This window comes from Coregonus clupeaformis, chromosome 14, assembly GCF_020615455.1.
Source record: "Coregonus clupeaformis isolate EN_2021a chromosome 14, ASM2061545v1, whole genome shotgun sequence".
In the NCBI taxonomy this organism is placed as follows: domain Eukaryota; kingdom Metazoa; phylum Chordata; class Actinopteri; order Salmoniformes; family Salmonidae; genus Coregonus; species Coregonus clupeaformis.
The window spans coordinates 8,573,973-8,706,479 of record NC_059205.1 but is presented as its reverse complement, the minus strand read 5'-3'; the positions used below and the strand labels follow the sequence as shown (position 1 = coordinate 8,706,479).

At 39.2% G+C, this 132,507-nt stretch overlaps 4 protein-coding genes across 7 annotated transcripts; 1 reads left to right on the top strand and 3 right to left on the bottom strand.

Moving 5' to 3' along the window:
* Positions 1 to 11,384: 11,384 nt before the first annotated feature.
* On the bottom strand, positions 11,385 to 51,683 carry LOC121580676 (mesoderm induction early response protein 1-like). The gene is made up of 14 exons (XM_041895660.2): positions 51,586 to 51,683; positions 50,694 to 50,718; positions 50,369 to 50,508; positions 48,037 to 48,225; positions 43,875 to 44,007; positions 40,719 to 40,783; positions 21,788 to 21,860; positions 21,330 to 21,481; positions 20,749 to 20,830; positions 20,420 to 20,514; positions 16,762 to 16,889; positions 15,795 to 15,925; positions 12,334 to 12,452; positions 11,385 to 11,749 (listed from the first exon to the last, which is right to left on the bottom strand). Exons 1-14 carry the CDS (start codon positions 51,592 to 51,594, stop codon positions 11,507 to 11,509), a joined length of 1,584 nt encoding a protein of 527 aa, XP_041751594.2. The 5' UTR covers positions 51,595 to 51,683; the 3' UTR covers positions 11,385 to 11,506.
* A 768-nt stretch (positions 51,684 to 52,451) lies between these two features.
* Positions 52,452 to 53,404, top strand: insl5b (insulin-like 5b). Its single transcript, XM_041895659.2, has 2 exons — positions 52,452 to 52,727; positions 53,066 to 53,404. The coding sequence occupies exons 1-2, from the start codon at positions 52,550 to 52,552 to the stop codon at positions 53,203 to 53,205; spliced, it is 318 nt and encodes a 105-aa protein (XP_041751593.1). The 5' UTR covers positions 52,452 to 52,549; the 3' UTR covers positions 53,206 to 53,404.
* A 6-nt stretch (positions 53,405 to 53,410) lies between these two features.
* Positions 53,411 to 57,952, bottom strand: dynlt5 (dynein light chain Tctex-type family member 5). Its single transcript, XM_041895658.1, has 5 exons — positions 57,797 to 57,952; positions 56,129 to 56,260; positions 55,700 to 55,791; positions 55,254 to 55,378; positions 53,411 to 54,717 (listed from the first exon to the last, which is right to left on the bottom strand). Exons 2-5 carry the CDS (start codon positions 56,239 to 56,241, stop codon positions 54,514 to 54,516), a joined length of 534 nt encoding a protein of 177 aa, XP_041751592.1. The 5' UTR covers positions 56,242 to 56,260; positions 57,797 to 57,952; the 3' UTR covers positions 53,411 to 54,513.
* Positions 57,953 to 58,079: 127 nt separating this feature from the next.
* LOC121580673 (SH3-containing GRB2-like protein 3-interacting protein 1) lies at positions 58,080 to 123,874 on the bottom strand. 4 transcript variants are annotated; one of them, XM_041895654.1, is made up of 26 exons: positions 123,410 to 123,874; positions 113,626 to 113,689; positions 113,292 to 113,313; positions 113,024 to 113,080; positions 111,855 to 111,912; positions 106,001 to 106,170; positions 105,462 to 105,473; positions 102,687 to 102,698; positions 102,291 to 102,315; positions 101,963 to 102,026; positions 101,702 to 101,808; positions 97,733 to 97,796; positions 97,407 to 97,507; positions 96,383 to 96,463; positions 95,729 to 95,797; positions 94,814 to 95,530; positions 94,134 to 94,255; positions 64,097 to 64,247; positions 62,996 to 63,107; positions 62,795 to 62,830; positions 62,363 to 62,518; positions 61,756 to 61,888; positions 61,329 to 61,534; positions 61,147 to 61,211; positions 60,646 to 60,810; positions 58,080 to 60,382 (listed from the first exon to the last, which is right to left on the bottom strand). In XM_041895654.1, exons 1-26 carry the CDS (start codon positions 123,417 to 123,419, stop codon positions 60,360 to 60,362), a joined length of 2,802 nt encoding a protein of 933 aa, XP_041751588.1. In that variant the 5' UTR covers positions 123,420 to 123,874; the 3' UTR covers positions 58,080 to 60,359. The 4 variants fall into 4 exon arrangements, with proteins under 4 accessions (XP_041751588.1, XP_041751589.1, XP_041751590.1 ...); XM_041895655.1 differs by lacking the exon at positions 62,795 to 62,830; XM_041895656.1 differs by lacking the exon at positions 113,024 to 113,080.
* Positions 123,875 to 132,507: the final 8,633 nt, after the last annotated feature.

Below are 132,507 nucleotides of genomic sequence, written 5' to 3'. Positions count from 1 at the left end.
AAGACATTTAGTTGCCTACCCTCTGGTGTAGAGGGTAGGCAACTGACTGCTTTGAATGTCAAACTTGACATTATAGCCAATCAAAGTACTGAGAGTTTGTGACTGTTGCTAATTTTATCAGGGTAAAATAAGAGTGTTTTTATTGCCAAATAAGGCTGTATTTTATTCCTACATGGGAATTTCCACTGATACTGGCCATAGTAGTTATGATAATACCCTATACCAGGGTTCTTCAATTCCGGTCCTGGAGGGCCGAAACACTTCTGTTTTTTATTTCTACCTGGTAGTTAATTGCACTCACCTGGTGTCCCAGGTCTGAATTAGCCCCTGATTAGAAGGAGAGGATGAAAAACAGAGGTGTTTCGGCCCTCCAGGACCGGAATTGAAGAACCCTGCCCTACACTGTATGTCACACATACATTTTGCTGAAGTCACACATCATTTAATAATTTTTGTTTGCAGATTCCCCTCATCAACATGAAATGAAGAGTTGCTTATAAAATAGAGCCAGAGCCAGAACCAGAACAAATGTACTTTCTTAAAGGGATAGTTCGCCCAAATTACAAAATGACATATTGGAATCCTTACCCTGCAAGCAGTCTATGGACAAGGTATGACAGAAATCCAGGCTTTGGTTTAGTTTCCCTGGCACTGTTTCCACATGCTAAGGGTTTAGCATTTGTGGCACAAATCCCATTCAACTCATGGGACCGATATTAGCATTTTTTCGCACATCACGTTCAAAACATCGATAATTAACTTCGGTGAGCTTCACAATACATTTTGTACACTTTCAGATTATTTGGACATGATGTGCGAAAAATGCTAATATTGGACCTAAACCAAAGCATGGATTTCTGTCATACTTTGTCCATATTTACATTAACATTTTAGTCATTTAGCAGACGCTCTTATCCAGAGCGACTTACAGTTTTAGTGAGTGCATACATTCTCCATAGACTGCTTACAGGGTAAGAAAACCAATGTGTCCATTTGTAATTTGGGTGAACTATCTCTTTAAGGTAAACATACCTATACTTTGTAGATAAAGTTAGGATAAAATGAAAGATGAATCTCTCATGTGAAGTTTTATTACTTGATTTACTTTATGTTTTTACAGATGCTGGCTACAATAGTAGTTAGTACTAGGAGCTGCTAAGGCAATAGGTGTCATCACATTTTCAGGTTTGGACAGGAGCATCCCAAACAAGGTGAGCTGACGATTCCTTTCTACATCAGCAGCATACTATTATAATCTATTGTACGTATTAATTTTGTAGCTTAAGTTTCCAAATGCATCATATGACATCATTAAAGGTGAAGGGAGCTCAATTTTAGTTTTAATGGCCCTTCTGTTGTTTTGAATTACATACAATCTAAAGTCCAAAACAGTAACTGGTGAAAATGGAAATGGGGAGCCCCAAGCTGTATTCTCTGGGAGTGGAATGTACACTGAGTCTTGCATCAGACAATGAAAACAGTGTGCCTGTTTCAACATTATAATATACAGTACCAGTCAAAAGTTTGGACACAGCTACTCATTCAAGGGTTTTTCTTTATTTTTACTATTTTCTACATTGTAGAATAATAGTAAAGACATCAAAACAATGAAATAACACATATGGAATCATGTAGTAACCAAAAAGGTGTTACACAAATCAAAATACATTTTATATTTGAGATTCTTCAAAGTAGCCACCCTTTCCCTTGATGACAGCTTTACACACTCTTGGCATTCTCTCAACAAGCTTCACCTGGAATGCTTTTCCAACAGTCTTGAAGGAGTTCCCACATATACTGAGCACTTGTTGGCTGCTTTTCCTTCACTCTGCGGTCCAATTCATCCCAAACCATCTCAATTGGGTTGAGGTCGGGTGGTTGTGGAGGCCAGGTCATCTGATGCAGCACTCCATCCCTCTCCTTCTTGGTCAAATAGCCCTTACACAGCCTGGAGGTGTGTTGGGTCATTGTCCTGTTGAAAACCTCCCGAGTGGCGCAGTGGTCTAAGGCACTGCATCGCAGTGCTAGCTGTGCCACTAGAGATCCTGGTTCGAATCCAGGCTCTGCTGTAGCCGGCCGCAACCGGGAGACCAATGGGGCGGCGCACAATTGGCCCAGCGTCGTCCAGGGTAGGGGAGGGAATGGCCGGCAGGGAGGAAGCTCAGTTGGTAGAGCATGGCGTTTGCAACGCCAGGGTTGTGGGTTCGATTCCCACGGGGGGCCAGTATGAAAAAAAGAAAAAAAAAGAATAATGTATGCACTAACTGTAAGTCGCTCTGGATAAGAGCGTCTGCTAAATGACGTAAATGTAAAACAAATTATAGTCCCACTAAGCGCAAACCAGATGGGATGGCGTATCGCTGCAGAATGCTGTGGTAGCCATGCTGGTTAAATGTGCCTTGAATGAATTCTAAATAAATCACAGACAGTGTCACCAGCAAAGCACCCCCACACCATCACACCTCCTCCTCCATGCTTCACGGTGGGAACCACACATGCAGAGATCATCCGTTCACCTACTCTGCGTCCCACAAAGACACAGCGGTTGGAACCAAAAATCTCAAATTTGGACTCATCAGACCAAAGGACAGATTTCCACCGGTCTAATGTCCATTGCTTGTGTTTCTTGGCCCACTCAAGTCTCTTCTTCTTATTGGTGTCCTTTAGTAGTGGTTTCTTTGCAGCAATTCGACCATGAAGGCCTGATTCACGCAGTCTCCTCTGAACAGTTGATGTTGAGATGTCTGTTACTTGAACTCTGTGAAGCATTTATTTGGGCTGCAATTTCTGAGGCTGGTAACTCTAATTAACTTATCTTCTGCAGCAGAGGTAACTCTGGGTCTTCCTTTCCTGTGGTGTTGCTCATGAGAGCCAGTTTCATCATAGCGCTTGATGGTTTTTGCGACTGCACTTGAAGAAACTTTAAAAGTTCTTGAAATTTTCTGGATTTACTGACTTTCATGTCTTAAAGTAATGATGGACTGTCATTTCTCTTTGCTTATTTGAGCTGTTCTTGCCATAATATGGACTTTGTCTTTTACCAAATAGGTATATCTTCTGTATACCACCCCTACCTTGTCACAACACAACTGATAGGCTCAAACGCATTAAGAAGGAAAGAAATTCCACAAATTAACTTTTAATAAGGCACACCTGTTAATTGAAACGCATTCCAGGTGACTACCTCATGAAGCTGGTTGAGGGAATGCCAAGAGTGTGCAAAGCTGTCATCAAGGCAAAGGATGGCTACTTTGAAGAATCTCAAATTTAAATTTATTTTGATTTGTTTAACAATTTTTTGGTTACTACATGATTCCATATGTGTTATTTCATAGTTTTGATGTCTTCACTATTATTCTACAATGTAGAAAATAGTAAAAAATTAAGAAAAACCCTGGAATGAGTAGGTGTGTCCAAACGTTTGACTGGTAGTGTATGTCTATAGTATACTTTCTTATTCTGTCTTTGCAGATGTTTCCTTTTCTGTATGTTTGGAATCAGGCGTCAGGACTGACTCAAGTATGACCTCTTTCTTGTTCATTGACCGCGATATTGAATATTCACCACTTTATTTATATGATCAATGCATGTGAAGCATAGAGAACAGTGGTATGATTGTATTTCATGTCCTGGGTATTATGTCCAATGTATGGTGTATTCTCTAATCTCTTCCAGTCTACCCATGTTTACAGTTTTAAGAAGATTCTCTATTTTGTTAACCATTTTGGCTGAGGGAATCCTACTGAAGTAAATTCTCTTGAATTGTTAGAAACCAATATTATAATTTCTGAAAATTAGATTACATTAGATGTTTCATTTTGTGGATAACGTTCATTCCCCACAGAAAGACATTCTCTGGGCCTATCGAGGCAACAGGGTGTTTGCCATGATCTTTGGGTATTGTTTTTCATTTAAACCAAATGGTACTGTTGTGTAATAACAACAGCTGTTCAACTTTCCCATTGGCTGATACTTAGCATTGCAAAAAGGCAGTAAAAAGTGATCCATTCTATTTCTATAGCCAAGGCATAGTAATATTCATATATTTTATATGTTTATCCTCATTTCACTGGGCTGAATAAACATCTCGGAAATGTTCACTTGTCATTAAAACAGAGAAACCTTAAATGGGAGTGCCACTGGAAGCTGGAGATGGACTATGTAAAACATGTACTGTACAGTGCATTCGGAAAGTGTTCAGACCCGTTGACTTTTTCCACATTTTTTACGTTACAGCATTATTCTAAAATTGATTAAATTATTTTTTTCCACTCATCAATCAACACACAATACCCCCATAATGACAAAGGAAAAACAGGTTTTTCTAAATTTGTGCAAAATTATTAAAAATCACATTTACATAAGTATTCAGACCCTTTACTCAGTACTTTGCTGAAGCAACTTTGGCAGCGATTACAGCCTCGAGTCTTCTTGGGTATGACGCTACAAGCTTGGCACACCTGTATTTGGGGAGTTTCTCCCATTCTTCTCTGCAGATCCTCTCAAGCTCTGTCAGGTTGGATGGGGAGCGTCACCGCACAGCTATTTTCAGGTCTCTCCCGAGATGTTCGATCAGGTTGAAGTCCTGGCTCTGGCTGGGCCACTCAAGGACATCCAGAGACTTGTCCCGAAGCCACTCCTGCGTTGTCTTGGCTGTGTGCTTAGGGACGTTGTCCTGTTGAGTCTGAGGTCCTGAGCGCTCTGGAGCAGGTTTACATCAAGGATCTCTCTGTACTTTGCTCCGTTCATCTTTCCCTCGATTCTGGCTAGTCCTGCCGCTGAAAAACATCCCCACAGCATGATGCTGCCACCACCATGCTTCACCGTAGGGATGGTGCCAGGTTTCCTCCAGACGTGACTCTTGGCATTCAGGCCAAAGAGTTCAATCTTGGTTTCATCAGACCAGAGAATCTTAGTCTGAGAGTCTTTAGGTGCCTTTTGGCAAACTCCAAGCGGGCTGTCATGTGCCTTTTACTGAGGAGTGGCTTCCGTCTGGCCACTCTACCATAAAGTCCTGATTGGTGGAGTACTGCAGAGATGGTTGTCCTTCTGGAAGGTTCTCCCATCTCCACAGAGTAACTCTGGAGCTCTGTCAGAGTGACCACAGGGTTCTTGGTCACCTCCCTGACCAAGACCCTTCTCCCCCGATTGCTCAGTTTGGCCGGGCGGCCAGCTCTAGGAAGAGTCTTGGTCGTTCCAAACTTCTTCCATTTAAGAATGATGGAGACCACTGTGTTCTTGGGGACCTTCAATGCTGCAGAAATGTTTTTGTATCCTTTCCCAGATCTGTGCCTCAACACAATCCTGTCTCGGAGCTCTACAGCGAATTCCTTCAACCTCATGGCTTGGTTTTTGCTCTGACATGTACTGTCAACTGTGGTACCTTATATAGACAGGTGTGTGCCTTTCCAAATCATGTCCAATCAATTGAATTTACCACAGGTGGACTCCAAGTTGTAGAAACATCTCAAGGATGATCAATGGAAACAGGATGCACCTGATCTAAATTTCTAATCTCATAGCAAAGGGTCTGAATACTTATGTGTCACGAGAATTTTGTTATCTCAATGGTTGAAGTCAACTACTTCTTAAGTCTTTGAATAATTCCCAAAAGGTCTCAACCCTGCAATGGTCAGCCTTTATTCATTGAGAGCGCTCTGCAACAAAATGGTCGTACAATATTTTTATACGCACACGTCAGAAGAGAAATCCCACCCCGCTGTAGGCGGCTGTATTTTTCCACTGTACACATCTTGTAAGTTCACACCTGGGTCTAGCTTATGTGATTTTCCTCTGCTCTCCTGACCATCAGGTCACACACCTTCTTATCATAGTCTACTCCTTGCTCGGGCAGGCTGCATTCTTCAGTTATCGCGTCCTCACAATGTCCTGAAAGCCTTTTCACTCCCCTTTCCCTGTGTGTTTTGGGAACCAGTCTCCTGTTATTTGGTTTCAATCGTTTTGCACTTCTGCTTGCCTAATTACAAGACACAAATACTCTGTTGCTGTGATATAAACACATTTGATTAACTCTCTAAGCTCTAGTCTATTAATTAGTCATACATTATTCGTTTAACTGAGGGTGTGACATTTTAGTCATATCTTACTCACACAATTCTTTATCATTATGTAAATAAGGTATCTGTTTTTTATTTTTAATAAATATGCAAAGATTTCTAAAAACCTGTTTTCGCTTTGTCATTATGGGGTATTGTGTGTAAATTGATGAGGGGAAAAAATTATTTAATAAATTTTAGAATAAGGCTGTAACGTACCAAAATGTGGAAAGCGTCAAGGGGTCTGAATACTTTCCGAATGCACTGTATGTCAAACATTTTAAGGAGGCCACTGTTTAATAATACAATCATAAGACTGGATCAAGTGTTATGGAAGAATTGTGCCTAATCAAGTAAAGTGATTCTAGAGTAACTATGGGCGGAATTAATTCAAAGGCGCGTTGTAGCCCTGTAAAAGTTATTTCCACTTGAGCCGACATCTGCAGCGCTTACCATGAATTAATGCGATCTCCGCAAATGTTGTGGAAAAACGTATGAACATTTCACCACTGTTACCTTGTCCAATGTAAGAATATGACATTAGATTTGTCCTCACATAATTGTGTAAAACTATGTCAGTACATTGTGTCATAAGCCCTGTTTATACCTGGTGCTAATATGCATCCTTTGTCCTGAACTTGTCCACATTCTGATTGCGCCCCATGTTTAGACAGATGGTGATTCAAATATGCATTCTGATTGTGACCAGTTCTTCCTGACCACCTCTGGAGGTAGTCAGGCACACGTTGTTTGGATATCTTACAGTGGGGGAAAAAAGTATTTAGTCAGCCACCAATTGTGCAAGTTCTCCCACTTAAAAAGATGAGAGAGGCCTGTAATTTTCATCATAGGTACACGTCAACTATGACAGACAAAATGAGAATTTTTTCCCCAGAAAATCACATTGTAGGATTTTTTATGAATTTATTTGCAAATTATGGTGGAAAATAAGTATTTGGTCAATAACAAAAGTTTCTCAATACTTTGTTATATACCCTTTGTTGGCAATGACACAGGTCAAACGTTTTCTGTAAGTCTTCACAAGGTTTTCACACACTGTTGCTGGTATTTTGGCCCATTCCTCCATGCAGATCTCCTCTAGAGCAGTGATGTTTTGGGGCTGTCGCTGGGCAACAGACTTTCAACTCCCCTCCAAAGATTTTCTATGGGGTTGAGATCTGGAGACTGGCTAGGCCACTCCAGGACCTTGATATGCTTCTTACGAAGCCACTCCTTCGTTGCCCGGGCGGTGTGTTTGGGATCATTGTCATGCTGAAAGACCCAGCCACGTTTCATCTTCAATGCCCTTGCTGATGGAAGGAGGTTTTCACTCAATCTCACGATACATGGCCCCATTCATTCCTTTACACGGATCAGTCGTTCTGGTCCCTTTGCAGAAAAACAGCCCCAAAGCATGATGTTTCCACCCCCATGCTTCACATTAGGTATGGTGTTCTTTGGATGCAACTCAGCATTCTTTGTCCTCCAAACACGACGAGTTTAGTTTTTACCAAAAAGTTCTATTTTGGTTTCATCTGACCATATGACATTCTCCCAATCCTCTTCTGGATCATCCAAATGCACTCTAGCAAACTTCAGACGGGCCTGGACATGTACTGGCTTAAGCAGGGGGACACGTCTGGCACTGCAGGATTTGAGTCCCTGGCGGCGTAGTGTGTTACTGATGGTAGGCTTTGTTACTTTGGTCCCAGCTCTCTGCAGGTCATTCACTAGGTCCCCCCGTGTGGTTCTGGGATTTTTGCTCACCGTTCTTGTGATCATTTTGACCCCACGGGGTGAGATCTTGCGTGGAGCCCCAGATCGAGGGGAGATTATCAGTGGTTTTGTATGTCTTCCATTTCCTAATAATTGCTCCCACAGTTGATTTCTTCAAACCAAGCTGTTTACCTATTGCAGATTCAGTCTTCCCAGCCTGGTGCAGGTCTACAATTTTGTTTCTGGTGTCCTTTGACAGCTCTTTGGTCTTGGCCATAGTGGAGTTTGGAGTGTGACTGTTTGAGGTTGTGGACAGGTGTCTTTTATACTGATAACAAGTTCAAACAGGTGCCATTAATACAGGTAACGAGTGGGGGACAGAGGAGCCTCTTAAAGAAGAAGTTACAGGTCTGTGAGAGCCAGAAATCTTGCTTGTTTGTAGGTGACCAAATACTTATTTTCCACCATAATTTGCAAATAAATTCATTAAAAATCCTACAATGTGATTTTCTGGATTTTTTTCCCTCAATTTGTCTGTCATAGTTGACGTGTACCTATGATGAAAATTACAGGCCTCTCATCTTTTTAAGTGGGAGAACTTGCACAATTGGTGGCTGACTAAATACTTTTTTTCCCCACTGTACAAGTGTAGACGGATCTGGACAGTGAAACTATTTAAATCATTATTAAAGTGCCTATTTTGTAGTTAGGGCACACTAAAACATGACATAATACAATACAGAACGTCAGTGTGAATACATTTATTAAATATAGTCACCATTAATCATTCACAGCCAGTCTTGGTATACGCTTCACTTTTATTAATGTTGTCATTTTTGGATGACAACTTACAGCACATAATAAAAAAGAAAGAAAAAAACTACTTGAATCAACAATCAACATTATTTTTGAGGCTGTGCTTTAAAGAACAAAAAATAGCTTCTTTTTTTTTCAAACCATTTGTGAATGTAGACCAAAGCAGGAGTAGCCTACAAAGTAAAACTTTGAGAAATTCAAAAAGAAAGCTAACCATAACAAAATTCTCAAAACGATGCGTTACTAAGCCTCCACTGGAACTAATGGAGGTTCTTCACATTGAAGCTTACAGTCAAGGTCTTTCATTAGATTTCCTAATAAGAGCTCGCTTACAGAGGTCATCATTAAAATGTTGCATGTAATGGCAGGTGAGAAGAAACGTTACTGGTACCACATTGTCTCGAATTTCGAAAAGTGTTTTGAACCTAAAAAGACAAGAGTCCCTACACCGCATCTCTCTCTTTTACATGGAATCATTATCAAGCAATCAAACATATTTTGCTGCAAATACATTTCCAAATGCGCTAGGTGAAAAAAATGGGTCTGGGAAATGCTGAGAAATAGGAATGACTACTTTCAGAACAGCTCCACTCGGAACACCTAGGAAAGGAATCCTTAACAAAAGCTTACAAGAAAGACGGTAAAATACAGATTAAAGAGACGGTTATCAAAAAGTGTAAGAAGTGTACACAATAAGAAAATCTATACAAACTTTACACATAAAATCACTGAAGTACTGTCGAGTAAAAACAAGAGACAAACAAAACAATAGGAAAACGCTAAGAAAAATCCAAAAATACAGCATTCTAACCGATGAGTTAAAATACAGGACATCACTGATGTCAGACGCTTTACACAAACCTCGGGGACAGACACTCCCATTGGTTCATTTCTTGCAATTAAAACGTTTCCATGGTCAGGGCTACGTTCAGTACGGAAAAAAACATACTGCAACGTTCAATTAAATGGAAACGGTGCTGTTCTGAACGGCCGGTTCAAAGAGGGGAACACCGTCAGCATGGCCGCTGCCCGTTAAATACGTCATCCATTGCTTCAAGCCACACCCACCAAACGTACCTCAAAGTCCATTCAAGAACGTTGGAATGTTTTGGGGAAACGTGTCGTTCAGTACAAACCGTTACGCAACGTAGCAAATGTTTAATCGAACTGAACGCACCCCAGGTTTCAAATAAGCAATGATGTCATGCAGCAGTGTTGCTTTATCCACTCGATATCAACAAAGAAAGAAAACAAAAGGATGAAAGTGCAACATAAGCCCCGTTTATACCTGGTTCTCAGATCACAATCAGTCCATTGTCGTGATTTTTTTATTTTAACCCTTATTTTACCAGGTAAGTTGACTGAGAGCACATTCTCATTTACAGCAACGACCTGGGGAATAGTTACAGGGGAGAGGAAGATGAATGAGCCAATTGGAAGCTGGGGATGATTAGGTGGCCATGATGGTATGAGGGCCAGATTGGGAATTTAGCCAGGACACCGGGGTTAACACCCCTACTCTTACAATAAGTGTCATGGGATCTTTAGTGAGCACAGAGTCAGGACACCCATTTAACGTCCCTTCTGAAAGACAGCACCCTACACAGGGCAATGTCCCCAATCACTGCCCTGGGGCGTTGGGATCTTTTTTTAGACCAGAGGAAATAGTACCTCCAACTGGCCCTCCAACAGCACTTCCAGCAGCATCTGGTCTCCCATCCAGGGACCAACCAGGACTAACCCTGCTTAGCTTCAAAGGTAAGTTAGCAGTGGGATGCAGGGTGGTATGCTGTGATCTTGTCCACATTCTAATTGTGCCAACATTTTTAGACAGTTGCAGACGATTAAAAGATAGATTGTGATCAGATGTTCCTGACCACCTCCGGAGGTAGTCAGGCATGCATTGTGTTTGGATATCTTACAAGTGTAGACAGATCTGGACAGTGAAAACATTTAAAATCATTATTCCGCCTTCTAAATCATTGACAGGTGGCACCATTGACTTATGGTAAATATTTTTTTGAAAGAATATCCGTTAAATCATTTGCATACAGCGAGGGACCAGGAAATCTGGTCACAACGCGGACACAGTGGACGGATTAGAGACACTTTTTTGTGTAGATGCATATCTGAAAATGTGGGCACAATCAGAATGTGGACAAGATCAGAACAAAGATCGCATGTTAGCGTCAGGTATAAACAAGGCTTTAGCGAGCCTGCAACAGCACCAATCTGCCTGCCTATCGATCGTCCTGTCGAAGACCTAGATCCCTCAACATACAACACTGCCCCTTCGATTTCTTTATTTCAAATGGCATGGACAGCAAAATACCCATCAGTACATTTATTTAAAAAATATATAAATATTTTTTCACGTAAAAAAATACCACAGCCGATTTTTATGCTAATACAAATAGGAAGAAAAATACATTTTCTTAGCGTAAAATTTTTTCGAGATCGGTCTCTCCAGAAAAGGTGAAAAAGCAGAATGAGTAGAAGAATCAGTATGAATTGTTTTGCGGTGGTAGCAGTAATAGTAGGTAGGGGGAAGGGAGGGGTTCAAGAGCTGTGGTACTTTGGATGTGTGGAGCGTTGGAGGTTTTGCTGGATGGGGGATGAGGCAGGGCTATATGTTGCGCCCCTTTACAATCAGGCCGCTGCCCTCCCTCCGTTTGCTGGTGTGGCCCAGCCGGGTTTGGTTGGTTGGTATGGGTCGTATTCTCTAGGCACCAAACGGAAGAAAAAAAACAGACAAACATGGATGGACTACCTGAACTTGTCCAATAAGAAAATCTAGTTTTAGTTTTCCGTTGCAAAACATTTTGCTGCGATGTGCACTAATGAATACAACCATGTTGTTGTTTTTTTTTAGGTTTGGTTCTGTGCACTTTGACCTCTCTGAGAAGGGGTCATCATTATCATTCGTCCTCTTGCTGGAGGGTCGTCACTGTTCTGGAGGGTTCCGGCTCGCTTTGTTCCGGTGACTCTGCCTCTGTCCGGCACCTCTTGGCCGGCATGTCATAGAGGGGCGCGTCTTCACCGTCATAGTGACCGTTACCACAATGGGGCTCCAGGGAGCCGTTCCTGTCGTGGCTGGGAGCGGTGGCCACTGCATCGCAGCCGTTGGACTTATTGTCCGAGGAGGTGGGAGGAGGGAGAGCCTCCAGAGAGGGGTGGGGGCAGTGGGAGGAGGGAGAGCCTCCAGAGAGGAGGTGAAGGGCAGTGGGAGGAGGGAGAGCCTCCAGAGAGGGGTGGAGGGCAGTGGGAGGAGGGAGAGCCTCCAGAGAGGGGTGGGGGGCAGTGGGAGGAGGGAGAGCATCCAGAGAGGGGTGGAGGGCAGTGGGAGGAGGGAGAGCCTCCAGAGAGGGGTGGGGGGCAGTGGGAGGAGGGAGAGCATCCAGAGAGGGGTGGAGGGCAGTGGGAGGAGGGAGAGCCTCCAGAGAGGGGTGGAGGGCAGTGGGAGGAGGGAGAGCCTCCAGAGAGGGGTGGGGGGCAGTGGGAGGAGGGAGAGCATCCAGAGAGGGGTGGGGGCAGTGGGAGGAGGGAGAGCATCCAGAGAGGGGTGGGGGGCAGTGGGAGGAGGGAGAGCATCCAGAGAAGGGTGGGGGGCAGTGGGAGGAGGGAGAGCATCCAGAGAGGGGTGGGGGGCAGTGGGAGGAGGGAGAGCATCCAGAGAGGGGTGGGGGGCAGTGGGAGGAGGGAGAGCCTCCAGAGAGGGGTGGGGGGCAGTGGGAGGAGGGAGAGCATCCAGAGAGGGGTGGAGGGCAGTGGGCCCGTTGAACTGGACGGATTCTGCTTTGACTTCATTTGCCACCGTGGATGATTGGGAACCTTCTCCTGAGCCCGAGCTGTGACTCACTAAACCTGTTGGAGGAAAGATAAAGAGTTGTGACTCACTAAACCTGTTGGAGGAAAGATAAACCGAGTGAGCTGAGACGTCATGAATCATGTAAGGTCAGTTAGGATCACCACTTTATTTTAAGAATGTGAAATGTCAGAATAATAGTAGAGAGAATTATTTCTTTCAGCTTTTATTTCTTTCATCACATTCCCAGTGGGTCAGAAGTTTACATACACTCAATTAGTATTTGGTAGCATTGCCTTTAAATTGTTTAACTGGATCAAACGTTTCGGGTAGCCTTCCACAAGCTTCCCACAATAAGTTGGGTGAATTTTGGCCCATTCCTCCTGACAGAGCTGGTGTAACTGAGTCAGGTTTCTAGGCCTCCTTGCTCGCACACGCCTTTTCAGTTCTCCCCACAAATGTTCTATAGGATTGAGGTCAGGGCTTTGTGATGGCCACTCCAATACCTTGCTTGGGGTCATTGTCCATTTGGAAGACCCATTTGCGACCAAACTAACTTCCTGACTGATGTCTTGAGATGTTGCTTCAATATATCCACATCATTTTCCTTCCTCATGATGCCATCTATTTTGTGAAGTGCACCAGTCCCTCCTGCAGCAAAGCACCCCCACAGCATGATGCTGCCACCCCCGTGCTTCACGGTTGGGATGGTGTTCTTCGGCTTGCAAGCCCCCCCCCCCTTTTCCTCCAAACATAACGATGGTCATTATGGCCAAACAGTTCTATTTTTCTTTCATCAGACCAGAGGACATTTCTCCAAAAAGTAAGATCTTTGTCCCCATGTGCAGTTGCAAACCGTAGTCTGGCTTTTTTTATGGCGGTTTTGGAGCAGTGGCTTCTTCCTTGCTGAGGTGCCTTTCAGGTATGTCGATATAGGACTCGTATTACTGTGGATATACAGTGGGGAAAAAAAGTATTTAGTCAGCAAGTTCTCCCACTTAAAAAGATGAGAGAGGCCTGTAATTTTCATCATAGGTACACGTCAACTATGACAGACAAATTGAGTAAAGAATATCCAGAAAATCACATTGTTGGATTTTTTATGAATTTATTTGCAAATTATGGTGGAAAATAAGTATTTGGTCACCTACAAACAAGCAAGATTTCAGGCTCTCACAGACCTGTAACTTCTTCTTTAAGAGGCTCCTCTGTCCTCCACTCGTTACCTGTATTAATGGCACCTGTTTGAACTTGTTATCAGTATAAAAGACACCTGTCCACAACCTCAAACAGTCACACTCCAAACTCCACTATGGCCAAGACCAAAGAGCTGTCAAAGGACACCAGAAACAAAATTGTAGACCTGCACCAGGCTGGGAAGACTGAATCTGCAATAGGTAAGCAGCTTGGTTTGAAGAAATCAACTGTGGGAGCAATTATTAGGAAATGGAAGACATACAAAACCACTGATAATCTCCCTCGATCTGGGGCTCCACGCAAGATCTCACCCCGTGGGGTCAAAATGATCACAAGAACGGTGAGCAAAAATCCCAGAACCACACGGGGGAGACCTAGTGAATGACCTGCAGAGAGCTGGGACCAAAGTAACAAAGCCTACCATCAGTAACACACTACGCCGCCAGGGACTCAAATCCTGCAGTGCCAGACGTGTCCCCCTGCTTAAGCCAGTACATGTCCAGGCCCGTCTGAAGTTTGCTAGAGTACATTTGCATGATCCAGAAGAGGATTGTGGTCCTCTGTAGCTCAGCTGGTAGAGCACGGCGCTTGTAACGCCAAGGTAGTGGGTTCGATCCCCGGGACCACCCATACACAAAAATGTATGCACGCATGACTGTAAGTCGCTTTGGATAAAAGCGTCTGCTAAATGGCATATTATTATATTATATTATTATATTATGATTGGGAGAATGTCATATGGTCAGATGAAACCAAAATAGAACTTTTTGTTAAAAACTCAACTCGTCGTGTTTGGAGGACAAAGAATGCTGAGTTGCATCCAAAGAACACCATACCTACTGTGAAGCATGGGGGTGGAAACATCATGCTTTGGGGCTGTTTTTCTGCAAAGGGACCAGGACGACTGATCCGTGTAAAGGAAAGAATGAATGGGGCCATGTATCGTGAGATTGAGTGAAAACCTCCTTCCATCAGCAAGGGCATTGAAGATGAAACGTGGCTGGGTCTTTCAGCATGACAATGATCCCAAACCCACCGCCCGGGAAAAGAAGGAGTGGCTTCGTAAGAAGCATTTCAAGGTCCTGGAGTGGACTAGCCAGTCTCCAGATCTCAACCCCATAGAAAATCTTTGGAGGGAGTTGAAAGTCCATGTTGCCCAGCGACAGCCCCAAAACATCACTGCTCTAGAGGAGATCTGCATGGAGGAATCGGCCAAAATACCAGCAACAGTGTGTGAAAACCTTGTGAAGACTTACAGAAAACGTTTGACCTGTGTCCTTGCCAACAAAGGGTATATAACAAAGTATTGAGAAACTTTTGTTATTGACCAAATACTTATTTTCCACCATAATTTGCAAATAAATTCATAAAAAATCCTACAATGTGATTTTCTGGAGAAAAAAATTCCTCATTTTGTCTGTCATAGTTGACGTGTACCTATGATGAAAATTACAGGCCTCTCTCATCTTTTTAAGTGGGAGAACTTGCACAATTGGTGGCTGACTAAATACTTTTTTTCCCCACTGTAGATACTTTTTACCTGTTTCCTCCAGCATCTTCTCAAGGTCCTTTCCTTTTGTTCTGGGATTGATTTGCACTTTTCGCACCAAAGTACGTTCATCTCTAGGAGACAGATCGCGTCTCCTTCCTGAGCGGTATGACGGCTGCGTGGTCCCATGGTGTTTATACTTGCGTACACAATTTTTTTGGAGGTCTTGGCTGATTTCTTTTCATTTTCCTATGACGTCAAGCAAAGAGGCACTGCGTTTGAAGGTAGGCCTTGAAATACATCCACAGGTACACCTCCAATTGACTCAAATTATGTCAATTAGCCTATCACAAGCTTCTAAAGCCATGACATCATTTTCTGGAATTTTCCAAGCTGTTTAAAAGGCACAGTCAACTTAGTGTATGTACATTTCTGACCCACTGAAATTGTGATACAGTGAATTATAAGTTAAATAATCTGTCTGTAAACAGTTGTTGGGAAAATTACTTGTGTCATGCACAAAGTAGATGTCCTAACCGACTTCCCAAAACTATAGTTTAACAAGAAATGTGTGGAGTGGTTGAAAAATGAGTTTTAATGACACCAACCTAAGTGTATTTAAACTTCCGACTTCAACTGTAGCTACTTTAATTTATGTTCCCTGAGTGTATTTCTCCCTTCCACAATCGCTCAGGGTTTGTGTGTGTTCCCTTACCGTTGTGGTTGATGCTGCCGTCCTCCCTCTCAGAGTGGCTGGTGCTGCTGTTGGAGGTGGTGGGAGGGGGCGAGGCCGCCCGGCTGGACGTGGCGCTCTCTGTCTCGTCCAGCAGCCGGTCCATGTAGTCCCTGAGACACACAGGGATAAAAAATACCAACCTGTCAGCACTGACTACAGCCTACCAGTTTAGCACTTACACTAATCACACCACATGTATACCCTTTTCACAACACTGAGCCATACTGGGCGGGCCTGGTTACGCCTCCAGGATCATGTGAAAAGAAACGTCCAGGACCGCATAGTACAGATCAGCTTGGGAAGATCGTGATAAAAGGGTATTAGATTCACACCCCTAGAACATAATGTCAACAGTAGGTATGGTTCACAAAACAAAGGTGATCACACATTGAGTGTGTATTAGTCACAGGGAATACCCATTCATGACAAGTTACATTTCATTGACTATAATCTTTTCGTTTCATGTTTAAAGAGGCAATCAGCAGTTGCTACATCGATTTTTGGACCTATAAATTAATGATATGTACCCATTGATTCTTGAAGAATATAATATATGTTCAACTGTCGTACCCCATCAGAACCCCAAATATAAACTTGGTTTACTCCAATGTTTGTAAACAAAGTAAATGTAAACAAACACTGTATAGCCTCAAAACATGGTTCAAACTATAATGTTGATATAATGGATGGTCAGTCCTTGCATCCATAGCTCTGTCTATGAATTTGAGAGTGGTTACATCTCTTCAGCCCCGTCCCTCAGCTTTTAATTATTTATATTTTTCTCTACTGCTGATTGCCGCTTTAAAATACATTTCAAATCAGGTAAGCAAAAATCTATAATAAATAATTTTTATATATATAGAAAAAATGTTTGTATAAACACAACACATTTGTTGACTTAATTGAATATTCAAAACAATTCACTTGGTCTGGTGAAAATACTTACGTGACACCAGGGTGAAGGCTGTATTTCCTTTTCCCCAGCCTGCTTTGCTGTGCAAAGAAATCATAACGCTCAGACTTCTTCCACATGTAATAAAAGGCCACACATTCTCCTACTGACCTAGTTCTCACCTGAAAAATGTAATATCAGCAGACAACGAGATAGCCATTATTACCATCGCTTTCCACAGTTGGACTCAATTCAATTTCAACCCCCCCAGTCAAGTCTACAAGGGATGAGTAGAAATGCAATTTGTGAAGAAAAATAAAATAAATGCCTTGTGGAAAAAGTAGGAGTAGCTTTTCAATTCATGAACTGAATTTCAATTCCTCACGAGAGTTGGAGGTTAAAATGGAACTGACCCCAACCCTGATCGTTTCAAAACACATGAGATGTTAAATCAACATGAAGATAAATATTCTGAAAATAAACATACTTTTTAAATCAGATACCGTTTGTATTAAATATAATCTGATACATAATACAGTGCTTCCCCTAGGATTCTTTTCAGCAGCGGTGGCAAAGTTAGCAGGGGGAGGGGGACAACTTGGCAGTAGGCATGGCCAATGGTGTGGTCTTGCTGTTCTAAAGCTAATTTCCTGCAATTCTACACATTTTGCCATGGGCGGAGAGAGTGCATTCGGAAAGTTTTTATTTTTTTGCATTAATGTACAGTGAGGGAAAAAAGTATTTGATCCCCTGCTGATTTTGTACGTTTGCCCACTGACAAAGAAATGATCAGTCTATAATTTTAATGGTAGGTTTATTTGAACAGTGAGAGACGGAATAACAACAAAAAAATCCAGAAAAACGCATGTCAAAAATGTTATAAATTGATTTGCATTTTAATGAGGGAAATAAGTATTTGACCCCCTCTCAATCAGAAAGATTTCTGGCTCCCAGGTGTCTTTTATACAGGTAATGAGCTGAGATTAGGAGCACACTCTTAAAGGGAGTGCTCCTAATCTCAGCTTGTTCCCTGTATAAAAGACACCTGTCCACAGAAGCAATCAATCAATCAGATTCCAAACGCTCCACCATGGCCAAGAACAAAGAGCTCTCCAAGGATGTCAGGGACAATATTGTAGACCTACACAAGGCTGGAATGGGCTACAAGACCATCGCCAAGCAGCTAGGTGAGAAGGTGACAACAGTTGGTGCGATTATTTGCAAATGGAAGAAACACAAAATAACTGTCAATCTCCCTCGGCCTGGGGCTCCATGCAAGTTCTCACCTCGTGGAGTTGCAATGATCATGAGAACGGTGAGGAATAAGCCCAGAACTACACGGGCGGATCTTGTCAATGATCTCAAGGAAGCTGGGACCATAGTCACCAAGAAAACAATTGGTAACATACTACGCCGTGAAGGACTGAAATCCTGCAGCGCCCGCAAGGTCCCCCTGCTCAAGAAAGCACATATACAGGCCCGTCTGAAGTTTGCCAATTAACATCTGAATGATTCAGAGGAGAACTGGGTGAAAGTGTTGTGGTCAGATGAGACCAAAATGGAGCTCTTTGGCATCAACTCAACTCGCCGTGTTTGGAGGAGGAGGAATGCTGCCTATGACCCCAAGAATACCATCCCCACCGTGAAACATGGAGGTGGAAACATTATGCTTTGGGGGTGTTTTTCTGCTAAGGGGACAGGACAACTTCACCGCATCAAAGGGACGATGGACAGGGCCATGTACCGTCAAATCTTGGGTGAGAACCTCCTTCCCTCAGCCAGGGCATTGAAAATGGGTCGTGGATGGGTATTCCAGCATGACAATGACCCAAAACACACGGCCAAGGCAACAAAGGAGTGGCTCAAGAAGAAGCACATTAAGGTCCTGGAGTGGCCTAGCCAGTCTCCAGACCTTAATCCCATAGAAAATCTGTGGAGGGAGGTGAAGGTTCGAGTTGCCAAACATCAGCCTCGAAACCTTAATGACTTGGAGAAGATCTGCAAAGAGGAGTGGGACAAAATCCCTCCTGAGATATGTGCAAACCTGGTGGCCAACTACAAGAAACGTCTGACCTCTGTGATTGCCAACAAGGATTTTGCCACCAAGTACTAAGTCATGTTTTGCAGAGGGGTCAAATACTTATTTCCCTCATTAAAATGCAAATCAATTTATAATATTTTTGACAGGCATTTTTGTTATTCTGTCTCTCACTGTTCAAATAAACCTACCATTAAAATTATAGACTGATCATGTCGTCAGTGGGCAAACGTACAAAATCAGCAGGGGATCAAATACTTTATTCCCTCACTGTATAATAAGTTCAAACCTGAAATATCACATTTACATAAGTATTCAGACCCTTTATTCAGTACTTTGTTGAAGCACCTTTGGCAGCGATTACAGCCTCGAGTCTTCTTGGGTATGATGCTACAAGCTTGGCACACCTGTATTTGGGGAGTTTCTCCCATTCTTCTCTGCAGATCCTCTCAAGCTCTGTCAGGTTGGATGGGGAGCGTCGCTGCACAGCTATTTTCAGGTCTCTCCAGAGATGTTCGATCAGGTTCAAGTCCGGGCTCTGGCTGGGCCACTCAAGGACATTAAGTGACTTGTCCCGAAGCCACTCTTGCATTGTCTTGGCTGTGTGCTTAGGGTCGTTGTCCTGTTGGAAGGTGAACCTTCGCACCAGTCTGAGGTCCTGAGCGCTCTGGAGCAGGTTTTCATCATGGATCTCTCTGTACTTTGCTCCGTTCAGCTTTCCTTCAAGCCTGACTAGTCTTCCAGTCCCTGCTGCTGAAAAACATCCCCATAGCATGATGCTGCCCCCACCATGCTTCACCGTAGGGATGGTGCCAGGTTTCCTCCAGACGTCACGCTTGGCATTCAGGCCAGAGAATCTTGTTTCTCATAGTCTGAGAGTCCTTTAGGTGCCTTTTTAGCAAACTCCAAGTGGGCTGTCATGTGCATTTTACTGAGGAGTGGCTTCTGTCTGGCCACTCTACCATAAAGGCCTGATTGGTGGAGTGCTGCGGAGATGGTTGTCCTTCTGGAAGGTTCTCCCATCTCCACAGAGGAACTCTGGAGCTGTGTCAGAGTGACCATCGGGTTCTTGGTCACCTCCCTGACCAAGGCCCTTCTCCCCCGATTGCTCAGTTTGGCCGGGCGGCCAGCTCTAGGAAGAGTCTTGGTGGTACCAAACTTCTTCCATTTAAGAATGATGGAGGCCACTGTGTTCTTGGGGACCTTCAATGCTGCAGAATGTTTTTGGTACCCTTCCCCAGATCTGTGCCTCAACACAATCCTGTCTCGGAGCTCTACGGACAATTCCTTCGACCTCATGGCTTGGTTTTTTGCTTAGACATGCACTGTCAACTGTGGGACCTTATATAGACAGGTGTTTGCCTTTCCAAATCATGTTCAATCACCACTAAATAAGCTATTTTTCTTTATCTGCACAAATGTATAAAAACCTATTGTTGCTTTGTCATTATGGGGTATTGTGTGTAGATTGATGAGGAATTGTATTTATTTATTCAATTTTAGACTAAGGCTGTAATGTACCAAAATGTGGAAAAAGTCAAGGGGTCTGAATACTTTCCCAATGCACTGTATGTTTTACATATATTTTGGAGTGGCGGCAATGATTTAGCAGCGGAGGCCCGCCACTGCTAAATTAATATAGGGGAAGCGCTGTATAAGATCGACATAGCTTACCTTGTTGGCTTGTATTGAATGAAAGTCTTTCCCATAACCTTTTAGTCCTTGCTCAAAATATCTACATTCTTCTTCTGTCCACACAGACAGCTCTTCTGTGACAGAGGGGAAAGGGTTAAGTATCATGACAACTGCTGCATTCAAATAAAATATAATTAAACTACGAACATGTTACAGGTCCTAGGCATGGGACGCCATTCAACAACACACAGACACAAGCCAGGACCCAAGTAAGTCAAGGACAGCCTTTATAATATTGAGAGAAAATATGCCAGATATTTGAGTGAAATCAAGACAGAAAGCCTAAACCATTTCACTGCAGGTCTTACCTCTAGCTACCTTCACATTAAACTTCAGTCTTCTTAAAGCTTCCTCTGTGTCAAATTCACACTTGACCAACTCATAAAGCGCCTGTTGAAAGACAACATTGAGACTGTAAAGAAGATTGTTACAGACAAAAGTACATACTACAGTCTTTATAGTATACATTTTGAAAACAGTGAAATGTGGAGGTACTACTTGAACATATAAAAACAAATAACACCTAACTCTCGAAGTCATCCTGACTTCAGAGTCTGGAATGGCTCTTTGATAATGCGGCACGATGCGTCAACATTGAAGGGGGCTGTGCTTCTACTGGTCTTTCTGTGTCTTTCTCACTCGAACACCCACAGCCACACAAAGACCCCGAGCGCCACCCTCTTCCATTACAATGGTTGGATTTTCAAATTCAAACAACGAGTTCTCAACCTCAGAGTAAAAAAACTAACATTTGAGAGAACCAATCAAACCCGTCGCACAATTTCCAAGCTAATATTGCCTTAACAAACGGCCTCCAGGCTACCTGAAGACAACCCTGGAAGCCAGTCTGTTTGAACACGAATCTGTTCGACTGGGGTGGTCTTCATACCTGCTCATTGTCTTTGATATGGGATCCCTCAGGAATGGCATCCACTCCCTTCTCCTCTCCTGTTCGTTTTGACGCCTCAGTCAGAAACTCCACAACCTTGCCCTCGGGAAGGAACTCGGGGTCCCATAAAAGCTGGTCATCGTTTTCATATACTGGAAGGAGAGAGAGAAGAGAGAAAAAAGAGAGAGAGGAGAGAAAGAGGAGAAAGGAGAGAGAAGAGAAAGGAGAGAGAAGAGAAAGGAGAGAGATCGAGGAGAAAGGAGAGAGATCGAGGAGAAAGGAGAGAGATCGAGGAGAAAGGAGAGAGATCGAGGAGAAAGGAGAGAGATCGAGGAGAAAGGAGAGAGATAGCGGGAAAGAAAGAAGAGAGAAAGTCATTTTATTTCCTATTTACCTCTGTGTGATTGGAAGATATTTAACTTGAACTTAATTAGCGCATCGCAAACAGAATGCTTTACCTTTCTCATAGTCTTGATATTTACAAAGGCCAGGGGGCGTTTCAGCCTGATACATGGACCCAACCATGATTTCCTGTCCAGATCAAAACAAAAACATTATTTAGTTTCACAAATCAAAAGTGTGCTTCAAATTAATAGCATGTCTTTAAGGTTTGAGACCCGTCATTCAGGGCAGAGCCCCAACTGTTTAGCTATAAAAAATAAATAAAAAAATCCCTTGAGTTAATAAAGCCGCATACAAACATGGTCTCGAGTAAGGCAGCTCCAAAATGCAGGTGTTTCAGCCTAGCTCAGTGCTTTCTGTGGTGGAGGGGCAGCCAGCGAAAGCACAGAGCGTAGGCGTTGGTAATCTTCTCTAGTTGCGCCGTAATTGGCTCAATGTTCATTGGGACACTACATCACTGCAGAATCTAAAGGGAGAGCTAGAAAGTTCAAGCCCCCTTGGTTGCCGCCATAGATTTACATTAGAAGTGCCTGTCCAAGAAGGCTCAACGTCATAGGCCACAGATAAAAATACATAAAATCACGTTATAACTACCGTAGCTTTGATTGGACTGGTCATGTCAACATCATACTTTCAAAATCTTAGCTAGCAAGCTAAACAAGCAGTCATCATCATGAATCACGTCGACAATCTATGGCAAATCCTTACTGGAATTATATACTGAAAAAAATATGAATGCAACATGCAACAATTTCAACGATTTTACTGAGTTACAGTTCATTTAAGGAAATCAGTCATTTGAAATAAATAAATTAGGCCCTAAGCTATGGATTTCACGACTGGGCAGGGGTGCAACCATGTGTGTGCCTGGGAGGACATGGGCCCACCCACTGGGGAGCCAGGCCCAGCCAATCAGAATGAGTTTTTCGCCAACAAAAAGGGCTTTATTACAGACAGAAATACTCCTCAGTTTCATCAGCTGTCCAGGTGGCTGGTCTCAGACGATTCCGCAGATGAAGAAGCCAGATGTGGAGGTCCTGGGCTGTTGTGGTTCCACGTGGTCTGCAGTTGTGAGGCCATTTGGATTTACTGCCAAGTTCTCTAAAACGACATTGGAGGCGGCTTATGGTAGAGAAATGAACATTCAATTCTCTGGCAACAGCTCTGATGGACATTCCTGCAGTCAGCATGCCAATTGCACGCTCACTCAAAACTTGAGACATCTGTGGCATTGTGTTGTGTGACAAAACTGCACATTTTAGAGTGACATTTTATTGTCCCCAGCACAAGGTGCACCTGTGTAATGATCATGCTGTTTAATCAGCTTCTTGATATGCCACACCATTCAGGTGGATGGATTACCTTGACAAAGGAGAAATTATCACTAACAGGAATGTAAACAAATTTGTGCACAACATTTGAGAGAAATAAGCTTTTTGTGCGTATGGAAAATTTCTGGGATCTTTTTTTCAGCTCATGAAACATGGGACCAACACTTTACATGTTGCATTTATATTTTTGTTCAGTATAGATAAAACATCTCGGTGCTTATCGGCCATAAACATTACACAACGGTTTCCGAGCTGGTCATGGGTAAACCTCAGCCACGCTCAAGGTCCTAAACGATATTATAACCGCGATCGATAATAGACAGTACTGTGCAGCCGTCTTCATCGACCTGGCCAAAGCTTTCGACTCTGTCAACCACCGAATTCTTATTGGCAGACTAAATAGCCTTGGTTTCTCAAATGACTGCCTCGCCTGGTTCACCAACTACTTCTCAGATAGAGTTCAATGTGTCAAATCGGAGGGCCTGTTGTCTGGACCTATGGCAGTCTCTATGGGGGTGCCACAGGGTTCAATTCTTGGGCCAACCCTTTTCTCTGTGTATATCAATGATGTCGCTCTTGCTGCTGGTGACTCTCAGATCCACCTCTACGCAGACGACACCATTTGGCCCTTCATTGGACACTGTGTTAACAAACCTCCAAACGAGCTTCAATGCCATACAACACTCCTTCCGTAGCCTCCAACTGCTCTTAAACACTAGTAAAACTAAATGCATGCTCTTCAATCGAACGCTGCTGGCACCTGCCCACCCGACTAGAATCACTACTCTCGACGGGTCTGACAACTACAAATACCTAGGTGTCTGGTTAGACTGTACACTCTCCTTCCAGACTCACATTAAGCATCTCCAATCCAAAGTTAAATCTAGAATCGGCTTCCTATTTCGCAACAAAGCCTCCTTCACTCATGCTGCCAAACATGCCCTCGTAAAACGGACTATCCTACCGATCCTTGACTTCGGCGATGTCATTTACAAAATAGCCTCCAACACTCTACTCAGCAAATTGGATGTAGTCTATCACAGTGCCATCCGTTTTGTCACCAAAGCCCCATATACTACCCACCACTGTGACCTGTACGCTCTTGTTGGCTGGTCCTCACTACATATTCGTCGCCAAACCCACTGGCTCCAGGCCATCTACAAATCACTGCTAGGCAAATCCCTGCCATATCTTAGCTCATTGGTCACCATAGCAACTCCCACCCGTAGTATGCGCTCCAGCAGGTATATCTCACTGGTCATACCCAAAGCCAACACCTCCTTTGGCCGCCATTCCTTCCAGTTCTCTGCTGCCAATGACTGGAACGAACTGCAAAAATCTCTGAAGCTGGAGACTCATCTCCCTCACTAACTTTAAGCATCAGTTGTCAGAGCACCTTACCGATCACTGCACCTGTACACAGCCCATCTGAAATTAGCCCACCCAACTACCTCATCCCCATATTGTTATTTATTTTGCTCATTTGCACCCCAGTATCTCTATTTGCACATAATCTCTTGCACATCTATCATTCCAGTGTTAATACTAATTGTAATTATTTTGCACTATGGCCTTACCTCCATAACTTGCTACATTTGCACACACTGTATACAGTGAGGGGAAAAAGTATTTGATCCCCTGCTGATTTTGTATGTTTGCCCACTGACAAAGACATGATCAGTCTATAATTTTAAAATGGTAGGTTTATTTGAACAGTGAGAGACAGAATAACAAAAAAATACAGAAAAACGCATGTCAAAAATGTTATAAATTGATTTGCATGTTAAAGAGGGAAATAAGTATTTGACCCCTCTGCAAAACATGACTTAGTACTTGGTGGCAAAACCCTTGTTGGCAATCATAGAGGTCAGACGTTTCTTTTAGTTGGCCACCAGGTTTGCACACATCTCAGGAGGGATTTTGTTCCACTCCTCTTTGCAGATCTTCTCCAAGTCATTAAGGTATCGAGGCTGACGTTTGAAAACTCGAACCTTCAGCTCCCTCCACAGATTTTCTATGGGATTAAGGTCTGGAGACTGGCTAGGCCACTCCAGGACCTTAATGTGCTTCTTCTTGAGCCACTCCTTTGTTGCCTTGGCCGTGTGTTTTGGGTCATTGTCATGCTGGAATACCCATCCACGACCCATTTTCAATGCCCTGGCTGAGGGAAGGAGGTTCTCACCCAAGATTTGACGGTACATGGCCCCGTCCATCGTCCCTTTGATGCGGTGAAGTTGTCCTGTCCCCTTAGCAGAAAAACACCCCCAAAGCATAATGTTTCCACCTCCATGTTTCACGGTGGGGATGGTGTTCTTGGGGTCATAGGCAGCATTCCTCCTCCTCCAAACACGGCGAGTTGAGTTGATGCCAAAGAGCTCCATTTTGGTCTAATCTGACCACAACACTTTCACCCAGTTCTCCTCTGAATCATTCAGATGTTCATTGGCAAACTTCAGACGGGCCTGTATATGTGCTTTCTTGAGCAGGGGGAACTTGCGGGCGCTGCAGGATGTCAGTCCTTCACGGCGTAGTGTGTTACCAATTGTTTTCTTGGTGACTAGGGTCCCAGCTGCCTTGAGATCATTGACAAGATCCTCCCGTGTAGTTCTGGGCTGATTCCTCACTGTTCTCATGATCATTGCAACTCCACGAGGTGAGATCTTGCATGGAGCCCCAGGCCGAGGGAGATTGACAGTTCTTTTGTGTTTCTTCCATTTGCAAATAATCGCACTAACTGTTGTCACCTTCTCACCAAGCTGCTTGGCGATGGTCTTGTAGCCCATTCCAGCCTTGTGTAGGTCTACCATCTTGTCCCCGACATCCTTAGAGAGCTCTTTGGTCTTGGCCATGGTGGAGAGTTTGGAATCTGATTGATTGATTGCTTCTGTGGACAGGTGTCTTTTATACAGGTAACAAGCTGAGATTAGGAGCACTCCCTTTAAGAGTGTGCTCCTAATCTCAGCTCGTTACCTGCATAAAAGACACCTGGGAGCCAGAAATCTTTCTGATTGAGAGGGGTCAAATACTTATTTCCCTCTAACATGCAAATCAATTTATAACATTTTTGACATGCGTTTTTCTGGATTTTTTTGTTGTTATTCCGTCTCTCACTGTTCAAATAAACCTACCATTACAATTATAGACTGATCATTTCTTTGTCAGTGGGCAAACGTACAAAATCAGCAGGGGATCAAATACTTTTTTCCCCTCACTGTATATATTTTCTGATGTATTTTTGACTTTATGTTTTGTTTTACCCCATATGTAACTCTGTGTTGTTGTTTGTATCGCACTGCTTTGCTTTATCTTGGCCAGGTCGCAGTTGTAAATGAGAACTTGTTCTCAACTGGCTTACCTGGTTAAATAAAGGTAAATAAAAAATAAAAAGTAGGAAACTGCAAATTCAAGAATGAGTGGTTTGCAAGGAATCAGTGGCTAACTCCGAGCGTCGCAAAGCAATCACTATTTTGCTTCCCCTGTCTGCTATTTGGTGGAGAGGGTGTGTGGTCCAAGTCTGGTTTGAAGGATTTAAAACATCTGTCTGAAAGGGTCTATTTTCTAAGCTTAAAAAGGACAAACATTCACACGCAACACCATGGGCCAGAACATTTTGAATACATTGGCCATGCTGTCAATCCAGCATGACTTCATCCAGAGAATACCACACTTTGATGAAAGTTTGATGACAAAGTTTGGCCCACAAGAAGGACCGCCGCGCCACCTTCCTGTTCAAGTGAGCACAGCACAAACAAACGGTGAGTCCAAACATGTGTATTGTATGTTGCTGCATAAATGATGTAATATGCCAGGGAGATACAGTTGAAGTCGGAAGTTTACATACACTTAGGTTGGACTCGTTTTTCAACCACTCCACAAATTTCTTGTTAACAAACTATAGTTTTGGCAAGTCAGTTAGGACATCTACAAAGTAATTTTTCCAACAATTGTTTACAGACAGATTATTTCACTTATAATTCACAGTATCACAATTCCAGTGGGTCAGAAGTTTAAATACACTAAGTTGACTGTGCATTTAAACAGCTTGGAAAATTCCAGAAAATGATGTCATGGCTTCAGAAGCTTCTGATAGGCTAATTCACATAATTTGAATCAATTGGAGGTGTACCTGTGGATGTATTTAAAGGCCTACCTTCAAACTCAGTGCCGCTTTGCTTGACATCATGGGAAAAGCAAAATAAATCAGCCAAGACCTCAGACATTTTTTTGTAGTCTGGTTCATCCTCGGGAGCAATTTCCAAACGCCTGAAGGTACCACGTTCATCTGTACAAACAATAGTATGCAAGTATAAACACCATGGGACCACGCAGCCGTCATACCGCTCAGGAAGGAGACGCGTTCCGTCTCCTAGAGATGAACGTACTTTGGTGCACAAAGTGCAAATCAATCCCAGAACAACAGCAAATGACCTTGTGAAGATGCTGGAGGAAATAGGTACAAAAGTATCTATATCCACAGTTAAACAAGTCCTATATCAACATAACCTGAAAGGCCGCTCAGCAAGGAAGAAGCCACTGCTCCAAAACCGCCATAAAAAAGCCAGACTACGGTTTGGAAATGTCCTCTGGTCTGATGAAACAAAAATAGAACTGTTTGGCCATAATGACCATAGTTATGTTTGGAGGAAAAAGGGGAACGCTTGCAAGCCGAAGAACACCATCCCAAACGTGAAGCACGGGGGTGGCAGCATCGTGCTGTGGGGGTGCTTTGCTGCAGGAGGGACTGGTGCACTTCACAAAATAGATGGCATCATGAGGAAGGAAAATTATGTGGATATATTGAAGCAACATCTCAAGACATCAGTCAGGAAGTTAAAGCTTGGTCGCAAATGGGTCTTCCAAATGGACAATGACCCCAAGCATACTTCCAAAGTTGTGGAAAAATGGCTTAAGGACAACAAAGTCAAGGTATTGGAGTGGTCATCACAAAGCCCTGACCTCAATCCTATAGAACATTTGTGGGCAGAACTGAAAAGGCATGTGCGAGCAAGGAGGCCTACAGACCTGACTCAGTTACACCAGCTCTGTCAGGAGGAATGGGCCAAAATTCACCCAACTTATTGTGGGAAGCTTGTGGAAGTCTACCTGAAACGTTTGACCCAAGTTAAACAATTTAAAGGCAATGCTACCAAATACTAATTGAGTGTATGTAAACTTCTGACCCACTGGGAATGTGATGAAAGAAATAAAAAGCTGAAATAAATCACTCTATTATTCTGACATTTCACATTCTTAAAATAAAGTGGTGATCCTAACTGACCTAAGACAGGGCATTTTTACTAGGATTAAATATCAGGAATTGTGAAAAACTGAGTTTAAATGTATTTGGCTAAGGTGTATGTAAACTTCCGACTTCAACTGTAAGTATACTGTAGCTAAGAAAGTAATACTAAGTGTATGTTGTGTAGTAAGCTGTTAGTAGCCCATGTGTTTCACCCTATGAATTTGGTCCCGCACCCCCTCAGAACTTAGCCTACTGTTCTGACTTGGTGGTGCACATGTAGCTTATTGTCTGTTTAGAGAAATGTCATCATTGAATATTGTAAGATGTTTCATTGTCTGCTTATATGCCCCCGTTATTTATCCTATGGTTCTGACTTGGTGTACAGGGAGAACACTGTAAGAATGTCCCATGTTCTGAATTCTGTCGCTCTACATTTTTAAACGTGCTGAACAAATAGTTACATTGACTCTGTCCGTCCTAGCTCGCTCATTGTCTTAATCGAAATTACGGCTTGCCTCTTATCCGCTCATCGTTTCCTTATGCCATAGTTTGTACATCTCAATTGTTATATTGTTTATATAGGTCTCTCTCATTATCTTATTCATCCTTTTAGGCAATGTTGGAATGATGCATTTCATTGTTTTGCTTACTTTGTGTACTATAATTAGCTCATGTGCCTTTCTCCACGAGGAGGGGATACTATATAATGTTGTTGGGTCTGTAACCATGCTTCCCATTCAAATATTTGTTTTAAACAAAAAGTTTAGTAGACCCATGTAATTCCAGTTGATAATGTGAGGGTTGATTTGTTTGCACAATGCGCTTTCTGTGCGTCGGTATATTGTCTATATAAGCGGATCCTCGTGATTGTGGTGATTTAAAGAGTAAAGTTAAGGCCTTAACATCTTGCTGAATTTATCTGAACACCTATCTGGATTTCTGTCGGTGTCCATGTTGAAAGTGCTGAACGAAGGCCTACCTCGTCGCAGCTCGTTTGCTTGCGCTTCCTTATACTCAGAGCGAAGTGTTCATGATACAAGAATAAACATGATGAATTTTCTGAACATAAATGTAATAATGTTTGTGTACGGTTAAAAAGTCAAAACTCATGTCAGCATTCGTTACTATTGAAGGAGAATGCGTTTTTTTTTTTTTTTTTTTATCGGGTTACACAAATCCACAAGGGGTCAGTAGAAACAATTTTATTTAAGCAAGTCAGCCATATCAGCTATGGGTTTTTAAAAAGGAAGTAAATGAGCCTGAATTAACTATTTCGCTGCCAGACAAGGCTCCGCTGATAGCCAGGTGTAGCAGTGGTAAGGATTCACTCCATGGTGCTGAAAGGAAAGCTATGCGGTCGGGACAGCTTTATGTACGCCCTAACAGTTTGTGGGCACCGTTTGTCACTGTCATAGTGCAATGAATGTATTGTTTAGTGTTGTGTAGTGCAATGTTCCCTCTAATCTGCACGCGGGCGCACAGTAGCCCCGAGAATATCAGCCCACAGAGAGAAGCATGAGATTGAACTTCAGTCAACTTTCTAGAGCAGTGGTCACCAACCGGTCGATCTCGATAGACTGGTCCATCTCCAAGGCATTCCTAGTCGATCGCCAAACATTTCTGTAAAAAAAAACAACGATAAAGCCATGTGTTCCTTTTTTCTTCTTCTTTTTTTTTCTTTTTCAGGCTGTTGGCGGTAGGTGCACCCGACTCAGCTGCCCTGCGCGCCGGGTTAGCAACCGTTGCCATTTTGAACCATTTCATGTGTCTGAAGGTACAAATCATATGCACTATAGGCCTACCGCTGGCCAATCGGATGGTTCAGATGACCGTGTCTGCAGTAACGTAGCAGGTATAAAAGAAAGCTACAGCAAAGTTGATACTGTGAGATTAAAACCATGACTAGAGAGACCGTCAACAAATACAGCAAAGAGTTGCTGTTTTTATGAGTGAGTTCATGTTTAAGTTCTTACTCAGCACTGTCAACACTTTGTATTCAACACGTTTATAAGCCATAAAATGCACGCTTCCTATTTCCACTCAGCGCTACAACAAGCACTGCAGCAGTAATGAATGAGTAGGAAAGTGTATCTATAGGCTTGCGTTGTTGTTGTTGTTATTAGCAGCTTGGGTCTTTTGTAATATCAAGGAATATTGATCACTTTCTCTGTTCATAGGAGTAACAACTTGAATTTGTGCATGAGGCAGAAATAATGCGGTGCGACTCGAGTTTCGCCATCAGCTGGAAGACGGTGTCCCTTTTTGGTCAGAGTCAGTGGAGGAAAGGGAGAGCGGAGGGATGCTGAGAGGCGGACCCTCAGTCTGCTGCGCTCTCCCTCCGCTGAGACTGACCATCAGATGGAGCAGGGGCATAACTTTGGTTTTAGAAGTGGGGGGAACATAACCTGGCAGTGGGACTGGGGGTCCTCCCACAGAATGTTTTGGGCCAGAATTGTTTTGTTTTTTTAGTTCATTTTCTGCATTTCTACACAATCCAATATGCCGTTCTATTTAGAACAACAAAAAGTAAGCAAAAATGCCCACAGTCATAAGGCTAGGTAAGAGATCATTATTAAACATGTTTATGTGATTGACAAGACTGAAATAGATCAAAGGCAATTCAATCATCAATATCGTGTTACACCTTTAACCAATAGCCTAACAAATGAACAGCTTTAAAAAATACAAAATATTTATACTTTTGATTGTCTTTATTCTCTATATCAAATTTCAGCCAGCCCAAACCGCCTGCACGCCTGACCCTCACCAGTCTAGTACAAAACTCAACTCTCTCCCAACAATTTCCTTCCCACTTTTTTTTTTATTCCCAAGGAAAGGGTTGGAAACAAACGGTTTAAAAAAACACACCCAAAAAAACACATACACCTCAAATTAATACACAAACAGCAAATCCTCCATATAATTAATCTCATAGGCCTAATGTACTGTAGAGCTCTTTTTACTTACCTGTCCATAGGGGTCCAACACCCTGTAGCGCCCCAACCCAACACACCCCACTCAACCTTAGGATCTTAGAGAAACATAAATGATTGGTTTCGGGTTTTAGGCCAAGGCCAGTGACAACCCACAGGATGGCAGACCCCCAGGACCAGGACTGAGCAGCCCAGCAGCTAGGGATTGCCTAAATAGGTATCTCCCCTGACGTCGGCATGCTTTCAATACAGACTCCTTTTGTCGTACTGTATTCCATATAAGGCATCCAGACCTTATGAAAGTTGCCCAGTATACCCTTAATCTTGTAATAAATCTAGTAATACATAACTTGACATTTCTGCCATCCATTGTGACATTGTGGGAAGATAACCAACCTTCCAATTAATGGAAATTAAATTTCTTAGCCGCTATAAATGCTAGGTTACACAGTTTCTTCTGATAACAGTCTCCAGTATTCCAAGCAAACAAAAACTGGGAGAAGGGAGAATCTGTAGACATGCTGAGATAAAATAATATACATACTCTTTGCCAGAATTCAGCCAGCCTTCACAAGACCATTTGTGTTTTACACCTCCAGCAGAGGAAATACATTTGAGTGCATGTAATTCAGTTTCAATGGCATATAGTATGTTCTATGGATGGTCTTAAACTGCAGTAATTTATGTCTTAGATTATATGAATATGACTGGGCATTCAAACATACAGTGAGGGAAAAAAGTATTTGATCCCCTGCTGATTTTGTACGTTTGCCCACTGACAAAGAAATGATCAGTCTATAATTTTAATGGTAGGTTTATTTGAACAGTGAGAGACAGAATAACAACAACAAAATCCAGAAAAACGCCTGTCAAAAATGTTAAATTGATTTGCATTTTAATGAGGGAAATAAGTATTTGACCCCCTCTCAATTAGAAAGATTTCTGGCTCCCAGGTGTCTTTTATACAGGTAACGAGCTGAGATTAGGAGCACACTATTAAAGGGAGTGTTCCTAATCTCAGTTTGTTACCTGTATAAAAAGACACCTGTCCACAGAAGCAATCAATCAATCAGATTCCAAACTCTCCACCATGGCCAAGACCAAAGAGCTCTCCAAGGATGTCAGGGACAAGATTGTAGACCTACACAAGGCAGGAATGGGCTACAAGACCATCGCCAAGCAGCTTGGTGAGAAGGTGACAACTGTTAGTGCGATTATTCGCAAATGGAAGAAACACAAAATAACTGTCAATCTCCCTCGGCCTGGGGCTCCATGCAAGATCTCACCTCGTGGAGTTGCAATGATCATGAGAACGGTGAGGAATCAGCCCAGAACTACACGGGAGGATCTAGTCAATGAGCTCAAGGCAGCAGGGACCATAGTCACCAAGAAAACAATTGGTAACACACTAAGCCGCGAAGGACTGAAATCCTGCAGCGCCCGCAAGGTCCCCCTGCTCAAGAAAGCACATACAGGGCCGTCTGAAGTTTGCCAATGAACATCTGAATGATTCAGAGGAGAACTGGGTGAAAGTGTTGTGGTCAGATGAGACCAAAATCGAGCTCTTTGGCATCAACTCAACTCGCCGTGTTTGGAAGAGAAGGAATGCTGCCTATGACCCCAAGAACACCATCCCCACCGTCAAACATGGAGGTGGAAACATTATGCTTTGGGGGTGTTTTTCTGCTAAGGGGACAGGACAACTTCACCGCATCAAAGGGACCATGTACCGTCAACTCTTGGGTGAGAACCTCCTTCCCTCAGCCAGGGCATTGAAAATGGGTCGTGGATGGGTATTCCAGCATGACAATGACCCAAAACACACAGCCAAGGCAACAAAGGAGTGTCTCAAGAAGAAGCACATTAAGGTCCTGGAGTGGCCTAGCCAGTCTCCAGACCTTAATCCCATAGAAAATCTGTGGCGGGAGCTGAAGGTTCGAGTTGCCAAACATCAGCCTCGAAACCTTAATGACTTGGAGAAGATCTGCAAAGAGGAGTGGGACAAAATCCCTCCTGAGATGTGTGCAAACCTGGTTGCCAACTACAAGAAACGTCTGACCTCTGATTGCCAACAAGGGTTTTGCCACCAAGTACTAAGTCATGTTTTGCAGAAGGGTCAAATACTTATTTCCCTCATTAAAATGCAAATCAATTTATAACATTTTTGACATTAGTTTTTCTGGATTTTGTTGTTGTTATTCTGTCTCTCACTGTTCAAATAAACCTACCATTAAAATTATAGACTGATCATGTCTTTGTCAGTGGGCAAACATACAAAATCAGCAGGGGATCAAATACCTTTTTCCCTCACTGTACATTTGGCAGCCAAGCACGAGTTATCAGTGTAGCCTATTATCATCTGGACATGACGTTGAAATATCTTCACGCCTAGAATAAAAACCTCCAGGCTTCCGTCATAAGGGTCAATTCAATTCGAAAAAAACGAATGACAGGGGGCAGTTTGGAAAGACAGCCTGTGTGAATCATCCTCTGTAATAATGCACATGCTCGGATAATAATTACAGAACCAATGTCTCTAGTAATACCCGTCTGAATAGGGCTACATGGCAAAGAATAGGCTTATCAGCATAGAGTGCGCCGCATCATCCCATGGGATCTGTCAAGGCAGCGCACAGCAGAAATATCACTGAATTATTATAGTTCCTACACATCACCTTCTATATTCAAACGAAATAGGCATTTTCTAGGCAAATGGGCAGCATAATGCTCATGTCAGTCCTCTAGAACGCAAATGTAGTCTTGCTAGTAGGACTCTGGAATAATGAGGTGGTGTGTATCCGTTTCAGCGCGTTTTGGGAGTCGAGCAAGAGTCGACTCCTACGACTTCAAGCACAGGAGTCGGAGTCGACTCCATAAATCCAGTCCAAACACCACTATGTTCAACTCTCCCATACTGGTCCAGCCAGCCTTTCAGAAGCTTTGCCTTCACACAGCCTGTCCGCCTGCTTTGTGGTATCCTAAATCCAGCCTAGTGAAAACTCCAAACAGCCTACCCGACCGCTCTGAAGCATCCGCATGGTCCTAAAGCACACACTGCCGCTGTTTTTTGTATCCCATTGCAATTATAAAACTTATGGTGACAAAAATGCAATTTCAGAATGTGTGGGGGACATGACGCCCCCCCCCATCCCCAGTGAAAGTTGCACCCCTGAGATGCAGGCACCATCAGCCCAGCAAAATAAAAAGCATATTATTTAAATGTATGCTCACTCAGCTGTGGCTCACAAGTAATACAACAACAGATCTATTACCGGTGTGATTATATAGCCTACCTAAAATGTTGAAGTATCTACAGTTGAAGTCGGAAGTTTACATACACTTAGGTTGGAGTCATTAAAACTCGTTTTTCAACCACTCCACAAATTTCTTGTTAACAAACTATCGTTTCGGCAAGTCGGTTAGGACATCTACTGACACAAGTAATTTTTCCAACAATTGTTTACAGACAGATTATTTCACTGTATCACAATTCCAGTGGGTCAGAAGTTTACATACACTAAGTTGACTGTGACTTTTAAACAGCTTGGACAATTCCAGAAAATTATGTCATGGCTTTAGAAGCTTCTGATAGGCTAATTGACATAATTTGAGTCAATTGCAGGTGTACCTGTGGATGCCTCTTTGATTGACATCATTGGAAAATCAAAATAAATCAGCCAAGACCTCAGAAAAAACATTGTAGACCTCCACAAGTCTGATTCATCCTTGGGAGCAATTTTCAAATGCCTGAAGGTACCACGTTCATCTGTACAAACAATAGTATGCAAGTATAAACACCATGGGACCACGCAGCCGTCATACCGCTCAGGAAGGAGACACGTTCTGTCTCCTAGAGATGAACGTATTTTGGTGCGAAAAGTGCAAATCAATCCCAGAACAACAGCAAAGGACCTTGTGAAGATGCTGGAAGAAACAGGTACAAAAGTATCTATATCCACAGTAAAACGAGTCCTATATCGACATAACCTGAAAGGCCGCTCAGCAAGGAAGAAGCCACAGCTCCAAAACCGCCATAAAAAAGCCAGACTACGGTTTGCAACTGCACATGGGGACAAAGATCGTACTTTTTGGAGAAATGTCCCCTGGTCTGATGAAACAAAAATAGAACTGTTTGGCCATAATGACCATTGTTATGTTTGGAGGAAAAAGGGGGTGCCTTGCAAGCCAAAGAACACCATCCCAACCGTGAAGCACGGGGGTGGCAGCATCATGCTGTGGGGGTGCTTTGCTGCAGGAGGGACTGGTGCACTTCACAAAATAGATGGCATCATGAGGAAGGAAAATTATGCGGATATATTGAAGCAACATCCCAAGACATCAGTCAGGAAGTTCAAGCTTGGTCGCAAATGGGTCTTTCAAATGGACAATGACCAAGCATACTTCCAAAGTCGTGGCAAAATGGCTTAAGGACAACAAAGTCAAGGTATTGGAGTGGTCATCACAAAGCCCTGACCTCAATCCTATAGAACATTTGTGGGCAGAACTGAAAAAGTGTGTGCGAGTAAGGAGGCCTACAAACCTGACTCAGTTACACCAGCTCTGTCAGGAGGAATGGGCCAAAATTCACCCAACTTATTGTGGGAAGCTTGTGGAAGGCAACCCGAAATGTTTGACCCAAGTTAAACAATTTAAAAGCAATGCTACAAAATACTATTTGAGTGTATGTAAACTTTTGACCCACTGGGAATGTGATGAAATAAATAAAAGCTGAAATAAATCACTCTATTATTCTTACATTTTACATTCTTAAAATAAAGTGGTGATCCTAACTGACCTAAGACAGGGAATTTTACTAGGATTAAATGTCAGGAATTGTGAAAAACTGAGTTTAAATGTATTTGGCTAAGGTGTATGTAAACTTCCGACTTCAACTGTATATATTTTTTAAATGGCCCGAACAACAATGCTAGCAGGGTAATTCAAACAACGCCAATATGCGGTGATAATGCATTAGGCCTATAGCTTACTGTACAAACGTCATTGCTACAGTACTGTTTTTAATTGGTTAATGTTGCATAGGCTTAAGTTTTAAAGTTTAAAGAAATCTGAGCGGTAGATCTCGGCTTGCATTTTGACTAAAAGTGATCTTGACTCAGAAAAGGTTGGTGACCACTGTTCTAGAGTTTTCCCTGTTAACACTATCAACGTTTCCCTTTACTGTGGCAATTGTGATCTAATCAACGCAATATTAGCCACTTTCAATGCAACATACCGAAACAGAAACTACGCAAGAGATTTTGTTGTAGTCAGAACACATCGGAGTAGGATTCTATTGCATTGACACGCACGACTGAGCCCGTACTCTACACAGACTGGTGCGGCATAAACATTCCGATCTGCAGTAGGACTATATGCAAATAGACCATTGCCATATATGGATCTGTGCCATTTACTTTGAACTGGACTGTGTTTACACCATGAGCGGTCGTGAGTAGATGCGCTTGTTTTGAGATCAAAGCGAGAGCTGCATGTAGCCACGTGTGCACATTTTGTTCATATCCTTTGCTAGTTAGTGAGTTATTAGCCCAGTTATACATAATTTGTAGTCAGCAATAGGGGAGTGATTGCTCCCTACAAGAGCACAAAACGTGTACATTTCTACACATTGTCATGACTTGCCCTCATGGGTTGAGGATCAAACATTTCTGCTAGGCAAAGGTTTGAACACCCCTGGGGGCCAGTTTTATGACTTAACAGCCGGTCATAAATAGTTTGTAGAAAAGGACTCTTTTTGGTCTCTCGTATGGGAAGAAAGAATTTCCCTGTGAGACAAAGGAAGTCTTCCCGCCAAGATGCCAACATCCAAAAGTGGATATTGAAACAATATTCCTACTTAAAAGAATGTGGGAAATGGTCCGTGGGGATCTAAAGAATAATCATGTCATATTGTTTATTATTTTGTGATGTCATTAAGGATGGTATCAAGTAATAACTAACTCGGAAAGTGTACATATTCTATCTATCAAGTTCACATCTAAATGTTGTATAAAATATATGATTAAGTATGAGAGTATTTTGGTGACGATAGGAATGTGATTTTAGTCTTCTAATGACATAGTTTTTCACATTAACTATGCACAGTGACTAGCTACGCCCCGAGTGACATCAGGGATCGTGTCAACATGATGGGATGCCACTTTCACCCCGAGTCTATAAAAAGCCTTGAAAACAAATCAACCTCTAGACCAGCAGATGTGAAGCGTGAGCTAAACGTTGCAAATGGTTGAATTTCTACCAGACCAAGAAGCCCACGGCTTAAAATGGTTGACACTCTACAAGACCAGCAGACGTGAAGTGTGAGCTAAACGTTACACAATGGTTTAAAACTACAACTCCATTACCAAAGGAAGACCAGCAGACGTGAAGCGTGAGCTAAACGTTGTAAAATGGTTGAATTTCTGCAAGACCAGAAAGACCAGAAAACGTGAGACGTTAGTCCACACGTTTTAAATGGAGAAACTCTGAAACTCTCAACCTCTACATGAGGTTGACCTTATCATCTCAGTCTGCAGCTGGCATGTATAGTCGTCTAGAGAACTGTCACTAAAGACACGCGTTGGGAAGGACAATCCCTCTCAAGACAACCGCTGGTACATCTGAAATATCCATTCTAACCAGCACTACGACCAGAAACTCTACCAAGAACATTGGGATATCTGGTGGCCAAAACAGAGTCCTACATCATCAACTCAACTATCGAGGCCAGCTACACGTAAATACATGTTGCATTTCTAATCCGAATTAGTGTTATTAGGGTGCATAAGTATTATGATTACTGTGAGCATAGTCTCCAAAGGAACCACGATAGTTTGAATCTCTGTCTCTCCCTTCCACTTTGACCCTCCTTCTACCCATGCAGTCATGCGACTGTTAGTCCAGTCCACTAGGGACTTGTTTTCATTATATTACATTAGTAATCAATAACCTGTGTGTGTTTGTATTGTGTTATTATTTAGTTAGTTAGTAAATAAATAATTAAGCCAATTTGTGTATTGCTGATTTATCAATAAGGTTAGGGATCTTGCAGGTTCAAGGATTATGCGACTTTCAGAATGAGAATGATAAGCCACCAATTGTGCAAGTTCTCCCACTTAAAAAGATGAGAGAGGCCTGTAATGTTCATCATAGGTACACATCAAATATGACAGACAAAATGAGGGAAAAAAATCCAGAAAATCACATTGTAGGATTTTTAATGAATTTATTTGCAAATTATGGTGGAAAATAAGTATTTGGTCAATAACAAAAGTTTCTCAATACTTTGTTATATACCCTTTGTTGGCAATGACACAGGTCAAACGTTTTCTGTAAGTCTTCACAAGGTTTTCACACACTGTTGCTGGTATTTTGGCCCATTCCTCCATGCAGATCTCCTCTAGAGCAGTGATGTTTTGGGGCTGTCGCTGGGCAACACAGACTTTCAACTCCCTCCAAAGATTTTCTATGGGGTTGAGATCTGGAGACTGGCTAGGCCACTCCAGGACCTTGAAATGCTTCTTACGAAGCCACTCCTTCGTTGCCGGGCGGTGTGTTTGGGATCATTGACATGCTGAAAGACCCAGCCACGTTTCATCTTCAATGCCCTTGCTGATGGAAGGAGGTTTTCACTCAAAATCTCACGATACATGGCCCCATTCATTCTTTCCTTTACACGGATCAGTCGTCCTGGTCCCTTTGCAGAAAAACAGCCCCAAAGCATGATGTTTCCACCCCCATGCTTCACAGTAGGTATGGTGTTCTTTGGATGCAACTCAGCATTCTTTGTCCTCCAAACACGACGAGTTGAGTTTTTACCAAAATGTTCTATTTTGGTTTCATCTGACTCATATGACATTCTCCCCAATCCTCTTCTGGATCATCCAAATGCACTCTAGCAAACTTCAGACGGGCCTGGACATGTACTGGCTTAAGCAGGGGGGACATGTCTGGCACTGCAGGATTTGAGTCCCTGGCGGCGTAGTGTGTTACTGATGGTAGGCTTTGTTACTTTGGTCCCAGCTCTCTGCAGGTCATTCACTAGGTCCCCTGTGTGGTTCTGGGATTTTTGCTCACCGTTCTTGTGATCATTTTGACCCCACGGGGTGAGATCTTGCGTGGAGCCCCAGATCGAGGGAGATTATCAGTGGTTTTGTATGTCTTCCATTTCCTAATAATTGCTCCCACAGTTGATTTCTTCAAACCAAGCTGCTTACCTATTGCAGATTCAGTCTTCCCAGCCTGGTGCAGGTCTACAATTTTGTTTCTGGTGTCCTTTGACAGCTCTTTGGTCTTGGCCATAGTGGAGTTTGGAGTGTGACTGTTTGAGGTTGTGGACAGGTGTCTTTTATACTGATAACAAGTTCAAACAGGTGCCATTAATACAGGTAACGAGTGGAGGACAGAGGAGCCTCTTAAAGAAGAAGTTACAGGTCTGTGAGAGCCAGAAATCTTGCTTGTTTGTAGGTGACCAAATACTTATTTTCCACCATAATTTGCAAATAAATTCATAAAAAATCCTACAATGTGATTTTCTGGAGAAAAAAAATCTCAATTTGTCTGTCATAGTTGACGTGTACCTATGATGAAAATTACAGGCCTCTCTCATCTTTTTAAGTGGGAGAACTTGCACAATTGGTGGCTTACTAAATACTTTTTTCCCCCACTGTATAAAACATATATGTCCATTGAGTTTAATTCGGGAGATGGTAACTCGTTAAACAACTTATTCCGTGGTGCCCCAAATTCCTAATGAGTTAATTGTTACATTATTAATTTAATCGAGTGACAATTAAACATAATTAGGTGATTCGATAAATAACAGTCATACATTAAAGTAAGTCACGTCACGACAACATCGTTGAAAAGCGAGTCAAGTAAAGAGCTTTTTTTTTTTGCCTTAAAGGGGCAGTGTTGTATTTTGAGAAGCTTGAATAAGCTAAGTAGCCAATAGGCAGAGGGTAGCATAATTTGCCTGAATCTCTGTAATAATGGTATGGGAATAATAATTAATTTTATTTTGTACAGTGGTTTCTTGCATCAAACAACAACATTTTCAGTCACTTCCTTGTCTGAAGGACAAGTGGATAAACAAGTTAATTTCAAAAGTCTCATGGAACGTAGGCCTACATTGAACCCGACATTGGCTGCTTCTGTAGACTGAATGATAGTACAGCTATTCCCATGTTAAAATGTTATGGGATGCATTTTCTCCATTGTTTTTTTATGGTAGGCCCCTCTGGTAGTCCTACATTATGATCAAATAACCACAGCAGCCTACTTGACCACTTAAAACTAACTTAAAGCGGGTACAGCCTCAGTGTTCACAGTAAACACTGAGCGCTGGAAGTTGCACAGGATTATTTCGGGAACGTTGGTGTAGTGGCTCTTAAAAAGATTTGTTGAGTTTGCCCCACAAAGATTTACATGCTAAAATCGCCACTGGAACTATCATATCTAACGAATGATTAAACAATATATTTACCTTTTTCCAATCCTCAGAAGGGACATAATCCTGGTCTTCTTCTGACTCTTCCTCTGCATCCTTAACTGAAACATTTGGCATTTTGACTCTTTTCGCCACTTTTTCCACACATCAGTTCTCATTTTGAACCACTGGATTAAAATGCATACAGTGCCTTCAGAAAGTATTCACACCCCTTGACTTTTTCCACATTTTGTTGTATTACAGCCTGAATTTTAAATGGATTAAATTGAAAATTGTGTCACTGGCCTACACACAATACCCCATAATGTCAAAGTGGAATTATGTTTTTTGTTTTTTTTTACAAATGAAAAGCTGAAATGACTTGAGTCAATAAGTATTCAACCCCTTTGTTGTTACGGCAAGCCTAAATAAGTTCAGGAGTAAAAATGTGCTTAACAAGTCTCACTGTGTGCAATAATAGTGTTTAACAGGACTTTTGAAAGTCTACCTCATCTCGGTACCCCACACATCAAATTATCTGTAAGGTCCCTCAGTCAAGCAGTGAATTTCAAACAGAAACAACTACAAAGACCAGGGAGATGGGTAAAAAAAAAAAAAAGCAGACATTGAATATCCCTTTGAGCATGGTGAAGTTATTAATTACACTTTGGATGGAGTATCAATACACCCAGTCACTACAAAGACACAGACGTCATTCCTAACTCAGTTACCGGAGAGGAAGGAAACCGCTCAGGGATTTCACCATGAGGCCAATGGTGACTTTAAAACAGTTAGAGGTTTAATGGCTGTGATAGGAGAAATCTACTCCACAATACTGACCTAAATGACAGTGAAAGGAAGGAATACTGTACAGAATAAAACATATTCCAAAACATGCATCCTGTTTGCAATAAGGCACTAAAGTAAAACTACAAAAAATTTGGCAAAAAATGTACTTTATATCCTGAACACAAAGGGTTGTTTGGGGCAAATCCAACACAACACATCTCTAAGTACCACTCTTCATATTTTCAAGCATGGTGGCTGCATCATGTTATAGGTATGCTTGTCATCGGCAAGGACTAGGGAGTTTTCTAGGATAAAAATAAACGGAATAGAGCTAAGCACAGGCAAAATCCTATAAAGGAAAACCTGGTTCAGTCTGCTTTCCAACAGATTCTGGTAGACAGATTCACCTTTCAGCAGGTCAATAACCTAAAACACAAGGTTAAATATACACCGGAGTTGCTTACCAAGACGACATTGAATGTTCCCGAGTTTTTACTTAAATTGGCTTGAAAATCTATGGCAAGACCTGAAAATGGCTGTCTAACAATGATCAACAACCAACTTGACAGAGCTTGAAGAATTTTAAAAAGAATAACGTGCAAATATTGTACAATCCAGGTGTGCAAAGCTGTTAGACTTACCCAGAAAGACGCAAAGCTGCAATCGCTGCCAAAGGTGATACTAACATGTATTGACTAAGGGGTGTGAATACTTACAGTGAGGGCAAAAAGTATTTGATCCCCTGCTGATTTTGTACGTTTGCCCACTGACAAAGAAATGATCAGTCTATAACAGTGAGTGACAGAATAACAACAACAAAATCCTGAAAAACGCATGTCAAAAATTTTATAAATTGATTTGCATTTTAATGAGGGAAATAAGTATTTGACCCCCTCTCCATCAGAAAGATTTCTGGCTCCCAGGTGTCTTTTATACAGGTAACGAGCTGAGATTAGGAGCACACTCTTAAAGGGAGTGCTCCTAATCTCAGCTTGTTACCTGTATAAAAGACACCTGTCCACAGAAGCAATCAATCAATCAGATTCCAAACTCTCCAAAATGGCCAAGACCAAAGAGTTCTCCAAGGATGTCAGGGACAAGATTGTAGACCTACACAAGGCTGGAATGGGCTACAAGACCATCGCCAAGCAACTTGGTGAGAAGGTGACAACAGTTGGTGCCATTATTCGCAAATGGAAGAAACACAAAATAACTGTCAATCTCCTTCGGCCTGGGGCTCCATGCAAGATCTCACCTCGTGGATTTGCAATGATCATGAGAACGGTGAGGAATCAGCCCAGAACTACACAGGAGGATCTTGTCAATGATCTCAAGGCAGCTGGGACCCTAGTCACCAAGAAAACAATTGGTAACACACTACGCCGTGAAAGACTGAAACCCTGCAGCACCCGCAAGGTCCCCCTGCTCAAGAAAGCACATATACAGGCCCGTCAGAAGTTTGCCAATGAACATCGGAATGATTCAGAGGAGAACTGGGTGAAAGTGTTGTGGTCAGATGAGATCAAAATCGAGCTCTTTGGCATCAACTCAACTCGCCGTGTTTGGAGGAGGAGGGTGAGAACCTTGGGTGAGAACCTCCTTCCCTCAGCGAGGGCATTGAAAATGGGTCGTGGATTGGTATTCCAGCATGACAATGACCCAAAACACACGGCCAAGGCAACAAAGGAGTGGCTCAAGAAGAAGCACATTAAGGTCCTGGAGTGGCCTAGCCAGTCTCCAGACCTTAATCCCATAGAAAATCTGTGGAGGGAGCTGAAGGTTCGAGTTGCCAAACGTCAGCCTCGAAACCTTAATGACTTGGAGAAGATCTGCAAAGAGGAGTGGGACAAAATCCCTCCTGAGATGTGTGCAAACCTGGTGGCCAACTACAAGAAACGTCTGACCTCTGTGATTGCCAACAAGGGTTTTGCCACCAAGTACTAAGTCATGTTTTGCAGAGGGGTCAAATACTTATTTCCCTCATTAAAATGCAAATCAATTTATAACATTTTTGACATGCGTTTTTCTGGATTTGTTTGTTGTTATTCTGTCTCTCACTGTTAAAATAAACCTACCATTAAAATTATAGACTGATCATGTCTTTGTCAGTGGACAAACGTACAAAATCAGTAGGGGATCAAATACTTCTTTCCCTCATTGTATGTAAATTAGATATTTCTGCATTTCAATTTCAATACATTTGCTAACATTTCTAGAAACATGTTTTCACTTTGTCATTATGGGGTATTGTGTAGATGGGTGAGAAAATCTATTTAGTCCATTCTGAATTCAGGCTGTAACACAACAAAATGTGGAATAAGTCAAGGGGTATGAACACTTTCTGAAGGCACTGTAGAATAAAGATCTCACAAACTATCCAATATAAAAAGCGTGTTTTTCGGTAATGGAAGCAAAGGTGCATACTTTCAAAGTACTTGAGCGTCTGTGATCCGCGTATCAGCTCTGCCGTGCCGTGGGATTTGACGGAGCGCGTGCGACCCTCGCTGGACAACTGGTTCTCGTTCCCCAGTCCTGACGAGATCTTCACCCTCTCGGTCTGAACACACACACCCCCCAAAGCATTACACACAGATTTATCCCCAATGGTACATTACATTCAAAGAAGCCCCTTTGTAGGGTGTCCACCCACTCTGCCCAGAGTGGGAGAAACGCGCTTTGGTGTTGACATTTCCTTTCCTTGTGTTATAAAATACATTTTACCAAGACAAATATGATTCTTCATGTTCTGAATAGTTTCTTTAACGTATTTTTAGTTTTTTCTTTTTTTTCCCCCCCACCTTTATTTAACCAGGTAAGCCAGTTGAGAACAAGTTCTCATTTACAACTGCGACCTGGCCAAGATAAAGCAAAGCAGTGCGATAAAAACAACAACACAGAGTTACATATGGGGTAAACAAAACATAAAATCAAAAATACAACAGAAAATATATATACAGTGTGTGCGAATGTAGTAAGTTATGGAGGTAAGGCAATAAATACGCTATAGTGTAAAATAGTTATTATAGTGTAATTTCGTATTAACACTGGAATGTTAGATGTGCAAAAGATGATGTGCAAATAGAGATACTGGGGTGCAAATTAGCTAAATAAATAACAATATGGGGATGAAGTTGGATGGGCTAATTACAGATGGGCTGTGTACAGGTGCAGTGATCGGTAAGCTGCTCTGACAACTGACGCCTAAAGTTAGTGAGGGAGATAAGAGTCTCCAGCTTCAGAGATTTTTGCAGTTCGTTCCAGTCAATGGCAGCAGAGAACTGGAAGGAATGGCGGCCAAAGGAGGTGTTGGCTTTGGGGATGACCAGTGAGATATACCTGCTGGAGCGCAGACTACGGTTGGGTGTTGCTATGGTGACCAGTGAGCTAAGATAAGACGGGGATTTGCCTAGCAGTGATTTATAGATGACCTGGAGCCAGTGGGTTTGGCGACGAATATGTAGTGAGGGCCAGCCAACAAGAGCGTACAGGTCACAATGGTGGGTAGTATATGGGGCTTTGGTGACAAAACGGATGGCACTGTAATAGACTACATCCAATTTGCTGAGTAGAGTGTTGGAGGCTATTTTGTAAATGACATCGCCAAAATCAAGGATCGGTAGGATAGTCAGTTTTACGATGGCATGTTTGGCAGCATGAGTGAAGGAGGCTTTGTTGCGAAATAGGAAGACGATTCTAGATCTAACTTTTGATTGGAGATGCTTAATGTGAGTCTGGAAGGAGAGCTTTCAGTCTAACCAGACACCTAGGTATTTGTAGTTGTCCACATACTCTAGGTCAGACCCGCCGAGAGTAGTGATTCTAGTCGGGCGGGCGGGTGCACGCAGCGTTCGGTTGAAGAGCATGCATTTAGTTTTACTAGTGTTTAAGAGCAGTTGGAGGCTACGGAAGGTGTTGTATGGCGTTGAAGCTCGTTTGGAGGTTTGTTAACATAGTGTCCAATGAAGGGCCAGATGTATACAAAATGGTGTCGTCTGCGTAGAGGTGGATCCGAGCGTCACCAGCAGCAAGAGCAACATCATTGATATACACAGAGAAGAGTCGGCCCGAGAATTGAACCCTGTGGCACCCCCATAGAGACTGCCATAGGTCCAGACAACAGGCCCTCCGATTTGACACATTGAACTCTATCTGAGAAGTAGTTGGTGAACCAGGCGAGGCAGTCATTTGAGAAATCAAGGCTATTTAGTCTGCCAATAAGAATGCGGTGGTTGACAGAGTCGAAAGCCTTCGGCAGGTCGATGAAGACGGCTGCGCAGTACTGTCTTTTATCGATCGCGGTTATAATATCGTTTAGGACCTTGAGCGTGGCTGAGGTGCACCCATGACCAGCTCGGAAACCGGATTGCATAGCGGAGAAGGTACGGTTGGATTCGAAATGGTCGGTGATCTGTTTGTTAACTTGGCTTTCAAAAACTTTCGAAAGGCAGGGCAGGATGGATATAGGTCTGTAACAGTTCGGATCTAGAGTGTCACCCCCTTTGAAGAGGGGGATGACCGCGGCAGCTTTCCAATCTCTGGGGATCTCAGACGTTACGAAAGAGAGGTTGAACAGGCTAGTAATAGGGGTTGCGAAAATTTTGGCAGCTAATTTTAGAAAGAAAGGGTCCAGATTGTCTAGCCCAGCTGATTTGTAGGGGTCCAGATTTTTCAACTCTTTCAGAACATCAGCTGTCTGAATTTGGGTAAAGGAGAAGCGGGGGGGGCATGGGCAAGTTGCAGCGGAGGGTGCAGAGCTGGTGGCCGGGGTAGTGGTAGCCAGGTGGAAAGCATGGCCAGCCGTAGCAAAATGCTTGTTGAAATTCTCGATTATTGTAGATTTATCGGTGGTGACAGTGTTTCCTAGCCTCAGTGCAGTGGGCAGTTGGGAGGAGGTGCTCTTATTCTCCATGGACTTTACAGTGTCCCAAAACTTTTTGGAGTTAGTGCTACAGGATGCAAATTTCTCTTTGAAAAAGCTAGCCTTTGCTTTCTAACTGATTGTGTATATTGGTTCCTGACTTCCCTGAAAAGTTGCATATCGCGGGGGCTGTTCGATGCTAATGCAGTACGCCACAGGATGTTTTTGTGCTGGTCAAGGGCAGTCAAGTCTGAGGAGAACCAGGGGCTATATCTGTTCTTAGTTCTGACTTTTTTGAATGGGGCATGCTTATTTAAGATTGAGAGGAAAGCACTTTTAAAGAACAACCAGGCATCCTCTACTGACGGAATGAGTTCAATATCCATCCAGGATACCCGGGCCAGGTCAATTAGGAAGGCCTGCTCGCTAAAGTGTTTTAGGGAGCGTTTGACAGTGATGAGGGGTGGTTGTTTGACCGCGGACCCATTACGGACACAGGACATATCATTAACATTATATCAAAAAAGTCTGATTTCGTAACCTAATACATCCAATAATTATCACCAAGCTCTGTTGACAGAGCGGTGTGCTTTCTTGCAATGACTTTTTAGGATTTTACATGTGGTAGTCATCTGCAAAGTTGTTTCCGTCGGTCGCAAAAAGCCAAATTATCATGACACAAACTGAATTAAATGTAAAAGGCTTTGAAAATAAAAACCTTGCGATACGCTCAGTGCTCCGTTGACATTTCAGAGCTACGCTTGTTTTTGTGAGGGAAAAAACAACAAAAAGTATACTAAAATATGAAAATACTACATGTCATGTCTCAAAATCGATATCCATCTTACCTCTAGATTTGGGAAGAAAGATGACGAGTTCAACAGTGAGCCTGTCAGTTAGCCTTAATTGTCGCACAGCACCCAGCCAAGCTGACGCAATGCTATTTTCCTGATGTTTGACCGCTGTTTCTCTGGCCTCCTTTGATTTAGTCACCCTAATTCTGGCCATCCTACAAGGCTAAAAACTCCAATCACTTTTGACCGGATTATGATAGAGACATGAGGTTTGGACCGTTGGTTTTCATAGAGTATCTACATCTTTAACATTATTTTACCCATTTGGTCAAAATATGCGTTTTTGATTGGACATCCTACCCTTTGAAACAACAAAATCAACATTCATTACTCATATATGAAACAGTGACATCAGCATCAACGCTCACTAGATGCATTACATTTACATTTTAGTCATTTAGCAGACGCTCTTATCCAGAGCGACTTACAGTTAGTGAATACATATATATATATATATTTTTTTTTATACTGGCCCCCCGTGGGAATCGAACCCACAACCCTGGCGTTGCAAACGCCATGCTCTATCAACTGAGCTACATCCCTGCCGGCCATTCCCTCCCCTACCCTGGACCAATTGTGCGCCGCCCATTAGTCTCCCGGTCGCGGCCGGCTGCGACAGAGCCTGGATTCGAACCAGGATCTCTAGTGGCACAGTTAGCACTGCAGCCTTAGTGCCTTAGACCACTGCGCCACTCTATCATCAGAAGATTTGTAACTATAAATTTCTGACTGAATATGTCAACCATGTTGGTTGTAGAATATGTAGTGGTGCTTTATAACAATCAAATTAGAGCAGTAAGGTGCCAACAAGCATTCCTTCTTTATGAGTGTGTTGGTTGATATCCTGTTATTTCAGGAGATTCATGGCACTCACCTTATTCCTCTTCAGCTCGCCAGTGCTTCTACTGCTTTCATCATTGTCCAGATCCTCTTCCTCCTCCTCTTCCTCATCCTCCAACTCCTCTTCATCCTCAAAGTCTTCTTCCTCCTCCTCTTCATCTGCGGGTGAACCACCGCCACATCCGTACATACTCAACAACTCATGAATGGGCATCTCTCCCTCCTATGGCACAAATGGAAAAAAAAACAAATATATATTTTGTTGCACACTGAATTCAGTGGATTACACTTAAAAATAGACTAGATTCATATTATCAATATTTAAGTGTTGCCTTCTAACATAAATCACTTGTAAAACTATGCAAGAATAGGGATGAAATAGTATATACACTGCTCAAAAAAAATAAAGGGAACACTTAAACAACACAATGTAACTCCAAGTCAATCACACTTCTGTGAAATTAATCTGTCCACTTAGGAAGCAACACTGATTGACAATAAATGTCCATGCTGTTGTGCAAATGGAATAGACAACAGGTGGAAATTATAGGCAATTAGCAAGACACCCCCAATAAAGGACTGGTTTTGCAGGTGGTGACCACAGACCACTTCTCAGTTCCTATGCTTCCTGGCTGATGTTTTGGTCACTTTTGAATGCTGGCGGTGCTTTCACTCTAGTGGTAGCATGAGACGGAGTCTACAACCCACACAAGTGGCTCAGGTAGTGCAGCTCATCCAGGATGGCACATCAATGCGAGCTGTGGCAAGAAGGTTTGCTGTGTCTGTCAGCGTAGTGTCCAGAGCATGGAGGCGCTACCAGGAGACAGGCCAGTACATCAGGAGACGTGGAGGAGGCCGTGGAGGGCAACAACCCAGCAGCAGGACTGCTACCTCCGCCTTTGTGCAAGGAGGAGCAGGAGGAGCACTGCCAGAGCCCTGCAAAATGACCTCCAGCAGGCCACAAATGTGCATGTGTCTGCTCAAACGGTCAGAAACAGACTCCGTGAGGGTGGTATGAGGGCCCGACGTCCACAGGTGGGGGTTGTGCTTACAGCCGAACACCGTGCAGGACGTTTGGCATTTGCCAGAGAACACCAAGATTGGCAAATTCGCCACTGGCGCCCTGTGCTCTTCACAGATGAAAGCAGGTTCACACTGAGCACATGACAGAGTCTGGAGACACTGTAGAGAACGTTCTGCTGCCTGCAACATCCTCCAGCATGACCGGTTTGGCGGTGGGTCAGTCATGGTGTGGGGTGGCATTTCTTTGGGGGGCCGCACAGCCCTCCATGTGCTCGCCAGAGGTAGCCTGACTGCCATTAGGTACCGAGATGAGATCCTCAGACCCCTTGTGAGACCATATGCTGGTGCGGTTGGCCCTGGGTTCCTCCTAATGCAAGACAATGCTAGACCTCATGTGGCTGGAGTGTGTCAGCAGTTCCTGCAAGAGGAAGGCATTGATGCTATGGACTGGCCCGCCCGTTCCCCAGACCTGAATCCAATTGAGCACATCTTGGACATCATGTCTCGCTCCATCCACCAACGCCACGTTGCACCACAGACTGTCCAGGAGTTGGCGGATGCTTTAGTCCAGGTGTGGGAGGAGATCCCTCAGGACACCATCCGCCACCTCATCAGGAGCATGCCCAGGCGTTGTAGGGAGGTCATACAGGCACGTGGAGGCCACACACACTACTGAGCCTCATTTTGACTTGTTTTAAGGACATTACATCAAAGTTGGATCAGCCTGTAGTGTGGTTTTCCACTTTAATTTTGAGGGTGACTCCAAATCCAGACCTCCATGGGTTGATACATCTGATGTGTATATACACTGCTTAAAAAAAATAAATGGAACACTAAAATAACACATCCTAGATCTGAATGAATGAAATAATCTTATTAAATACTTTTTTCTTTACATAGTTGAATGTGCTGACAACAAAATCACAAAAAGTATCAATGGAAATCAAATGTATCAACCCATGGAGGTCTGGATTTGGAGTCACCCTCAAAATTAAAGTGGAAAACCACACTACAGGCTGATCCAACTTTGATGTAATGTCCTTAAAACAAGTCAAAATGAGTCTCAGTAGTGTGTGTGGCCTCCACGTGCATGTATGACCTCCCTACAACGCCTGGCATGTTTCTTCTTCTTTTTACTGAGTTTATATATAACTAACAGATTACTGTTCCCAGGGCCATAGTCATTAGGGTATGAAAAGGTTTTGCAACGTAAAACAAAAACAAGTGTTTAATCTTGGACAAATTCAGGTAGTCCCTCCCTGTTTCAGTCCATCTTCTTCCAGTGCATGAATACAACCCGAGATAACTTTCAATTCACTAAATGAAATGATTTTGAGACGCACCCGGGCAAGGTCGTCGATCTCATTGCTAAAGTTGGTCTCTCCCTCGAGCCTCTCCTCCTCTTCCAGTGTGCGTTCATCGTCAAAGTCATGGACGAGCATATCTGCTGAAGGATCAAACTCATGGTCCTCTGCTGAACCTCCTGAGGAAAAACACACCGCGAAATTTTAAGAGGAGATAGTCGATGATAAAGTGCTTCATGGTTTATAACTAACAATATTATGACAGTGGGATTTGTTCAGTCCAATTTTACTTCATAAAGGTTAATGTTCTAATGAGGGATTCAAAAGTACACATAACCATTAGAAAATACACAATAATATTTACCTGGGCTCGTACTCCCAACGGAGGGCTAAAACAAAACACTCAAGATTAGTCAGAACCAGATACACAAATACAACACACATAGCTGTAACTTTGCTATAACTTTTCGGTTCAGAGATACTTTCAGTGAATTATGCGGTTTTCTGGGCGAGGCCAGTGTCGTCTACGGACAAAAAGCCTGAACAAAAACGTAAATAGGAACTACGATACATTAAACTGATCATCTGTCTGCTAGTAGGGTAGTGGATGGAAGTCAAAGTAAAAGCGCGCCTGAAACTTACGACTGGCTCCTTGTTGGCTAAAAATAGACATCAGTGACTGTAGCTTTTTTGGTTCTAACAAGGAGACCTCTGATGATCAGGCCAGAATTGAAACAAGTCAAATCAAGCATTTCAAGAGAGCGATAAACAAATGGGTTGTTCTCTCACAATGTGGACACTTTGAACGATAGCTATTTGCTAGCCCCCTGCCTCAGTTAACGTTAGTTACCTAATCACATAATTAGCTAGATACCTAGTGTCGCTTTCAGTACGCAGAATACCACCAGGTCAAAAAAATATGCAATAGCATTCTAAAATATGAACTTTTATATTTTCGAGTGGGTAACGTTTTAACGCTCGTAGTCAGCCAAGCTTCCCCAACAACAGGCTACATAGCTAGCTAGCTTAGCATAGCCATCGAGCTAACTAGCCAGGCATCATTGCTAAACTGAAGTTTGCAAAATACAATTTCTGGAAATTAGACAAGTTTAATATTTTAAAATGTATATCGCTTCTCCGTATATTAGTAAATATTTGTCGCTTCTCATTTGGAGCATGTGCACCCGACAGAATCAACTCTATAAACCTAAAAACATAGTTATTTTCCCGAATATTTATTAGACTTTGCGTCCTACCTCCGCCATGTTTGAAATTCTGTAGGGTCACATTGGGGGTCAGCGATTTCCCGGATAGACTTGCGCCGCGGGTCGTGCTATCTGGGATCCTTGGGACGTCCCTTCCCCCATTGAAATTGGAATTTAAAATGGTTATGTTAGTGTAGGGGTTAGGGTTAATATCTTGATTTACAATCTTCTTCTGAGAGAGTATCAGAAAAATACTGAAGCTACAGATGTTAGTCTAAGTTAGCTATCACCAAAATTAGCTGACCATAATTTGATGTTATACTGATACATCAAACGGTTTCACATAGACTGTTACCTTTTTGGAGGAGAAATACAAGTTTATTGCTTTTGTTTTATTGAAACTTTATTTAACTAAAACTGTGAAATAGTGGTAAAGGGGACCGTTTTTCACAGAAGTGTGGTTGTCATAATTTCAAGGGATTATAATTCTACCTATGTTTCTTATTGCTATGAAAAGGTAATTGCCTACAATTACCTGCATTTAATTTACCATAATTGAGGAGCAAACATGTGTGACTCAGAAAACTGACCAAATATCGTGAGATCCAAAAATGCTGTCAAGTCCTTTCTGGGAAATGTTGACATTGTGATGAGAAAATTGCCACAAATACCACTATGTTGCTATGTGGAAGGCCATTGCCTGAATCTGTTTTACGATGGCCGGATATCTATATCTGTATCTATATCAAGATACCCTCATTAAGGAACACTTTACCAGAGCATGGCAATAAACTCACCCACTATCAAAAAACTAAATATCATCTGCAGATGATGCTAACCAGATAGGATGCACGTCACCATCACAGCACGTATGACACACCTGAAAATACTTTAGGAAAGCATGACATAACTAGAGAGCCTATATAAAAAGGGAGACCAGACAGGTGTCTTCAGAGAGACAGAAACGGTGTGTAGTGAATCCACAATCTACAGCATCTTGATCCACAGAGCCACCATGAAGTCCCAGTTGTTCTCTCTGCTGCTGCTGTGTGTGCTGTGTGTAGGGGAGGTTCGAATGGAGGACGGTGCGACTGTGAGCGTTGTGCGACTCTGTGGACGGGAGTTCCTGAGGGCCGTGGTGTACACCTGTGGAGGGTCAAGGTGGAGAAGGCTTCCAGTAGAGGACATAAATGGTCAGTATCACGGAATTACACAGAACTCCATGATATTGTATCTCTATGGTCATACTAATTATTTGAAAATCAGTGTCATACTAGTAGCATTTGTTACAAGATTAGAAATATAACTCAACACTCAAGCAATGTATTTTGCCATATGCCATAAGGTAAACTTGAACGATAAATCATCATACAACCTGCAGCTATGATTTGGGTTACATGTTTGTAAATGTTTGTGAAGTTTTATAATAGTTTGCCAATAGAATGAAGCAAGAACAGACACTGGTTGCGTACATTAACAGTTTAGAAAATATTCCGTAACATTGATAACAGTCGGTGTTCTGGTTGTCCAGGAATGGTGGACCAGAATGGTCTAAAACCCTGGGGGGCCGAGCCTGTGGTGGACCAGAGACGACGAGACTTGAACGAAGCCCTGTCCACCGTGTGCTGTCAACTGGGCTGTCGGAAGAGTGACCTTACAATCATGTGCTAGGGGCCAATGTGCAGACATTGGCGACTTGGCGTTAATGTTTGTTAGAAAATAGTCCTTATTCAATATAGTTGGTTGGCTTTCAATGGATGTCAGCTAAAGATATCATTAATTCCAATGACTTTCATTTTACTTTTATCTTGACTTTCAATGCAATTCCCTCATTGATCTTATCAGCAATAAACACTGCACTTGTAACCACTGTGATATCTCCTCAGATTGCTTTATTATCATTGACCTGACTTTGGTTAATACAACAAGAGCCAATACATGTTGTACAATGGGGCATTTTAGCTAACCAAAGTGAATGGGTCACAGTCAGCAAGTAGACATTTGACTGGACAACTGTACAAAACCAATAATCTATTCAGCGAGTTGTGACAAGATCAGCAAATTATATCAGCAAGTTATGATACTGAAAACCCATGAGTCATCAGTTCAATAACATTTCCGCTGAATGAGGTCTGTATGAGAACTGTACAGACTTTGCCTCTCAGGATGAAACTTTGACTATTTCTTTAGTCTAAGTTTCCTAAAAATATCAAACATGCCCTCAAAAATCTGAGAGCAATATTCAAAATATGCTAGAAGACAGTGTGTGACGATGTGCCACAGTGATTCCAAAAGCTATTTGAGATTTAAATGATCAGGAAATGCTGTATTATACAGAATTGGTACATTATTATACAGACAATAACATATGTAACCAAAATTAATAATTTCAAGAAAGATATTCAGACTACGGTATGAACTTATTTCCTTTTACCTGAGACTATATTCTTATTGCCGATGATACTTCCTTGATACGTTTGTTTGACAAAAACCACAATGCTCTAGGCATGACCTTCATTTTGAAGGTTTCACAGCACTTCCACACAACCATTCTCCATGATATGCAAATGAACATCATACACGTGATAGACACTTTAGATTACCCACATTCTGTGGTATGAACACAGAAATTGAACATAGGCAATTTGGTTACACTTTACTTGAACGCTCGGTCATAAGGGTTTTATAAGACTGTCATGACAACGACATTACAGCTGGTGTCCCTTTATGGCAATCGGCTTCACACTGTCACGACACAAGCCAGTTGGCTAGCTTTAAACCTGCCCAATTAACTGATCAAAACATTATTTGTGTCATCACAGTTGTCATAAACTGACACCAACAGTCATTACTTTTTACCAAATCAATTATGTCATGCTTATAACACTGTTATGTAGCCCTTATGACGGACTACATAGGACTATATAGGACGTGAGTACCCACAGTCCAAGGCAGTCATCTGTGACTGTGGTTGGCGACTCACTCAAAGTAAACAGCGTAGACGTTGGCCACGGCGAAGAGAGAGCTGTTCTTGAAGGTGTGCGAGGAGAAGGTATCGTTGGAGGCGTCCCACAGGCAGCGGCTCCCGATGCGCATGTTCTGGTCACTGAGCTGTCCGATGCTGATTAGAACAATGATCTTATAGCGGGGAACCATCAGATCCTTCACCCTGGCTTTGATCACCTACAGGACAAGGAAGAGGCACAGACTGAAAGGGAGAAAGGGAACGCTAGCAGCCATTCAACTCTCAGCCGGTCACTTTTTGGCAATCGGGCGTTTTTTTGTGGCATGACTGTGGCCATGTACACTGTAAGGTGAATCAGAGAGCTGTTGGTGAAGCTATTTCTATTTCAATGTTAAGATCAACCATACATGACAATAAACAACTCCTTGGAAATTGAAGCCAAAAGATGCAAGACTGTTAGCCTGTGTGCCTGACAATATGTTAAGCCAATTTGACATTATGGTAGGGCAACGATATTAGCTTGCTACGATATGACCATAGGAATTGGCAAGATAGCAAACAGATCTGGGACCAGGCTAGGGCAATGATATAGGGTAAGGTGAATGTAGAAGCAGTCTGGCATCTAGGCTACCAGGTACCTCAAATTGTACAGATACCAATCTCGTCTGAAATAATAATAAAATAATAACTCTTGAATCATTTCATGATTTGCTCTGCATAAGCAAAGGCATTCTTTAATGACAATCAATATTACCTCGGATATGGTCTTTGTCATCTGCCGACAGAGCTCAGCTTCATACTTCTCCTCTTGCAGGTAACTTGCGAGCACATCCTTCAGGATGTCATTGACCGTGAGAACAGGGAAGCGTCGATATGGTGCTATTCAAGAGGGGGGCATAACGTTTCACATAATGTTACACCAATGCGATGTAGTTACTGAGTAACCACAATGGAATTACTCAATTATAATCCAAGTAGCTTCCAGGCTTCCTCGCCGAGTGATGAACAAGACTTGGCCGTATGGTAATGTAAGGCTATAGTAGCCCAACTAACCACTCCTTCAAATAAGAATGTCATTATTAGCCTGATCCCAGGTCTGTTTGTGTCGTCTTACCAACTATGGTCATTGTCACGTCAAACAGAGAGAGATCTGGGGCCAGGCTAGCACTGGTTACCATGTGGTGAAAATAAAGGCCTCACCCAATTGGAAGGTGTTCTCCATCTGTACTGCGGGTCGAGGGTTATCGTCATGGTGACCAGGCTCATCGATATAGGATACGGTGCTTATAGAACTGCAAGTCAAGATCCATATGTATTCAGATTCAGTGGAAGAACACAAAAAGGTATGTGTTTGAGAAGTTGTCCTCAACCACTGATACAGGGTCAGATATTTTTCCATCTCCCTAATGGTTGTATTGGGTTAGGATTGGGAGTAGGGCATCTACTGATCTGATCCTAGATCTGTGGCTAGGGCAACTTCTACCTCAAGCATTTGAATGTAACTTTAATATCATGAGGGCAAATCTTCCATCAGAGAAAATAAAATAACTAATTGATCTGGATAAATAAATGAAGTCTGAAATTCTTCAATAATTTGAGCTAAATGCTTAACTCCAGAAGAGTACTCACTCCTTGGTCTTGTCCCTTGTTTCCTTGGCTCTGACATCATGGCTGCCAAGAGATGACACACTACCTCTCTTCTTCAGAAGACGAGCTGCCTTTTCTTTTGCTAAATCAGACATTACTCTGCCTGTTGTCTAGCTAATCATTATAGGGGGAAAGCTTTGTATTAGGCACCTAAACACATTCAAGGCTAAAACGATTTGTGTATCTTATAGTGTAGTTGATGGTAACCATGTCAACACAAACAGATAAATAATAACACACACAAGACATTTATCAGTTCCAACTAAGTAAATAGTATAGTAGCTATAGGCCTAAATGAGACATTGTGAGAATTCTATCAGTCTCCTCTTGAAGGTTTCAAAAAGGTAATTGAATGCATAATGCACTGAACAGGGCAATATAGGCCTATTGTTGTGCCTACTTGGCGAATTGTTTCTCCCAAAATGTGAAAACTTGCTCAGTTGCTCGACCATGTGAAACAACTACAACTGGGAGAACGTTCATTCACATTTGAGCAGGAGAGTGCATTCATAATGACTTGCAACGGAAACCGTTTAACCATTTAGGCTGTGTTCTTAAATTCACTCTGGCCATCTACTCCAATTTCAGAGCACTCTCGTCTGAGTGTGCCAGAGCACCCGTTGAATGTGGCCGGTGTCAGTAAACGTAGGCAAAAAAAGCGTAATTAAATTGTTGCCAGCAGCACAATTACAGTCACCAACGCTCTTGATAACATGAAAACAGCCTAACCAACTCTGCTAGGGCGAGTAAAATGATCAGAATGAGGTGTTCTCTCATTTATGTCTGGAAGTAGCTTGCAAGCTAGCCAACGTTAGCCAGTTAGCTTGGGTACTTGACTGCCGTTGTTTTATTTTATTTATTTAACCTTAATTTAACTAGGCAAGTCAGTTAAGAACAAATTCTTATTTACAATGGCCTACCAAAAGGCAAAAGGCATCCTGCTGGGACGGGGCTTGGATTAAAAATACAAAATAAAATAAAATATATAGGACAAAACACACCACGACAAGAGAGACACCACAACACTACTTAAAAAGAGAGACCTAAGACAACAACATAGCATGGTACCAACACAACATGACAACAACATGGCAGCAACACAACATGACAACAACATGGCAGCAGCACAACATGGTACAAACATTATTGGCCACAGACAACAGCACATAGTGCAAGAAGATAGAGACAACAATACATCACGCGAAACAGCCACAACTGTCAGTAAGAGTGTCAATGATTGTGAGGTCAGAACGCTAGGTTCAACCCTACTCCTCGGCCAGAGCGTCCAGTGTGCGCTCTGAACGCTCCGAGAGCCGAAACGCTCTGAATTTACGAACGGACAATCTGATAATGCTCTGAATTTACGAACGCCCAGTGCGCACTCTGGCACTCCAGATTGACTTTACGAACACACCCATAAACTCTCGTTTCGTTGCAAAACATTTTCCGTTTGGCGTAAACGGTTTCTGTTGCAACAGACGAAATGTTTTGCAACAGAATCGGCGTAATGAATAAACCCCAAGTGCAACGTTTCACCCTGTTAGCAAAGCTACACGACAGCAGCAGAATGTTGTAACATGTGTATTACAAAGTCCTACAAGCAGAAACATTGAACCATTTTTGTTCAGCTCAAAATAACAACACTCTTACCTATTCAGAATTCCACGAGTCAAAGCGGAAACATTGTAGCGATTCAGCGCATTGTGTTGTCCTGACAACCGTCCGTTTTGGAGGAGGGGTTTCCTATCCTGCACCAACTGCATTCTTAGGTCTTTAAAAGGACCCTTTACAGTTTGGCGCGCGCAATACAACTGACAAAAACAACAACAACAACAACGCAATGCACATTCAATAGCCTATCCAAAAGAGTAGTGTATATTCATCTGCGCCTGTAACATTGCATTGTAAAAAATAATAAAGACATCCATTTTAATTTCCAATATTCTCCCATTCTTTATTACCAAGTAAAACAGGTATTACATTATATTAACTTTTTATATATTTACTCTTAAAATCTTTGGATGGGGAATGTACATGGCATGTTTGCATATTCAGTGTCCTATGCAGTGAATAAAATACAGACAGAAAAAACGTTTATTTGTATTTGTGAATTATTTTTAAAGGACCAGTAAGGCTCAAATGCACCCAGGACAAAAAAGTAAAGTTGAAATACATTTACCATAGTTTTTGATTATATCAAGGATAAAAATTGTATTTTGTAATTGGTTGTGAGTCATTTTGAATATACTGATTTGGAAATAAGTAATAAAATGTGAGGTAATTCTATCACCATTGTCATAAAGTGAAAATAATACACTAAAATGTTTCTCCTTGAGATGGGCAGGGGCAAAACAATTATAGTTACACAAAACTATTTGTTGTTGGTGTGCAAGTCAGGAGGAAACATAGGAGGACGTTACAGCAATATATAATGGAAGTGTGATAATGTTGTTGGGATTCATGCCAAAGGTTAAAGGTTAAATCTTCAGGTGAAAGGTCAAACACGATGACATGACTAAAAGTTACAGTAAAGGCAATCACATAGTACACTTACTAGCTATAACAGGCGTAGGTCTGAATTAACCTGGTTACATCAGACTGAACGCTACACTCACTACTGTTTGGTTTAACCAGTCTAGGTCGGAATAGCATTGGATTAGGAGGGGGACTCTTTTGTGTTCTGCTGGGCATCATAAATGTCTTGAAATAAATTAACTAGCATTGTAGAGTAAAAAGGTAACCAAAAACAACCTTTTGAGTAACGCAGATTTGGACAGTCAGTATTTTACAAGAAATCCACATTAGAAATAAAATAAAACAAAAATGTGTTCTGTGATGTATTGTGAAGGCTAACACCAACCGTATAACATCAATCTTATTTGACAATACACAGAAACACCCATATGTCCAAAGGGATATACGAAGAAGCTTTTTTTCATATTTACACTTTTTTACAAATTGATTTTCAATATATTGCTATTAGAAAATGATAAAACATCTATTTACTCCACATGGTGGAAAAACAAGAAACATAACATTAGGGGCTTCCGTTAAATATTCATTATTATTCTATTTTAGATAAATCCTTCTTGGAGCACTTTTCCATCTTCTTTGATGTCCTCCGGTTATACCTCCCAGCGGGCAAAACGGGTTAAAACTGGTTGAAATGACCTCATTAAGACCTACTTCCAACCAGTAATTGATGTAATTCTAGCATTTACATTTTAGTCATTTAGCAGATGCTCTTCACCAGACTCCTGGACACAACAACTCTAAAGGGACAAAACAGAACCCAGAAAGAAATGTAATCTGGTCAAAGCCAACTCTGCTTTTCAGCCTGTACGGCTGCCTGCTTTGTTTTAGTCATCCACAATCAGGAAAACAATGTGAACCATTACATGAACCACTTGACCTCCCAGCAAACACACAACCACCACATACATAGTAACGTTGTCTCCACATTGACTCCCAAGTTGTGGGCCTCAACTTGCTGGTACAGTACCAGCTGGTACCATATCAGTTGAATCAACCCAATAAATAAAAGAAAACCATCAAAATGTCATCCTAACCCTGCACATGGAGTATTTGTCGTAATCAATTGAATTATCAATTCATGTTAACAGTGTCTATCTATTCACTTAAATCTGTCCAGTGCATCTTCCATCATCACATACAATTCTTCTCACAAATAAGGCTGGATAACTGTCTGTGCTGCCAATGATAAATGACTTTGCTAAACGGGAGTAAATGTGTTGAATCCATAATCTTTCATTATTTTGATTTATTAATATTTGTTTTATTTTTGATTAGGATGGCCATTAGCCGATGCCAATGGCGACAGCTAGTCTTACTGGGGTCCGACGCATAACGAAAACATTACAGACAAAAGACATTACAATTTACCTCAACAACCCTCAAGGTGCACAAAATGGAAAAAGGCGGTGACTACTTGCATAAACTCCAACAGTGAGACTACTGTATTGAGTGAGTTAAAACATAAAGTGATACCCTGGTGAACCCTGGTGGACAGTGTGTGTTACATCACATCTTGTTGTTGCTGCTATGCCATCAGTCACCCCTCCCTGCGTAAGGTTTCAGACGTTTCTCAGTTGGTAACTTGTATCGAATGAAGAATTCATAAAAAGTCTCTCATCATCCTCACAGTCAAAAGCCATTGTATGGTTGAAAGGGTTCCATTTTACAACAGTGGTGACTAGTTGTCTGCCAGATATTTCCCTGTAAAGGAAACACAAGCAGAGTATTCAGTCAGGGGAATTCCAACTGTTTGCTATTGCCAAAGCGTTGTTGTCTTGCCCTGTCTGCATGGTCAGGCAACAATGTCATATTCAGGGTTAGAATCAATACAATTTCAGTTCAGTTTCAAATGGGGCCCGTGATCCCAGAACGTGTGACAATGACCATGGAAGTAGGCAAGACAGCACAAACCGATCTGGGACCAGGCTAGTATTTTCATGCTTCCCTCACACACAGACACTGACCTGCTGCAAATCTCTTTTTGACCAGCGAGAGCCTGTAGCCGGCCCCCACCAGCTGGATGTCACAGCCGGACAGAGTGCTGCCTTCACTGGTAAACTGCACCGCTAACTGAGACGGCTTACTGGGACCGTCTGTCAACTGGAACCTGCCCAGTAGAGCCCCCACTCCTATAGGAAAGAGAATAATGATGATGATGATGATGGTGATGATGGTGATGATGATGGTGAGATGATAGTGTTGGTGATGATGATGGTAGTGAAGATGGTGATGATTATGTGATGGTGGTGGTGAAGATGGTGATGATTATGTGGTGGTGATGGTGATGTGATGACGAAGAGTATAATTACGATTATGACGACAAAGTTGAGGCAGATGATAACAAAGACGATGAGGAGGAAGACAGAAGAGGAGGAAGAGGAGGAAGAGGGGGAAGAGGGGGAAGACAGAAGAGGAGGAAGAGGGGGAAGAAGACACAGGAAAAGTGAAAGAGGAAGATCACCTACCTCCATTTTCAGACCTTTGGGAAAGGCTTGGTATCTTCCATAGAATGTTCTGCTGCTCTGGGTTCCTTAGAGACAAAACAAAATAAAGTTATAGTTGCCTTTATTATTTCAATGACACTAACCTGGATAAATACATACAAATATGTTTTTAAAAATCTCAGTCAGCAATTCAGCATCCTCACCAGGTGGCAGTGGGGATCATGGCTTGGAGTTTGGCCACGCCCCCGTCCACAGGGACCAGGAAGTGGATGTTGTGGAGGGGGGAGGGGGCGGCGGCCATGGCCTCCATGTTGTATTTGTAGTCTATTCTGAGGTCCGTGCTGGTGGTGTCGCCACGCCAACTCACCGCCAGGTTCAGAGGAGTAGACTGGATCCCCTCAGCTGCCACCTGAGACACACACACACATGCATGCATGCAAAAACACAGTCATGTGCATGTGCCCGCACACACACACACACAACAGTATTTGGATTTAACTCTGCGCTGACAACAATATGTGCTGAGCTATGTAAGAGTAGAGTAACTTCAATGCATTTGTTTAACAATTACATGTCATTGTGACTATACAGTATACCCTGTAATAATATGTTCTATCCAGATGGTCTCACCTGATATTTGATCATGTCCACATTGTAGTAGGTTGCTTGAGGCTTCTGGTCAGCCACTCTCCTCAGGTGGCTCATCAGGTTTGGCATATTTACCCAGAATTCCTTGGTGTCCACATTGGACATGGTGGTGTCACTAAAAATGGGCATTTTTGGTTTGCTGATGGTACAATAGTACAATGACTGTATCTGATTCAAGTACTGTATATTATGATATTATCTTGCATGTTTTCCAATAAATTGTTTGGTGATCATGGTAAGTGGTTTAACCAGGTTTCAAATCACAGGGATGTCTCTCCCTAACCAATCACAGGGGTGTCTCTCCCTAACCAATCACAGGGGTGTCTCTCTATAACCAATCTGAGCCAGCGTGTCAGGCTGAACAACACCATTTTCCTGTGACTACATTCATGATAAAGCACAGGCTCTTCTGCCTTATTGTTCAAATATAAGGATTAAAACATGTTACTATTGGTCCTGTGACTGTCTACTACGATTAGGGGCATCCACCAAGAGCCCATCGTTTGGAACATTCCCCCAAAATAAAAAAATATGAATTCCTTGCCCCAAAACACAATATTGAGTCAGTGTACTGTATAATAAGCCTTACCAGCACAGTAGATGTGGGTTGGGGAGGACCTGCTCTAGCCGGCAGTAGTTGCTGATGCTGAAGGTGAGTACGGGGGCAGACGGGTGGCTGGCAAAGTGCCTGGTGATGCCTGCTGGGAAAGACAGCACCATCTCCCCAGTGATTTTCACCACACACCTAGATCATGGAGAACAGAGCCAGCTCAGTGCTCAAAAATGGGTCAGTCAAAAAGAGGAAACTACAGTACCCAGAATCCATAGGGGTGCCACAAACAAACTACATTTCACACAGAAATAGCCACATTCTCAGTTTTCAGAACAATATATAGCCTAGGCACAATGCATTTCCCTATGGGGACAACAAAAGGAGACAATACAGTTTGAAATTGAAATGAAATAGTCATACAGTAGTTGCAATATGATATATATATCAACAATATCATAGCCATCTTACTTGTTGCATATACTCTGATGAGGGTCGCTTTGCCGGCTGAAACATCACGTTGTCATGAATTTGCATTCACATCAGTATTAACTTTGATATAAATTCGACATCAATGTTGTTATTCATTTCAGTATCAATATTGCTACTTGTGTTAGCATTAGCCTAGCATTGAGAGGAATAGCCTAGCATTGATAGGAATGCTAGCCTTACTTGCTGGGGTCGGCTCCTTTGAAGTAGGCGTTGATGGTCTCGGTGAAGGCAGCCGCCACAGGCAGAGTGTCCTGGCCTCCCATGGTCAGTGGGCTGGGTCCTCTGGAGCATCCTGACACGCACACGCATACACACACGACACACACACACACACACACACGACACACACAACACACACACAACACACACACAACACACACACACACACACACACGGTTGATCACCACAGAAAGGCACTAATCTCAGTAGCTATATCACTTCCTGTGTGTGTAACGGCCTACAGACATGTGGTCAAATGAGCAGACATGCGTAAGGGAGAGAGAGGGGAAGAGCGTAGAAATAGCAAGATAGAAGATTGGACAGATCATAGAAAGCGATAAAATAACGCTTGACGAGACCAGAGAAACATGGACAGCCAGGGTAGTGCAGTACAGTACGGTAGCCTCCATGCACTGGTACGGAGTCATATTCATTAGGCGCCAAACGGACTGAAAAGGACTACCTGAACTTATCCAATAAGAAATGCTAGTTTTCCTTTTCCGCTGCAGAACGTTTATTTCCGCAGTGTGACCTAATGAATATGACCCCGGTACGACTCACCTCCAAAAGACAAATAAAAGCGGCCATGGTCAAACCATACCATGGTTGGCTGTTTTTCCTCTGTTCATGTGGGGCGGGGTAGAGGACATGGAGGGAGGGAGAGGGGGATGAGAGGCAGGCAGGAGCAGAGGAAGAGAAGAGGAGAGGAGAGGTGGATGACTTCCTGGAGGTGTAACCCCCATCACAAGACAGATGGAGCATGATGGATGGATAGAAAGAAAGTGTGCTGTCTGGTGGAGTCTGATTGGAGCATGGGAGGTGTAGATCATTGTGTGTTTAGGAGAGTGAAGATGACGAGGAAGGTATTCATCACTCTATCGACAGTATTTCACCAGTTTGTCCCATTATGGTTTCACAAAAGTCATATTTTATGCTTCAAATGTGAGCATACCTCCACTTTCAAAATGACAAAATAATGAACAGTTCATTATGATGAACACCGAATGTGTTAACACCAGAGGCATACAGTGGTGAATGAGGTGTTATGGAGGATGGTAGTACCTGTGGTGGATATGTTGAGCTCTCTCCCCATGGTGGGGGTGGAGGCTGCGCTCAGCAAGGTGATGGAGGAGATGGAGGAGGAACTCTCGGCTCGGGCCAGGGGGGCAAAGGGAGGGGGGCTGCCGGAGACTGGGGGGCTGAAAGGCCGAGCCTGGGGGAGGTGGGGTGGGAGAATATCAGTAGCATGTTGCTGTACCAAACATTTTTACAACACAATGTAATGTTAGCAGAGCAACCGCAGTTAGGTTAGTAGTATCTCTAACTTAGTGGAAATCAGTTGAAGAAAAACAAATAAGTCGCAAGTCTATCACAAGTCTAACACATTCTAATAGTATCTATCACAAGTCTAACACATTCTAATAGTATCTATCACAAGTCTAACATTCTAATAGTATCTATCACAAGTCTAACACATTCTAATAGTATCTATCACAAGTCTAACACATTCTAATAGTATCTATCACAAGTCTAACACATTCTAATAGTATCTATCACAAGTCTAACACATTCTAATAGTATCTATTACAAGTCTAACACATTCTAATAGTATCTATCACAAGTCTAACATTCTAATAGTATATTTTACAAGTCTAACATTCTAATAGTATCTATCACAAGTCTAACACATTGTAATAGTATCTATCACAAGTCTAACATTCTAATAGTATCTATCACAAGTCTAACACATTCTAATAGTATCTATCACAAGTCTAACATTCTAATAGTATCTATCACAAGTCTAACATTCTAATAGTATCTATCACAAGTCTAACACATTCTAATAGTATCTATCACAAGTCTAACACATTCTAATAGTATCTATCACAAGTCTAACACATTCTAATAGTATCTATCAAAGTCTAACATTCTAGTAGTATCTATTACAAGTCTAACACATTCTAATAGTATCTATTACAAGTCTAACATTCTAATAGTATCTATCACAAGTCTAGCATTCTAATAGTATATATTACAAGTCTAACACATTCTAATAGTATCTATCACAAGTCTAACATTCTAATAGTATCTATTACAAGTCTAACATTCTAATATTACATTTACATTACATTATTATCTATCACATATTATCTATATTATCTATCACAAGTCTAACACATTGTAATAGTATCTATCACAAGTCTAACATTCTAATAGTATATATTACAAGTCTAACACATTCTAATAGTATCTATCACAAGTCTAACACATTCTAATAGTATCTATCACAAGTCTAACACATTCTAATAGTATCTATCACAAGTCTAACATTCTAATAGTATCTATTACAAGTCTAACACATTCTAATAGTATCTATCACAAGTCTAACACATTCTAATATTATCTATCACAAGTCTAACACATTCTAATAGTATATATCACAAGTCTAACATTCTAATAGTATCTATCACAAGTCTAACACATTCTAATAGTATCTATCAAAAGTCTAACATTCTAGTAGTATCTATTACAAGTCTAACACATTGTAATAGTATCTATTACAAGTCTAACATTCTAATAGTATCTATCACAAGTCTAACACATTCTAATAGTATCTATCACAAGTCTAACATTCTAATAGTATCTATCACAAGTCTAGCATTCTAATAGTATATATTACAAGTCTAACACATTCTAATAGTATCTATCACAAGTCTAACATTCTAATAGTATCTATTACAAGTCTAACATTCTAATAGTATCTATCACAAGTCTAACACATTCTAATAGTATCTATTACAAGTCTAACATTCTAATAGTATCTATCACAAGTCTAACACATTCTAATAGTATCTATTACAAGTCTAACATTCTAATAGTATCTATTACAAGTCTAGCATTCTAATAGTATCTATTACAAGTCTAACATTCTAATAGTATCTATTACAAGTCTAACACATTCTAATAGTATCTATCACAAGTCTAACACATTCTAACAGTATCTATTACAAGTCTAACACATTCTAACAGTATCTATTACAAGTCTAACATTCTAATAGTATCTATCACAAGTCTAACACATTGTAATAGTATCTATCACAAGTCTAACATTCTAATATTACATTACATTACATTATTATCTATCACATATTATCTATATTATCTATCACAAGTCTAACACATTGTAATAGTATCTATCACAAGTCTAACATTCTAATAGTATATATTACAAGTCTAACACATTCTAATAGTATCTATTACAAGTCTAGCATTCTAATAGTATCTATTACAAGTCTAACATTCTAATAGTATCTATTACAAGTCTAACACATTCTAATAGTATCTATCACAAATCTAACACATTCTAACAGTATCTATTACAAGTCTAACACATTCTAACAGTATCTATTACAAGTCTAACATTCTAATAGTATCTATCACAAGTCTAACACATTGTAATAGTATCTATCACAAGTCTAACATTCTAATATTACATTACATTACATTATTATCTATCACATATTATCTATATTATCTATCACAAGTCTAACACATTGTAATAGTATCTATCACAAGTCTAACATTCTAATAGTATATATTACAAGTCTAACACATTCTAATAGTATCTATCACAAGTCTAACACATTCTAATAGTATCTATCACAAGTCTAACACATTCTAATAGTATCTATCACAAGTCTAACACATTCTAATAGTATCTATCACAAGTCTAACACATTCTAATAGTATCTATCACAAGTCTAACATTCTAATAGTATCTATTACAAGTCTAACACATTCTAATAGTATCTATCACAAGTCTAACACATTCTAATATTATCTATCACAAGTCTAACACATTCTAATAGTATATATCACAAGTCTAACATTCTAATAGTATCTATCACAAGTCTAAACACATTCTAATAGTATCTATCAAAAGTCTAACATTCTAGTAGTATCTATTACAAGTCTAACACATTGTAATAGTATCTATCACAAGTCTAACATTCTAATAGTATCTATCACAAGTCTAACACATTCTAATAGTATCTATCACAAGTCTAACATTCTAATAGTATCTATCACAAGTCTAGCATTCTAATAGTATATATTACAAGTCTAACACATTCTAATAGTATCTATCACAAGTCTAACATTCTAATAGTATCTATCACAAGTCTAACATTCTAATAGTATCTATCACAAGTCTAACACATTCTAATAGTATCTATTACAAGTCTAACATTCTAATAGTATCTATCACAAGTCTAACACATTCTAATAGTATCTATTACAAGTCTAACATTCTAATAGTATCTATTACAAGTCTAGCATTCTAATAGTATCTATTACAAGTCTAACATTCTAATAGTATCTATTACAAGTCTAACACATGCTAATAGTATCTATCACAAGTCTAACACATTCTAACAGTATCTATTACAAGTCTAACACATTCTAACAGTATCTATTACAAGTCTAACATTCTAATAGTATCTATCACAAGTCTAACACATTGTAATAGTATCTATCACAAGTCTAACATTCTAATAGTATCTATCACAAGTCTAACACATTCTAATAGTATATATCACAAGTCTAACATTCTAATAGTATCTATTACAAGTCTAACACATTCTAATAGTATCTATCACAAGTCTAACACATTCTAATATTATCTATTACAAGTCTAACACATTCTAATAGTATCTATTACAAGTCTAACATTCTAATAGTATCTATCACAAGTCTAACATTCTAATAGTATCTATCACAAGTCTAACATTCTAATAGTATCTATCACAAGTCTAACACATTCTAATAGTATCTATCACAAGTCTAACACATTCTAATAGTATCTATCACAAGTCTAACACATTCTAATAGTATCTATCACAAGTCTAACATTCTAATAGTATCTATCACAAGTCTAGCATTCTAATAGTATCTATCACAAGTCTAACACATTCTAATAGTATCTATTACAAGTCTAACATTCTAATAGTATCTATCACAAGTCTAACACATTCTAATAGTATCTATTACAAGTCTAACATTCTAATAGTATCTATTACAAGTCTAGCATTCTAATAGTATCTATTACAAGTCTAACATTCTAATAGTATCTATTACAAGTCTAACACATTCTAATAGTATCTATCACAAGTCTAACACATTCTAACAGTATCTATTACAAGTCTAACACATTCTAACAGTATCTATTACAAGTCTAACATTCTAATAGTATCTATCACAAGTCTAACACATTGTAATAGTATCTATCACAAGTCTAACATTCTAATAATTACATTACATTATTATCTATCACATATTATCTATATTATCTATCACAAGTCTAACACATTGTAATAGTATCTATCACAAGTCTAACATTCTAATAGTATATATTACAAGTCTAACACATTCTAATAGTATCTATTACAAGTCTAGCATTCTAATAGTATCTATTACAAGTCTAACATTCTAATAGTATCTATTACAAGTCTAACACATTCTAATAGTATCTATCACAAATCTAACACATTCTAACAGTATCTATTACAAGTCTAACACATTCTAACAGTATCTATTACAAGTCTAACATTCTAATAGTATCTATCACAAGTCTAACACATTGTAATAGTATCTATCACAAGTCTAACATTCTAATATTACATTACATTACATTATTATCTATCACATATTATCTATATTATCTATCACAAGTCTAACACATTGTAATAGTATCTATCACAAGTCTAACATTCTAATAGTATATATTACAAGTCTAACACATTCTAATAGTATCTATCACAAGTCTAACACATTCTAATAGTATCTATCACAAGTCTAACACATTCTAATAGTATCTATCACAAGTCTAACACATTCTAATAGTATCTATCACAAGTCTAACACATTCTAATAGTATCTATCACAAGTCTAACATTCTAATAGTATCTATTACAAGTCTAACACATTCTAATAGTATCTATCACAAGTCTAACACATTCTAATATTATCTATCACAAGTCTAACACATTCTAATAGTATATATCACAAGTCTAACATTCTAATAGTATCTATCACAAGTCTAACACATTCTAATAGTATCTATCAAAAGTCTAACATTCTAGTAGTATCTATTACAAGTCTAACACATTGTAATAGTATCTATTACAAGTCTAACATTCTAATAGTATCTATCACAAGTCTAACACATTCTAATAGTATCTATCACAAGTCTAACATTCTAATAGTATCTATCACAAGTCTAGCATTCTAATAGTATATATTACAAGTCTAACACATTCTAATAGTATCTATCACAAGCTAACATTCTAATAGTATCTATTACAAGTCTAACATTCTAATAGTATCTATCACAAGTCTAACACATTCTAATAGTATCTATTACAAGTCTAACATTCTAATAGTATCTATCACAAGTCTAACACATTCTAATAGTATATATTACAAGTCTAACATTCTAATAGTATCTATTACAAGTCTAGCATTCTAATAGTATCTATTACAAGTCTAACATTCTAATAGTATCTATTACAAGTCTAACACATGCTAATAGTATCTATCACAAGTCTAACACATTCTAACAGTATCTATTACAAGTCTAACACATTCTAACAGTATCTATTACAAGTCTAACATTCTAATAGTATCTATCACAAGTCTAACACATTGTAATAGTATCTATCACAAGTCTAACATTCTAATAGTATCTATCACAAGTCTAACACATTCTAATAGTATATATCACAAGTCTAACATTCTAATAGTATCTATTACAAGTCTAACACATTCTAATAGTATCTATCACAAGTCTAACACATTCTAATATTATCTATTACAAGTCTAACACATTCTAATAGTATCTATTACAAGTCTAACATTCTAATAGTATCTATCACAAGTCTAACATTCTAATAGTATTTATCACAAGTCTAACATTCTAATAGTATCTATCACAAGTCTAACACATTCTAATAGTATCTATCACAAGTCTAACACATTCTAATAGTATCTATCACAAGTCTAACATATTCTAATAGTATCTATCACAAGTCTAACATTCTAATAGTATCTATCACAAGTCTAGCATTCTAATAGTATATATTACAAGTCTAACACATTCTAATAGTATCTATCACAAGTCTAACATTCTAATAGTATCTATTACAAGTCTAACATTCTAATAGTATCTATCACAAGTCTAACACATTCTAATAGTATCTATTACAAGTCTAACATTCTAATAGTATCTATTACAAGTCTAGCATTCTAATAGTATCTATTACAAGTCTAACATTCTAATAGTATCTATTACAAGTCTAACACATTCTAATAGTATCTATCACAAGTCTAACACATTCTAATAGTATCTATTACAAGTCTAACACATTCTAACAGTATCTATTACAAGTCTAACATTCTAATAGTATCTATCACAAGTCTAACACATTGTAATAGTATCTATCACAAGTCTAACATTCTAATAGTATCTATCACAAGTCTAACACATTCTAATAGTATCTATCACAAGTCTAACACATTCTAATAGTATCTATCACAAGTCTAACACATTCTAATAGTATCTATCACAAGTCTAACATTCTAATAGTATCTATCACAAGTCTAGCATTCTAATAGTATATATTACAAGTCTAACACATTCTAATAGTATCTATCACAAGTCTAACATTCTAATAGTATCTATTACAAGTCTAACATTCTAATAGTATCTATCACAAGTCTAACACATTCTAATAGTATCTATTACAAGTCTAACATTCTAATAGTATCTATTACAAGTCTAGCATTCTAATAGTATCTATTACAAGTCTAACATTCTAATAGTATCTATTACAAGTCTAACATTCTAATAGTATATTTTACAAGTCTAACACATTCTAATAGTATCTATCACAAGTTTAACACATTCTAATAGTATCTATTACAAGTCTAACATTCTAATAGTATCTATCACAAGTCTAACACATTCTAATAGTATCTATCACAAGTCTAACACATTCTAATAGTATCTATCACAAGTCTAACACATTCTAATAGTATCTATCAAAAGTCTAACATTCTAGTAGTATCTATTACAAGTCTAACACATTCTAATAGTATCTATTACAAGTCTAACATTCTAATAGTATCTATCACAAGTCTAGCATTCTAATAGTATATATTACAAGTCTAACACATTCTAATAGTATCTATCACAAGTCTAACATTCTAATAGTATCTATTACAAGTCTAACATTCTAATATTACATTACATTACATTACATTATTATCTATCACATATTATCTATATTATCTATCACAAGTCTAACACATTGTAATAGTATCTATCACAAGTCTAACATTCTAATAGTATATATTACAAGTCTAACACATTCTAATAGTATCTATCACAAGTCTAACACATTCTAATAGTATCTATCACAAGTCTAACATTCTAATAGTATCTATTACAAGTCTAACACATTCTAATAGTATCTATCACAAGTCTAACACATTCTAATAGTATCTATCACAAGTCTAACACATTCTAATAGTATATATCACAAGTCTAACATTCTAATAGTATCTATCACAAGTCTAACACATTCTAATAGTATCTATCAAAAGTCTAACATTCTAGTAGTATCTATTACAAGTCTAACACATTGTAATAGTATCTATTACAAGTCTAACATTCTAATAGTATCTATTACAAGTCTAACATTCTAATAGTATCTATTACAAGTCTAGCATTCTAATAGTATCTATTACAAGTCTAACATTCTAATAGTATCTATTACAAGTCTAGCATTCTAATAGTATCTATTACAAGTCTAACATTCTAATAGTATCTATCACAAGTCTAACACATTCTAATAGTATCTATCACAAGTCTAACACATTCTAATAGTATATATTACAAGTCTAACACATTCTAACAGTATCTATTACAAGTCTAACATTCTAATAGTATCTATCACAAGTCTAACACATTGTAATAGTATCTATCACAAGTCTAACATTCTAATAGTATCTATCACAAGTCTAACACATTCTAATAGTATATATCACAAGTCTAACATTCTAATAGTATCTATTACAAGTCTAACACATTCTAATAGTATCTATCACAAGTCTAACACATTCTAATATTATCTATTACAAGTCTAACACATTCTAATAGTATCTATTACAAGTCTAACATTCTAATAGTATCTATCACAAGTCTAACATTCTAATAGTATCTATCACAAGTCTAACACATTCTAATAGTATCTATCTTACAAGTCTAACATGCACATTGTAATAGTATCTATCACAAGTCTAACACATTCTAATAGTATCTATCACAAGTCTAACACATTCTAATAGTATCTATAAAGAAGACACCACAAGTCTAACATTCTAATAGTATCTATCACAAGTCTAGCATTCTAATAGTATATATTACAAGTCTAACACATTCTAATAGTATCTATCACAAGTCTAACATTCTAATAGTATCTATTACAAGTCTAACATTCTAATATTACATTACATTACATTATTATCTATCACATATTATCTATATTATCTATCACAAGTCTAACACATTGTAATAGTATCTATCACAAGTCTAACATTCTAATAGTATATATTACAAGTCTAACACATTCTAATAGTATCTATCACAAGTCTAACACATTCTAATAGTATCTATCACAAGTCTAACACATTCTAATAGTATCTATCACAAGTCTAACATTCTAATAGTATTTATTACAAGTCTAACACATTCTAATAGTATATATTACAAGTCTAACACATTCTAATAGTATCTATCACAAGTCTAACATTCTAATAGTATCTATTACAAGTCTAACATTCTAATATTACATTACATTACATTACATTATTATCTATCACATATTATCTATATTATCTATCACAAGTCTAACACATTGTAATAGTATCTATCACAAGTCTAACATTCTAATAGTATATATTACAAGTCTAACACATTCTAATAGTATCTATCACAAGTCTAACACATTCTAATAGTATCTATCACAAGTCTAACATTCTAATAGTATCTATTACAAGTCTAACACATTCTAATAGTATCTATCACAAGTCTAACACATTCTAATAGTATCTATCACAAGTCTAACACATTCTAATAGTATATATCACAAGTCTAACATTCTAATAGTATCTATCACAAGTCTAACACATTCTAATAGTATCTATCAAAGTCTAACATTCTAGTAGTATCTATTACAAGTCTAACACATTGTAATAGTATCTATTACAAGTCTAACATTCTAATAGTATCTATTACAAGTCTAACATTCTAATAGTATCTATTACAAGTCTAGCATTCTAATAGTATCTATTACAAGTCTAACATTCTAATAGTATCTATTACAAGTCTAGCATTCTAATAGTATCTATTACAAGTCTAACATTCTAATAGTATCTATCACAAGTCTAACACATTCTAATAGTATCTATCACAAGTCTAACACATTCTAATAGTATATATTACAAGTCTAACACATTCTAACAGTATCTATTACAAGTCTAACATTCTAATAGTATCTATCACAAGTCTAACACATTGTAATAGTATCTATCACAAGTCTAACATTCTAATAGTATCTATCACAAGTCTAACACATTCTAATAGTATATATCACAAGTCTAACATTCTAATAGTATCTATTACAAGTCTAACACATTCTAATAGTATCTATCACAAGTCTAACACATTCTAATATTATCTATTACAAGTCTAACACATTCTAATAGTATCTATTACAAGTCTAACATTCTAATAGTATCTATCACAAGTCTAACACATTCTAATAGTATCTATCACAAGTCTAACACATTCTAATAGTATCTATCAAAAGTCTAACATTCTAGTAGTATCTATTACAAGTCTAACACATTGTAATAGTATCTATTACAAGTCTAACATTCTAATAGTATCTATCACAAGTCTAACACATTCTAATAGTATCTATCACAAGTCTAACACATTCTAATAGTATCTATCAAAAGTCTAACATTCTAGTAGTATCTATTACAAGTCTAACACATTCTAATAGTATCTATTACAAGTCTAACATTCTAATAGTATCTATCACAAGTCTAGCATTCTAATAGTATATATTACAAGTCTAACACATTCTAATAGTATCTATCACAAGTCTAACATTCTAATAGTATCTATTACAAGTCTAACATTCTAATATTACATTACATTACATTATTATCTATCACATATTATCTATATTATCTATCACAAGTCTAACACATTGTAATAGTATCTATCACAAGTCTAACATTCTAATAGTATATATTACAAGTCTAACACATTCTAATAGTATCTATCACAAGTCTAACACATTCTAATAGTATCTATCACAAGTCTAACACATTCTAATAGTATCTATCACAAGTCTAACATTCTAATAGTATCTATTACAAGTCTAACACATTCTAATAGTATCTATCACAAGTCTAACACATTCTAATATTATCTATCACAAGTCTAACACATTCTAATAGTATATATCACAAGTCTAACATTCTAATAGTATCTATCACAAGTCTAACACATTCCTAATAGTATCTATCAAAAGTCTAACATTCTAGTAGTATCTATTACAAGTCTAACACATTGTAATAGTATCTATTACAAGTCTAACATTCTAATAGTATCTATCACAAGTCTAACACATTCTAATAGTATCTATCACAAGTCTAACATTCTAATAGTATCTATCACAAGTCTAGCATTCTAATAGTATATATTACAAGTCTAACACATTCTAATAGTATCTATCACAAGTCTAACATTCTAATAGTATCTATTACAAGTCTAACATTCTAATAGTATCTATCACAAGTCTAACACATTCTAATAGTATCTATTACAAGTCTAACATTCTAATAGTATCTATCACAAGTCTAAACATTCTAATAGTATCTTACAAGTCTAACATAGTATCTATTACAAGTCTAGCATTCTAATAGTATCTATTACAAGTCTAACATTCTAATAGTATCTATTACAAGTCTAACACATTCTAATAGTATCTATCACAAGTCTAACACATTCTAACAGTATCTATTACAAGTCTAACACATTCTAACAGTATCTATTACAAGTCTAACATTCTAATAGTATCTATCACAAGTCTAACACATTGTAATAGTATCTATCACAAGTCTAACATTCTAATATTACATTACATTATTATCTATCACATATTATCTATATTATCTATCGCAAGTCTAACACATTGTAATAGTATCTATCACAAGTCTAACATTCTAATAGTATATATTACAAGTCTAACACATTCTAATAGTATCTATTACAAGTCTAGCATTCTAATAGTATCTATTACAAGTCTAACATTCTAATAGTATCTATTACAAGTCTAACACATTCTAATAGTATCTATCACAAGTCTAACACATTCTAACAGTATCTATTACAAGTCTAACACATTCTAACAGTATCTATTACAAGTCTAACATTCTAATAGTATCTATCACAAGTCTAACACATTGTAATAGTATCTATCACAAGTCTAACATTCTAATATTACATTACATTACATTATTATCTATCACATATTATCTATATTATCTATCACAAGTCTAACACATTGTAATAGTATCTATCACAAGTCTAACATTCTAATAGTATATATTACAAGTCTAACACATTCTAATAGTATCTATCACAAGTCTAACACATTCTAATAGTATCTATCACAAGTCTAACACATTCTAATAGTATCTATCACAAGTCTAACACATTCTAATAGTATCTATCACAAGTCTAACACATTCTAATAGTATCTATCACAAGTCTAACATTCTAATAGTATCTATTACAAGTCTAACACATTCTAATAGTATCTATCACAAGTCTAACACATTCTAATATTATCTATCACAAGTCTAACACATTCTAATAGTATATATCACAAGTCTAACATTCTAATAGTATCTATCACAAGTCTAACACATTCTAATAGTATCTATCAAAAGTCTAACATTCTAGTAGTATCTATTACAAGTCTAACACATTGTAATAGTATCTATTACAAGTCTAACATTCTAATAGTATCTATCACAAGTCTAACACATTCTAATAGTATCTATCACAAGTCTAACATTCTAATAGTATCTATCACAAGTCTAGCATTCTAATAGTATATATTACAAGTCTAACATTCTAATAGTATCTATCACAAGTCTAACACATTCTAATAGTATCTATTACAAGTCTAACATTCTAATAGTATCTATTACAAGTCTAGCATTCTAATAGTATCTATTACAAGTCTAACATTCTAATAGTATCTATTACAAGTCTAACACATGCTAATAGTATCTATCACAAGTCTAACACATTCTAACAGTATCTATTACAAGTCTAACACATTCTAACAGTATCTATTACAAGTCTAACATTCTAATAGTATCTATCACAAGTCTAACACATTGTAATAGTATCTATCACAAGTCTAACATTCTAATAGTATCTATCACAAGTCTAACACATTCTAATAGTATATATCACAAGTCTAACATTCTAATAGTATCTATTACAAGTCTAACACATTCTAATAGTATCTATCACAAGTCTAACACATTCTAATATTATCTATTACAAGTCTAACACATTCTAATAGTATCTATTACAAGTCTAACATTCTAATAGTATCTATCACAAGTCTAACATTCTAATAGTATCTATCACAAGTCTAACATTCTAATAGTATCTATCACAAGTCTAACACATTCTAATAGTATCTATCACAAGTCTAACACATTCTAATAGTATCTATCACAAGTCTAACACATTCTAATAGTATCTATCACAAGTCTAACATTCTAATAGTATCTATCACAAGTCTAGCATTCTAATAGTATATATTACAAGTCTAACACATTCTAATAGTATCTATCACAAGTCTAACATTCTAATAGTATCTATTACAAGTCTAACATTCTAATAGTATCTATCACAAGTCTAACACATTCTAATAGTATCTATTACAAGTCTAACATTCTAATAGTATCTATTACAAGTCTAGCATTCTAATAGTATCTATTACAAGTCTAACATTCTAATAGTATCTATTACAAGTCTAACACATTCTAATAGTATCTATCACAAGTCTAACACATTCTAATAGTATCTATTACAAGTCTAACACATTCTAACAGTATCTATTACAAGTCTAACATTCTAATAGTATCTATCACAAGTCTAACACATTGTAATAGTATCTATCACAAGTCTAACATTCTAATAGTATCTATCACAAGTCTAACACATTCTAATAGTATCTATCACAAGTCTAACACATTCTAATAGTATCTATCACAAGTCTAACACATTCTAATAGTATCTATCACAAGTCTAACATTCTAATAGTATCTATCACAAGTCTAGCATTCTAATAGTATATATTACAAGTCTAACACATTCTAATAGTATCTATCACAAGTCTAACATTCTAATAGTATCTATTACAAGTCTAACATTCTAATAGTATCTATCACAAGTCTAACACATTCTAATAGTATCTATTACAAGTCTAACATTCTAATAGTATCTATTACAAGTCTAGCATTCTAATAGTATCTATTACAAGTCTAACATTCTAATAGTATCTATTACAAGTCTAACATTCTAATAGTATATTTTACAAGTCTAACACATTCTAATAGTATCTATCACAAGTTTAACACATTCTAATAGTATCTATTACAAGTCTAACATTCTAATAGTATCTATCACAAGTCTAACACATTCTAATAGTATCTATCACAAGTCTAACACATTCTAATAGTATCTATCACAAGTCTAACACATTCTAATAGTATCTATCAAAAGTCTAACATTCTAGTAGTATCTATTACAAGTCTAACACATTCTAATAGTATCTATTACAAGTCTAACATTCTAATAGTATCTATCACAAGTCTAGCATTCTAATAGTATATATTACAAGTCTAACACATTCTAATAGTATCTATCACAAGTCTAACATTCTAATAGTATCTATTACAAGTCTAACATTCTAATATTACATTACATTACATTACATTATTATCTATCACATATTATCTATATTATCTATCACAAGTCTAACACATTGTAATAGTATCTATCACAAGTCTAACATTCTAATAGTATATATTACAAGTCTAACACATTCTAATAGTATCTATCACAAGTCTAACACATTCTAATAGTATCTATCACAAGTCTAACATTCTAATAGTATCTATTACAAGTCTAACACATTCTAATAGTATCTATCACAAGTCTAACACATTCTAATAGTATCATCACAAGTCTAACACATTCTAATAGTATATATCACAAGTCTAACATTCTAATAGTATCTATCACAAGTCTAACACATTCTAATAGTATCTATCAAAAGTCTAACATTCTAGTAGTATCTATTACAAGTCTAACACATTGTAATAGTATCTATTACAAGTCTAACATTCTAATAGTATCTATTACAAGTCTAACATTCTAATAGTATCTATTACAAGTCTAGCATTCTAATAGTATCTATTACAAGTCTAACATTCTAATAGTATCTATTACAAGTCTAGCATTCTAATAGTATCTATTACAAGTCTAACATTCTAATAGTATCTATCACAAGTCTAACACATTCTAATAGTCTCTATCACAAGTCTAACACATTCTAATAGTATATATTACAAGTCTAACACATTCTAACAGTATCTATTACAAGTCTAACATTCTAATAGTATCTATCACAAGTCTAGCATTCTAATAGTATATATTACAAGTCTAACACATTCTAATAGTATCTATCACAAGTCTAACATTCTAATAGTATCTATTACAAGTCTAACATTCTAATATTACATTACATTACATTATTATCTATCACATATTATCTATATTATCTATCACAAGTCTAACACATTGTAATAGTATCTATCACAAGTCTAACATTCTAATAGTATATATTACAAGTCTAACACATTCTAATAGTATCTATCACAAGTCTAACACATTCTAATAGTATCTATCACAAGTCTAACACATTCTAATAGTATCTATCACAAGTCTAACATTCTAATAGTATCTATTACAAGTCTAACACATTCTAATAGTATCTATCACAAGTCTAACACATTCTAATATTATCTATCACAAGTCTAACACATTCTAATAGTATATATCACAAGTCTAACATTCTAATAGTATCTATCACAAGTCTAACACATTCTAATAGTATCTATCAAAAGTCTAACATTCTAGTAGTATCTAGTACAAGTCTAACACATTGTAATAGTATCTATTACAAGTCTAACATTCTAATAGTATCTATTACAAGTCTAACACATTCTAATAGTATCTATCACAAGTCTAACATTCTAATAGTATCTATCACAAGTCTAGCATTCTAATAGTATCTATTACAAGTCTAACATTCTAATAGTATCTATCACAAGTCTAAACATTCTAATAGTATCTATTACAAGTCTAACATTCTAATAGTATCTATTACAAGTCTAACATTCTAATAGTATCTATTACAAGTCTAACACATTCTAATTATCTATCAAGTCTAATACATTCTAATAGTATCTATTACAAGTCTAACACATTCTAATAGTATCTATTACAAGTCTAACACATTCTAATAGTATCTATTACAAGTCTAACATTCTAATAGTATCTAATCACAAGTCTAACATTCTAATAGTATCTATTACAAGTCTAACACATTCTAATAGTATCTATTACAAGTCTAACACATTCTAATAGTATCTATCACAAGTCTAACACATTCTAACAGTATCTATTACAAGTCTAACACATTCTAACAGTATCTATTACAAGTCTAACATTCTAATAGTATCTATCACAAGTCTAACACATTGTAATAGTATCTATCACAAGTCTAACATTCTAATTAATTACATTACATTATTATCTATCAATATTATCTATATTATCTATCACAAGTCTAACACATTGTAATAGTATCTATCACAAGTCTAACATTCTAATAGTATATATTACAAGTCTAACACATTCTAATAGTATCTATCACAAGTCTAGCACATTCTAATAGTATCTATCACAAGTCTAACACATTCTAATAGTATCTATCACAAGTCTAACACATTCTAATAGTATCTATCACAAGTCTAACACATTCTAATAGTATCTATTACAAGTCTAACATTCTAATAGTATCTATTACAAGTCTAACACATTCTAATAGTATCTATCACAAGTCTAAACATTCTAATAGTATCTATCACAAGTCTAACACATTCTAATAGTATATATCACAAAGTCTAACATTCTAGTAGTATCTATTACAAGTCTAACACATTCTAATAGTATCTATTACAAGTCTAACATTCTAATAGTATCTATCACAAGTCTAACACATTGTAATAGTATCTATTACAAGTCTAACATTCTAATAGTATCTATCACAAGTCTAACACATTCTAATAGTATCTATCACAAGTCTAACATTCTAATAGTATCTATCACAAGTCTAACATTCTAATAGTATCTATACAAGTCTAACACATTCTAATAGTATCTATCACAAGTCTAACACATTCTAATAGTATCTATTACAAGTCTAACATTCTAATAGTATCTATCACAAGTCTAACATCTTTGATTCTAGCATAGTATCTATCACAAGTCTAACATTCTAATAGTATCTATCACAAGTCTAACACATTCTAATAGTATCTATTACAAGTCTAACACATTCTAATAGTATCTATTCACAAGTCTAACACATTCTAATAGTATCTATCACAAGTCTACACATTCTAATAGTATCTATCACAAGTCTAACATTCTAATAGTATCTATCACAAGTCTAACACATTCTAATAGTATCTATCACAAGTCTAACACATTCTAATAGTATCTATCACAAGTCTAACACATTCTAATAGTATCTATCACAAGTCTAACATTCTAATAGTATCTATCACAAGTCTAGCATTCTAATAGTATATATTACAAGTCTAACACATTCTAATAGTATCTATCACAAGTCTAACATTCTAATAGTATCTATTACAAGTCTAACATTCTAATAGTATCTATCACAAGTCTAACACATTCTAATAGTATCTATTACAAGTCTAACATTCTAATAGTATCTATTACAAGTCTAGCATTCTAATAGTATCTATTACAAGTCTAACATTCTAATAGTATCTATTACAAGTCTAACACATTCTAATAGTATCTATCACAAGTCTAACACATTCTAATAGTATCTATTACAAGTCTAACACATTCTAACAGTATCTATTACAAGTCTAACATTCTAATAGTATCTATCACAAGTCTAACACATTGTAATAGTATCTATCACAAGTCTAACATTCTAATAGTATCTATCACAAGTCTAACACATTCTAATAGTATCTATCACAAGTCTAACACATTCTAATAGTATCTATCACAAGTCTAACACATTCTAATAGTATCTATCACAAGTCTAACATTCTAATAGTATCTATCACAAGTCTAGCATTCTAATAGTATATATTACAAGTCTAACACATTCTAATAGTATCTATCACAAGTCTAACATTCTAATAGTATCTATTACAAGTCTAACATTCTAATAGTATCTATCACAAGTCTAACACATTCTAATAGTATCTATTACAAGTCTAACATTCTAATAGTATCTATTACAAGTCTAGCATTCTAATAGTATCTATTACAAGTCTAACATTCTAATAGTATCTATTACAAGTCTAACATTCTAATAGTATATTTTACAAGTCTAACACATTCTAATAGTATCTATCACAAGTTTAACACATTCTAATAGTATCTATTACAAGTCTAACATTCTAATAGTATCTATCACAAGTCTAACACATTCTAATAGTATCTATCACAAGTCTAACACATTCTAATAGTATCTATCACAAGTCTAACACATTCTAATAGTATCTATCAAAAGTCTAACATTCTAGTAGTATCTATTACAAGTCTAACACATTCTAATAGTATCTATTACAAGTCTAACATTCTAATAGTATCTATCACAAGTCTAGCATTCTAATAGTATATATTACAAGTCTAACACATTCTAATAGTATCTATCACAAGTCTAACATTCTAATAGTATCTATTACAAGTCTAACATTCTAATATTACATTACATTACATTACATTATTATCTATCACATATTATCTATATTATCTATCACAAGTCTAACACATTGTAATAGTATCTATCACAAGTCTAACATTCTAATAGTATATATTACAAGTCTAACACATTCTAATAGTATCTATCACAAGTCTAACACATTCTAATAGTATCTATCACAAGTCTAACATTCTAATAGTATCTATTACAAGTCTAACACATTCTAATAGTATCTATCACAAGTCTAACATTCTAATATTACATTACATTACATTATTATCTATCACATATTATCTATATTATCTATCACAAGTCTAACACATTGTAATAGTATCTATCACAAGTCTAACATTCTAATAGTATATATTACAAGTCTAACACATTCTAATAGTATCTATTACAAGTCTAGCATTCTAATAGTATCTATTACAAGTCTAACATTCTAATAGTATCTATTACAAGTCTAACACATTCTAATAGTATCTATCACAAGTCTAACACATTCCTAACAGTATCTATTACAAGTCTAACACATTCTAACAGTATCTATTACAAGTCTAACATTCTAATAGTATCTATCACAAGTCTAACACATTGTAATAGTATCTATCACAAGTCTAACATTCTAATATTACATTACATTACATTATTATCTATCACATATTATCTATATTATCTATCACAAGTCTAACACATTGTAATAGTATCTATCACAAGTCTAACATTCTAATAGTATATATTACAAGTCTAACACATTCTAATAGTATCTATCACAAGTCTAACACATTCTAATAGTATCTATCACAAGTCTAACACATTCTAATAGTATCTATCACAAGTCTAACACATTCTAATAGTATCTATCACAAGTCTAACACATTCTAATAGTATCTATCACAAGTCTAACATTCTAATAGTATCTATTACAAGTCTAACACATTCTAATAGTATCTATCACAAGTCTAACACATTCTAATATTATCTATCACAAGTCTAACACATTCTAATAGTATATATCACAAGTCTAACATTCTAATAGTATCTATCACAAGTCTAACACATTCTAATAGTATCTATCAAAAGTCTAACATTCTAGTAGTATCTATTACAAGTCCAACACATTGTAATAGTATCTATTACAAGTCTAACATTCTAATAGTATCTATCACAAGTCTAACACATTCTAATAGTATCTATCACAAGTCTAACATTCTAATAGTATCTATCACAAGTCTAGCATTCTAATAGTATATATTACAAGTCTAACACATTCTAATAGTATCTATCACAAGTCTAACATTCTAATAGTATCTATTACAAGTCTAACATTCTAATAGTATCTATCACAAGTCTAACACATTCTAATAGTATCTATTACAAGTCTAACATTCTAATAGTATCTATCACAAGTCTAACACATTCTAATAGTATCTATTACAAGTCTAACATTCTAATAGTATCTATTACAAGTCTAGCATTCTAATAGTATCTATTACAAGTCTAACATTCTAATAGTATCTATTACAAGTCTAACACATGCTAATAGTATCTATCACAAGTCTAACACATTCTAACAGTATCTATTACAAGTCTAACACATTCTAACAGTATCTATTACAAGTCTAACATTCTAATAGTATCTATCACAAGTCTAACACATTGTAATAGTATCTATCACAAGTCTAACATTCTAATAGTATCTATCACAAGTCTAACACATTCTAATAGTATATATCACAAGTCTAACATTCTAATAGTATCTATTACAAGTCTAACACATTCTAATAGTATCTATCACAAGTCTAACACATTCTAATATTATCTATTACAAGTCTAACACATTCTAATAGTATCTATTACAAGTCTAACATTCTAATAGTATCTATCACAAGTCTAACATTCTAATAGTATCTATCACAAGTCTAACATTCTAATAGTATCTATCACAAGTCTAACACATTCTAATAGTATCTATCACAAGTCTAACACATTCTAATAGTATCTATCACAAGTCTAACACATTCTAATAGTATCTATCAGCAAGTCTAACATTCTAATAGTATCTATCACAAGTCTAGCATTCTAATAGTATATATTACAAGTCTAACACATTCTAATAGTATCTATCACAAGTCTAACATTCTAATAGTATCTATTACAAGTCTAACATTCTAATAGTATCTATCACAAGTCTAACACATTCTAATAGTATCTATTACAAGTCTAACATTCTAATAGTATCTATTACAAGTCTAGCATTCTAATAGTATCTATTACAAGTCTAACATTCTAATAGTATCTATTACAAGTCTAACACATTCTAATAGTATCTATCACAAGTCTAACACATTCTAATAGTATCTATTACAAGTCTAACACATTCTAACAGTATCTATTACAAGTCTAACATTCTAATAGTATCTATCACAAGTCTAACACATTGTAATAGTATCTATCACAAGTCTAACATTCTAATAGTATCTATCACAAGTCTAACACATTCTAATAGTATCTATCACAAGTCTAACACATTCTAATAGTATCTATCACAAGTCTAACACATTCTAATAGTATCTATCACCAAGTCTAACATTCTAATAGTATCTATCACAAGTCTAGCATTCTAATAGTATATATTACAAGTCTAACACATTCTAATAGTATCTATCACAAGTCTAACATTCTAATAGTATCTATTACAAGTCTAACATTCTAATAGTATCTATCACAAGTCTAACACATTCTAATAGTATCTATTACAAGTCTAACATTCTAATAGTATCTATTACAAGTCTAGCATTCTAATAGTATCTATTACAAGTCTAACATTCTAATAGTATCTATTACAAGTCTAACATTCTAATAGTATATTTTACAAGTCTAACACATTCTAATAGTATCTATCACAAGTTTAACACATTCTAATAGTATCTATTACAAGTCTAACATTCTAATAGTATCTATCACAAGTCTAACACATTCTAATAGTATCTATCACAAGTCTAACACATTCTAATAGTATCTATCACAAGTCTAACACATTCTAATAGTATCTATCAAAGTCTAACATTCTAGTAGTATCTATTACAAGTCTAACACATTCTAATAGTATCTATTACAAGTCTAACATTCTAATAGTATCTATCACAAGTCTAGCATTCTAATAGTATATATTACAAGTCTAACACATTCTAATAGTATCTATCACAAGTCTAACATTCTAATAGTATCTATTACAAGTCTAACATTCTAATATTACATTACATTACATTACATTATTATCTATCACATATTATCTATATTATCTATCACAAGTCTAACACATTGTAATAGTATCTATCACAAGTCTAACATTCTAATAGTATATATTACAAGTCTAACACATTCTAATAGTATCTATCACAAGTCTAACACATTCTAATAGTATCTATCACAAGTCTAACATTCTAATAGTATCTATTACAAGTCTAACACATTCTAATAGTATCTATCACAAGTCTAACACATTCTAATAGTATCTATCACAAGTCTAACACATTCTAATAGTATATATCACAAGTCTAACATTCTAATAGTATCTATCACAAGTCTAACACATTCTAATAGTATCTATCACAAAGTCTAAACATTCTAGTAGTATCTATTACAAGTCTAACACATTGTAATAGTATCTATTACAAGTCTAACATTCTAATAGTATCTATTACAAGTCTAACATTCTAATAGTATCTATTACAAGTCTAGCATTCTAATAGTATCTATTACAAGTCTAACATTCTAATAGTATCTATTACAAGTCTAGCATTCTAATAGTATCTATTACAAGTCTAACATTCTAATAGTATCTATCACAAGTCTAACACATTCTAATAGTCTCTATCACAAGTCTAACACATTCTAATAGTATATATTACAAGTCTAACACATTCTAACAGTATCTATTACAAGTCTAACATTCTAATAGTATCTATCACAAGTCTAACACATTGTAATAGTATCTATCACAAGTCTAACATTCTAATAGTATCTATCACAAGTCTAACACATTCTAATAGTATATATCACAAGTCTAACATTCTAATAGTATCTATTACAAGTCTAACACATTCTAATAGTATCTATCACAAGTCTAACACATTCTAATATTATCTATTACAAGTCTAACACATTCTAATAGTATCTATTACAAGTCTAACATTCTAATAGTATCTATCACAAGTCTAACATTCTAATAGTATCTATCACAAGTCTAACACATTCTAATAGTATCTATCAAAAGTCTAACATTCTAGTAGTATCTATTACAAGTCTAACACATTGTAATAGTATCTATTACAAGTCTAACATTCTAATAGTATCTATCACAAGTCTAACACATTCTAATAGTATCTATCACAAGTCTAAAATTTTAATAGTATCTATCACAAGTCTAGCATTCTAATAGTATATATTACAAGTCTAACACATTCTAATAGTATCTATCACAAGTCTAACATTCTAATAGTATCTATTACAAGTCTAACATTCTAATAGTATCTATCACAAGTCTAACACATTCTAATAGTATCTATTACAAGTCTAACATTCTAATAGTATCTATTACAAGTCTAGCATTCTAATAGTATCTATTACAAGTCTAACATTCTAATAGTATCTATTACAAGTCTAACACATTCTAATAGTATCTATCACAAGTCTAACACATTCTAACAGTATCTATTACAAGTCTAACACATTCTAACAGTATCTATTACAAGTCTAACATTCTAATAGTATCTATCACAAGTCTAACACATTGTAACAGTATCTATCACAAGTCTAACATTCTAATAGTATCTATCACAAGTCTAACACATTCTAATAGTATATATCACAAGTCTAACATTCTAATAGTATCTATTACAAGTCTAACACATTCTAATAGTATCTATCACAAGTCTAACACATTCTAATATTATCTATTACAAGTCTAACACATTCTAATAGTATCTATTACAAGTCTAACATTCTAATAGTATCTATCACAAGTCTAACATTCTAATAGTATCTATCACAAGTCTAACATTCTAATAGTATCTATCACAAGTCTAACACATTCTAATAGTATCTATCACAAGTCTAACACATTCTAATAGTATCTATCACAAGTCTAACACATTCTAATAGTATCTATCACAAGTCTAACATTCTAATAGTATCTATCACAAGTCTAGCATTCTAATAGTATATATTACAAGTCTAACACATTCTAATAGTATCTATCACAAGTCTAACATTCTAATAGTATCTATTACAAGTCTAACATTCTAATAGTATCTATCACAAGTCTAACACATTCTAATAGTATCTATTACAAGTCTAACATTCTAATAGTATCTATTACAAGTCTAGCATTCTAATAGTATCTATTACAAGTCTAACATTCTAATAGTATCTATTACAAGTCTAACACATTCTAATAGTATCTATCACAAGTCTAACACATTCTAATAGTATCTATTACAAGTCTAACACATTCTAACAGTATCTATTACAAGAGTAACATTCTAATAGTATCTATCACAAGTCTAACACATTCTAATAGTATCTATCACAAGTCTAACATTCTAATAGTATCTATCACAAGTCTAGCATTCTAATAGTATATATTACAAGTCTAACACATTCTAATAGTATCTATCACAAGTCTAACATTCTAATAGTATCTATTACAAGTCTAACATTCTAATAGTATCTATCACAAGTCTAACACATTCTAATAGTATCTATTACAAGTCTAACATTCTAATAGTATCTATTACAAGTCTAGCATTCTAATAGTATCTATTACAAGTCTAACATTCTAATAGTATCTATTACAAGTCTAACATTCTAATAGTATATTTACAAGTCTAACACATTCTAATAGTATCTATCACAAGTTTAACACATTCTAATAGTATCTATTACAAGTCTAACATTCTAATAGTATCTATCACAAGTCTAACAGATTGTAATAGTATCTATCACAAGTCTAACATTCTAATAGTATCTATCACAAGTCTAACACATTCTAATAGTATCTATCAAAAAGTCTAACATTCTAATAGTATCTATCACAAGTCTAACATTCTAATAGTATCTATCACAAGTCTAACACATTCTAATAGTATCTATCACAAGTCTAACACATTCTAATAGTATCTATCACAAGTCTAACACATTCTAATAGTATCTATCAAAAGTCTAACATTCTAGTAGTATCTATTACAAGTCTAACACATTCTAATAGTATCTATTACAAGTCTAACATTCTAATAGTATCTATCACAAGTAAGGATTCTAATAGTATATATTACAAGTCTAACACATTCTAATAGTATCTATCACAAGTCTAACATTCTAATAGTATCTATTACAAGTCTAACATTCTAATAGTATCTATTACAAGTCTAACATTCTAATAGTATATTTTACAAGTCTAACACATTCTAATAGTATCTATCACAAGTTTAACACATTCTAATAGTATCTATTACAAGTCTAACATTCTAATAGTATCTATCACAAGTCTAACACATTCTAATAGTATCTATCACAAGTCTAACACATTCTAATAGTATCTATCACAAGTCTAACACATTCTAATAGTATCTATCAAAAGTCTAACATTCTAGTAGTATCTATTACAAGTCTAACACATTCTAATAGTATCTATTACAAGTCTAACATTCTAATAGTATCTATCACAAGTCTAGCATTCTAATAGTATATATTACAAGTCTAACACATTCTAATAGTATCTATCACAAGTCTAACATTCTAATAGTATCTATTACAAGTCTAACATTCTAATATTACATTACATTACATTACATTATTATCTATCACATATTATCTATATTATCTATCACAAGTCTAACACATTCTAATAGTATCTATCACAAGTCTAACACATTCTAATAGTATCTATCAAAAGTCTAACATTCTAGTAGTATCTATTACAAGTCTAACACATTGTAATAGTATCTATTACAAGTCTAACATTCTAATAGTATCTATTACAAGTCTAACATTCTAATAGTATCTATTACAAGTCTAGCATTCTAATAGTATCTATTACAAGTCTAACATTCTAATAGTATCTATTACAAGTCTAGCATTCTAATAGTATCTATTACAAGTCTAACATTCTAATAGTATCTATCACAAGTCTAACACATTCTAATAGTATCTATCACAAGTCTAACACATTCTAATAGTATATATTACAAGTCTAACACATTCTAACAGTATCTATTACAAGTCTAACATTCTAATAGTATCTATCACAAGTCTAACACATTGTAATAGTATCTATCACAAGTCTAACATTCTAATAGTATCTATCACAAGTCTAACACATTCTAATAGTATATATCACAAGTCTAACATTCTAATAGTATCTATTACAAGTCTAACACATTCTAATAGTATCTATCACAAGTCTAACACATTCTAATATTATCTATTACAAGTCTAACACATTCTAATAGTATCTATTACAAGTCTAACATTCTAATAGTATCTATCACAAGTCTAACATTCTAATAGTATCTATCACAAGTCTAACACATTCTAATAGTATCTATCAAAAGTCTAACATTCTAGTAGTATCTATTACAAGTCTAACACATTGTAATAGTATCTATTACAAGTCTAACATTCTAATAGTATCTATCACAAGTCTAACACATTCTAATAGTATCTATCACAAGTCTAACATTCTAATAGTATCTATCACAAGTCTAGCATTCTAATAGTATATATTACAAGTCTAACACATTCTAATAGTATCTATCACAAGTCTAACATTCTAATAGTATCTATTACAAGTCTAACATTCTAATAGTATCTATCACAAGTCTAACACATTCTAATAGTATCTATTACAAGTCTAACATTCTAATAGTATCTATTACAAGTCTAACATTCTAATAGTATCTATTACAAGTCTAACATTCTAATAGTATCTATTACAAGTCTAACACATTCTAATAGTATCTATCACAAGTCTAACACATTCTAACAGTATCTATTACAAGTCTAACACATTCTAACAGTATCTATTACAAGTCTAACATTCTAATAGTATCTATCACAAGTCTAACACATTGTAATAGTATCTATCACAAGTCTAACATTCTAATAGTATCTATCACAAGTCTAACACATTCTAATAGTATATATCACAAGTCTAACATTCTAATAGTATCTATTACAAGTCTAACACATTCTAATAGTATCTATCACAAGTCTAACACATTCTAATATTATCTATTACAAGTCTAACACATTCTAATAGTATCTATTACAAGTCTAACATTCTAATAGTATCTATCACAAGTCTAACATTCTAATAGTATCTATCACAAGTCTAACATTCTAATAGTATCTATCACAAGTCTAACACATTCTAATAGTATCTATCACAAGTCTAACACATTCTAATAGTATCTATCACAAGTCTAACACATTCTAATAGTATCTATCACAAGTCTAACATTCTAATAGTATCTATCACAAGTCTAGCATTCTAATAGTATATATTACAAGTCTAACACATTCTAATAGTATCTATCACAAGTCTAACATTCTAATAGTATCTATTACAAGTCTAACATTCTAATAGTATCTATCACAAGTCTAACACATTCTAATAGTATCTATTACAAGTCTAACATTCTAATAGTATCTATTACAAGTCTAGCATTCTAATAGTATCTATTACAAGTCTAACATTCTAATAGTATCTATTACAAGTCTAACACATTCTAATAGTATCTATCACAAGTCTAACACATTCTAATAGTATCTATTACAAGTCTAACACATTCTAACAGTATCTATTACAAGTCTAACATTCTAATAGTATCTATCACAAGTCTAACACATTCTAATAGTATCTATCACAAGTCTAACATTCTAATAGTATCTATCACAAGTCTAGCATTCTAATAGTATATATTACAAGTCTAACACATTCTAATAGTATCTATCACAAGTCTAACATTCTAATAGTATCTATTACAAGTCTAACATTCTAATAGTATCTATCACAAGTCTAACACATTCTAATAGTATCTATTACAAGTCTAACATTCTAATAGTATCTATTACAAGTCTAGCATTCTAATAGTATCTATTACAAGTCTAACATTCTAATAGTATCTATTACAAGTCTAACATTCTAATAGTATATTTTACAAGTCTAACACATTCTAATAGTATCTATCACAAGTTTAACACATTCTAATAGTATCTATTACAAGTCTAACATTCTAATAGTATCTATCACAAGTCTAACAGATTGTAATAGTATCTATCACAAGTCTAACATTCTAATAGTATCTATCACAAGTCTAACACATTCTAATAGTATCTATCAAAAGTCTAACATTCTAATAGTATCTATCACAAGTCTAACATTCTAATAGTATCTATCACAAGTCTAACACATTCTAATAGTATCTATCACAAGTCTAACACATTCTAATAGTATCTATCACAAGTCTAACACATTCTAATAGTATCTATCAAAAGTCTAACATTCTAGTAGTATCTATTACAAGTCTAACACATTCTAATAGTATCTATTACAAGTCTAACATTCTAATAGTATCTATCACAAGTCTAGCATTCTAATAGTATATATTACAAGTCTAACACATTCTAATAGTATCTATCACAAGTCTAACATTCTAATAGTATCTATTACAAGTCTAACATTCTAATATTACATTACATTACATTACATTATTATCTATCACATATTATCTATATTATCTATCACAAGTCTAACACATTGTAATAGTATCTATCACAAGTCTAACATTCTAATAGTATATATTACAAGTCTAACACATTCTAATAGTATCTATCACAAGTCTAACACATTCTAATAGTATCTATCACAAGTCTAACATTCTAATAGTATCTATTACAAGTCTAACACATTCTAATAGTATCTATCACAAGTCTAACACATTCTAATAGTATCTATCACAAGTCTAACACATTCTAATAGTATATATCACAAGTCTAACATTCTAATAGTATCTATCACAAGTCTAACACATTCTAATAGTATCTATCAAAAGTCTAACATTCTAGTAGTATCTATTACAAGTCTAACACATTGTAATAGTATCTATTACAAGTCTAACATTCTAATAGTATCTATTACAAGTCTAACATTCTAATAGTATCTATTACAAGTCTAGCATTCTAATAGTATCTATTACAAGTCTAACATTCTAATAGTATCTATTACAAGTCTAGCATTCTAATAGTATCTATTACAAGTCTAACATTCTAATAGTATCTATTACAAGTCTAACACATTCTAATAGTATCTATCACAAGTCTAACACATTCTAATAGTATATATTACAAGTCTAACACATTCTAACAGTATCTATTACAAGTCTAACATTCTAATAGTATCTATCACAAGTCTAACACATTGTAATAGTATCTATCACAAGTCTAACATTCTAATAGTATCTATCACAAGTCTAACACATTCTAATAGTATATATCACAAGTCTAACATTCTAATAGTATCTATTACAAGTCTAACACATTCTAATAGTATCTATCACAAGTCTAACACATTCTAATATTATCTATTACAAGTCTAACACATTCTAATAGTATCTATTACAAGTCTAACATTCTAATAGTATCTATCACAAGTCTAACATTCTAATAGTATCTATCACAAGTCTAACATTCTAATAGTATCTATCACAAGTCTAACACATTCTAATAGTATCTATCACAAGTCTAACACATTCTAATAGTATCTATCACAAGTCTAACACATTCTAATAGTATCTATCACAAGTCTAACATTCTAATAGTATCTATCACAAGTCTAGCATTCTAATAGTATCTATTACAAGTCTAACATTCTAATAGTATCTATTACAAGTCTAACACATTCTAATAGTATCTATCACAAGTCTAACACATTCTAATAGTATCTATCACAAGTCTAACACATTCTAATAGTATATATCACAAGTCTAACATTCTAATAGTATCTATTACAAGTCTAGCATTCTAATAGTATCTATTACAAGTCTAACATTCTAATAGTATCTATTACAAGTCTAGCATTCTAATAGTATCTATTACAAGTCTAACATTCTAATAGTATCTATTACAAGTCTAGCATTCTAATAGTATCTATTACAAGTCTAACATTCTAATAGTATCTATTACAAGTCTAGCATTCTAATAGTATCTATTACAAGTCTAACATTCTAATAGTATCTATTACAAGTCTAACACATTCTAATAGTATCTATCACAAGTCTAACACATTCTAATAGTATATATTACAAGTCTAACACATTCTAACAGTATCTATTACAAGTCTAACATTCTAATAGTATCTATCACAAGTCTAACACATTGTAATAGTATCTATCACAAGTCTAACATTCTAATAGTATCTATCACAAGTCTAACACATTCTAATAGTATATATCACAAGTCTAACATTATAATAGTATCTATTACAAGTCTAACACATTCTAATAGTATCTATCACAAGTCTAACACATTCTAATATTATCTATTACAAGTCTAACACATTCTAATAGTATCTATTACAAGTCTAACATTCTAATAGTATCTATCACAAGTCTAACATTCTAATAGTATCTATCACAAGTCTAACACATTCTAATAGTATCTATCACAAGTCTAACATTCTAATAGTCTCTATTACAAGTCTAACACATTCTAATAGTATCTATCACAAGTCTAACATTCTAATAGTATCTATTACAAGTTTAAGTGTGCCATACCAGGTCTCCTATTGGTTTCCCAGGGGGCAGTTTGGGTCGAGAGGAGGGCCTTGTAGGAAGAGGGGGAGGGATTGGACTACCTCCTGACAGGGGCGTGGCAGGACGAGGTGGAGAGGAGGGGCCTGTAAAGGGAAAAGGGAGGCATGTGACATGAGGACATACTAAGCTTATGACCAGCACTATCTAGATCCCATAGCAATTGTAGTAATAGAGTGATGTCAACTAATTACATTTTCACGATGATCGGGTTACCCATTCTACTTGTATTGTATTTCTATGTTTTCCTAGAGTGGTAATCTACCTGTTGTATTTCTATGTTTTCATAGAGTGGTAATCTACCCATTATATTTCTATGTTTTCCTAGCGTGGTAATCTACCCATCATATTTCTATGTTTTCCTAGCGTGGTAATCTACCCATTATATTTCTATGTTTTCCTAGCGTGGTAATCTACCCATTATATTTCTATGTTTTCCTAGCGTGGTAATCTACCCATTATATTTCTATGTTTTCCTAGCGTGGTAATCTACCCATTATATTTCTATGTTTTCCTAGCGTGGTAATCTACCCATTATATTTCTATGTTTTCCAAGACTGGTAATCTACCCATTATATTTCTATGTTTTCCAAGACTGGTAATCTACCCATTGTATTTCTATGTTTTCCTACAGTGGTACTCACCACTGCCTGGGAAGGGTCCGGGGGAGGACACCATGGGCCTGTAGGTGGGCGGGAGGAGTGGGGTCAGTCCCAGGGGCCAGGCCATAAAGTCAGGCTGCTCCTCCCTGAGGAACACCAGAGGGGAAGGGACGCCTGCCCGAGGGGAGCGCTCCGCAGGCAGGGGGGGAGGGATGGGACTGGTAGGGGCAGGGGAGTACTCCAGTGGGGCAGCAGGGGCAGAGGGAGCTGCGGAGTACTCCAGTATCTCATCATCATCCAAAAACAGACTAGGATTGATGGCGATGCATGGCGGGGAGTCCGGGGGCGAGAAGTCAGGAGGCAGGGGGGGAACGGGTTCGTCTGGAGGGGGAACGGAGATGATGGAGATGGGCGAGTCGGGTGGAGAGGAGAAGGGCGGTGGGGAGGGGGGAGGCTCATCCGGAGGGGGGCCCGGCGAGAAGCAGGGGGAGTCTAGGGCAGAGGAGAGGGAGTTGGGCGAGTCAGGAGGAGGATAGGCAGGGGGCGGAGGCGGGGCCGGTTCGTCCGGTGGGGGCGGTCTCTCACTGTTGAAGCTGACCCATCGGGGCGAGGCCCTGCCCTCATTGGTCCGGGAGGATTCCATGGGGCCAAACACATCGTCCAGGTCAGGCACCGGGGAACCTCTGTATGAGGCTGGGGATTGGACATTCAGGTAGATGGGGGCGGGGCTTGAGACTATTCTCCCATTGGGTAAATCAGCTGTGGGGAAAAAAAAAGTTCAGAGATCTTCCTGAGTTCACTTCTATCAATGCTGTCCAAAGAACAATGACAAGTGTGCACGAGGCATGGGAATATGGAAGCTGATTCATGCCAAAACGAAAACAAATAAAACCATTGAAGTTTTGGCATGAATCTGCTTCCATATGGGAATTATGGTCACTAGCAAAATAATATTACCGGAAGAATCAGATGAAGAATAGCCTTGACTAGCTGCTGGGATGTTCTTGGGAGGAAGTGGAGGAGGAGCTACAAAGAGAGTGACACTTGGTCAAACGACTTGCATTTTGTACACCAGTTAGTCTACAGTACTACGGCACTAAAGGGTGTGACACTAGGTCAGTCTATAGACTTACTTAAAGGGGCAATCAGCTGTTGAAACAATGACAAAGTGTTTCCCCACCACTGTTTCGGTAAAAAGCTGAGGGATGGGGCTGGAGAAATGTAACCACTCTCAAATTCATAGACAGAGTTATGGATGCAAGGACTGACCATCCATGATATCAACATTATAGTTCTAACCATGTTTTGAGGCTTTACAGTGTTTGTTTACATTTACTTTGTTTTATAAACACTGGAGTAAAACAAGCTTATATTTTGGGTTCTGATGTGGTACGACAGTTGAACTAAAGCTCATGAGGCATTTATAAGTTATATTCTTCAAGAATCAATGGCTACAACATTGGTCTCAAACTGGCGGCCTGCAAGCCATATGCGGACAACAAGCTGATTTCAATGTGGCCCGCGGCTGTGTTAGCAAATGCCATGCTTGTTCTATTATAATAATATAATAGCACAATCATGACTGATATAAATGATATAGTGGGGGCTTACCTCCTGTGGGAAAGTGTCTGGTCAAAGGGGATACAGAGTATGGTCTGGAGTCACTCCATGCATCAGCCTCTATACAGACTACTATGATAGACAAAGACAGGATATAAAAATGGCTCATCACACCTCAGTGGGATATGATGCACAAACCTAACAAACTATTGACACACATTTAGATCCCATTATGTAAAAACTAGGGCTGTCAAAAATAGCGCGTTAACGACGTTAATTAGTTGTTTGCTGTTAATTACGTCAATTTTTTTAACGCATTTCACGCATGCGCAGTGTGACAAATTATTCAGGTCAGGAAAGTGGTTGGGAGCTAGAGGCGAGATGGAGCAAGGTGAGCAAAGTGGGCCTATTGACGGATTCAAATATAAAAAGAATGATGATGGTACAGTTAACAAGTACAAGGTTATTTGCAAGATTTGTAAGAAGGAGTTTCAATTTCACCGGAGCTGTTCAAGCTTGAAGTACCATGTCAACGCCAAACATGCGTTTGCTGGGCCGTCAGATTCAGCAAGTGGTTTTGCGCCAGACCACGCTGAATGTTTGCAGGCAATTAACAAAATCAACCTCAGATAATTTGACCAACACAATAGCAAAATGGATTGCAAAGGATTGTAGACCCATTAGCATTGTAGAAGACTCAGGTTTCCTTGATGTTTTGCAAGTGGCGTCTCAAGACTCATTCTATAAGCCACCGTCAAGAGCCACAGCCAAAGACAAATATTATGGTGTGTAGTATGTTTCAGCTTGATTTAAAACACCATTATTTGGCTGTGTTAATAAACAGACATAATATGAAAATTATGTATCTGTGTCCTGTTATTTATCTTTTGGTATGCATTTCAGAAAAAAAATGGTTAGGATTCAGGTGTAATTGCAAATAGTGATTAATCATGATTAATCCACTGAAAATTCTGATTAATTTGATTAAAAATTTTAATCATTTGACAGCCCTAGTAAAAACACAAAGACACACAAATATACATTCAGTCAGAAAGACTATTCTTGTGAGAGTTACCATCATTTCTGTTACTATCATATCTGTGTGTCTCATAGGTCGTCTCTGGAGGAGGCCCGAAGAAAGCTGGGGATGCTCTGCGATTCTGGGATACTCTCTCACTGCAAGAGATGGTAAATTCAAGATATGTAAATGCGATTTTACAACTCTGATAATCAAGATCTCAGCGATGTACTTGTACTTTGTTATTTAATTGAATTTAACAGCTTAATTGTTTTCCCAAACAGAACATTTAGCAGACCCAACACAAATTCTATCAACACAGTACATAGCAAATATGGTAGCATGTTTGCTGTGTCAGCATTAGCACAGTTTTGAACTCTGACCTTTGTGTCTCGGGGGCGGGTCTTGGTGTAGGGGTGGAGCGTCTGGGTCTGGCGATCTCCTCACCTGGAAGAACAACCCGATACCAGTGATATTAGATTATATACAGTATATCATCATAATATACTGTATCATATATTAATATCTGTATACTGAGGTGTTCACTGCTTGAGTTCTTGCACCTCTTATAGAGTAGCTCAAAAGTATTGTGGAGTTCCTGAACCTAAGTACAGTGCCTTCAGAAAGTAATCACATCCATTGGCTTTTTCCACATTTTGTTGTGTTACAGCCTGAAATTTAAATGGATTTAATTGTGATTAATTTTTTGCCACTGGCCTACTACACACAATACAACATGATGTCAAAGTGGAATTATGTTTTTCATTTTTTTTTTAACAAATTAATAAAAAAATTAAAATCTGAAATGTCTTGAGTCAATAAGTATTCAACCCCTTTGTTATGGCATGTTCAGGAGCAAAAATGTACTTAACAAGTCACAATAAGTTGCATGGATTCACTCGATGTGCAATAGTAGTGTTTAACATGATTTTTTTATGAATTTCAAACACAGATTAAACCACAAAGACCAGGGAAGTTTTCCATTGCCATGCAAAGAAGGGCACCTATTGGTTCAAAAAAGCAGACATTGAATATCCCTTTGAGCATGGATGGTGTATCAATACACCCAGTCACTACAAAGATATAGGCTTCCTTCCTAACTCAGTTGCCGGAGAGGAAGGAAACCGCTCAGGGATTTCACCATGAGGCCAATGGTCACTTTAAAACAGTTACATTGCTGTGATAGGAGAAAACTGATAATGATCAACAACATTGTAGTTACTCCACAATACTAACCTAATTGACAGAGTGAAAAGAAGGAAGCCTGTACAGAATACAAATATTCCAAGACATGCATCCTATTTGCAATAAGGCACTAAAGAAATACTGCAAAAAAATGTGGCAAAGCAATTCACTTTTTGTCCTGAATACAAAATGTTATGTTTGGGGTTAATCCAATACAACACATTACTGAGTACCAATGTTCCCTCTAAGCCGCGTGTGCGCAGTAGCCCCAAGATTGCTGTGCAGCTCCCCAGGACTGCCTCGCAGAAAGCTCCCCAGGACTGCCTCGCAGAAAGCTCCCCAGGACTGCCTCGCAGAAATATCAGCCCACAGAGAGAAGCATGAGATTGAACGTCACTCAACTTTCTAGAGCAGTGGTCACCAACTGGTCGATCACGATGAACTGGTCGATCTCCAAGACATTCCTAGTCGATCGCCAAACATTTATGTAAAAAGAAACGATAAAAAACACCCGATTCAGCTGCCCTGCGTGCCGGGTAGGCGAACTGTTTCCATTTTGAACCATTTCATGTGTCTGAAGGTACAAACTCTGCCTTCCCGGCGGGCCCAGAGAGCAAATCAAGCGCACTATAGGCCTACCGCTGGCCAATCGGATGGCTCAGATTACCGTGTCTGCAGTAAAGTAGCAGGCATAAAATAAAGCTACAGCAAAGTTGATACTGTGAGATTTCAAAACGTTTAAAACCATGACTAGAGAGACTGTCAACAAATACAGCAAAGAGCTGCTGTTTTTTTGAGTGAGTTCATGTTTAAGTTCTTACTCAGCACTGTCAACACTTTGTATTCAACACTTTTATAAGCCATAAAATGCGCGTTCTTCCTATTGCCACTCAGCGCTACAACAAGCACTGCAGCAGTAATGAATGAGTAGGAAAGTGTATCTATAGGCTTGCGTTGTTGTTATTATTAGCAGCTTGGGTCTTTTTTAATATCGAGGAATATTTCACTTTCTCTGTTCATAGGAGTAACAACATGAATTTGTGCATGAGGCAGAAATAATGCGGTGCGACTCGAGTTGCCATCAGCTGGAAGACGGTGTCCCTTTTTGGTCAGTGTCAGTGGAGGAAAGGGAGAGTGTAGGGATGTTGAGAGGCGGACCCTCAGTCTGCTGTGCTCTCCCTCCGCTGAGACTGACCATCAGATACAGGCACCATCAGCCCAGTAAAATAGACTGACCATCAGATACAGGCACCATCAGCCCAGTAAAATAGACTGACCATCAGATACAGGCACCATCAGCCCAGTAAAATAGACTGACCATCGGATACAGGCACCATCAGCCCAGTAAAATAGACTGACCATCAGATACAGGCACCATCAGCCCAGTAAAATAGAAATAAATAAGCTAATTATTTAAATGTATACTCACTCAGCTGTGCTTCACAAGTAATACAAAAACAGATCTATTACCGGTGTGATTATATAGCCTACCTCAAAAAAAATGTAATAGCCCGAACAACAATGCATTGGCAGGGCAATTGAAGCAAAGCCAATATGCGGTGATAATGCATTAGGCCTATAGCTTACTGCACAAACCTCATTGCTACAGTACTGTTTTTAATTGGTTAATATTGCATAGGTTACATTTTTGAAAGCAATGTTTAAAAAAAATCTGAGCGGTAGATCTCGGCTTGCATTTTGACTCAAAGTGATCTTAACTCAGAAAAGGTTGGTGACCACTGTTCTAGAGTTTTCCCTGTTAACACTATCAACGTTTCCCTTTACTGTGGCAATTGTGATCTAATCAACGCAATATTAGCCACTTTCAATGCAACATACTGAAACAAAACTAATTATGCAAGAGATTTTGTTGTAGGCAGAACACATCGGAGTAGGATTCTATTGCCTTGACATGCACGACTAAGCCCGTACTCTACACAGACCGGTGTGGCACAAACAATCAGAGCTGCAGTAGGCCTATTTGCAAATAGACCACTGCCATATATGGATCTGTGCCATTTACTTTGAACTGGACTGTTTACAGCATGAGCGGTCGTGAGTAGATGCGCTTGTTTTGAGATCAAAGCGAGAGCTGCATGTAGCCACCTGTGCACATTTAGTTCATATCCTTTGCTAGTTAGTGAGTTATTAGCCCAGTTATAGATCATTTGTAGTCAGCAATAGGGGAGTGATTGCTCCCTACAAGAGCACAAAACGTGTACATTTCTAGACATCTTTGAAAAGCGAGTCAGGTAAAGAGCTTTTTTGGGGGTCTTAAAGGGGCAGTGTTGTATTTTGAGACAGGCTTGAATAAGCTAAGTAGCCAATAGGCAGAGGGTAGCATAATATGTCTGAATGGTATGGGAATAATAATGCATTTTATTTTGTAAAGTAGTTTCTTGCATCAAACAACACAACAACATTTTCAGCCCTGCATGTTTTTCCCCCCCAAAGTCTCATGGAATGTAGGCCTACATTGAACACCACACATTGGCTGCTACTGTAGGCTGAATGATAGAACAGCTATTTCCATGTTAAAATGTTATGGGATACATTTTCTCCATTGTTTTTGATGGTAGGCCACTCTGGTAGGCCTACATTATGATCAAATAGCCACAGTAGCCTACTTGACCACTGTTAAAACTAACTTAAAGCGGGTACAGCTTTATTGTACAATCCAGGTGTGCAAAGCTCTTAGAGACTTACCAAGAAAGACTCAGCTGTAATCGCTGCCAAAGGTGATTCTAACATGTATTGACTCAGGAGTGTGAATACTTATGTAAATTAGATATTTCTGTATTTCCTTTTCAATAAATTTAAAAACATGTTTTCACTTTGTCATTATGGGGTATTGTGTGTAGATGGGTGAGAGAGAAAAAATCTATTTAATCCATTTTTAATTCAGGCTTTAACACAACGAAATGTGGAATAAGTCAAGGGGTATGAATACTTTCTGAGGGCACTGTATAAGCACTACCGGCACTCAAAATGAGCACTGGCACCTATTTCAGTCCAAGTCAAGCACTGGTGATAATACAGCTACAGAAAGTATTATTGTGATTAGGAGCAATCAACCAAGATACCACTGACTGTACTAACACATAGCTAAAACCCATGCAACACAAACACACACATGCAGTCAGGAAGACTATTCTTGTGAGAGTTACCGTCATTTCTGTTACTATCATATCTGTGTGTCTCATAGTCATAGGTCATCTCTGGAGGAGGCCTGAAGAAAGCTGGGGATGCTCTGCGATTTTGGGATACTCTCTCACTGCAAGAGATGATAAAATCAAAGATATGTAAATACAATTTTACAACTCTGATAATCAAGATTTCAGCGATGTACTTGTACTTTGTTATTTAATTGAATTTAACAGCTTAATTGTTTTCCCAAACAGAACATTTAGCATTAGCACAGTTTTGACCTTTGTGTCTCGGGGGCGGGGCTTGGCGTAGGGGTGGAGCGTCTGGGTCTGGCGATCTCCTCACCTGGAAATAACAACCGATACCAGTGATATTAGATTATATATCATAATGTAATATAATATATTATTTATACTGACAGCCACTGAATGTGCATCTTAACTCAAACTATTGAAACTACAGTATGCATCCCAACCTTAAACAACTAGCGTAACTGATGGTGTAGAACTATGACAAGATACTGTACTGTATGTGTATTCAGTTGACATTGACAGACTGTAAAACAAATTACAGATAGCATTACACTACTTCCACAAACAATGTACTTACAAGACAGGTGTCTCTTTATCGAGCCCTGCAACGAAAACAAAGTACTTTTCAGTATACCAGTAAAACGGAATCGTAACCTAACATACAAAACATGAATGTAAACAGTTCAACCAGTAATTACAGTATAGGTCCTGGATTAGTCTCCCTGTACAATTGCTAATGTGAAAGAATAGAGTGAAAAACTAACTGTAAGTATATATGAAAACTGAAACAAATACAATATTTTGTGAGGTCATCGGTAAATGTCATAGGCATTGAAATGAAAAGGCAGTGTTTGGGTGTATAAAGAATTAAAATTGACAGCACTCCAAAAGACAATCTTCATAATTAATTTATTTCCCTGCAAGTGATTTGGATGCAGACACTTTTAAAATGAACCACCAGGTGGCGACTTACCGGGCTGCGTCTCTGAGACCAGCAAAAAGGAAGAGAGAACAGACCTGGTCAGAGAGTGAGTGACAAATCAGTCAAATAGAACTGAAAAGAATGTAACACCCCTTTACTTCAACACTGTGTAATAAAGCCTACATATAGTAACGCAGCAATACAACATAGCACGTGGTAGGTTACGTTACCTCAGCTTGTCAATACAACATAGCACGTGGTAGGTTACGTTACCTCAGCTTGTCAATACAACATAGCACGTGGTAGGTTACGTTACCTCAGCTTGTCAATACAACATAGCACGTGGTAGGTTACGTTACCTCAGCTTGTCAATACAACATAGCACGTGGTAGGTTACGTTACCTCAGCTTGTCAATACAACATAGCACGTGGTAGGTTACGTTACCTCAGCTTGTCAATACAACATAGCACGTGGTAGGTTACGTTACCTCAGCTTGTCAATACAACATAGCACGTGGTAGGTTACGTTACCTCAGCTTGTCAATACAACATAGCACCTAGTAGGTTACATTACCTCAACCTTTTTCATTTCCATATGTACTAGGAAGCTAAGTATTTGTTTCTTGTCCTTCAAGAATGTGACTGATCAAAGTGCCTCAGGCCTTGAAAATGAAAGAATTGATTGAAAGTAAGGGGATATTGGTGAACAAATGCCGTGGTCAAGACGATGAAGGTGACAGTGCAATGAGTGGGAGCTTACTCAGGTGTTCAAAAGCGCATATCAGACCGAGAGCCTAATGCTTCTTAGGTAGTTCTTTATGAGTTTTAGTTTAGAAAACGATCTCTCCGCAGAAGCGACAGTTACAGGAATGGTTAAAAACAGCTTGATTGCCATAGCAACAGCAGGGAAACAGAAGGGAGTGGTGATTCAAATACAGCAGTTCTGCAACATCTTTACATGAGCCTCTCATTCTCAAAGAGATGAACTGTATAAGAAGCTCTGGTGACAGGTCATCTGGATACTAGACAGCCAATACATTGGCAGATGCAAACAGATTATCATCTTTAACTGACCAAAAAAGAGGTTTGCGATTTTGTTCATACTGTTGAACGGGCGTTTGAGTTGGTTGCAATATCAACAGTCCATTATCTCTGGTATATCTTGGCATGCATCATTCAAGACTTAGTTTAAATTGTGTCCAGCGCAATGGACATATCATGCACAATGTCTCAGAAAAGACTGTCTGGGTTGTCAGTATTCGGTATAGAAAACAGTTGGGCCAGCAACCTGGACCTACAGGCCGTGGTGAAAAAATGTGCACACAAAAATGGAAGGGGACGCAGTCGCATACTGTAGCTACTATAGGCCTCTACGTAGAAAAAGAGAGACAAGCACAGACACAGAGATACGTTCTTCTAAGAGAAAGAAAGAGACAGAGAGAGAGAGAGAAGCAGCCAGGAGGACTTCAGAAGACCAGAGGAGTCCCTCAAATTGGATTTCATTTCATTTAACTTGATTGCAGCCCATTTGTGTAGGCTGTTAGCCAGACAAAATCTGCTGAGTTCAACAATAGTAGCGAAATTTACCCTCAAGCCGACTGCTTTTTTCCTTAATTCTTAGGCTATTTGATGTGTATTTTTATAAAGAGTTTATAAATAGCAGTTAAATACTGTATATAGCTATAGATAGTAGGCTACACTGCTTAATGAAACATGGTAAGCTAGTGTTTTGAGGGTGAACTGACTGTCTTATTTGGCATGAATAGACTGGTTTTACACACAGCAAATTTCTATCCAAGCTGGGAGAGAGTGCGAGGACGGCTTATGTCATGCAGGTTAAGGTAAGCTATACAGGACAGTTGTATAATTTTTTTAAATCAATTGGTTGCTGATTAGTATGCTGTTGTATGGAACATTAATTTTATAATGTGCAATGTTTGAATTTCCAACTTTAATTACTGAACAAGTAATTACATTTTTGCTGCAAGCCATCTGTCTAAATGGCAGCCTTGTGACACCGTGTATAGCTTTGTGAAATGTTTGGCTTAACATGAGAAAATTACGATCAAATAAGCTTACCAATAAACATTTATCCATTAGCTAAAGCAAAGCTATAGGCTACATGCCCTGGTACCACAGAAAGCCTATAATCGATTCACATAAACGTGTCGCAATTTCAGCACCATGGACAGCTATCGGTAGTCTATACTTTCTGAGTGGCTGTCTGGCTGTCGCATTCGTTTTTCTTTTTAGCTTTGGTCAAGGGAGATTCAAGTAAAGTTATCAACTAAAATAAAATGTGTTAAAGGCATGCAGTGAAAATGTAACATAAAGTAACATAAAACATAGTAACATAAAACATAGTAACATAAAGCATACATAACATGCAGAGGGAGGAATTAGAATAGCTAAACAACTCAAATAGAAGAGCCTATCCCAGCGGGCAAAACTGGTTGTAATGACATCACTGACATCATTATGGTTGTGAAAAGGACGTTTTGTAAAGGTATTTTTAGCAACCAGAAAAATACATCTTCATCTGGTTGTAATTGGGCTATACCTGACCAGATAACAACCAAAACGATGTCTTTCTTGATGTCGTCGTGAAAACAATGATTGTTTGGTTCTAATCTGATGATATGACAGAAAATCTGTTTATAACAACAACAAAAAGTGTAACATTTTGCCCGCTGTTTTTTTTTTGCTACAGCATGGGAAAAAGAATCCAAGTGAGAAAATAATCCACAGCCAAGTGAATTCATGCCATGCCTTTTCTATATACTGAAACAGATACACTTTTTTTTTATTATTTTTTTACTGACTTACCGGACTTCTCCTCTACAAGAGTAACAGATGTAGGAGAGAGAGGGAGATGGAGAGAGAGGGAGATGGAGAGAGAGGGAGATGGAGAGAGTAGGGGGAGAGGGAGGGAGAGGGAGAGAGTAGGGGGAGAGGGAGAGAGAGGGAGATGGAGAGAGTAAGGGAAAGAGGGGGAGGAAGTGAGAGGAGGGACAGATATTCAGATGTTCAGTACATTCCAGATCATGTCACTGGCTAGAATTATCTGTAGCCGTCTTCAGTGTCATCAAACCGATTCATTTAATACTTCATATACCCGAGAGAGCTAGCTTTCTTGGAGTAGCAGCTAAGGCCGTGGCCCTTAGTAATAATGACCCAAGTTCAAGTCCGGTCAGGGACATTGCACTTTAACCTACTTCACTAGGTACAGTTCTAGGGTCAGCTTTCCCTCCCCTAATCCAAGACTTAACAATTAGCGGGAAAAATGCTAAACTGACCCAAAATCAGCATCTAGGGACAACTTCACCATACTCCAGTTCCATCCAGTTAGAACATCAAGGGCTCACCATAGAGGGAGAGAGAGCCAAACCTCCTACGGAAGCTTTCAGTTCGTCCATGGAGGGAACTGCACACTTGGCCGTGTCGGAGGGCAACGGCTTGATCTTGATCTTGAACTTCCTGTTGTCGTCCTCATCCTCCGAGTCGCTGGAGAAGTGCTGCTTGCCTTTGGGAGCTGGTGAACACTCATTAAGTAAGAAGATCTTTTACATACAGATGTAGGATCTTAATTTGAGCCAGTTTGCTACAGCAGGAAAATAATCCTGCAGCAACAGGAAATGTGAATTATTATGTGGATTATCATTCATGGACATTTTTTGTAGGGGTTGATACATTTTTCATTAGGGCAAATCAAGTCTGTCATTTTAATGTGGAAATTACAAACTTTAGAAGCCTTTTTCAACCTTGAATACCTTACAAGTTTGCATTTCCTGAAAATTCTCAGCAACAAAAGAGTGATAAAATTAAGATCCTACATCTGTAAGGTGACATTAAATAACAATATATGTTACATAGGGTGACATTATATAATGTAGTTATCTTTTACATAGGGTGACATTAAATAATGTAGTTATCTTTTACGTAGGGTGACATTAAATAAGGTAGTGGAGATGAAGAGCTGCTTGCCTTTGGGAGCTGGTGAACACGCGTTAACATCTTTTACATAGGGTGACATAAAAGTACAACGCAGCCGTTTTTATCTCAATATCAAATCATTTCTGGGTCACAATTAAGTACCTTACCATTTTAATTGAAAACACTCACTGTAAAAAAAAAGAAGCTTATTAGCAAAGAGCAATTTCTCAAGCAATAATTTAGCTAGGACTGTCTGGGAGTGGGGAGGGGAGAACTGAAAACTAGCTGTTATTGGCAGAGAGGTTTGTAACTCTCTTTCTTATTGGTCTATTAACTAATTTACCACATGGTGATGTCACTATGGAAGGCCAAAACTCCATCCCACCAAAACAGTCTGAAATTTCAGGTGGTCTTTTCAAACAGCTCTTACACTAAAAGGGCATTATCATCACTTTCACAATTTCACAGTATTATTCCAACCTCATAATGTGGAAATATACACTGCTCAAAAAAATAAAGGGAACACTTAAACAACACAATGTAACTCCAAGTCAATCACACTTCTGTGAAATCAAACTGTCCACCTAGGAAGCAACACTGATTGACAATAAATTTCACATGCTGTTGTGCAAATGGAATAGACAACAGGTGGAATTATATAGGCAATTAGTAAGACACCCCCAATAAAGGACTGGTTTTGCAGGTGGTGACCACAGACCACTTCTCAGTTCCTATGCTTCCTGGCTGATGTTTTGGTCACTTTTGAATGCTGGCGGTGCTTTCACTCTAGTGGTAGCATACAACCCACACAAGTGGCTCAGGTAGTGCAGCTCATCCAGGATGGCACATCAATGCGAGCTGTGGCAAGAAGGTTTGCTGTGTCTGTCAGCGTACTGTCCAGAGCATGGAGGCACTACCAGGAGACAAGCCAGTACATCAGGAGACGTGGAGGAGGCCGTAGGAGGGCAACAACCCAGCAGCAGGACCGCTACCTCCGCCTTTGTGCAAGGAGGAGCAGGAGGAGCACTGCTAGAGCCCTGCAAAATGACCTCCAGCAGGCCACAAATGTGCATGTGTCTGCTCAAACGTCAGAAACAGACTCCGTGAGGGTGGTATGAGGGCCCGACGTCCACAGGTGGGGGTTGTGCTTACAGCCCAACACCGTGCAGGACGTTTGGCATTTGCCAGAGAACACCAAGATTGGCAAATTCGCCACTGGCGCCCTGTGCTCTTCACAGATGAAAGCAGGTTCACACTGAGCACATGTGACAGACGTGACAGAGTCTGGAGACGCTGTGGAGAACGTTCTGCTGCCTGCAACATCCTCCAGCATGACCGGTTTGGCGGTGGGTCAGTCATGGTGTGGGGTGGCATTTCTTTGGGGGCCGCACAGCGCTCCATGTGCTCGCCAGAGGTAGCCTGACTGCCATTAGGTACCGAGATGAGATCCTCAGACCCCTTGTGAGACCATATGCTGGTGCGGTTGGCCCTGGGTTCCTCCTAATGCAAGACAATGCTAGACCTCATGTGGCTGGAGTGTGTCAGCAGTTCCTGCAAGAGGAAGGCATTGATGCTATGGACTGGCCCGCCCGTTCCCCAGACCTGAATCCAATTGAGCACATCTGGGACATCATGTCTCGCTCCATCCACCAACGCCACGTTGCACCACAGACTGTCCAGGAGTTGGTGGATGCTTTAGTCCAGGTCTGGGAGGAGATCCCTCAGGAGACCATCCGCCACCTCATCAAGAGCATGCCCAGGCGTTGTAGGGAGGTCATACAGGCACGTGGAGGCCACACACACTACTGAGCCTCATTTTGACTTGTTTTAAGGACATTACATCAAAGTTGGATCAGCCTGTAGTGTGGTTTTCCACTTTAATTTTGAGGGTGACTCCAAATCCAGACCTCCATGGGTTGATCAATTTGATTTCCATTGATAATTTTTGTGTGATTTTGTTGTCAGCACATTCAACTATGTAAAGAAAAAAGTATTTAATAAGATTATTTCATTCATTCAGATCTAGGATGTGTTATTTTAGTGTTCCCTTTATTTTTTTGAGCAGTGTATATAAAACACAGGAAAATCCCATTTTTGACTGCACTGGGCCTTTAAATAATATAGCGCACATAGAGAATGAGCACAAAGGAGAGAGACAAATCAAGGGTTGAATTACAGAGGTGCACAGGGGTAATCTTGGCACCAATAACCTCATCTCGTAAACCCAGATCCCAAATATTGTGTAACCTTGATTAGGATCAGATACATTTATGTTATGTACGTCTGTCCACGAGAGATTACCCATAACCAAATCTGTCACGAAATACTAGCACAGAGGTAGACAAAAGAGCAGCCCAAGCATTTCTAAGTAAATAAATGAGTAAAGATTGTCCGTCCCCTATCGTTCGGGTAACTCATTTATAATTAGCATTAGCATACATCCGTTCTAAAGACACAAATGGATACTTTATCAGACGCAAAGCTCATAGTCTCTGGAGCACAAATGGTGCGGCGATATAAAAGCTTACATGTCTGACTGTCAGTACCTCTCTAGGTGTCTACTGCAGTTTCAACAGGAGTAGTGTAGGGGGACCTTCTGCCTGATCTAGGATCAGATTACCCTACTAACTACACTGCTCCTGCTGAAACTGAAGTAGACCTTCTGCCTGATCTAGGATCAGATTATGCAATCCCAAATCCTAACGGTTACTATTTATCTCACTGTTGAAGCTAGAACATCTCACTGAATATTACCTCACCTCTTACCTTGTCACCAGGCTCAATTGCTGATTTGACCCTTGGCCAGTGACTAGGGGTTACACAAACCTACATTTTCAATTGAAACCAATGGTATTAAAAACGTTCTAGGCTGGATGCAACAAAGATAGGCAAGGGAAACACTCTAATGTGACTGTTTTCACTTGCTGCCCCTCTTCTGGTCCTGCAGGTCAGGTTCACTCACATGTAGAGCATGAAGATAGAGAGAGATAGAGAGGGTGTCTGGTTGATTTGGCCTATTTAACATTGAGATCCACTGGGCCAATGTGTCGCTCAGCTAGCTAAACAGGTCAATAGCTTAGCAGTCAGTGTACCAAGACTGTTGCCTGTGTAACAACATAGCTGCCACCCCTGTCTGTCCTGAGTTGGGCGTGAACCAGGGACCCTCTGCACACATTAACACTCATCACCAAAAGAAGCACAATAATGCTGACCAGGGCAACAGTACTTCTCTAGGTGTCTGACCAGGGCAACAGTACTTCTCTAGGTGTCTGACCAGGGCAACAGTACCTCTCGGTGTCTGACCAGGGAAACATTACTTCTCTAGGTGTCTGACCAGGGCAACAGTACTTCTCTAGGTGTCTGACCAAGGCAACAGTACTTCTCTAGGTGTCTGACCAGGGCAACAGTACCTCTCTAGGTGTCTGACCAGGGAAACAGTACTTCTCTAGGTGTCTGACCAAGGCAACAGTACTTCTCTAGGTGTCTGACCAAGGCAACAGTACTTCTCTAGGTGTCTGACCAGGGAAACAGTACCTCTCTAGGTGTCTGACCGGGACAACAGTACCTCTCTAGGTGTCTGACCAGTGTAACAGTTCCTCTCTAGGTGTCTGACCAGGGCAACAGTACCTCTCTAGGTGTCTGACCAGGGAAACAGTACTTCTCTAGGTGTCTGACCAGGGCAACAGTACTTCTCTAGGTGTCTGACCAAGGCAACAGTACTTCTCTAGGTGTCTGACCAGGGCAACAGTACCTCTCTAGGTGTCTGACCAGGGAAACAGTACTTCTCTAGGTGTCTGACCAAGGCAACAGTACTTCTCTAGGTGTCTGACCAAGGCAACAGTACTTCTCTAGGTGTCTGACCAGGGAAATAGTACTTCTCTACGTGTCTGACCGGGGCAACAGTACCTCTCAAGGTGTCTGACCAGGGCAACAGTACCTCTCTAGGTGTCTGACCAGGGCAACAGTAATTTTTCTAGGTGTCTGACCAGGGCAACAGTACTTCTCTAGGTGTCTGACCAGGGCAACAGTACTTCTCTAGGTGTCTGACCAGGGCAACAGTACTTCTCTAGGTGTCTGACCAAGGCAACAGTACCTCTCTAGGTGTCTGACCGGGGCAACAGTACCTCTCTAGGTGTCTGACCAGGGCAACAGTACCTCTCTAGGTGTCTGACCGGGACAACAGTACCTCTCTAGGTGTCTGACCAGGGAAACAGTCCTTCTCTAGGTGTCTGACCAAGGCAAAAGTACTTCTCTAGGTGTCTGACCAAGGCAACAGTACTTCTCTAGGTGTCTGACCGGGGCAACAGTACTTCTCTAGGTGTCTGACCGGGGAAACAGTACCTCTCAAGGTGTCTGACCAGGGCAACAGTACCTCTCTAGGTGTCTGACCAGGGCAACAGTACTTCTCTAGGTGTCTGACCAGGGCAACAGTACCTCTCTAGGTGTCTGACCAGGGCAACAGTACCTCTCTAGGTGTTTGACCAGGGCAACATTACCTCTCTAGGTGTCTGACCAGGGCAACAGTACCTCTCTAGGTCTCAGGACAGGACAACAGTACCTCTCTAGGTCTCAGGGCAGCACAACAGTACCTCTCTATGTCTCAGGACAGGACAACAGTACCTCTCTAGGTCTCAGGGCAGGACAACAGTACCTCTCTAGGTCTCAGGGCAGGACAACAGTACCTCTCTAGGTCTCAGGGCAGGACAACAGTACCTCTCTAGGTCTCAGGGCAGGACAACAGTACCTCTCTAGGTCTCAGGGCAGGACAACAGTACCTCTCTAGGTCTCAGGGCAGGACAACAGTACCTCTCTAGGTCTCAGGGCAGGACAACAGTACCTCTCTAGGTCTCAGGGCAGGACAACAGTACCTCTCTAGGTCTCAGGGCAGGACAACAGTACCTCTCTAGGTCTCAGGGCAGGACAACAGTACCTCTCTAGGTCTCAGGCAGGACAACAGTACCTCTCTAGGTCTCAGGACAGGACAACAGTACCTCTCTAGGTCTCAGGGCAGCACAACAGTACCTCTCTAGGTCTCAGGGCAGGACAACAGTACCTCTCTAGGTCTCAGGCAGGACAACAGTACCTCTCTAGGTCTCAGGACAGGACAACAGTACCTCTCTAGGTCTCAGGGCAGCACAACAGTACCTCTCTAGGTCTCAGGGCAGGACAACAGTACCTCTCTAGGTCTCAGGGCAGGTGACGTCACCTACACTATGCCCGCTACTAGCGCACCGCTAACTAGCTAGCCATTCCACATGGACTACATCTGATCATCTAAAAGGATATTTTCTCTCTCCTCTCCGGGTCTGAGACTGAAGCCCTCAGCGTCCACGTCTGGAGTGGCCTGTAACAGGAAGTAAATATGTAAGTGGTAAAATTATTGTTTGTGACATCGTGTAACAACAAATACATTCACTTCTCTCATGCTTGTGGTTAAAGAAATGCACACAAAAACTGCAGTCCTGTGTTTTTTATAGCTGGAGATGTTTGAAGATGCTTGTTTGTTAAGACTCACACAAACTTAATGTACGATTCTGAAAAGAGAGATCACATTTTGAATCCAAATTCAATGTTACATGAGGATGATTGATTGCCATAATCAGGAAAGTCGTAGGGAGCAGAAGCGGAAGTGACGTCTGGTTGTGGGAAGTAACGTTTAGAATGTGGTTTCCCCATTGTGGTTGAAACATCTTTATAAGCAAATTATTGCATCAGCGGTTCTGAAATTGTTATATATTTTCTAAATTTGTATTAGTCACGTCATTAGTTACGCCATTAGTCAGTCACTAGTCAGTAGCTATTAGTCACTGGTCACTAGTGATTAGTTACGCCATTAGTTATTAATTTTTAGGCACTAGTCACTATTCATTAGTCATTAGTCACCATTCATTAGTCACTTGTCACTATTCATTGGTCGTTATGTCACTATTAGTTAGTTAGTAGTCACTATTCATTAATTAGTCACTATTCATTCATTATTAGTCACTATTCATTAGTTATTAGTCACTATTCATTAGTTATTAGTCACTATTCATTAGTCACTATTCATTAGTCACTATTCATACGTTATTAGTCACTATTAATTAGTTATTAGTCACTATTCATTAGTCATTAGTCACTATTCATTGGTTAATAGTCACTATTTATTAGTCAGTAGTCACTATTCATTAGTTATTAGTCATTAGTCATTAGTCACTATTCATTAGTTCTTAGTCACTATTCATTAGTCACTCGACATTAGTCACCATTCATTAGTCATTAGTCACTATTTATTAGTTATTAGTCACTACTCATTAGTTATTAGACCCTATTCATTTGTCACGTCATGAGTTTGAGTTTTGACAACCAGGGGGTCACTACCTGTTATTGCTTATTCACTAACCCTTTGTATTACTACTAATCACTGACACTATAGAGGGATTACTTACTGCACTGTGTTGTACATATGTACTTACATATCGGTCCCAATCAATCTCCCCATAATAGCCATTTGGAGCCCCGTTGGTCTTTTTCTGTGATAATGGAACGTGTGAGTGAGAAACTCTCATAACAACAAGCATTTTATATACCCATAGCTTGAAACAACAACAACAACAACAGCACTATTCACAAATGAGATGCATTAAACGACAGTGAAGTAAACAAACAAAGAAGAGTGAGGATAAGAGTATCAATGACATCACATCGATTGTTTACCCCATAGTCTACCTTTCTCATACTTACTCCATCTTTGTCAGGGGAGCCCCTGTATAGACACACAACAAAGGAAAGGACAGAATCATCAGGTAAGACTACTTTGAAAAATATTGGTGTAAAACTCAAAAATATGTTTTGAATGACCACTCAAATAGCTATCAAATAAAAATAAAACAACTTTATTTGGATATCCCATCTATTGATGTTCTACATAGAGCAACATAGCAACTGCATGTCTATGGATTTACAACCAAATAAAGTGTTACCAAAGTAAATCCTGATGTAGCTGCTGAATTATGCAATGTTTTGATGTCTCAGTGCTTCATTCTGCTCGTTAAACTGTCTACTCGTGCACACTCACGTGGAGTCTGTGTCCTTCTCCTTCTTTCGTAACCCAAAGGCCTTCCTGGTGCGTTTTTTCAGTCCTAAAGGAGAAGGAAAGAAGGGTAGCGGGAGAGAAAGTGAGTTGGAGAGAGTAGGCTATCTCAGTGCTGATAACTCAAATAGTTTGAGTTACTTTACTCAAATGAGTCAAGGCAACCGGTTCGTTTCCTCAAACCATTTGAGTTCAATTAACTTATGTGTTACAGTGGGTGGGTGGGTGGGGGGGGGGTAAATTAGCATAAATGTATTGTGTCATTTTGGAGTCACTTTTATTGTAAATAACAATAGAATATGTTTCTAAACACTTCTACATTAATGTGGACGTTACCATAATTACGGATAATCCTGAATGAACCGTGAATAATAATGAGTGAGAACGTTACAGACACACAAATATCATACCCCCAAGACATGCTAACCTCTCACCATTAAAACAACGGGAAGTTAGCATTTTTGGGGGGAGTATGATATTTATGCCTCTGTAACTTTGTCTCTCATCATTATTCACGATTCATTCAAGATTATCCGTAATCATTGTAGCATCCACATTCATGTAGAAGTGTTTAGAAACATATTCTATTCTTATTTACAATAAAAGTGACTCCAAAATGACACAATACATTTATGCAAATTTACCCCCCCATTATTTCCCATTACCATTCAGACATAAACTTGATATAGTCATTGTGTGCTATGAATATGGGACCAAATACTTCACTTTTTACTACTTTAATACACATAAGTTAATTTGTTCCAATATTTTTGGTCCCCTAAAATGGGGAGACTATGTCCAAAAAATGCTTTCATTTCTAAACGGTTGATGAAAATACCCTCAAATTAAAGCTGACCGTCTGCACTTTAACATCATAGCCATTGTATCCAGAGCCAAAACAACAACAAAATGTGTCATAAGTGAATTTGTACAAATACTTATGACTTCTTTAAATGCGGGGACTAGATACAGTACATTCGGAAAGTATTCAGATCCCTTGAATCTTTCCACATTTTGATACGTTACAGCCTTATTCTAAAATTGATTAAATTGTTTTTTCCCCCCCTCATCAATCTACACACAATACCCCATAATGACAAAGCAAATACAGGTTTTTAGAAATGTCACACTTACATAAGTATTCAGACCCTTTACACAGTACTTTGTTGAAGCACCTTTGGCAGCGATTACAGCCTCGAGTCTTCTTGGGTATGACGCTACAAGCTTGGCACACCTGTATTTGGGGGATTTTTCCCATTCTTTTCTGCAGATCTTCTCAAGCTCTGTCAGGTTGGATGGGGAGTGTCGCTGCACAGCTATTTACAGGTCTCTCCAGAGATGTTTGATCGGGTTCAAGTCCAGGCTCTGGCTGGTCCTCTCAAGGACATTCAGAGACTTGTCCCGAAGCCACTTCTGCGTTGTCTTGGCTGTGTGCTTAGGGTCACTGTCCTGTTGGAAGGTGAACCTTCGCCCCAGTCTAAGGTCCTGAGTGCTCTGGAGCAGGTTTTCATCAAGGATCTCTCTGTACTTTGCTCCGTTCATCTTTCCCTCGATCCTGACTAGTCTCCCTGCCGCTGAAAAACATCCCCACAGCATGATGCTGCTCAGTTTGGCCAGGCGGCCAGCTCTAGGAAGAGTCTTGGTGGTTCCAAAATTCTTCCATTTAAGAATGATGGAGGCCACTGTGTTCTTGGGGACCTTCAATGCTGCAGACATTTGTTGGTACCCTTCCCCAGATCTGTGCCTCGACACAATCCTGTCTCTGAGCTCTACGGACAATTTGTTCGACCTCATGGCTTGGTTTTTGCTCTGACATGCACTGTCAACTGTGGGACCTTATATACAGTGGCTTGCGAAAGTATTCACCCTCCTTGATATTTTTCCTATTTTGTTGCCTTACAACCTGGAATTATAATGGATTTTTGGGGGTTTGTATGATTAGATTTACACAACATGCCTACCACTTTCAAGATTAAAAATATATATTATTGTGAAACAAACAAGAAATAAGACAAGAAAACAGAAAACTTGAGCGTGCATAACCACCTTTTGCAGCAATTACAGCTGCAAGTCTCTTGGGGTATGTCTCTATAAGCTTGGCACATCTAGCCACTGGGATTTTTGACCATTCTTCAAGGCAAAACTTCTCCAGCTCCTTCAAGTTGGATGGGTTCCGCTGGTGTACAGCAATCTTTAAGTCATACCACAGATTCTCAATTGGATTGAGGTTTGGGCTTTGACTAGGCCATTCCAAGACATTTAAATGTTTCCCCTTAAACCACTCAAGTGTTGCTTTAGCCGTATGCTGAGGGTCATTGTCCTGCTGGAAGGTGAACCTCCGTCCCAGTCTCAAATCTCTGGAAGACTGAAACAGGTTTCCCTCAAGAATTTCCCTGTATTTAGTGCCATCATTCCTTCAATTCTGACCAGTTTCCCAGTCCCTGCCGATGAAAAACATCCCCACAGCATGATGCTGCCACCACCATGCTTCACTGTGGGGATGGTGTTCTCGGGGTGATGAGAGGTGTTGGGTTTGCGCCAGACATAGAGTTTTCCTTGATGGCCAAAAAGCTCCATTTTAGTCTCATCTGCCCAGAGTACCTTCTCCCATATGTTTGGGGAGTCTCCCACATGCCTTTTGGCGAACACCAAACGTGTTTGCTTATTTTTTTCTTTAAGCAATGGCTTTTTTCTGGCCACTCTTCCGTAAAGCCCAGCTCTGTGGAGTGTACGGCTTAAAGTGGTCCTATGGACAGATACTACAATCTCCGCTGTGGAGCTTTGCAGCTCCTTCAGGGTTATCTTTGGTCTCTTTGTTGCCTCTCTGATTAATGCCTTCCTTGCCTGGTCCGTGAATTTTGGTGGACGGCCCTCTCTTGGCAGGTTTGTTGTGGTGCCATATTCTTTCAATTTTTTAATAATGGATTTAATGGTGCTCCGTGGGATGTTCAAAGTTTCTGATATTTTTTTATAACCCAACCCTGATCTGTACTTCTCCACAACTTTGTCCCTGACCTGTTTGGAGAGCTCCTTGGTCTTCATGGTGCCGCTTGCTTGGTGGTGCCCCTTGCTTAGTGGTGTTGCAGACTCTGGGGCCTTTCAGAACAGGTGTATATATACTGAGATCATGTGACAGATCATGTGACACTTAGATTGCACACAGGGGGACTTTATTTAACTAATTATGTGACTTCTGAAGGTAGTTGGTTGCACCAGATCTTATTTAGGGGCTTCATAGCAAAGGGGGTGAATACATATGCACGCACCACTTTTCCGTTATTTATGTTTTAGAATTTCTTGAAACAAGTTATGTTTTTAATTTCACTTCACCAATTTTGACTATTTTGTGTATGACCATTACATGAAATCCAAATAAAAATCCATTTAAATTACAGGTTGTAATGAAACAAAATAGGAAAAACGCCAAGGGGGATGAATACTTTTGCAAGGCACTGTAGACAGGTGTGTGCCTTTCCAAATCATGTCCAATCAATTGAATTTACCACAGGTGGACTGACTCCAATTAAGTTATAGAAACATCTCAAGGATGACCAGTGGAAACAGGATGCACCTGAACTCAATTTCGAGTCTCATAGCAAAGGGTCTGAATACTTATGTAAATAAGGTATTTATGTTTTTATGTTTTTATAAATTTGCTAAAGTTTCTACAAACCTGTTTTAGCTTTGTCATTATGGGGTATTGTGTGTAGATTGATGAGGGGGGAAAAAATCATTTAATCCATTTTAGAATAAGGCTGTAATGTAAAATTTGGAAAAAGTCCAGGGGTCTGAATACTTTCAGAATGCACTGTCAATAAAGTGCTTTCATTTCTAAACGGTAAAACAGATATGTATAAAATACCCTCAAATAAAAGGTGGCATTCTGTGTTGTCTCATATGAAACATTTGATCTCAAATCCAAAATTCTGCAGTATAGAGCCACATTAAAAGTTTTAGCTTCACTGTCCAAATACATACGGAGGGGAGTGTAGTACAACAAACCATGTCAGAAGTAATCATTTTGTTATACAAGTTGCATAAAATGAATTACTAAAGAGGAAGATTAAATTGCGGTCACTACATTTACAAAGGTAGGATGCGTAACTTAGGAACACAATCACCACATTTGTACAACCAAAGACTAAACGGAAAGGATAGAAAAGCCTGTAGTGGTCAATGGAAACACTCCATTGAGCCAGTGCTGTGGGGGAATCTAGCTACAGCGGCCATTCTGTGCCAAAACGGAGGCCAAGCCCCCTCCAGGGTTGGCATCATACAGTGTTGTAATAATATAATAATAATATGCCATTTAGCAGACGCTTTTATCCAAAGCGACTTATAGTCATGTGTGCATACATTTTTACGTATGGGTGATCCCGGGGATCGAACCCACTACCCTGGCGTTACAAGCGCCATGCTCTACCAATTGAGCTACAGAGGACCACCAAAGAGTCAAAGAGACTGGAAAAAACAACACACCCTGATACAGTTTAATGTGTGGACACAGCCACAGCTCAGAGCTCAGGGCCTATGTCCCCCAGAGGGCACCCATGTTGGTACAGTCCTGTTTGAGGTGACTTTGGAGCAGAAGTGGACTAACCTAGTACTGGGGACCCATAGGGTGGGCTGGGGACCCATAGGGTTGGCTGGGGACCCATAGGTTGGGCTGGGGACCCATAAGGTGGGCTGGGGACCCATAGGGTGGGCTGGGGACCCATAGGGTTGGCTGGGGACCCATAAGGTGGGCTTGGGACCCATAGGGTGGGCTGGGGACCCATAGGGTGGCCTGGGGACCCATAGGGTGGCCTGGGGACCCATAAGGTGGGCTGGGGACCCATAGGGTGGGCTGGGGACCCATAGGGCGTGTGTGTGTGTGCAGTCTGTTATTCCAGCCCAGTAATACTGTAAAAGTGACCCTTTACTGTGGTCACTTTCCGGGGTATTTGTCTCTTGCCTCCACTATCCGTGCTCTACCCTCTTGGTTACAGAGGATGTGAGATTATTTATGGCATGCATGCCCAATGCAGACGTGATGGGATTAGTATTGGCCTTGTGGGCATGTCCAATGCACTTGTACATGTGGCTTTTCATTTCTATACTGAAACAGGATTAACAAATCCTCACACATTGTTTACATTTTACATTTACATTTTAGTCATTTAGCAGACGCTCTTATCCAGAGCGACTTACAGTTAGTGAGTGCATACATTATTTTTATTTTATTTTGCATACTGGCCCCCCGTGGGAATTTTGCTGAGATGCTTTCTCCATTTGAAATGCCACTATTAGAAATTGGAAAAGCACTCACACAACTGAGATAACGTATGTGTGTGGGAATCATTTGCTAATAAGTTGAAATAAAAGGCTGATCGATACTGGCAAGATCAGTGTGTGGGTTTTTCAATTAATGACGATAACCATGTTGAAGGATACCAGATTTGACTTCTACAGCTACACCACAGTACTTTACATGCCATCATGAAATGGATTAATGCAAGCCCTACCCTAGCGGACTAAACTCCACTTTCATCATAAACTTCCTGGACTGGAGTTTAGTCCGCTAGCCCTACCCTTGTAATTAAGGAAGGCCTTATTAAGGATGACACGCACAGGAGACAGATAGTATTAGCAAATATCACTATCATGAGGGTATGCAGAAAGGAATTTAAGGTTATTTTGATTTAATTAAAAAAATACGTTGCTTGAAAAAGTTGCTATTTGTTTGCTTCATGTTATATATAGGTCCCATGTGGCTCAGTTGGTAGAGCATGGCGCTTGCAACGCCAGGGTTGTGGGTTCGAATTCCCAACCGGTATGAAAAAAAAGGTATAAAAAATGTATGCACTCGACTGTAAGTTGCTCTGAATAAGAGCGTCTGCTAAATGACAAAAATGTAAATGTATCATCCTGGTTTAATTAATATGCAGTTCAACATTGTCAGCGCTAGCATTTGTATTATAGTCCAGCTTTACTGCATTAAACAAACCACTAGCTAGATCTCGTAATGTGAGGTTCATAATACACACCTAGCACAAGCTAGCGGTTCATTAAAACTACAGTATGTTCCTTAATTGAAACTAAGTGGGCAATATACCTGGGTAAAATATAATTGCCTTTTGGAGGAAGCAGACGAAGAGCTAGGAGAGACAGATTGGTGAGGGGGGAGAAAGGTTAATAGCGGGGTAATTACTGCTGCTAGCTAACTTTGATGTAAACAATGTGGCCATCAAACACTGGACTCGTATGGCAGTTACATTTAGTTTAGCTATATTGTTGGCTGTCGTGAGAGAAATTAATCTATCTTGCTGGCTAACAAGGTAAGCTGATCTTTCTCTACCTTCACAACACGCTAGCTCTGTGGTTATTTGCTGTGCTAGCCAAATGTAGCTAACACCACCAGAGCAAATAGATAATAAACAGGAAATAAACGTTGTCTGATGATTTTGTCTAGTGGATCTGGTAGCAACAAGGCAATGTGTGTATATAACTCTTTGTTAAATTTTTGGGTTGGATCAAGAAATACGAACTTGCCATTTTGTGCTAGCTAGCCAACTAACTAGCTACAGTGGGGAGAACAAGTATTTGATACACTGCCGATTTTGCAGGTTTTCCTACTTACAAAGCACTTCAACTGTGAGAGACGGAATCTAAAACAAAAATCCAGAAAATCACATTGTATGATTTTTAAGTAATTAATTTGCATTTTATTGCATGACATAAGTATTTGATCACCTACCAACCAGTAAGAATTCCGGCTCTCACAGACCTGTTAGTTTTTCTTTAAGAAGCCCTCCTGTTCTCCACTCATTACCTGTATTAACTGCACCTGTTTGAACTCGTTACCTATATAAAAGACACCTGTCCACACACTCAATCAAACAGACTCCAAACTCTCCACAATGGCCAAGACCAGAGCGCTGTGTAAGGACATCAGGGTTAAAATTGTAGACCTGCACAAGGCTGGGATGGGCTACAGGACAATAGGCAAGCAGCTTGGTGAGAAGGCAACAACTGTTGGCGCAATTATTAGAAAATGGAAGAAGTTCAAGATGACGGTCAATCACCCTCGGTCTGGGGCTCCATGCAAGATCTTACCTCGTGGGGCATCAATGATCATGAGGAAGGTGAGGGATCAGCCCAGAACTACACGGCAGGACCTGGTCAATGACCTGAAGAGAGCTGGGACCACAGTCTCAAAGAAAACCATTAGTAACACACTACGCCGTCATGGATTAAAATCCTGCAGCGCACGCAAGGTCCCCCTGCTCAAGCCAGCGCATGTCCAGGCCCGTCTGAAGTTTGCCAATGACCATCTGGATGATCCAGAGGAGGAATGGGAGAAGGTAATGTTGTCTAATGAGACAAAAATTAAACTTTTTGGTCTAAACTCCACTCGCTGTGTTTGGAAGAAGAAGAAGGATGAGTACAACCCCAAGAACACCATCCCAACCGTGAAGCATGGAGGTGGAAAAATCATTATTTGGGGATGCTTTTCTGCAAAGGGGACAGGACGACTGCACCGTATTGAGGGGAGGATGGAAGGGGCCATGTATCGCGAGATCTTGGCCAACAACCTCCTTCCCTCAGTAAGAGCATTGAAGATGGGTCGTGGCTGGGTCTTCCAGCATGACAACGACCCGAAACACACAGCCAGGGCAACTAAGGAGTGGCTACGTAAGAAGCATCTCAAGGTCCTGGAGTGGCCTAGCCAGTCTCCAGACCTGAACCCAATAGAACATCTTTGGAGGGAGCTGAAAGTCCGTATTGCCCAGCGACAGCCCCGAAACCTGAAGGATCTGGAGAAGGTCTGTATGGAGGAGTGGGCCAAAATCCCTGCTGCAGTGTGTGCAAACCTGGTCAAGAGCTACAGGAAACTTATCATCTCTGTAATTGCAAACAAAGGTTTCTGTACCAAATATTAAGTTCTGCTTTTCTGATGTATCAAATACTTTTGTCATGCAATAAAATGCAAATTAATTACTTAAAAATCATACAATGTGATTTTCTGGATTTTTGTTTTAGATTCCGTCTCTCACAGTTGAAGTGTACCTATGATAAAAATTACAGACCTCTACATGCTTTGTAAGTAGGAAAACCTGCAAAATTGGCAGTGTATCAAATACTTGTTCTCCCCACTGTATATAGTAATTATGGTACACTGCAGCCCCAGATTTTTACTGGGGAACCTCCTAGGGTGAATTCTATTCAGCTGTTTTGATATTTTGGTGTAGGCCTAGTTTATGCCAAGCACAATGAGCAGAAAAAATGCATCTCAATAGTCTCCCATGGCTTCCTCTCTTTGTCCCTTTTCCTTCATTTGCACTGATGTGAAAGAGCTGGACAGGTGAGACGAGTTCACAGGGAGCATCCATCTACCCTATTGCTTTCACCAATGCCCAATGTTTTTTAAGGCCAGTGACAAAAGGAGAGGGTACTTCTTGGGGATGAAGTTACTTTAGACTATTTCACTTTCCCTCTCCACTCCAAATTCTTTAATGGACGACTTAATAAAACATTGTACACTAACACTGCACTGAATAGCAGTCAACTGGAGTCAGAGAAACTCTAGGCAGAGCCCTCCCTCTCTCTACTATGGATAGCGTCTCACAGCCATCTCTATTTCTGTCCATTCTGCCTATCTGTTCCCTAAGACCTTCCAATCCCATAGTGCACCTTGCACGTGGGCACTGAGACTTACACTACCATAGCTCTCATTGATGAATGGCGAGAAAGGCTGACATCTCAATTGTATTAGAGCCTAGGAGCTGCCAGCTTGGCATGCAAGTCTACAAATGGTTCAGTCGTCAATGACATATCATCAATGGCATGCTTCACAAATAATCTTTATCAATAAAGCCTATTACACTCCTTGTGTTAGCCATTCATTCAGCAGGCCTAAGCAACCTGCAAGTAAGTAATAATAATAATAATAATATGCCATTTAGCAGATGCTTTTATCCAAAGCGACTTACAGTCATGCGTGCATACATTTTTTTGTGTATGGGTGGTCCCGGGGATCGAACCCACTACCTTGGCGTTACAAGCGCCATGCTCTACCAGCTGAGCTACAGAGGACCACGTAATGTTAGACCATATATGTGTATGTGTTTTGTTAGCAATGCCTACCGTGTTGACATGATGTCTGATCAGAAAGGGATGTATTAGCTGATGGTGAATGAATGCAACTATACTGTTTAATATCTACCATGTTTTATCATTACCATGATGGCTTGGGTTATAGACATATAACAAATAGAGAATAGACCAACCAATGTCACAATGAAAACACAAATTAAAATGGTTTGAAAATGTCCTCTTGATATGATGTTAGGACCATCGGTGAATGGGTAACTGATTCACACATTCTGAAATGAGTTGGCATTATTTCAGCCAATACATTAGTCTAGAACATAATACACTAGACCTCACAGAATTCTAGCACATTTAGTATTGAGACACAAGAGTGGGTATAACCTTGAGACACGACTATTGACTACACACACAGCCATCACCAGACACACATACACAAAAGCAACCCTGCCGAGCTGGACGTGGCTTTCATAGTGCTACATACACAGCTGTGGAGTGAACACCTATCCTCCCTTTACAAATCCCCAGGTCATCACACTATAGGTAGAAAAAACATATGCTAGCCTAAGCAACAAACACACAGATGTGCCAGATAGCTTATTACCATGCACTAGCATAAGCGGGTAGGAGAAGAGAGGGAGGATGTAGAGGATAGAAAGGAGGAGGCACAAATAATTACCTTGAATCATGGTTGCAGTAGTTCATTCCTCTGTCCCCCTCCACGGATGGAGGGAGACCGGCGACAGATGGATAGCGAGACAGACGGACGGATGCAGAAATCCGAGATATTCCAAGTGGCTAAAGGATGCCGGGGTTGGGCATTGCTAATTCCCGAACGGCTCCCCAGTGAAGCGGAACGTCGTTGCTCCCTACGGGGGGTGGGGGAGGTATCCAGGCAGGCTGACAGGCAGGGGGAAGTGTCAGAGATAGAGACCCAGGGAAGGTGCAGCGAATCGGGGGAAGGGCCCTGCGCGTTAGGCCCCAGTCGCCCCAGCAGCACAGACACACGGCATCAGAAGTAGATGCTGAGGAGGAAAGGCAAAGGAGAAAAATACTGAGCGAGAAAGGCAGACTTGCTTTGGCAATGTAAACATATGTTTCCCATGCCAATAAAGCCCTTTGAATTGAATGTAATTTAATTGAGAGCAAGAGAAAGAGAGCGAGAGAGAGAGGGCGCAAGGGAGGAGGAGGGAGTAGGAAGCTTGCTGATGTCACAGCTGAGCAGAGCCAATCCCGGCACTCCGGCAATCATCTGCTTTCTCCAATGGCTTCTGTACCCTGATGCCTTACCCTTACCAAAGACAGTACAGTATGAAGGTAGGCTAAAACTGATTCTCCAATAGAAATCCCGATCACACTTCGAGGCGATGTCATGGCGACGTTGGCTTGCTAAACTCATGCTTATAAACACGTCATCTGGTCTAACGGTCGTATCGCGCCAAACTGCGCATGTGCAGGTCGTCACCACAAAGGCACTCCTTCGATATAAAGTTGTTTTTGACGAAGATGAAAACGTGTCAGTTTGTCACTTTCACGAGGTTGGAATAATAACGTGTTCAACTACATAAGACATTGGCTCGAATCTAGGTTGGGCCTTTAGATTTCAAGAAAATTAACAACTAAGGAAGAATTGAATTGTCAAACCCTGGTCTGGTCTATTTCGCAAGCGTTCCCGGAAGTCTCGCGAAGTTGCGTCTCTGGGTTTAGAAACTCTGTGCCCTCATCTTGGTCGGTTAGCAGACATACTGTACTATACACACAATTGCACACTCATTGCATGGTTCTTCCTTTTGTGCCTGCTACAGCAACATAGCACAGGGATGCTTATAAATATTTATACTGTATGTGGACAATTCTACATGCATCTAACGGTATATTATTTGTCCCCTGTAGCTCAGTTGGTAGAGCATGGCGCTTGCAACGCCAGGGTTGTGGGTTCGTTTCCCACGGGGGGCAGTATGAAAAATGTATGCACTCACTAACTGGAAGTCGCTTTGGATAAGAGCGTCTGCTAAATTAGTAAAATGTAAATATGTGAAATCTGTTTTCGCATCACAGGATGACAATCCTTTATACCAAAGTAGTGTTGTCAACAATCATCAGCACACACACGCGGAAGAGTAGGGAAGACGTCACACACTTGCCTTAGCTTGTCAGAGGCAGAGAGGGGAGAGAGAGGGATGGGGGGGATGGAGAGAAGGATAGGGAGGGGTGGAGAAGGATGGAGAGAAGGATAGGGAGGGGGGGAGAAGGATAGAGAGGGAGGGGAGGGGGTGAGAATTTGAGAGGGGGGATAGAGAGATGGGGGAAGAGGGAGAGAGGCACATATGTCAATTAGGTGCAATAGAAGAAGGATTCAAATGTGTGTGAGGGGAGGGATAAGGGTTCTTATGTGGTATCTGGGTAATTGTCGTAGGACATTTTAGTTCAGCGGCCATCTATAAAGGAAATGACTGGGTCCTAGCAGACAACTACTATATGACAGGTGCAGAGTGGGGGGACCCCTATTGTTCTGCTGTGTTGAGGGGACAGATGAGGGAGGTCATCTGGGGGGTTGGGTATCTGGAGTAGAGAGGTCATAGGTCAGGGGTATTCAATGACTGACAAACAGAACAGTTTTCCTTCTAACTGGTCCACCTTGAATTTGAATCTTTCTCTCTCCCTCTGCCTGTCACTCCCTCTCTGCCCCTCTTTCTTTCTCTCTCCCTCTGCCTGTCACTCCCTCTCTGCCCCTCTTTCTTTCTTTCTCTCTCCCTCTGCCTGTCACTCCCTCTCTGCCCCTCTTTCTTTCTCTCTCCCTCTGCCTGTCACTCCCTCTCTGCCCCTCTTTCTTTCTCTCTCCCTCTGCCTGTCACTCCCTCTCTGCCCCTCTTTCTTTCTCTCTCCCTCTGCCTGTCACTCCCTCTCTGCCCCTCTTTCTTTCTTTCTCTCTCCCTCTGCCTGTCACTCCCTCTCTGCCCCTCTTTCTTTCTTTCTCTCTCCCTCTGCCTGTCACTCCCTCTCTGCCCCTCTTTCTTTCTCTCTCCCTCTGCATGTCACTCCCTCTCTGCCTCTCTTTCTTTCTCTCTCCCTCTCTGCCTGTCACTCCCTCTCTGCCCCGCTTTCTTTCTTTCTCTCTCCCTCTGCCTGTCACTCCCTCTCTGCCCCTCTTTCTTTCTCTCTCCCTCTGCCTGTCACTCCCTCTCTGCCCCTTTCTTTCTCTCTCCCTCTGCCTGTCACTCCCTCTCTGCCCCTCTTTCTTTCTCTCTCCCTCTGCCTGTCACTCCCTCTCTGCCCCTCTTTCTCTCTCCCTCTCTGCCTCTCTGCCTCTCTTTCTTTCTCTCTCCCTCTCTGCCTGTCACTCCCTTTCTGCCCCTCTTTCTTTCTCTCTCCCTCTCTGCCTGTCACTCCCTCTCTGCCCCTCTTTCTTTCTCTCTCCCTCTCTGCCTGTCACTCCCTCTCTGCCCCTCTTTCTTTCTCTATCCCTCTCTGCCTGTCACTCCCTCTCTGCCCCTCTTTGTTTCTCTGTCCTTTCCCTTGGCCCTAACTTTGATGTTTGCAGACATACAGTGAGGGAAAAAAGTATTTGATCCCCTGCTGATTTTGTACGTTTGCCCACTGACAAATAAATAATCAGTCTATAATTTTAATGGTAGGTTTATTTGAACAGTGAGAGACCAGACAAATCCAGAAAACGCATGTCAAAAATGTTATACATTTATTTGCATTTTAATGAGGGAAATAAGTATTTGACCCCCTCTCAATCAGAAAGATTTCTGGCTCCCAGGTGTCTTTTATACAGGTAACGAGCTGAGATTAGGAGCACACTCTTAAAGGGAGTGCTCCTAATCTCAGCTTGTTACCTGTATAAAAGACACCTGTCCACAGAAGCAATCAATCAATCAGATTCCAAACTTTCCACCATGGCCAAGACCAAAGAGCGCTCCAAGGATGTCAGGGACAAGATTGTAGACCTACACAAGGCTGGAATGGGCTACAAGACCATCGCCAAGCAGCTTGGTGAGAAGGTGACAACAGTTGGTGCGATTATTCGCAAATGGAAGAAACACAAAATAACTGTCAATCTCCCTTGGCCTGGGGCTCCATGCAAGATCTCACTTCGTGGAGTTGCAATGATCATGAGAAAGGTGAGGAATCAGCCCAGAACTACACGGGAGGATCTTGTCAATGATCTCAAGGCAGCTGGGACCATAGTCACCAAGAAAACAATTGGTAACACACTACGCCGTGAAGGACTGAAATCCTGCAGCGCCCGCAAGGCCCCCCTGCTCAAGAAAGCACATATACAGGGCCGTCTGAAGTTTGCCAATGAACATCTGAATGATTCAGAGGAGAACTGGGTGAAAGTGTTGTGGTCAGATGAGACCAAAATGGAGCTCTTTGGCATCAACTCAACTCGCCATGTTTGGAGGAGGAGGAATGCTGCCTATGACCCCAAGAACACCATCCCCACCGTCAAACATGGAGGTGGAAATATTATGCTTTGGGAGTGTTTTTCTGCTAAGAGGACAGGACAACTTCATCGCATCAAAGGGACGATGGACGGGGCTTTGTACCGTCAAATCTTGGGTGAGAACCTCCTTCCCTCAGCCAGGGCATTGAAAATGGGTTGTGGATGGGTATTCCAGCATGACAATGACCCAAAATACACGGCCAAGGCAACAAAGGAGTGGCTCAAGAAGAAGCACATTAAGGTCCTGGAGTGGCCTAGCCAGTCTCCAGACCTTAATCCCATAGAAAATCTGTGGAGGGAGCTGAAGGTTCAAGTTGCCAAACGTCAGCCTCGAAACCTTAATGACTTGGAGAAGATCTGCAAAGAGGAGTGGCACAAAATCCCTCCTGAGATGTGTGCAAACCTGGTGGCCAACTACAAGAAACGTCTGACCTCTGTGATTGCCAACAAGGGTTTTGCCACCAAGTACTAAGTCATGTTTTGCAGAGGGGTCAAATACTTATTTCCCTCATTAAAATTTAAATCAATTTATAACATTTTTGACATGCGTTTTTCTGGATTTTGTTGTTGTTATTCTGTCTCTCACTGTTCAAATAAACCTACCATTAAAATTATAGACTGATCATGTCTTTGTCAGTGGGCAAACATACAAAATCAGCAGGGGATCAAATACTTTTTCCCCTCACTGTATAAGGTGAAATCTCCAACTGCTTATACCTCTCCAGACCCTTCAGATCCACCACTACACTGCTTGTATCTATCCAGACCCTTCATATCTGCAAACAGCAAAGGGTTAGGGGTAAGGGGGAGGAGAAGGGAGCAGTGTTTCCCCTATGTGCATTTAGCAGCGGCGCACTGCTGCTAAACTGTGGCTGCCACTGAATTTTTTTATATACAGTGCATTCAGAAAGTATTCAGACCCCTTTACTTTTTACACATTTTGTTACATTACAGCCTTATTCTATAATGGATTTAATAAAATAAACAGGTTTTTATAAATTTTTGCAAATGTATAAAAAAATAAAACAGAAATACCTTATTTACATAAGTATTCAGACCCTTTGCTATGAGACTCAAAATTGAGCTCAGGTGCATCCTGTTTCCATTGATCATCCTTGAGATTTTTCTACAACTTGATTGGAGTCCCCCTGTGGTAAATTCAATTGATTGGACATGATTTGGAAAGGCATACACCTGTCTATATAAGGTCCCACAGTTGACAGTGCATGTCAAAGCAAAAACCAAGCCATGAGGTCGAAGGAATTGTCCATAGAGCTCAGAGACAGGATTGTGTCGAGGCACAGATCTGGGGAAGGGTACCAACAAATGTCTGCAGTATTGAAGGTCCCCAAGAACACAGTGTCCTCCATCATTCTTAAATGGAAGAAGTTTGGAACCACCAAGACTCTTCCTAGGGCTGGCTGCCTGGCCAAACTGAGCAATCGGGGGAGAAGGGCCTTGGTCAGGGAGGTCACCAAGAACCCGATGGTCACTCTGACAGAGCTCCAGAGTTCCTCTGTGGAGATGGGAGAACCTTCCAGAAGGACAACCATCTCTGCAGCACTCCACCAATCAGGCCTTTATGGTAGAGTGGCCAGACGGAAGCCACTCCTCAGAAAAAAGGCACATGACAGCCCACTTGGAGTTTGCCAAAAGGCACCTAAAGGACTCTCAGACTATGAGAAACAAGATTCTCTGGTCTGATGAAACCAAGATTGAACTCTTTGGCCTGAATGCCAAGCGTCACGTCTGGAGGGATGTTTTTCAGCGGCAGGGACTGGGAGACTAGTCAGGATCGAGGGAAAGATTAACAGAGTAAAGTACAGAGAGATCCTTGATGAAAACCTGCTCCAGAGTGCTCAGGACCTCAGACTGGGGTGAGGTTTCACCTTCCAACAGGACAACAACCCTAAGCACAGAGCCAAGACAATGCAGGAGTGGCTTCGGGACAAGTCTCTGAATGTCTTTGAGTGGCCCAGCCAGAGCTCGGACTTGAACCCAATCGAATATCTCTGGAGAGACCTGAAAAGAACTGTGCATCAACGCTCCCCATCCAACCTGACAGAGCTTGAGAGGATATGCAGAGAAGAATGGGAGCAACTCCTCAAATACATTTTTTTACATTTTAGTCATTTTAGCAGACGCTCTTATCCAGAGCGACTTACAGTTAGTGAGTGCATACATTTTTCATACTGGCCCCCCATGGGAAACGAACCCACAACCCTGGCGTTGCAAGCGCCATGCTCTACCAACTGAGCTACAGGGGACTAGGTGTGCCAAGCTTGTAGCGTCATACCCAAGAAGAATTGAGGCCGTAATGCCAAAGGTGCTTCAACAAAGTACTGAGTAAAGGGTCTGAATACATGTAAATGTCATATTTCAGTTTTTTATTTTTAATACATTTGCAAAAAAATCAAAAAAACAGTTTTTCCTTTGTCATTATGGGGTATTGTGTTTAGATTGATGAGAGGAAGAATGATTTAATCAATTTTAGAATAAGGCTGTAATGTAACAAAATGTGGAAAATTTAAAAGGGTCTGAATACTTTCCGAATGCACTGTATATAATGTATACGTATAGATCAGTGGCGGTCAGTGCGGTTTAAGATTATGGAGTACACTTTTTTTTTTATGTGCATGTCCTTATTTCTATTACAGCATATTGGATTACTGTCATTCATATTCCATTCACCCAGTTCAATGTAACAGCGATAGGTTTAGGCTACTACATGATACTCACATGTTCCCTATACCCATCATGAGGTTGCTACAACCTAGTCTATGAATGAAAGTTTACAACGTAGGTGCACAGGTCGAATGAAAAATGTGAGTAAACAAGGTGACAAATTCAATACCAACTTGCACACTCTTGCCTGCATCTAGCTGACCTAGGGTGTAATCATTAGTCCAATAGCTGCAAACGAGAGTTTCTATTCAACAAATTCAGGCATGTTTAACCCCGTTTCATTACGTTTGCTTCCGTTTAAGAAACGTTTTTCAACAGAATCGGCAGACTGAATACACCCTGATCACCAGCACACACAGTTCACTTTCATAGCAGCCACATACAAACAGCATGATCCCTTTGATCGTTGCATAATTCCTTCTCACATCTACGCGCGCTCCTCCTCTCACCTTTTTCCTTCGTTTGTGGACTTCAGTGCATAACAGCTATCCCATTTTTTATTTTTAATCTTTATATGTTTGTTTTTTTATTGTATTTTTATTATTATGATGTTTTCATTATTTTTGATAAACATCTTTGTAAAGCACATTGAATTGCTTGGATGTATGAATTGTGCTATATAAATAAACTTGCTTGCGACCAGGCGAATAAACCTTTCCAAGCCAAGCCAAACCACTAACCACAGTCTACATCGTTGTCACCATATTAGCTAATGTCATAATCAACATAGCTACTAGAACTAATGCATTAGTAAACCCACTACAATCATGCAGTACAGTAAGCAGTTTAGCAGTTACACCGCTGGGCCCCGGTGGCAATAAATACCTTGACTTGGAAGAGTTTTACATGTTTTATTTTTTTATTTTAGCAGACGCTCTTATCCAGAGCGACTTACAGTTAGTGAGTGCATACATTTTCATACTGGCCCCCCGTGGGAAACGAACCCACAACCCTGGCGTTGCAAGCGCCATGCTCTACCAACTGAGCTACAGGGGATTCTACAAGAGTGCCAGTGTTGGATAGCCTTAACCAGCTAGCTAACATAGCATCCCTCTCTGTTTGAACTGGGTGTTTGAGTAGGCTAAACTAGCTAGCTGCATTCGCTAGCTAAGTAAGTGAAAGTGAAAATAAAAATACTACAAAATATAGCTAGCGCTCTCTCTTTCTCTCTCTTGCTTCTCCTTCATTTTTGAAGAAATGTATTTGTTCAAAACAGTTCAACTATTGTCTTTCTCTCTCTGAGTCAACTACTCGCCACATTTTATACACTGCAGTAGCTAGCTGTAGTTTATGCTTTCAGTACTAGATTCTCTGATCCTTTGATTGGGTGGACAACATGTCAGTTAATTCTGCGATAGCTCTGGTAGGTTGGAGGACATCCTCCGGAAGTCATCATAATTACTGTGTAAGTCTATGGAAGGGGATGAGAACCATGAGCCTCCTAGTTTTGTATTTTTCACCTTTATTTAACCAGGTAAGCCAGTTGAGAACAAGTTCTCATTTACAACTGTGACCTGTCCAAGATATAGCAAAGCAGTGTGATAAAAACAACAACACAGAGTTACATATGGGGTAAAAAAACATAAAGTAAAAAAATACAACAGAAAATATATATACAGTGTGTGCAAATGTAGCAAGTTATGGAGGTAAGGCAATAAATAGGCTATAGTGCAAAATAATTACAATTAGTATTAACACTGGAATGCTAGATGTGCAAGAGATTATGTGCAAATAGAGATACTGGGGTGCAAAAGAGCAAAATAAATAACAATATAGGGATGAGGTAGTTGGGTGTGCTAATTTCAGATGGGCTGTGTACAGGTGCAGTGATCGGTAAGGTGCTCTGACAACTGACGCTTAAAGTTAGTGAGGGAGATGAGTCTCCAGCTTCAGAGATTTTTGCAATTCGTTCCAGTCATTGGCAGCAGAGAACTGGAAGGAATGGCGGCCAAAGGAGGTGTTGGCTTTGGGGATGACCAATGAGATATACCTGCTGGAGCGCAGACTACGGGTGGGTGCTGCTATGGTGACCAATGAGCTAAGATAAGGCGGGGATTTGCCTAGCAGTGATTTATAGATGGCCTGGAGCCAGTGGGTTTGACGACGAACATGTAGTGAGGACCAGCCAACAAGAGCGTACAGGTCACAGTGGTGGGTAGTGTATGGGGCTTTGGAGACAAAACGGATGGCACTGTGATAGACTACATCCAATTTGCTGAGTAGAGTGTTGGAGGCTATTTTGTAAATGACATCGCCGAAGTCAAGGAACGGTAGGATAGTCCGTTTTACGAGGGCATGTTTGGCAGCATGAGTGAAGGAGGCTTTGTTGCGAAATAGGAAGCCGATTCTAGATTTAACTTTGGATTGGAGATGCTTAATATGAGTCTGGAAGGAGACTTTACAGTCTAACCAGACACCTAGGTATTTGTAGTTGTCCACATACTCTAGGTCAGACCCATCGAGAGTAGTGATTCTAGTCGGGTGGGCGGGTGCCAGCAGCGTTCGATTGAAGAGCATGCATTTAGTTTTACTAGTGTTTAAGAGCAGTTGGAGGCTACTGAAGGAGTGTTGTATGGCATTGAAGCTCATTTGGAGGTTTGTTAACACAGTGTCCAATGAAGGGCCAGATGTATACAAAA

Coding starts and splice junctions, on each gene's coding strand:
- LOC121580673 (XM_041895654.1), bottom strand. Junction 97,797..101,701: donor TGATAGTAACAGAAATGACG/GTAACTCTCACA, acceptor TTGTTCTTCCAG/GTGAGGAGATCGCCAGACCC. Junction 95,798..96,382: donor CAGACACTTTCCCACAGGAG/GTAAGCCCCCAC, acceptor CTCTCTTTGTAG/CTCCTCCTCCACTTCCTCCC.
- dynlt5 (XM_041895658.1), bottom strand. CDS start 56,241: ATGTCTGATTTAGCAAAAGAAAAGGCAGCTCGTCTTCTGAAGAAGAGA. Junction 55,792..56,128: donor ACAAGGGACAAGACCAAGGA/GTGAGTACTCTT, acceptor CTTGACTTGCAG/TTCTATAAGCACCGTATCCT. Junction 54,718..55,253: donor TGACAAAGACCATATCCGAG/GTAATATTGATT, acceptor CTTGTCCTGTAG/GTGATCAAAGCCAGGGTGAA.
- insl5b (XM_041895659.2), top strand. CDS start 52,550: ATGAAGTCCCAGTTGTTCTCTCTGCTGCTGCTGTGTGTGCTGTGTGTA. Junction 52,728..53,065: donor TCCAGTAGAGGACATAAATG/GTCAGTATCACG, acceptor CTGGTTGTCCAG/GAATGGTGGACCAGAATGGT.
- LOC121580676 (XM_041895660.2), bottom strand. Junction 15,926..16,761: donor AGCCTTCACCCTGGTGTCAC/GTAAGTATTTTC, acceptor TGTGTGTCTCAG/GGACTACATGGACCGGCTGC. Junction 11,750..12,333: donor CCCTCCACCCCTCTCTGGAT/GCTCTCCCTCCT, acceptor CCCTCTCTGGAG/GCTCTCCCTCCTCCCACCTC.